Below are 118,090 nucleotides of genomic sequence, written 5' to 3'. Positions count from 1 at the left end.
TTTTTACTGAGCATGGTATTTATTTTATATTTAATACCTTTAAACAGACAATTAATTTGAGAACAATGCTTTATTTGAACACGGAAATAATCTTTCTTCCGAGTCTGTATAGGCAATAAACCGTTTCTATCACACGCCCCCTCATGTCAACAGGCTGACTGTAGAATTCAAAGGAAAAACGTCACCGTGTATTTCTGACTCCATGTTGTTGTCAGGTTTAAAACTTTAGGTTAAAAGAAATCTCTTCACTTCCACCATCCTAATCCTTTGTAGGATTGCAGTGATTTATGCCACTGGCACTGCCAGGCAGCTAAAGCCTCGTTTAGTAGGATAGGGGATTATGTATGAAAACGTAAACGGGCGTAGCCTAGATAGCATTCTTTTCTATGATTGGACAATTCTGCAGGGCTAGTAAAAATGGGCGGGATTTATTGCCATTCTGCCTTTTAATTGGATAATTCTGGAGCGGTAGTTGAGGTGGGCGTGGCCTCTTGCCACAGTCAGCTGTGTGTTTCGCGGTGGTCGTCTGCTCGAGAGTCCACAGACAGCAAATTCTTCCGCAACCGAAGGTAATGACCAAAACTATCACAAACTGCCCGGAAACACAATTTCGCTACTATTTCAACCGCGCAACCTATCACCTGTATATAAACACAGCGAGTGTAACTTACCTTTCATTGGCACACTTTTTATTAACGGTTGTTTGGTAGTAACTAAATGGCAGAAGCGTCAGGCGCCAACGTTGACGGTTCGTCCCGCGCTGCGCACAGTTCCGCGGACTCACTGACCATGGTCGTGGTGCCACCGACCTTGGAGGACGTGGTGGAGGAAGATGACGTGTTCCTGTCTGAAACAACTTTAAAACAGCAGCACTGTCCGGGGAACGGGACAGAGAGACTGGCACCGGGGAGAGAAGGACCGTCTCCAGATATCCAGGCGGATTGCAGCGAGTTTCTGCACCTTACCATCAGGAAACAGGTGTCGTACAGGTAAATCCCACTCGGAATGAATAGCTAGACCGAAAACAACCAGCATTGGTCATCTGCCCGCTTTGTGTAGCCGGTTACATATATATTTTAAATAAATATTCTTTCAAAGGTAATTTAATTGGACGTGCATCCTTTCTTGTTGACGTTTTCTGATGACGTTGATTTCATGTTGCCTTAAAGACTGTTAAATCTTAGTTATATGGATAACAATCTGAAAAGCTGAATTACCAGATTTTTTGTTACCTTTCAAAACTCACGCCCCATTTATTAGATAACATTTAACATATGTAACATTTTTATTGTGTTATGAGGAAATGGTGTAACGTTACAATGGTTTAGTTTTGTTTGTTGGTGCATGTGAGTGCTTGTGTTTCATTTTAACAGGTAATGTGAGTTCACAGCAAACTGAGTTGATCTGTGACTGGTCATCAGGGTCCGTTTGTCATCATTCTAAATTGAATAATTATGGTGTCAGATGGCAGAATCTCCTTCCACATTTTTGTGTTATCATCCATTAGTGCAGCTATTATAGGACTTGGGAGTAGATTGCATCATCAGCCATGTGTTTTTGTACAGAATGCAGTGTGTATATGTTTGTTTTAGTGTTTTGTTTTTAATGTCTGAATTAATTGGCTACACGGTGTTCACAGGGTTAGAGGTTAGTCAGGGAGTGCTTGTGTTCTCTGTTAGCTGCACTTTTTTCTTAGTGTGTTGTGCTTCACTGGTCTGTTTATTAATGTAGGGAATGCCTATTACATGTAGGTCAATAAAGTGTGTTTTTTAGGGATTTTTTTCAAGGTGACACTTTGCTCTATAGATGTTTGCTCTTACATGTTTATTGCTAGTATTGTGTTACACAGGCCACTAGACTTATTTATTGTGACTGGGATTATTTAGTGTAGAAAAAGAATATTAGATATTGGTATGGTTGAAAAGTGTAATAAATTACACTTCTTGTGCAACATGTGTTTGTGTTACTACACCTGAATGCAGATAAGGTTTATGACCGGTTCTGTGATTTGTGTGTTCCACAAACCTGACATTTCTATGGCACAAAGGCATGATAAAGTTAAGCGTTATTTAAACAGTTTGTCTGAAAAATAGAAAACAATGGTATAAATAATTTAGTGTCCCATATATAAGTGGCCTAGACATTATCATTTTTTTTATAAATACTGTAGGTTGATGAGGAGGACGTAGCACAGTAGATTTGCTCCTCTTTGGCTTTAATCTCAAATGAGACCGGCACCAGCTGTGCCGATTATGCAACAATGTTCAAGTTTTTTATACCACGCACTGTAAAGTGATGTGAATGTGTGTGTGAAAGTAAATGTCTATCTGCTGCTGGATTGGTTCTTCTTTGCTTGTAGTGCTTTATGTAAGAGGATGAGGGACACAATGTGGAACCAAGTGGTTTTGCATTTTAAAAATGAGTTAACCTCAGACAGTGTCAACGCCTATCTAATGCTTGACAGGACAGACACTGGGAGGTAGTTAGAAACTTAGAGAGCACACACAGCATCCTAAACCAACACTCAATTAGAAAGAGAGACACAGAAAGAGTAAAGGGGAAGAGAGGGACGATCAATGCATGGTTTTGAATGAGAAAGAAAGAGGATCACTACAGAAACAGTCGATAACAGGCAGAAACACACTAGCAACTAATCTGTCCCTGTGGCCGTCCTCATCGTTGCTGTTGTTCTGACCTCAGTAATGCATTTGGGGCAGTCGGCAGCGGATCATCACCATCATCATTCTAGAACTGATTAGAGTGGGAGTCAATTAGCAGCTAAAAACAAGCTGCCTGCCCTCATATTAAAGGGGTCATATGACATGGCTAAAACGAATATTATGGTTTGTTTTAGATGTGGTGCAATGTGTATACACAATTTAAGTTTTTTTAATAAAAAATTCTGTATTTCCCCATACCGTTCATGTTTTTATCTCCTCTTTGCCACGCCTCTCTGAAACCCGCAGATTTTTAACAAAGCTCATCGCTCTGAAAAGCAAGGTGTGATATGATTGGCCAGATAACCAGTGCGTAGTGATTGGTCGAATACTGCAAGTGTGTGACGACAATGTTTTGCCTCTAACCATCAAAGCAATTGTACTGACAGGTATGCCCACCTATACAGGTCAAATAATACCACAAACTGAGGTAGATTTGTGGGGGTGTGGTTACACGAGGTGTTTCAGGCAGGTCTAGGTGAGCCTTCGACTTTAGATAAAATGCTTATTTTGCACCGACAATTTCCTTTTTGCAATTTAACATGTCTACTACATGCATGGATAACTTATGACACACCAAAGACACAGATACACACGTTCTGTTTAACAGAGCGCATGTTGGGTTTGTTGTACATGTCTTTTGAGATGTCATGGCTAGATTGAGGCTGGTTTATTTTGGGACTAGCCACCGCATGTTTTTTTCAGCTCTGTTTCTGTGGTCTAATATTTGCATTTAAAAGAACGCCTAGGTATGTACAGTATCATAGAAGGGAGTGCACCGCCCACGTTTTTGTAAATATTTTATTACATCTTTTCAAGTGACAACACTGAAGAAATGACACTTGACTGTAGGCAAGACACACTTGTCTTTGTACTCCTCACCTGGTTGCCGCCACACACGCTTGACACTATCTGAACCAAATAAGTTTATATTGGTCTCAACAGATGACAGGACATGGTTCCAGTAATCCATGTCCTTAGTCTGCTTGTCTTGAGCAAACTGTCTGCAGGCTTTCTTGTGCGTCATCTTTAGAAGATGCTTCCTTCTGGGACAACAGCCATGGAGACCAATTTGATGCAGTGTGCGGCGTATGGCCTTAGTACAGCCGAGTGGGATTGAACTGAAGTCATCTTTTGAGGTATAAATTGTCATATCATGAGGAATCAAAATTGCTTTCATCTTTGGAGATGAAAGAAAAACATTAAATTAAAAAAAAATTGTTTCTGTGGCGTCACACCACAATGCTCCATCCACATAAAAAGGATTTGGCACGAATCCTACACCTCATGCATATTAAACAGCTAACATGGATGAGGAGAGTTTATAATCACATATTATATGACAAATCCTTTACGTGTTGTCGCTGTGTAGATTTACACAAATGGCTAAACCACAGTTGAATTAACATCAGAGAATTACCATCACAGCAGACTTATGTATGTATAAGCACACTCATAGAGACATAGAGCATCCCATCACAGAATCACTCAGGGTTTCAGGTCCTTCCAGACTGGTCACATATGATCATGCTGCACTATAGGTGCAAAAGGTAATTAGATAAGAAGGAGACCTGTACAAAACCTCATTATTACCTCAAGACAGATTTGCACTATCGCTGCACAAATCTGCAATTAAAACAGTGAGACAGGTTTAGGGCTTACTCACACTGTCGCTATCGAACCACCCCCTGGTGTAAGTGCAAGACAAAGCATGATGTATATTATGTGACCGTTTAAGTTCCTCCCTGAAGTTCAGCTGTGACCCTGAAAAACATCTCATACACACAGCACTATTACGTGCACGCCTGTGCCACTGCGGCCAACACTACTCCAGATGTTAGGTTTGTCAACATAATGCAACGCTGCATATAACAATCAGCTTTATGATAATAAAGTATGCAGGGATGATTTTAAAAGCATAATGAACCAATTACTCTATCGCTCTCGTATGACTATTATATCCAGGGCATACATGGGCTAGCTACCCATGTCTGCAAGATCCATCACCAAAAGTGTAATGGGTCCACCCATCTATTGCTACGAAAAACACAAGAGAAAGAATACCGCTGCAGTCTGTGAGAGCCCGGGCGCAAGATGACTCATCGTGGATCACATTGCAAAAGACCTCCGAATGGAAATGACAAAGAACCAAGAGATCAGCACAGCAGAAGTTGGAACAACAGGAGAGAAACTACGAATATGCATTTGCGGCTGGACAAAGGTAACATCAAAGAAAGGTCTTAAAATCCATCTTGGCATGAAGAAGTGCCTGAGAGAGCTTAATGAGGGGCCTCGCATTGACCAATACTTCCGAAGAGGTAGGGCAAATCAGTCAGGGGGAAGCCCAGTGGATGGAAGAGACCTCAGATACTTTAGCCTCAATCCTGCAACAAAGAACTGCAACCATTGACTCTGATTTCTTCCAGCTTTTAGCAGCCCAAAAGAGAGATGTCAAAAGAAAACTGGAGGAGATGGGGGAAATCATCTACACCTATGGGGTGGAGAGATTTGGAGTGAAAAGCAAGAACCAAAGGTCACAGAAGGAGACGGGGGGCCGATCTAAGTCTAGGAGACAAAAAGAAATTGACAGACTTGTCAGAGCAAGGAGGAGCCTGAGGAAACAGTGAAGGAAGGCCACAGAAGAAGAAAGGAAGGGCCTAGAGGCACAACAAGGCGATTTTAAAAGTTTACTGGCCTCGTTGCGAAGAGCAGAGAGCTTGAGAAAGCAACATAAGAAGAAAGAGCGAACCAAGACAGCTTTCTACAAAGATCCTTAAAAGTTTGTCAGTAGCATCTTTAGCCAGGAGAAGACTGGGATCCTTAAAGTACATATTACAGATATTAAGGAACACCTACAGAAATGTATTCCTACAATCAGTGGCATGAGCCAATCTCCATTCCAGAGGACATGCCACCAACTCAACTACCAGAACACCAAATGGACACAAGCCCCCCTAAATGGAGCGAAGCAGAGTGTGCAGTAAAACTGGCAAGATCAGCTTCAGCTCCTGGACACAACGGTATACCATACAGGCTCTACAAGAAAGCCCCTGGGGTGATGAGGTACCTTTGGAGATTAATGGCTGTGGCATGGAAAAAGCAAATGATACCAAAGGTCTGGAGAAGGGCAGGAGGTATAGTGATCCCCAAGGGGAAAAACTCCTCAACTATTGAGCAGTTTCGCCAAATTAGCCTATTGAATGTGGAAGGTAAGATTATCTTCAGTGTTGGGGCCAATAGAGTCTCAGGATTTCTGAAGAGAAACAACTTCATTGACACTTCAATGCAGAAGGCAGGCATACAGGGTTTCTCTGGATGTTTGGAACATGCTAACATCATCTGGCACCAGTTGCAAATGGCAAAAAAAGGAGAAGAAAACCCTGCATGTGTTTTTTCTAGATCTTGCGAATGCCTTTGGATCAATGCCAAATTAGCTGCTGTGGACAGCCTTTGAGTTCTTCCACGTTCCAGATCAGGTAACAAAGCTGATTAAGGAATATTTTCAGGATCTCCAATTTTGTATTACCACACAGAATAGTACCACTGCGTGGCAACAGATGAAGGTTGGCATAATGGCAGGTTACATTTCACCGCAGACCTTAAAGACACCAAACAGGTGGAACAACTCAGGCAAGAGACAGCCAGTGGATTTAAGAACATCAATAATACAGCTCTTCCTGGGAAGCTGAAACTCGCCACGCCTGATTTGGCCAGTTTCAATGTATGAGCTTTTTGGCTGTCGAGTAAGATTTGGAAGCTGCGAAACACTTATGCGCGCGAGACTTGACAGACGAAGAAAGTGAAAGCTAACAGTGAATCATAGCAATAAACTCACGCTGTGTGCGTGTAAACTTGTCAACGGCGTCCTGAACTGTGCGCGTCCGCGATGGCAGCGGGAAACATCATTCGTGACCCGCGCAGTTCACTAATCACACACAGCCTACACTGGTGGGCTCATGATCTTCTCGTCCTTCCACGTGAAATAACAACTAAAAAGAAAATCAAAATGAGCAGGTCGTTCATGTGCAAAAACTTTGTTTTGTTTTGGAAAGTACGCTTGAAAACTGGTCACAAAATGCGATTTTGTCCTGATATAATTGTTTTTAATGTTTTGGCAGATGGCCCCCCGATGTCATCGTCCATCACAATGTTTTTAACTGTAGGCATCGTCCGATGCTAATTTGGTAGACATCGCCCAACCCTAATCATAAGAGCGACATATGATGTGCTGCCCTCACCAACAAATCTGCATGTTTGGTTTGGACAGGATCCAGCCTGCCACCTATGTGCAGCTCCAGCAAACCTCAAACATATTCTTGTTGGTTGTAAGAAGAGCTTGACACAGGGGAGATGCACGTTACGCCACAATCATGTACTAAAGTGCTGGGCTGCAGCTGTAGAGACCAAGAGATTGGCAGAAAATGTCATCCCCCAAAATGCCAAGACTAACTCGCTAAAGCGGCAACGCTTTATTCGCGAGGGGCAGAAACGGTAGGCCAAGCCCTTAACCCCTGATTCAGGTCTGATGAATATAGCCAGGGATTAGGAAATGCCAGTTGATTTAGACCACAGATTTACTTTCCCTTGGACTGGGGGCACTGAGCTTGCATTAACGGAGTCAGTGGGGCTATAACAGCCTTAGCCAACAGATTGACGCATATGGTTGTGTTGATTTTTGTTATGTTTTAATGGCATGCGATACGGATCCGGGGGCACTGAGCACGCATTAACAGTTTGGGTAGTCGTGGCGTTATGTTTAGAGAGTCAGACTCGTCGGAGGGAAATGACTGTGGTGCCTTTGAGCTCCAGTGATAGCTGCCCACTGCTTCTGCCAGATGACCTTGTAACAATGTGACACACACCCAGGGCTGATCAACCTGCGGTGGGGCTCACTTGGCTGAGGGTGTCTTGTGATAACGGGCCGAAACACCCAATAAGGCTGAGGTACACTACTGACGATGTGTCGCATTAAAGGGAAACCATACAAAGGGTATTGTCAGCAGCACCTCGCCGAAAGGCATCTTTCACTCAGAATAATGTGATGAAATTGGGACATACAACTCATGAGATGTCTCTCTGATGATGCCAAGGAAGATTAGTATGTTATGTAATTCTTTAGCCATTTATTCCCAAACACAGAGGATTCCTACCTGATGAACCAGTGAAACCACAGACCTCCGTTCCTCTATTCATATTCTTGACTGCTTGACCCTGCATAAGGCATGGGAAATGTCCTATTCCGCAACTCAAATGTGCTGCAATTGTGGGATTACAACAATTAGTCCTATTAAGCGAATCTGAAATAAAGCGGATCGATATAGGTATAGGCAGATCGCAGGAAGTTAAACGATCATAATAATCCTAAAACATATAGCATAACATAAAGTAAGCATAAAACCGTATGAATTACACAAAAAATATATCCAAAATAAAATTAGCATTTTTGTTAATTACCTCTGATATTATCATTCTTCTGTGTTTACTTTCATCTGTAGTATCAAGCACTTGCACAAATGATTTATTATGCTTTTTTGATCAAATCAGATTAAAATGATTTGATTTGTAGGTGCTAATGAATTTTGCTTAATTTTAAATTAGCCACATCCATAACTTGTGGTAAATTCACTCTAATACACAGTCTTTTATGGATTATTGCTACATTTTCAATGCTTTATTATTCATTTTACACAAATTCTTATGTGAAAAATAAGCAGAATATTATTCTGTCACAGGAGACGTGTTTAGGACATAAAATTAGAGGACTGAGGACAGCCATCGACATAACGGATCTATGAAACATCATGCATACAAAGTGTTATTGTTATTTTTCCTCCGTTAATCAAAGCTCATTGGCAAGGGAAACAATCCAATGTGTCTGTCAGATCCTGTTGTTGAGATGTATGTGCGGAAGCTCAGCAAATCTTTCTTTATAGAGATGACACACCACCAGCTGGTCCTTTATGAAACCACACATGGCTCATTGAAACAACCTAATCACATTAAAGCCACCAGACCTACATGAATTATGAATTATGGGCTTTGTAGTCTATCAGGCCTGATTTAGATGAAGGAGACTGTGATATAGTTCAGGCAGAGTCACTCATGTCTATATCAAATTTGTCTTTGATGAAGGAGAGAGGAGTGCTGCTGCTGGCCCTGCATGGGCTCTGTTTGCTTTGTTGCACATTGATTTTTCCAACACAGCTTTTCTGGTTTTCTAGGACTGCATAATGTTTCAAGGCGGTTAAATCAACACATTATTCAGCATGTCGTGTATATTGTATGGTAGGATCAAAAACAGAACTTGTGTTGGAAACGCCGTCATGCCCGTGAAGCTATTGACTATTTGAGCAGATCTCATACTGTAAGCACAATCAACTGTAACTCCATACTCACCTGTCTGAACTCTTGTCGATGCATTCTTATGAACTCACTGAGCTGTGTCCAGTGGTTAATGACCATCAAAAGCAATATTCAATCTAAATCAAGAATACACAACCCTACTTTTACAGACCTCTTTTGTTTCAGATCTTATATATAGTATCTGGTTTGCACTATAACGTGGGCAAACATTTCTCAGTTGTTTTTCAAATGTTGCTACGTTGTCTGATAAAAGGAAGTGAATGCTGAATAGAGTTCTAGACATGTTAGATTGTCTATGTATAATAACAGGATTCTAGTTAGTGTTCATTGCAATATAGTCATATAGGCCTGAAACAACATGAGAGGATTATAGCATTGACATTTTTTGTAAACAATCTATTTAAAGGAATATTTCACCTTCAAAATAATACTTTTGTCATTATATGCCCTCTTGTTTTTTCAAACCTGCATGACTTCTTTCTTCTGCAGAACACAAAAGAAGATATTTTGAAAAATGTTGGTAACAGAGAACCGTTGCTCCCCATTGACCTGCATGGGTTTTGTGTGCATACAATAGAGAACCAATGGGGACCAACAATGAAGAAAATTATATAGTTTTAAAAAGACACAACAGGGTGAGTAAATGATGACAGAATTTTCATTTTGAAGGTGAACTATTCTTCTAAGCATTCAGAAAAGTAATGGCATTCATAATAAACCGCAGGAAGTGTGTATGTGTCCCAGCTGTAGTCTCTTTTGTAGTGTTCCAGGAACCAGAACAAGTGATACAGCTTCATTAAAGGAAGATGACCCAAGTTTCCCTGTACTGCTGGTATTAACAAGCTCAAAATGGGAAGAAAACCTGCTCTTCTACAGAATAGCTCAGTATTCCAGTAATGAGATATCTGAAAAGGTCAGGTCATGAATAGGGATGATGCAGTGATGTAATTGTAATGACTTACATAAGCAATATGTAACTCCCATGCATAGACAAGATTAAAAATAGCATTTTTATCAATTTTGTCAGACTTTATATGTCGTGTCTCAGGAACTCTGTTTCTGTCCCTACATTTTTGCAAGCTGGTGTTGAGTGTGTTTTTTCAACACCTGCAGTACCAAATATTCCTTAAGCAATGTCTGCTATGTTCATGGACTAGGAAATGGAATGGATTAAAGGAAGAGAATGTTCAACTCATTAGGATATTTTAAATCAGTTCAAAATGTAACTGTGAGCTTAGGCTTTACCTGTTGTATGTTAATTAAAGTTATTTTATTTAAAGTAATTTATTTAAATTACAGTTTTTACATCACAAATAAATATCCCAAAAGGAGAGTCTTGACTGTTTCAGTGGTGGGTTCTTTAGACTGTACCTGATGTGACCGACGTCTGTCTTAAGAAACCAGCTACACTGAGAATGGGAGCTCAGTATGGGCTCGGTCGAGGCCACACTGGAGTTTCACTTGTGTGTATGGGTGTCTGTTCCTATTCAGCCATAAATGCCAAGTCGCATGCAGTGTCCTTTTTCACTGAATTCCTTTTTTAAACATAGAAGAACATACAAAATCATTGGTTCATTTCACAGTGGCATGTTTGTTGCGGCTATACTGCTTCCTCTGATACTTTATTTACCTTTTAAAGGGATAATTCACCCAAAAATGAAAATTCTGTAATAATTTATGCACCCTTAGGTTGTTTCAAACCTGTGTAAGTTTCTTTGTTCTGCCAAACACAAAGGAAGATTATTGGGGGTATCCAAATTAACCAAACATATCTCATCCCCAATGACTCCCATAGTATTTATTTTCCTTCTATGGCACTAAATGGGGGATGAGGTCTGTATGGTAAATTACATTCTTGGATGGCCCTGTCGGTGATGGTGAACTATCCCTTTAAAGGTAAAATGTTGCCTTTTTAAACCTGTTTACACTATGGACGATACCATTAAGGATACCAATCATAAAGAGGAAGTTTTAAATATTGTTCTAAATTAAAAACAATACTGGAGTCCAAAGCGATACAATTGTAGTGATAAAAATACATAGGCATCATATATAAGCAAGCTGTGACCTGTGACTAGTCTTCTCTCATGCTGGGAATGGGCACCACTCTTGACTCTGTTGTAATTAACCTTTTGGGTGCTGCTGTGACTTCATTGTTATCGTAATGACGTTTATTGATCTAAGACTTTAATCTGTTCCTTTATAAGAATGCACTAGTTTCCCACAAAGCGTTACAGGGAGGGGTGTTAAGAGTCTTAAAGAGTTGCAGACAGCAAGAAAAAAATAACTGAAAGCAACTAGACATAATAAGCTATGAAACAAAATAAGCACTTCCATTTATTTAACTGTTAATTTATAAGGCTAACAAACAGAAAAAACAATGTGATTTTAGACGATCTTTCTCTCCAACGTCTCCATGCAGGAAATGATCTCCATACATATCTATGAGTATCTCCGCTAAAAGCCTTAGTGCCGCGGGTCCTAATGTGTCTCTGCTGGAAAGTCTTTATAATATTGACGCAGGTCCTAGCTCCTGGCTGACTTTTATCCTTCTTTTATACTTAAAATCCGCAGACCTTTTATTTTATGTAATAAATAAGACATCGCTCTTTCTACAGTCTTTCTAATGCCCGTATGATCTCATCCCTGCATTAACATGAGAAGACGCACTGTGAACCTAGAAGCTGAGACATTCCCATCTCCGTTTAATTCTGTGCGTGCTCAAGATGCATTCACCGCATTTTGCTGCCATCAAATAATGGCAATCCGTCTTTGATGCAAATAATTTTAAATAAAAAAATATTGATATTCATAATTAAGTAATTGCTCACATAATGGTATGTAGCTTTAGATCTTATTATACCTTTCCGTTTTATGTCTGCATCCCATGCTTTTTTCCCCATCGCAAAAAGAAACCAGTACAGGTTTCGCATGGCTCCAGTGAAATTATTAGGCTATTATGCCACTTTGATATGACATATGACATTTTCTTAACTTTAGTTTATGACGCGAAAAATATCCACACTGAAAGCAGAACTCCGCTATAAGTCGGAAATGTCTTGCCTTGCACCAAACTGACCTGATTTTTGCTCACGTAATTCAATATTTCTTGTGGTAAAAAAGGTGTTTCTAAAACAATTGATACAAAAACCATTGGGTGTTTCTGCCAAGAAAAGTCAGTGTTAATTTTTCCTGTTTATAATATCATGTATACAATTTGAAAACTACATCCAAAAGGTAGGATTATGATCTGCCTTTTACAGCAACACACAAATAACATTTTGTCATTTTTATGGCTATTAAAACTTGGACGCCTTAAATCTCATAAATCTGCGACTTTAACCGGGAAATCACAAGCGGGGTCACACTTATTAAAACATATACATACTACAGATTTAATTTACACATCTAATTGAAAAACGAAAATATTATAATTAACTACAGGTTGCATGTTATTTTTGATCCAACTAAGCGCAATGAGGCCTAAAACAAGTCAATGTGCCACCTGCTGGATCTTCTAGGAAGTGTAAACGTTTTTTTTATTCTAACAAACAGGTCAGACCAGTCCTGCGGCAATCTGCATGATCGCTCTCTGGATCCTGCAAGAAAAAACACGCATTTTTAAAGGCCAGATCTGTAAGAGACATTAAAAACATGCACACATTTTAGGATGTAAAAATAGACCACTTACAATTCACATGATGCAAAAAGTTTTCCTTGGGTTAGTCAAATAGGCCCCAAAAAACACTACTTCAGACACTTAAAGTTATGAATGTAGGTGTTTTGCTGTTATCTCTTGACAGGCGTTGTCTCTGCAGCATTACTACAACAGCTCGGAAAAACCCTGGAAATGCTCCTGTGATCTGACCTATCTTTTTCTTTCTCTCTTTCTCACAATTTGAAAAATTGAATCTCTAGGCAGTGAGATGGACACACTTTATGTGTATTCTGTTAATAAGAATGGGAAAAAAAGGTTAGTCCAAAATAAGGTTATATTGTAAGAAGTATGTCGTGTTTGAGGACAAATATAAAGGTAAAAAATGTGTTGTTTTGGATCATTTATTTAGTTTAAGGGATTAAAATGTAAATGTGTTATATCACCACCATCACAAGTGAATTTTAAGGTCCTTAGCAGACAGATTACTGACCGCATCTGATAAACTAAGCGAGTTTTGTGAACCTGTGAGGTAACAAATTCCCTCTTGTAATCTTCATTGGATGTTATTTGAGTCAACAGATTAATAAACATGACACTTGCTCCAGAGGATAATGCTGCTGCTATGGCCAGTAAAGAAGTAGGTGTTTGCTAAAGCCCTATTCAGAGAGGATTAGTTTTTACATGGGGAGGTGGGGTATAATAATTTTACAACAGAAATGATATTTATATTTCAATAATAAAAAATCATATATATATATGAACGCAGTCCATTGCGAGCAGGGGGGAGCAATCGAACTAGGGTTCGGACCAGGCAATCGAACTAAATGTAAAACCTTCAATCTGTGTGCACACTCAAGGATAGCAGTGCACCCTATTCATTTTCAGCAGATGAAAATCATACCCTGGACAACAAAACTAATCTTATGGGTGTTGTCTAATTAAATGTTTCAAAATTGAGATTTTTACAAAATCTTAAAGTTGATTAATTAATCTTCCTGTTGATGTATGGGCTGTTAGGATGGGAAAATATATGTTGGTGAAACAGCCGTTTAAAACTCTGGAATCTAAATGTGCCAAAAATCTAAATATTGAGAAAATTGCAATCAAGGCACTGTAGGAGGCCATCCACTCACAAAAGTAATGTTTTTATATAGCTATTTAGGGTAGGAAAGTTACAAAATATCTTCATGGAAAATGATCTTTACTTTATCCTAATGATTTTTGGCTTAAAAGAATCGTCAATTTTGACCAAAACAATGTATTTTTGGCTTTTGCTAAAAATGTTCCCGTGCATAAGACCAGGGTCACATATGATATATTAAATGGCGTTCATCATCGTGTATTTCACATTTTTAGGCTTAACTGTAATGTGGTGACGTGATGAAAATATTTTTCTATCAACGATGCCATCTAGAAATTATTTCTTTTTTTCTTCAGTTTCAGTTTCTATTGCCACAATATGTTGTGCGAGAGGATCCCAGCTGTATTCAAGGGTGCGTGTAACAGCTGTAGATTGAACCACATTGTGAGCAAGTCAGTGTGCCCTGCATGTTCTGGTTTAGCAGCAGCCTTCCTCCCACAATCAGAGCCGTCATGAAAACCCATTTTCTTCTGCATTGAACAGTGAGAGTGTGCTACACTCATTTTTGACATGACATGATGAGACTCAGATGCTCATCGGGAAATAGTCAGCTTTTCAAATCCAACATGACTCAAATGATGTATTTCATGAATCCTGTTTGTTAGATTATTAGAAGGCAGTATCTGTAAGTGTTCTTAAGGGATCACTGAGGAGATTTTAAGAAATAAACAAGGAGAGAAGGACAGAGAGCTGATTAGATATTGTCAGAAAACCTAATCCTAAACCAATCCTGCAGCAGAAGTGAAGGAGGGGGAGGTGACAGTTTTTGAAGAGCTGTGACAATGGTGATCTTTCCATTTCTCTCTTTTCCATTCTGTTTCTAGTACTCTTTCCCTCATCTTTAAATTTTTCTTATCATAGGCACATTTGTTTCATAAGATTATGATATACAACTTTAACTTAATCCGTATCAAAACCTGTTGGCATTTTTATATTTAACGCACAATAAGATGGGGATATTTATGAGCATTTCAAATAATACTGATTACTAAATTTGTAGGAAAAAACCCACTCTGAGAAGAGTAGGCAAACGTTTTGACAGGACTCTACCAGGTTTGCTGATACTGAAAGAACATCACTATTGACTGACACAGGAGAAGCTGTGCCGGAGTATAAAAGACAATTAATTATTCAAGACTTTTCTGTTCCGCACAGATTAGAAACACTGTTCTGGTCTACACGTGCGTGCTTGTGCGAGAGATATATATAATATGTGAGCTGTGTGTGCTTAGTGTTTGCACTCGTTAAGAGGAAAAACATGTCCATAGATTTTATGCCATTGGGTCCAGCCTTTTCCTATTGCATCACTGCCTGCATTTAGTAGGTCATATTTTATCAGACAAACTCAAAAAATGTTTGTACTAGCACTTGAGGACACAAGTCAGTAAGAGCCAATCAAAAGAGAGCTTTACAACAGCTAATCGATGCCCGTAGCTGATATGCAGTCACTAAAGTGTCAGATGCCATGGTAACTTTGGCCTTGATCGCTCTTATGCAGAAGTTTATTAGAAGCAGCACAATGACACACATGTCAATTTTATTTCAATAAAATTCCTGCCACTTTAAGCACCGATTTCACTTTTGAAACCAGACTGAAACATTGTCCACAATTAAGTGTTTGTCTGCATGTTGTGGTCCAAAAATACAAAGGCGTTTCCTCATTTCGCCTACAGTGCTGACAAAGCTACAGGCTTTCAGTTAATTATGACACAAATGAATGAAATGCTGAAATGTTTTGGAGCAGTTTACGTTTGGGCTTTTGACAAAAGGTCTTATCCAAAGCGATTTACAGTACATTAAATAAGAATTTATTATCATCATATAATCATATATCATCATATTCGTTTTTTTTTTTTACATATGAGAGCGTTTAAATTTATGGACCGTTTGACTAGAGCTCATTTCAAACAACTCAAAACAACAGTCTTTACAAACTCTAGTGAGTAGTTAGATGTTAGTTGTTGCCAATAGAGTACACTCTCCCTCTAGTGGACACAGAGAAACCACACACCATGCATTTCTATTTATTTTAGTCCTTAGTAATTTTAAAACCAGCCTTTATAACAAGTATGGCTGTGATATGTGTTAACCTGCTAATGAATGAATTGTACCATATAAAATAATGGTGCTACAGTTTGTAAAATTAGTTTGAAGTAGATTAAAATAGATTTTAAGACTGAAAATTAAATAATCAATGGGCATGTTTAATGTCTATCTCATCGTTGATCATTTTCCATCAGAATTTAGTACAAAGGTTACACAAGTGTAGCAAAGTGGGGGATCCATTTTTTGTTCTGTGACACGTTATTGCACAATATACTGTTTTGACTGGACACAACATCTCAAACATGTAACAAGTTGAAGTAGCAACTCACCCATTTCAAATACTTCAAATAGCTATAATATACACACTCTAATGGAATGAGGAAGATGGACAGTGGTGACTTCATATGAGGCTCATAAACATCTTAAATATTATCTTATGCTCTGCATTAGTGGGTGTTAGTGGGCGCAATTGTGTGTGGTTAGACAAAGGAAGTTATAAATTCTAATTTTTGCTTACTGTTAATGCTCAAGTTCTCTTTTACCAAAAATTTAAGATCATCAGCTGCTTTCTTCTGGAAGAATCATGGAAATGTGATGTGTGTGTGTGTTTGGGGCTCTCCTCTTAAAGTACTAAAAATAGTATTGTATTATAAATATAAGGATTGTGTTCTCCGTCTGTGTTTTTCTGGGGTCTGGTTAGCTTGTGTCTCATCAGTAGTCGGTGGGCAATTCACGCTGCCAGAAAAATACAATCTTTTTTTACCTCCAACCCATCTCTATATCTCTCACGCACAACACAAACACACAACATAGACACATAAGGAAGTGTCATAACAGGAAGTAGGGGGTGTTGGGGAAGAGACATAAGCTCAGATAGGCTCAGGCTGTGAGGGTCAGTGGCTCTATAGCTGTGTGTTTCAGTCTGTATGTTAGAAGTCATCCAGATGCCTGAGGAGTAAATCTGACAAGAGAGAGAGAGAGAAATAGGTAGAGATGTGGGCTCATAGGGGGAAATGGGTCCTACCCCCCACACCTCCTTCTCACCCTGACCTCAGGTAGGACTCTACAGTATTTGTGTCAGTATACGTCTCTACACTGGCATATGCAGTTATTAGCGTAGTGTTCGGCAGCCCACATTTATTTTGTTTGAATTATAAAGCTATGATTTTTCATCACAACCATGAAAACAATATTCGGACCAATAGTGGAGTGTTCTTTAGGATATATACTGTAAAGCCTTGTAGTATTTTATGGTAAAGTTAAAGTATGGTTAATGTGTGGTCAAAATGTCTGTTATTACTTTTGGACCCTCGTGTTGTTCCGAAACTGACGTCTTTGCTATGAGGAACACAAAATAAAGATTGTAGGCGGAATGTAAGGGACTGACAGCTGCATTCCCCATTCATATTCATTGTATTGAAAAAAATGAGCCAAATTTAAATACAAATCTTCATTAGTGTTTGATATAAAAAAGTTACACTATGAAATATGGAAAAACGTGAAGGTGATTTAATAAAAAACATTTTTTTTGATTGAACTGTCCCTTTAGTGTGTGCAAGCTTGACTGTAAATGTGTGTTCGGTCACAGTGTGGTTAAAGGCCGAGTACAACTTGTATTTCACTAACTTGCCAATCTAGCATTTGAAACCTATTACTAACCCTGTGTTAGTGTATTTGTGTGTGTTTGTATTCGTGGTGTCATCAAAAGCAGAAGTTCAAAAAAATTCCGCCATGTCATTATGTGTGCCAGGCTTCTGTTTTGTAGGTATGTGGGATTTCAGTTTGACTTGCTTGTTGTTTAGGGCTGTTAGATATATTCAGGCTAGACAGTAAAAGACCAAACGGTCTGTGACCAACAGCTATTACCTCCGAATTTCATCTCACAAGAGTGTGAGAGTTTCAGTGTTAAAGAGGTCATATAACACAGCTTAAACAAATATTTTTGTTTGTTTTAAATGTATGCAATTAGTCTACACTATTTAAGGTTCAAGAACACTGTATTTTCCACATACCGTGCATTTTTGTATCTCCTATTTGCCCCGCCTCTCTGAAAGGCGCAGATTTTTAACAAAGCTCATCACTCTGAGAAACGAGATGTGCTATGATTGGCTGGTTAACCAGTGCGTTGTTATTGGTAAAGTACTGTAAATCGTTGTTACTGTAAGCGTGTGACGGAAATGTAACGCTTCTTACTATATTGAGAACATAGCAATTGTACTGACAGGTACTGGCATTACTTGCGTATACATTTGGGCGGTCATGGTCAAATCATACCACGAACTGACCTGGATTTGTGGGACTGTGGTTACATGAGGTGTTTCATGCAGGTCTGGGTGAGCATTCGCTTTTAGATAGAATGCATCTTTTATTCCGACACTTTAATTTTTGCAATTTAACGCTTCTAATAAATGCATGTGCAACTTATAACACACCAAAGACACAGAAAAACACGTATTCAGCCATATGACACCTTTATGAAGTGGCTTACACGGTGTAGTTATATTGGGTCTCATTTCTGAAAGGATCGTACGTCCAAAAACTGGGTGTACGGTTGTTGCCACATGTAACATTCTGCGGGACTGGATCAATTTAAAATACATTATAAAATACAGTACAATAAAAAAAAAATTACATTATTTTTAGCAATGAAGTATTTAATTGCCTTAAGAAAAAAAGGTGTAACAGATTAAAGTACAGAGATAGTTACGACCTACCCAGTAGCCTGTATGGACTTAACATGCAGCCACTCTGTGTAACCACCAGGTGGAGTTTCATTCTAGAGGCGCCACAGTAATTTTTAATGTACTTTGCTAATACTTTATACAAGATCCAAGCCTTTATCTGTGGAAAATATCACAGATATGATGCTTAAACAAAAATGGTTTAAAAAAGTCCCCCTTCCGAGTTGCCACAGTTAAAGTCTATACTGATGTTATTCCTCATTGCTGTTGGTACATTAGATTCAGACTGAATCCATGTAACAGTGGATTCTACTTGTGACTCCTACACAGTTATGTTTCCTACTCTTTATTTTCAGCTGTCCTATTTGCATCTCCTCATTTCTTCTCCTTTCTATATGTCTCTTTCCACTCTGGCACTCATTCTCCCCGTCTCTCTATTACTAATACCAACACAAACAACATTGTGGAACACTCGGGCCCCAACATATATGTCCTGTACAGATGTGTGACCCATTGAAAGTAGTGTTTCGAAATGACATCTGTCTACAATAACAAAACCACTATACTAACCATTGCAATACAAATAAAAACACATTTTCAGGCATGCATTTTTTACACATACACAAATAACTAACAAAAGAATAGCAGGAAACAATGTCTGGTTTGTGGTCCAACCGTAATTGTGTATGACTCCTATGTTAGTGACATCAGTTCCTTCCTTCACAGGAAGTCTGTAGTGAGTGTGAACAGGAGGTAAGAGAGAGGAATCATTATGCTGTCTTTCTTATTCTGTTTACATGTTTACAGTACACATGCTACACACAGACACTCTTCCTTTCTATCTCTACTATGACCTTATGACAATACTTCCCTTCTGGTTATTGTGGTTTAATCTGCTTTCAGTATGTGTGTCGTGGGGAAACATAATGCAAACTGTGTGCCTATAAAAGTTTCAACCTTGTGGACTTTTTAATGTTAATGTTGTTGTGCAGCAATAAATCACAGGGAATTCATCAGTCACTGATCAACAGAAAAGGCCTTGGAGTAAGATGTATTGATTTAAGATTAAAAGAGAACTAGGAGATAATAATAATATCAAATAAACATAAATTATAAAACAAATAAATACATATAAAAATTTTTAGCATTTAAAAAACTGAGTGAGGAAAATTGGAGGGCGTGTGAGGGGATTTGTAAACTGCTATACTGATCTAAAGTAGGGTTACTGCTACTTATGCAAATTATTATTTTGATTATAAAGAGACATAGATTTGATATAAATCAACATTCTCATAAAACCTAAGATTCTTGTTATCTCTCTTTCTATCATTTTCCTATTACGCCTTTACTTTCTCTATATTCTCCGTGTCAAACTAGATTTATGCATTAGTGTGTAATATTTTCCTCCTACCTTACCTCCGCATAGGTTGGTTGCATTTTCCATGATTATCAGTGTGTGTGTGTGTTATTTCTTTTGCATTACAGTAGATTCAGTTATCATAAGTAAATATTTCCAAATCACTCTACAACTCTCATCAACCGGCTCCATTTGTTTGAGTTTAATCACATTTTCCATCCTTCTTGTAGTGTTGTCAGAGAAAGTAAGATAAACGGACAGTCACATGAACATCAAGAACCAAGCTCAAAAACACTCAGGCATCTGGTTAGGCAGCTACATTCTGGGTCCTACGAATGAGTCTCTACTGAGTTTGACATTTCCTGGTGTGGAGCAAGATCCGTGACTACAGCCGGCAGCTAGAGCGTATGTGTATGTGCTTGCATAGACATGTGTGTAAGTGCAAGCAATAGCCTGAGTGAGAGGAGGACACGAGAGGCACGCTTCAACAGTAACACACATTAGATCATGAGAGGGCGGAGATAGTGAGAGAGAGACTGAGAGATATTAAGAGAGGACTGTAGGAATAAACGCTCTTTGGTTTATGACTCTGCTTTCACCAGGACTGCAAGAACACTGAACTTCCTGAGAAAAAGAGAGTGAGAGGGCAAGGAAGGAAGGAAGGAGAGGAGGAGGAATGTGGGGGTTTGGTTATGGGATTAAGTGTCTTGAAGGCAGAATGGGAAACAGATCACACGTGGAAGTCTGCAAGGATCTGGAGAGCTGAGTGTTGTTTGTATTATCCTCACTCTGTTGCAAACGGCAGGATGGTGCGACCCATCTCTTCGTGTTTCGTTGTTTTTGTCATCATGAGGACTCTCTGACTGCGTGAGTTTGTGATTGGTTACTATTGTTTGATTGACGGCCAAGGCTCCTGATGGAGCAGGAGCTGGGAGCCGGTTTGCTGGAAAAGGAAGAGCTCACGACCTCTTTGGCCTCCACGTCTGCTTCTTCGTCCAACTCTGACCTCCCGTCCACCCCTCTGCCTGAGGGGGAACGAGTCTCATTGGGTCGCCGGCACAGCAGGAGGACTTTTACTGGTTTACGGCTGTTTGGAAGGAGGTGAGTCGAACGCATCTGATGAGCTCGATGCATCGAAAGTGCACGTGTGTCTTTGTGTGTGGGTAGCTCTAAAAAAAAGTGTATACGTGTGTAAACTTTACATAGCTCTGTGGTCATGTTTCCATTCAAAGTTTCCAACTTTAAACTGAGCCCTTGTACTTTGTGTTGGCAATAACAGCAAATCATGTCTCATACAACATGCGTGTAGTCCAACCATGCGCTCTGTTCAGAGTGCGTGTTTGGTGTGTGTTATCAGCCTATTAAAGTAAAGTGGACCACAGTGCTATTGTCATGTACATAGAGCGTTGTTGGTTGATTTGACTAACCTATTGAATACATTTTTCACACTGTCTTTATAAGAAGATTTGTTAGAATTTCATGTACAATTTGGGGTCAAAGTGATTTTACAAGTTAAAAATATTTGTTTTTCATTTAAAAAATACAGAAAAGTCTTCTTTCAGAGGTACAGTGTGGGTTCGCAACATAAAAAATCTAGTTGTGTAAAGCGTTTCCTTGGTTAATGATGAGTTTGTTTGTGACACTCTCAGCCTGAGGTGTACAAACACATGTTTTCTCAAACCCTGCAGATATCCTATCTTATTTAAACTGCTCATTAGTCAGCTTCTTTTTTTTCATGTGCATTCTTTATCTACATCAAACGCTTGCAAAGAGCAAGTAAGAGACATGCATAGTGGGTCAGTGTTATATGTAATTTCAATGTGATAACTGGTCATTTAAGTAATCTAGGATGTCTTTAGGCCATCTGTAATAATTTCATTGAGTAACATTTGCATTTTGATTAGTTAAAATGTAGTCTGTTTGGATTTACTGAAGTCCTTCGTCTTTTCCCATCTAGTCTCTCTCTTATTCTCACCTCTGCATGTGTTAGCACTGATGAGAACTCCTGCCACGTGTCTTTGTGTGCGCCAGTGTGTTAAGCTTATTAATTGATGCATGAAGATGATCAGAGATGTGAGAAGAGGACGTCAGTCAGTCTGAATTATTAACTTTCATCGGTGGATCTCTGTTTCTTTAGTCTGTCAGATCAGTTACTGTTCAGACAGAGCGGAGGAATAATTAAGACTGCACACATGTGGGTTGTCAAATCACTCTATATCTCAGGATTGATTCACTTTGTCATTATGTCTGTTTTCATTTTTTCCATGCCTTTGTAAATTATCCCAGGCAGGATTATTTAGTTATGAAACCCTTCCACTGTTTGTTTGATTTTGTTTACTCTCTTATTGCATGCTCAATTGCATTTACATCTAGAGCCTGGGTGACCTCAGAGATGACGTTAAACACAAGAGCGAAGGGTAGTAGGGTTGGGGTATGTATGTATAATTATAACTTTAATGCAGTTTAGAGGGTGAACGATTCCGATCATGTCCTGTTACCCCCTGTTGTAAAATACTGAGTTCCTCCGTGTCACCATGGCAACCGTGTGTCAGGCTGGCAGAGCTCAGATGATACGCATACATCATGTCATGATCTGACTCATGTATGTATGTGTTAATGGAGTGGAATTTCTACCCATATGATATGATCTCAAATACTATCACACAGCCACTTTCAGTGACATTCTTACCAAGAGTTGATGATTTTAGTAACCGCAACTGTTGGAAACACGACGTGGGCAAGTCCAGTGACTGGAAAAGTTGTACTTTTTGCAAATGAGCAGCGATGTGATAAGGTGACTGCCAATGGTAGTGAAGAAGGTTATGCTGTTCGCCCACACCACGTTTGTCAGATGTGTGTATTCGCAGCATAATAACTTATGTTTATTAGGGGGAAACAAATGACCGCGTCATGTTTTCAGGCACTCTCTCATCATAACCCGCAGAGACACAGATAAAAGTTAATTTCATGTTATATGCTTATATTGTATATGTCATGTGAGGGGAATACAATCACGGACGGTACACAGGCCTGCCATTCGCAGTCGCATTACTATGACCGCTGCTCAGTGCTCATGTAACGCGAAGGCTCTGCTCATGCATCCAGTGTGAAACAGTAGCAAACTGGACATGCATCTACTCCTAATGCAAGATGAGCCCGTATTAACTTTATTACCAAAATGTGGCCTTTGAATGTTAATTAATAAATATGCTTTGTGTCACATACGGATGCCCTTCCTCATACTGAGCATCCTGGATATTTTGATTAACAGGAGTTTTGCCCAATCAGCAGTAGCTATTCCAACATAAGACCTACATTTTCCGGTTTGACTGATTTGTGGTTGTGTTTTCTGATTTGTCTTTTTTTCTAATTTGTCATTTTGTTTTTTTGACTTCCCCGAATTGTTGTTGTCTTTTATGGTTTGCTATTTTGTTTTTAGATTTGAAATTGCGTTTTCAGATTTGTAATTGTGATTTTGGTACTTGACCAAATTCTTTAAGCCTGTGTGTGTGTTAATGCCATTGCATTGAGAGCGGAGGATAGAAAGAGAGATGGAGCAGGAAGGATAGATACACAGCACATGTGTGTGTGTGTTAGGGTCTGGTTATATAAGAGCAGATTTACCTCATCCAGTTAGCCTGCTGCTTTGCTGTAAGCTGGATTTACCATCACTCCTCCTGACATGAGGTCCTGACATTTGCTGCTTTGTCTTTGGGTCTGTGTATAGTAGTAGCAGATCAGTACACAACACAACTCTAATGTTCAATCACAGTGTCTTTAACAACTGCTGACTCTTGCTACACTCTAGAAGCTGTAGATGAATCGTTTGTTTGTGAATGTGTTCACAAGGCAAGGCAGCACTGCTTAAGGAAAATATAAATACGTTCATTTAAGGTGGGTAAATATTGCAGTTTTACTCCATAATTCCATAGAACGAAATAAAGACATAAATGAACAGATACCAATGATGCATTTCAACCTGTATATAAATAAGAAAAGTTAGAAAATTATGTTGTCAAAAATTTGCAATATCCCCAAAAGCGTGAATCAAACAGCAGCAACAGTGTTGATGTTAATCATTTGGGCTCCCTGTCACACAGAGTACAGTATGCATGGACCAATGTAAGTTATTAAGGAACTCACCAGAAGTATAACACAAAATGTCAATGCACCTCTTATACCCAATCTACAGCCTTTCACTATAATCCACCAAACTGTATACAAGTGCCTGTCTTCACACTCTTGCTGGCTTTGGTCATTTTAATCCTTGCAATAAAGTATTTGATGCATTTAAGTGGACACTTAAAGTGTTTGATGAAACGTTAATGACAAAGAGTCAATTTAATGCACGTAATGCATTTATGTTCCATCCTCTCTCAACACGTTAGATTTGCTGCCATTCCTTGTTCCGGACCTCATCGTTTACAAATTAATTACGGCAAACAACATGTGTACAAAATCCAGACAGGTAGAGCTAGTTGCATAAAAAAAGAGTGTGAGAATGAATCCTTCAGAATGCTTCACTCGTTTCTCTTTCTGTGCATCTGCAGGAGCACACTTTAATGTTTGTGTCTGTGTGTGTGTGATTTGTAAGGGTTGAGAGATAAGGTTGTGAAGCTGGAAGAACAGAAGTCATTTGTACCATGTGGATGTGTTTGCATGTCGGCACATTCTATTGCTCATTTCTTATTTATAGATATTGCAGCAGAGAAGCCGCTATATAGTCGATGCAGGTCAAAGAGCTCGAGATTGCACGAGAAAATGTGTTGAAACAGAAATGGAAAGAGATGGTAGATTTGACAGAGGTGCAGAGTGGACATTTTTGTAATCTGTATTTTCTCCTTTCTGTTCTGTTTTCTCTGTGGGCTTCACTGCACGTCAGCCCACTCAGACCACAGCAGAGGCAGCAGAAGTGAGCATCCATCTGTCAGCGCCTCACGAGCCGACTCTCCCTGCCAACTGTCCTACTTTACACCACGAGTAGAAATAGAGAAGGAGACGAGCGCTTCTGTCAGTTCATTTAGATTCGGCATGTGGAAATGTCTGTTTGTATCCATTAATAGCCATGTGCTATGAAAGCGTGTCTATCTGTGAGCTAGCTAAACAGATTTGTGTGCCTGATATGTTGTGCGATAATTAGACTTCCTAAATGTGTGGACTCGCACATACACTGTTGGGTGAAGTGGTTTGTGTAATAGACAGAAAGAAAGATAGAGTGAAAGGTTGAATTGAGCAGATTCAGGGTTTGTTTATCTTAATAGGAATGCACATCAATGCCTGCACACATGGGCCAAATGGTAAAAATATGAAACTAGCAACATAAAGACCAGTGCACAACAATAATTCACAGAACATATTGTTTAAAATATGCATTTGACACCTATTGTTAAAGTTGAGTCCCGCCCATCGTGTGCTTCAGGTAAACTCTGAGAATGGCCCTTTGCTCTGACTCTCCTTCCTGTGTGTCAGATAACAGGTGTGTGACATGAAAAGATAACTACTTGCACATAGGGTTAGTAAAGCAGAAGCTAATATTTCTATGAACCATTAATCTTGGCCCACTGCTGGAACTCACTGATATGATTCCTTGAAGTAAAATACTCAAAAGGATCTTGGATTAGATTCGATGAGACTTGTTTTATGGTTTTACATTACTCAGTGTTGCACTGATAATACACAAGACTGTTTTATTCTTCAGGAAGATATTGAAGTATAAGTTTCACAATATTACATCTGAACTGCTCTGGAACTCTCTTCTCCCACACACACGTTCACACGCTCACAGACAGATAGACAACGTCCTAAAAAAGAGCGTATTGCGATTGTAAATCATTTTTTCGCTTTATGTTGTGTGGCTGGGCAGGGTGTTTGCTTACACTCTCAACACAAGACTTTTGAGTGAATGTGAGATAATAAACCTTTTCATGATTTATAATAATCTGTGATAACTATGATATGTCTCAAGATGTAATATACTGTATTGTGAAGAAGGAATACAGTTTGGGCAAAATAAGGCCTAATATGCACCCCAACAGGATGATCCGAATGTAATGATCTTGTATCGTAATAGATGTTTTGACCGGCTGACTGTACATTATTCTATTTATCAAATGAATAAATGGACATTAAATATTGATTTTGGGGCATGAAATATTGATCATTATACTAAAGTGTTTGACCACAGATTCCTGAAATTGACCATTCAGGACCAAGTGTTCCAGTAAACAGTGCAAATAACCGCTGAGAGTTTACTTTAGTGTGTGTGCACAGCAGTGTATGTGCAGTAACATCCTTTACACGTCCTTCTTAAATCTAGAGGTTGTAGAGATGTTTTGAAGTGTATACACTTGTGTGTGTGGAATTGAGTAAGAGGTGTGGCTGTGTCTTTAATGACAGGACTTTCTATACCTGTCTGACAGGTTTTGTAAGACTAAACTCTGCCTCTTATTATTGTCAACCAACGAAGAGATAAAGTTTCCTTGGAACATGAAGAATTATTCAATTGCTGTGTGCCGATTCGCCTAAATATACTATGCACTAAAAGTCTGTACTGTTTTTGTCATGGAAAAATATTTACATTTTTACTCAACTCAACTTTGTTTATATAGCACTTTTAACAATTTTCATTGTTACAAAGCAGCTGCATATGAAACATATCGACTATAAGCAAAACATTAAAGTTATACAAGTAAAAACAAAAAAGCAGGTTCATTCACAGCCACATGCATAAAAATTACTCCACACACATACATACACATCAATATATGCAATAATAAATCAATTTAGCAGGATTGAACATTTTGAAGATATTTTTGATATTAATAAATACAAAAACGTTAAATTCTAAAGCTGCCCCAGGTAAGGCAAAACAGAATCAAACGATGGCAAGGAACCCAAAATTCCATTGGGGAAAAAAAAAAACTTGGGAGAACCCAGGCCCAACCAGGGACCCAATTCCCCTCTGGCAAAAAACTGCAGCATCTCTACAAGCTCGACAGTGCTTGCATAACTAGGCTAAATAAATAAAAAATAAACATAGTAAAAAGGTAGATAATATGTATGATATTATCATTAATTATCTAATAGCAGATGAAATTTTTGTAATGGGGACTTGTGGGGTCTCCGCTTCCCTCTTTCATCTCTATCATCTCAGCTCTTGTAGGGTCGCCACTTCACTCTCTCAGGTCTACCACCAGGTCTGAAAATGGACTGCATCCTGCTCGCTTTGGTAACCTCGGAACAATGAGAAAAGAAAGCTGAGAGTAGAGTACTGCTCAACACTCTTTGATGCAGTCAGTTGATGCAGTACATCAGTTGTTATGGGAAGTATTCCTGGTTCCGGTTGATCTTACTAATGCAGCCTAAACACATTTGTATTATGGAAGTGAGGTTGAAAAGATTTGTCTTTAATCTAGATTTAAACTGACAGAGTGTTTCTGCCTCCCGGACAGTACAAGAAAGACTTTTCCAAATGTAGGCGCTACGTAGGAAAAGGATCTACCACCTGAACTTCATTTTGGAAATTCTAGCGATTACCAACTGACCAGAGCCCTGAGAACATAGTGAACATTAAGGACTGTAATACAAGAGAAGCTCACTCAGGTACTGAGGAGCTAAACCGTGTAAGGCTTTACAGGTAATCAGTAAGATTTTAAAGTGAATTTATTGCTTAATAGGTAACCATTGCAATTTTGCTCGAACCGGGTTGAATGCTCTGTGGTGAGAAAAGACTTGCAAAACAGACTTGCGAGTTTTGCAAACCCCGGAGGGTGGTTTATGGAATTTCCAAGGTGATTACTGGTGAAAAGCAGTGTGGAGTGTGGGTGTTGCAGGAAGGCTGGCTCGAAGTGGTGTTTTCTTCTGGTCGTTAGTCGCTCGTATCTGTTTAGGAACAGAGAGAACAGTTTAAACAAACATGCGAATGGTATGGAGTCGTAGCTCACCGAGTTCCTCTGTCTTCCCGTTCTTATACAGCCCGGGAATAAGCTGCAGGCAGATCACTTTGAGCTCCTTCATCCGGGCAATCTCTTCCTCTATAGCCTGAAGGACTCGATAGTTGACTAGCCGGACCCTTTCGACAACGGTATACGGCTCCCTCCAGGCCGACAAGAACTTGTTGGTGGCTGACGATGTGAGGACCAGCACTCTGTTGTCGCGGATACTTTTTATGAATGAACGCTCAGTAGGAAGCGCGATCTGGTATTCAGATCTGTGAGGGTAACAGAATGTCTCAGACCCTTCGCCCTCTGTCCTCTACTCTGGCCTGAGATGTTGCTTTGAGAGTACTGGCACTCCCTCTGGTCAATAACTGCATGTGATCCGTTTGAAGAAGTTTTTTTGTAAATACCCCGCTTTCTGTTTTGCTCTCCATGTATGATGTTGAGTGTGGGCTCGGTGATCGTACATCACAAGTAGAGACACACGCTTGACACCATCTAAACCAAATAAGTTTATCTTGGTCAAATCAGACCACAGGACATGGTTCCAGTAATCCTTGTCCTTAGTCTGCTTGTCTTCAGCAAACTGTTTGCGGGCTTTCTTGTGCATAATCTTAAAAAAAAAGACTTATGAGTGCTGCCAGCATTGCTACAAAAACAACCTCTGGATATGATGCTGAGCACGTGCACTCAACTTCTTTGATCGACCATGGCGAGGCCTGTTCTGAGTGGAACCTGTCTTGTTAAACCGCTGTGTGGTCAATCTTCTAATAGCCTAGGCCATCTTTATGTAGAGCAACAATAAAAAAATTCAGATCCTCAGAAAGTTATTTGCCATGAGGTGCCATTACGAACTTCCAGTGACCAGTATGAGAGCGTGAAAGAAATAACACCAAATTTAACATACTTGCTCCCCGTTCACATCTGAGACCTTGTAACACTAATAAAATCACATGACACCGGGGAGGGGAAATGGCGAATTCAGCCCAATTTGGACATTTTGACTTAGGGGTGTACTCACTGTTGTTGCCTGCGGTTTAGACATTAATGGCCTAATGTTATGTTATTTTGAGGGGACAGCAATTTTACACTGTTATACAAGCTGTACACTCACTACTTTACATTGTAGCAAAGTGTAATTTCTTCAATGTTGTCACATCAAAAGATATAATAAAATATTTACTAAAATGTAAGGGGTGTGCTTACTTCTGTGAGACACTGTATATACACAGCTTAATATATCCCAATCGCCTACGTAGTGCAATATGTGTGCCATGCAAAATTAAATAAATTGATTTCAGACACAGCTTCAGCATCTTTTGCAATGTCTCATGTGTGAGATTCTAAAGAGCATTTGATTGGACAGGAAATGTGTCTAAAGCTGTTTTTTGCATTTAGATAACCCTGGGCCACAAGTTGAATTTCATGTGGACTTTAAATATGAGTGTTACAGAATCAAATGTTTGGAGAACCAATAAAAGTATCAGTAGTGTTTAGATAGGTTCATTTGAAGACCAATCGATATCCTTACCTCTCGCTTTTCTTTGCTCTTATTCATGGCTAATTAGTACCCCTGTTTTGTCTTAAAACATCTTTGTTCACACAGTTTGTGTTAAAAAAAAATTATATCCTGTGTGTGAATGTTTTTTAGTGTACATCAGGATAAGAGAGTGTATTTATGTCTTTGTTTATTTTTTGCTTTTCTAAAGACTAACCCTAAAGAGCCTTTCTTATGATCCCAAAGGGCCTTTCCATGTCTTACGTCAAGGCTTCATTTCCATGCATCGCTCTGACCTCTGCATAAAAAGCTATAAGGTTGTTGCCAGATAACAAATCAAATTGAAGTGTGTAGTACTTTGGAAAACACAGATCATCTAGTGCAGGGCTGTCCAATGTCGGTCCTGGAGGGCCACAGTCTGCAGAGTTTAGCTCCAACTTGTCTCAACACACCTGTTAGAAAGTTTCTAGTCTGCTTTGTGAGACCTTGATTAGCTGTTCAGGTGTGTTTGATTAGGGTTGAAGCTAAATTTTGCAGGACACAGTCACTCCATGACTGACTTTGGACACCCCTGATCTAGTGTATCTGATGTGAAAGGGCCTTATTTAACCCTTATCTAAATGAATTCACCAGCCACTACCCTCAGCTAACACAATATTTTATCACGCTGTCTCCAAAGTTCTGCTCTTTATTTCACTCTGATTTGGGGATTCAAGGGTAACCAGGCAAAGATAAGAGGACTTAAAAAGGTAAAAGAATCAGAGAAGCACATCTGCATGAAGACTACAATACTCGGATGCTCCAGGGCTCAAAGTTTGAATGTGTTCACTGATGGTTTAGTTATTGTGTTTATACTGTTGAGATGCTGTGTTGCGGGGAATGGTTCTCACTTCTAGCACGTCTCATCTTATTATAGCTATTGGATTTATTTTGTGTTGCAACGTGATACTGTCAATCATCTTTCTTGTGTAACTGTACTGGGTGTGTATTCCAAAAACAACAATAAATGATGTTGTCGTTTAAAAGAGCTTTACAGTTTTTTCATAGAAATTACATATTGAAATATGGTCGGTACTGTCTTAAATGTTATGCAGAGCTGCTGATTGTGGAGCAAGCTGATCGTCTGGTAACTGCTATTTAAATCATGTTGATTGATGGGATCTGACTGTATCAGAGTGTCTCTTCCTCTTAAGTGAGTCAGAATCAGTCCAGGATGAATCTGAGACAGAGTAGGCTAGCAGCTATAACTATCACAGAATCAGAATGGGATGGCTGATTTTAGGACACAAATGAATCGTTATGGTGAGTGTCTGTAGGTGGTGGTGACAGGTCTGGCTCTTGAGGTTACTGGGGCACTTCAGACTGATGTGTGACAGAGGAACTAAATGAGACATCTGCAGGATGTTGTGGTGTATTAGCAGGAGGGTGTATGTGTTTCCTTTAGGACATTATTAACATGTAGAGTTGGATTCTCTGTTTGAAAACTCTTACACACTAACACACACAGTGTCGTTCACACTTACATGTTAAATTTAACATTTTATGCATTTGGCAGATACTTTTATCCAACGCGACTTACATTGCATTATATTATAGATTATGTGCAATCCTATGCTATTAATATGCTATTGCATATATACAGTAGAGTAGGCATACCATTAAACCAAAACAGTAAGTGTCAGTGATTTATTTCTGTATCCTAGTTAAATCACTGTTGATGTGACTGTTTAGATTTAATAGTTAAATCTAATAACGTTTTAGTACTTGTCAACAGAGACTGTGAATAGAATCTGTAAATGTATCTTTTTGTGTTCAGGGTCGTCGCTAAAATGAATAGGGAATTATATCTTTAATGGGTGAGACCCTCTTCAAGCAGGCCCAAATCTCTGTACTATAGAAAACATTACTGACCTCTCTATTTTGGTCAGCCTTGCTGTGTGGAAATATCTAATGCAATACATATTACACTTTGCTTTGCTGCCATCTACTGGAAGACAGGTACATTTACATTTATGCATTTGGCAGACGCTTTTATCCAAAGCGACTTATATTGCAATATTCTATACATTTATACATAGGTATTTGCAATCCCCTGGGATCCAACCCACAACCTTGTGTTGTTAACGCAATGCTCTTACCGCTGAACTACAGGAAAGCTATACACGTATACAGAGGTATACATGCTGGCAGAACAGGGATGTTCCTTTTCATAAAGTGACCACGAACAAAAAAGTACATTTTAATTAAATAAGTGTGTGAAAGTAATTAAAACTGATTTTTCAAGTATTGTTTATCACAATCAAGGTGTATTGCATCTGTAATGTCTGTCGCTGACCAGCAGATGCCTCCCTTTCCCAATATCTGCAATAATCGTTCTGCTCGCTGTAGATGGAGGAGATTGGCTGGTTGGATGACATGTAAAAAGAGAAGACTGTCAGTGGGTTTGACTGACAGCTGGCCTTAGGTGGTAGCTATGATGATTGTCAGGTAATGATTTGCTCTGACACCCCGACAGCAGTGGCGACTGTTACCATGGGAAACGGTAAGTGATTTCTGAGACAGCACAATCAGTTCTCATACAGCATTTAAATATACTAACAGACTTTGCTTGTGTTCCCTGTTTACATGGTGGTGACTCACAATCTCCCCTTTTCTTCCTACTCCTCCACTGGAGGTCTAAATATAAATATCTCCTCGTCTGGTTTATGAAATGCTATGTTTGCCATAAATTGATTTAAAAATCATCAAAACACTTTTCACTTTTTATTGAGAAGCGTTACATTAGCAGCCCCGATGCATGGCTCTGGGCAGCGCCTTTACCTTATAAGGCAGAGGCAGATGCATCGTAGTTCCTCCGTCAGCTCTTTGATGGAGCTTCTGCATAAAACAGACCGTGTTTGTGCGTGTGCACATGCATATAGACATAGGCAGGGTGAGTAAGTGTCTGTGTGGGTTCAGGTGTGGGGGAAGGAAGTGTATAGTATGTGAGAGCACGTGTTGGTGTTCACATTCTGTTTTTCGGTAAAAGGCTTTTTGCTTTCTTTTGCACTTAGTATAAGTTGCACCGACCAATTTGACAATTGCCAGCTTGTATGTATAGCTGAATGTAAAATAAAATACATTTAAAACAGTCTATTAAAGGGATAGTTCACCCCAAATGTTTAATTCGGTCATCATTACTTACCCTCCGATTGTTCCAAACCTGTTAAATTTCTTTGTTCTGCTCAACACACAAGAAGATATTTGGAAGAATGTCAGTTACCAAACAGATCTCATCCCCCATTGACCCCCATACTATTGCAGTAAATGCTGGATTAGGTCTATTTGCTTACTGGCGTTAGTCAAAATAACTTCCTTTGTGTTTAGCAAAACAAAGAAATGTATATAGGTTTGGAATAACCTGAGGGTGAGTAAATGATGACAGAATTTTTAGTTTTGGCTGACCTATCACTTTAATGTGACATGACCTTTCATGTGAATCTACATTTTTCAAAGTTTTCAATGGTGTATGTGTCAAGGTCTATAATGAGAAATGAATCACTCAGTGTACCTTAGGAACTTGTGTGTGTTTTTGGAAACAGAAACTGAAATCTGTGTGGTTGTGCGTATGTTTGCGTGCCTGTATGTTAGATGCAGCAAATGACTTCATGTGAAACAGAGCTATCAGTCATCATAGGACAAAAAAAGCTGTTGCGGTCCAACCACACGGGGAGCGTTCACACAAACAGACGCACACCGCTTGAGGCATCACACGCTGAACAAAGTGACAGTTGCCACCTCTCTGTCACATCAGAGTTAAGAGACCAGCACACACTCTCATGTACATCCTTTTTCCCAGCTAACACATGCCCATGTGCACACTCCAATACATATTCAACTGGCTGGAGGATGTTTGTGGTTGGTGTCCTCCCAATAGGAAATTAGGTTTATGTGTAAAAGAGTAACCTTGCCTCGGGTGGTTGGAAGGGTTATGCCAGAGAATGTTACTTTGTTAAAGCTGACAGTTTGACTCTGACAGGTGGTGTGTGTGTGTGTGTGCTTTATTTGTTTGACATTGTTCCTGCTTCACTGCAGACAAAATGTGTTGCAAAATAAGTTAAATATCAGAAAAAGTGTACAAAAAAAGTGCTCTGTGGGTTTTTTATAACATTACCGTATTTGTTAGAGCACCCCGACTATTTCAACACAGCAACTTTGATTTAGCCAGTGGTGAAACGTTTGAAGCAAGATTATTAGTTTGTTCCATGAATGGCAAAGAGGCAAGTGTTTGGAGAACCTGTTTGAAACCAGTCACTATATTTGTGATCACATTTTGTGTCGTAACTCGTAGCCAGTGCAAAAAATATAGTGATAGTTAACCCAAAAATATAATGTTACTCATCTCTAGTTATTTTAGGCCTGTATTTTTCTGCAGAACACAAAAGAAGATATTTTGAAGAATGTTGTTAATTTGCTTCCATTCACTTGCATTGTTTTCGTGTCCATACACTAGAAGTGAATGGGTGCCACTGCTTTTCGGTTAACAGCATTCTTCAAAATATCTTCTTTTGTGTTTTGCGAAAAAAGAAAGACATACAGGTTTGAAATGACACTAGGTTTAGTAAATGATGACAGAATTTCTTTTTTGGGTGAACACTATCACTTTAGATGGAATTCAATGGCTGCGTAATGCTTACCTGTTCTGCATTTATATGACTAACCAATAACTCTGTATGTCTGTCAGTAAAAAAAAAATATTTCTCTCCTTTGCTTACTCCAGCTTTAATCCTCCTAGTAGCATGGCCTTGTAAACTAGCAGTACTGTTTAGCGTGTTGACAAAATGTTTATATGGTCTCCTACTTAAAAGTCGCTTTGGATAAAAGCATCTGCCAAATGAATAAATATAAATATATAATTCTATAATATATTCGTATAGTGTTTGATAAGCGTGGACTCTAAACTAATAAAATGTAACAAGCACTTTTTTATATATATTTTTTATAATATATAAATTATACAATAGTAGATTCATTTATTAATATACTAATTATTATGTATATGTTTACATGTTCAGATATGATTTGCATATCTGCACTAATACTGTATGTTTTTGTTAACAGAACATATAATAATGTTTATCTTAAACATAAGTAGTCATCATACAAACAAGGTGTCTGCGTCAGAGGAAGCATGCTTCAGTAAAATAATGTCTCTCTCTCTCTCTCTCTCTCTCTCTCTCTCTCTTTCTCTCCCGCTCTCTTTTTGACCCTCCCACTGCGTGCTCACTCTTCCCCTTCCCCAGTCAACCATCTCTCTCGTCTTTATCCCTCTCTCTCTTTTTCTCTCTCTCTCACCCTCACACCAACTAAAAGTTATTTGTGAAGGAAAAGACCAGACCTCTGGATGATTTTTACTCCATAAGGTTGTATGTTTCTCTGACTGTTCTCTCCTGTGAAGTGTTGTTGATCTTGTGAGTTGTTTGACATCAGTGAAGTGCAGTGCTGTTTCCTTCTGACTGTCTGATTTGATCTAACAGCGCGCGTGTAAGAATGAGACATCTGAGCTGTGTTAGATGAGTCTGGTGTTTCTCAGCTCCGACAGGCAAAACAACTTTAGCTTATAGTGAGTTACAGTGACTTAATCACATTACTGTCTGTCTAATTCTATCATCAACTGTTGCAGGAGTTAAACAGCATTGTTTTGTAGGGTTGCTGTAATATACTGCTTGGTTGTGGGTAGTGTTATGAAGCCCGTGCTGGAATCCCTATCCGATGTGTTTGAAAGAGAAGTGATGAATTTGCAGGCTGCTGTTATTAACAAATCTCTCTTCCTTGCACTGACAATGAAACTCTAAAAGTAGAGCTCTGTCAGTACACATGTGCTTGTGTTTTTGTGTTAATAACACACCTTGGTTTAATAGAGGCAAGCAAATGATTAAGCTGTGGTGTCTATGGGCCACTGACTGTGTGTGTTTGTGTGCGACAGAAAGACAGTGGGTCTCATTCACTAAGGATGCATACGCAGAAATCTGCGTTAAACCTGCGTACAAACGTTTTCATGAACAAATTATGATTCACTAAAACTTTCAGACTAAAATTTATTCTAAATAAAAGAGAAAAGATAGCACTAGTACACAAAATTAACACGTCCCTCTCCTCCCTCTCTCTCTCTCCTCTCTCTCTCTCTCTCTCTCTCTCTCTCTCTCTCTCTCTCTCTCTCTCTCTCTCTCTCTCTCTCTCCTCTCTCTCTCTCCCTCTTTCTCTCTCTCTCTCTCTCTCTCTCTCTCTTAAGACAAAATGCAAAAATGTATGTTTCACCTCAGGATAATATTTAAATTATAAATAATATATATAATTACGCTTCGATGTATATTCAATTTTTTTATTATTTCACCATATACAGTGAAAGAGTTAGAAAAGCTGCGTTAGGGCCTGATCAGACAGAACGCATCTTTTGCTGATAGACGTGCCTCTTTTGAATTGTTTTTTCGTTGGCAGGGAGAGTTCTGCACGCTGCTTATGTTTATTCTTGCCGCCTGCTGCGCATCGCATTTTTGGTGGAGCGCTCTGAGCTCCTGAAGTTGAAAGAAAACCTAAACTTTGAGCAGAAAAGAACTTGACGACATACTCCGTTTTCCCCATTGTACAATCGAATGAAAGGAGAGTCATGCCTTCCTATGTGGTGACGGAACTTTACAGTTGCTTGAAACAGCAAAAGACGCGTTCTGTCTGATCAGGCCCTAACAGTGCTTTTACAGGTGGTTTGACACCCGGTAAAATGCCGGCACTGAGCGTTGGAAAAACGAAGAGCACCGGTACGGCAAAGAACAGCAGCTGCTCGCATCTTCAAAAAACGTGGCGTTTCCATTGGAAACAATTAAAAAAACACACTGAACGCCGGCAGAAACGCCTCGGTGGACACAGCCCCTAAAAGTTGTTATATTATGAATGAACTGAATTTGAGGACTGTGCTCTTGGAATGAATTGTGAGTGGAGGTCACATTGGGTTGCCTGGAGTATCTTAAGCCGTGTCTGAAACCTCTCCCTATCTCCTATATAGTGCACTATATTGGGTGTCCGATATACTTCATTTCCTACATTCGTTTACTCTTTTTTTTTTACCGACAATGCACTCTCATTTTGAGTGTGCATCCGATGTTCATTCACTATTTCTCATGATACAACACGAGACGAATGTCTCATATACATGTAATGTATGATTATACCCACAAACATATATTCTTGTTGACAGTTATTTAACTCATTCACCGCCAGCCTTTAAAAAAAAGTTGCCAGCCTACACCAGCGTTTTTTTAACATTTTCACCTAACTTTAATGGCTCACAGTAAATTTTCTGTAAAGAATATATGAACAAACAATATGTCAAATGAAAGAACAGAGTGTCAACTTGTAAACAAAAGAAACCGTATTCTTCTATCTTCATTTGTTCGTTTTTTATTACTCCGTAGATGTGGGTTGGTTTCTTCAAAAATGAATAACTTTGTTTAAACAGCTGAGATAATTAACGTTTTTTGTCAAAGATTCCACCCAGATTCCACTCAGAACAATCATTAAAAAACGCTAAAACATATACGTTCTAGGTTCTGGGATTCTGTACTTTATCCCAAAGGTGTGTAATAGCGCCACCTGCTGTACAACAGTACAAACACTGATTGCTGTAAAAACTCGTCTTTGGCGGGAAAGCGTTTTTTTTAAATGACGAGATAACTCGTCAATGGCGGTGAAAGAGTTAATACTTTTAAAGAATATGCAGATTAAATTAATGAGATAAACAGTGGGTTTTTATTTTAAATATATAAAATCATTTTATTGATTGTTTTATTGATAAATAAGCCTGCCTTCAAATAAATGTGATGGTTGTTTGTTCTCTTTATTTTAAACCAATACAATAGACATGACATATAAAATGAAAATGAGTTTGAGTATTTTATAAAACAATCCACAAAGCCACACGGGTGTAATATAAGTTAATGTTTATGACGAACATCTGAGACAGTACTGTCAGATGCAGGCTATACACGTCACTGTCCGAAATCACTCATTTTTATTCACTTCTTCCCCATATAGTGGACTCAAATGTCATTCGCTATATGAGAATAGTGAAGGAGTGAAAGATGTAGCAGTTGCAGACACAGCATTTGACTTAAGTGATGACTTGTGGTAAAGGAAAGGTTAGGCGAAAAGCCCTAATATGGAGATGGACTGGGTGCGTTTTATGCAAATGACTAACTTGTGCATGTGGCATCTCATTTAGAATACTGCAAAACCATTAACATTAGGACAAGGTTAAGAACGTATTCATGTACGCATGCACGTGTTGTGAGTCTGTTAGCGAGAAGTTCAAATGTGTGAAAAATCTAAGCAATTATTAGTGAATGAGACCCAATGATTTCAACCATGCTAACAGGGAAAACATCAGATAATTGTATATAGTGCTCTTGCTTTTCAATGCAGTCTAGAATATTTTCTGAGAAAATGGATAGGACTTGTCTAAAGTAGAAATTTCGATTACACCTTTATGCCTTTGTAACATGTTGATACATAACTACATATTCTACTGTTTATATGACCATGACTGCATATTCTATATTAAAGCATCAATTTACTGTCCTACTTGGCAACATGTAGTTAGGCTAACTAACTTTGCAAAAAAATATGTTGTTACATTTTTATTATTAATAATAGCAATACATGTTACTTTTATAAAATTTCTGTATGCATATGCTGTGCATTATGAGGGTTTCTAGGCATTCTTAAAGTCCGTTATAGGGCTCAACTTTTAGTACACAGAGCTGGGCATTCACCGGTGGAAAGTTCTCCTAATGAAGTCTAGGAAATGAGAGCACACTAAATTAATGCACCACAGAGTGAGAACATGGGAAGAAATGAGAGAGAATCAGAAGCACGCAGTGTGTTAGGAATGAGACAAATAATATGACCGCAACATTCGGCTCCTGCTTCCTGCTGAGTGTACAATAACAAAAAACATGAAAGAAATGGCACCTGTGCTCGGTTTTAGCAGAAGTAAAGAAAGTGAATTCAGTGCGATTTCAGTGTCTTTTGTAGTGTTTGTTATAATCATTTGCATTTTGTAGTATGTGTACAGTATGGCACACTACAGTAAACTCTGTAAGGAATGACTGACAAGTTGTTAACAATTTATTCACTCATAATTTAGTAATGTGGCTATAATACGTAATGGAGTGGCTGTTGGGTGCGTATTGATTTTGCATTGTTCAGTTGTCTACTCTGTTACAGTATTTTATTATAAAAAATATCAATTATAAATCACTGAGTGATTGCTTTAGACTTACTGTTATGCAGAGTCTCTTTGCACACAGCCTTTATTTGAACACTGACTGGCTTTGTCACAGCTGAAGGTGAAACTGTGGGTTGTTCAAACTACTGTGTTACCTGAAAGTGTGCCTTAAAGCTGTGTGTGCACTGCAGAATTATCTAGTATCTGTGTTATAAACACTTTGCGTTCGCTTGGCATATGACACATTTTAAATTCGAAACCAGCTTTACTTGTACTCTCTAACACTTCCCTATCACAGAAATTCACAGATATTCTATAATAAACATGCAGTGGGTGAAAGGCCAGGACGTATGGGCTTAGAAAACGTTTTTTTATTCCTCACCTCGTCGCTGTCACAAAGTGTCACGAAGAGAAGCCTCGGGTCGTATTTGGTCACATTCAGTTGTGCCCTGCAGTGATGGCAACTGTCAAGGTAACAGAGAAGAGGTCACATCTGACTCATCCACGCAGAAATTGAATTGAATTGAATTTCAATGAATGTAGTTACACCAGAAATCACAAAGAGATTTCAACAGGGACACGGTAGTCCTTAAGCCCGCACGTGGGGTTATTATTATACTGTGCACACTTCACAGATGTGAACTGTGATGTGGAGACAGAGGCAAGGTCAATGCTTCACATGTTTTAAAGGCTTGCAACAACAAGAATACAGTCCATGGACTAAAAAACTGTTTGCTTATAGATGAGCTATTGTTTTACACCTAACTTAGCTAAAAACCAACCACAATTTAAAAAAAATAGTTCCATAAGTGTTGTTACTGGCTTTACTTTATTCTTGCATGTGTCTGTGGTGTGTGTCCATCAATCATCTTCACTTTATGTTGTCCTTTAACCAAGGCCTTTTATTTAGGTGTCATATCATCTTTTTGTGTGTATAACAAGTTATGACCGTCAGTTTACAAATAATGCAACATTAGTACAGCTATTAGCATAGTTGATTTGTTTTACTCTGTGTGAATGTGAAACACAGAGGCATGTTATATGCTAAAACTGCCTCTGTGCTCTCATGTAAATATTTACACAAGAAGAAATGACTCTGTCCTTCTCTCCAGCTCTCTTCAACTGTTTCCCTTCCTGATGTCGGTGGTGAACTATGGCTTGCTGGTTAAAATAAGCCAATGCAAGGGTCTAGGTCAGATTTTCGATGGAAAGGCTGATTGGCAAATCATGTTGACATTTAACAATTAATCCGAAATGAAAATGATGTTCTCATTTACTCAACATCATGTTATTTGAAACCTCTTTGTCTTTTTTAAAGCCTAGAGATATTTAATACACAAAGTTATAATAACGCTTAAGAACTTGTTGTAATACATAAGTCAAATGGACTACACCTGCTAAACCTCTATTTCTGTGTTTCAGTTTTGCACAAAAGTTACAAGCACCTGTTTGCGCCAACACTACGTCTCTAACAGACTCGCATATAAAATACTGTGCACACTTTCTGTGTGTACTGAGAGTCATATTGGAACTAATTTACATTCAGTCATTTAGCAGACGCTTTTATCCAAAGCGACTTACAAATGAGGTAAACAAAAGAAGCGATCCGAACAACATAGGGACAACAAGAAACGTAAGTGCAGTTAAAACTGGTCTTGTATAGCTTACCACAGTACAGATACAAAGCAAATGATTTTTTCTAAGGATAGAAAGAGTAGAAAAGAAATAGAAGTCAGTACTAATCGATCAGGTGTTGACGGAAGAGATGCGTTTCAGCCGATTCTTAAAGATCATCCCACAAATGTGTTATCCAGGCTGTTCCTGCACTCTGACTTCTCTCCTTCCCTATGTGTGTTAAATAAATACAGCTATCTTTGGAAACTATGGACTAGGCAAAGCAGGATCAGGACAACACACTTCTGAAGAATGGTCATTACGGTCAACAAAGTGTTAGGCCTTTGTTTTGTTTGTGTGTATGAGGTGAAGACCACTGACCACAGACAGTACTTCCTCTTTCCCATGGTCTGGGCCACAGCCCGAGTGGCTCTGCTTAAAATCACGCACACCAAATCCCTAATGGCAGGCAGACCGGATAGTTCTTCCGCACACAGAGAGTTCAGAATATCGCTCACAAATGGTGCACCTTAAATCACAAGATATTATTACTACATTGACTTTGTGTTTTTTTAAAATCCGGTTGCACTGCAGGCATTCATGCATCTACATTTAGTCATTTAGCAGACGCTTCTATCCAAAGCGACTTACAAAGAGTTCAGGGAGCAATAAGCGATATGTCATACAGGAGCACAGCAAAGTTACTAGTTTCATACAAAGTTAGACAACTACCTGTTGAGATAACAGGTTTTTTCATTTGTCTGTTAAGTATTCACAGAAGAGGTTTTAAGTCGTTTTTTGATTGTTGTGAGAGATGTGGTTGACCGGACCGAGTTATGAAGAATGTTCCACCAGGAAGGAGTTGTGAAGGAGAATGAGCGGGAAAGCGATTTACTGCCCTTATTGCCTATTAATCAATTCAATTTTCCGACAAAAACGTGTAGTTGTTGTGATGGAAGTGTTGGAATCACATTAGAGTTTACGTGTGAATATGTTTTAAATGAGGATCATCATTTTTCATGAGTTTGCTCATGTCAGTTATACTTTTATGCATCTGGCAGACACTTTCATTCAAAGCTACTGTTCTGTAGCGACTGTATCTCTGTAGATCAATGTCTTGGGGATAAAACTGCTCTTTAATTTGACAGTTTAATAATGCCGTTGCTTCTACTTTATATCCCAAACTACCCCAAAACAGTCTAAAAATGCCCATGTTCTAAAATGTACTGTAGTACCATAATACTGAAATTACGTCTCAAACATTGCATCCAGGCATGATTTATTTCATTATACAGGACAGAGCATTTAAATGTTTCAAAACTGTTGATAATTCCTTAACCAGACAGGAATGTACTAAATGCATAAATGTCTGTGGGAGAGAGATAGTGGTAGAGTGTTTGCACAGAAATGTATTCTGCAAAGTATTGCTCTTAGTGCCACAGTACATAGGTGGTATATTGAGAATTATACAACCGAGTGAGCGTTGCTGTCATCGAGTTGCAGTTTGTCATTTCTGCAAACAAACCAATCATGCAAACAAGAGGTGGTCTTTGCGTCTCTCACAAAGCTCTTCTCAGCAGATAAACAATACTGCCCTTTAAAACCAGCATATGCAAATCTTCATCACGCTCGGACACCAGCACCACTTCATACAACTGATCTGTGTGTTCAGTGTTTGTTATTTTTCCTATGTAATGCTTTGTGCTGTTTACCCTAATGTACTATTTTGGTGTTGGTGTATTTACATTCATGGATGTGTTGAAGTGAGATTAGCTTGCATTCCTGTCTCAACACACTTCAGATTCTAACATCTCCAAGCATTATAAAAGGAGAGGGCCATCTGTATCCTGTTCATTTTAATAAATGTCCATATGCTAAAGACATGCAGGATGTATATAAATAGACTATGTAAACAGTTTTAAAACATTTTAAATGTATTGGTCTCATTATATTTTGCTTTTTAAAAAGATACTGTGGAAACGTTAATCTTAAAAATGATTCATTTTAAGTGATTAAAATGTAAAGTGGAATGCAAGTATTGTAGGTTTGAACTTGTTGTGTTTAAAAAGATACTGTAGAAACATTGAACTTAAAAATTATTACATTTAGTTGATTAAAAAGTAAAGTGTAATGCAAGTTTTGGAGCTTTGAGCTTGTTGAGCATCTTGCGTTTACTTTTTGATGTATTGAATTTGTTGTCCCAAGTAGAGCGGAAGCAATTAAATGCAACATTTGTTTAAATATGTCAAATGTAAAACATCGAGCAGAAGTCTGCGTTAACAATATGACTATATACAGGGTAAATGTTCTTGTGTTAAGTTTTTTGCTGAAGATGTGTTAAATGTGAGGTTTCTATTTAAAGTAGCATATTTGTGCAGCCGTAACCTTTAACTGTGTGACCACAGCAATTTATCACACAGCATAAACCCACCCACACAGCATCCCCTTTGCTGCTGTCTCACGCTCTAATAAGAAATGTAATTACTGTAACTACTCACATATACAAATATGTTTTTATACTTGTCATTATGAGTGCCTTCCATTGACTTTCATCCTTTTTATAGAGCAAGTGATTTTTTTATTCCCCAAAACTAACCATTTTGGCATTTAAAAAAATTGAAATCGACAAATGAAATCGGAGTCATTGGGGAAAAAGTTTAGAGTTCCAGAAAAATGTTTCAACAAAATTATTTTTTTTTAAATGCCTAAATATATTTACTAGTGGTGGGCCGTTAACGGCGTTAACGGCGCTAACGCAGTGAGACTATTATCGCGCGTTAAAAAAAATGTCGCCGTTAATCTATTCTCAAAGTTGGGTTGTGAGCTGGGTCTATACTACGCAAGCTATGATGACTTTCACCTTGATATTTTAGCGCGGATGTATACCAGCTTAACTGCACTGTACGGGGCGAGAACGAGATTTTTCAACTCGCGTCATTCGCAGAAGCAGAAGCCGCCTCCTCATCTCATAACCAGGGCTTCATTCGCGCGATTCGCGCAGCAAGTAGGTCTATTGGCTCTTTTCATTAACATATAAATCACTCGCGCTTGACACGCCATTCGCGTTTGGTCTGAACACAACATAACGTTACTGTGAAATTACCGCATCAAACGTGACGTGCTAACATGGATGCAGCTATGAAGCCGCCGGGTTTGCTTCAGGGAATATTAATTTTTAAGAAGCTTCCCAATAGGAACATCGACAAGACTAACGTTGTTTGCACCTTGTGCAATGCGGAATTGGTTTAAAAAAACACTTTCTCTCAACAGGTAGTGGTCTAACTTTAGTTGAAACCAGTAACTTTGTATTGAGATCTAATGTATTATGGCTCCTGTATGACATATCGCTTGTTGCTCCCATATTTACCATTGTTTGCTCCCCCTTTCAGTGTATGTTTGTTTTAAATGAATAGATTATTATTTAAATTCAGCAGAGATCAGGGTTAAAGAACACACAATTTGCCCAATTTACAAAAACATTTGACAAATTTTTCTTAAAATGATAAAGAATAGAGGCTGACATTTTCATCCAGGCCCCACAGATGTAATCTTTTATTGAGACCCACCAACGTATTTATTAATTTGCTCCATAGAGAGTGGTTCATTTTTTTCTTGTCAACTTATGAATGAAGCATAATTTTAATGGTAAGATATCAAAATCATTATCATTGACTAAACATGTTTTCGTTTGCATTTATTTGAGGTATAGTATTGTAATTACAACAGAAATAGATTGGGTGCTGTTATGTGACATAAAATGTGAATGCTCAGAATACACGTCTACTTTATTGGCTGTCAATGAGAAAGATGCCAGATGGAGTAGTAATGACTACACCTAAAGTACACCTAATCATAACACTCCTGATTGATGTTCTCTAGATCACAAGTTATGTTTAAACCAGCGACAGCACTGTTAACTGTGTGGAAACAGTTGATTATAGACTGGAAAGCTGTTGAATGAATCCTGTCTAATAGTGAAAGTGTATACTGTACTTCGAAAGTAATGTATGACAGATGTATTATGTGTCCCCCTGTCTTACGATTGAAGAGATTTGTGCCAGAGTCTGAATACATGCACCTTGTGTGTGTCTTTGACCCTGAGCTAAAAATATATGTATCATTGGACTCACTCTCCTCTCAGCGTGGGCTATATCGATTCCTCCCATGTTCTTTAGTTTAATGAGTCAAGTTTCCAGTGACCAGTAGGTTGAAAAACCTCACCATGCAATGCATGAATCATCTTAACTTACTTGCTGTCCTCTCTCGCCCTCTCTTTCTCTCTGCTGATTTCAGCCCACAGACGTCTGCGCTCAATCACATCATGCAATTATGTGTTGAGTTTGTTAGTCTATGTCTTTTCCTGTTTCATCAACAGGTTTTCCTGTTTCAAATTCAGACTGACAGCTCTTAAGGCAGGTTAACACTTCTCTCTGTTCAAAGGTGCGGGAGTCTTTTCAGTGTGCCTTCCCTTTTCTCTTATGGAGTGCAGAAGAGTAGATATTGAAAATGGGAGAATGACAGAAGTTTAACTCGGTATCGCTCTTTATTTACCAAGGACACACATATTTGAGATATCTGGAAAAGTTTAAACAAGTTTTCTTAGATATAAGCAAGCAACATGCATTACATACTCGGGATAAGACAAAAATGTCTTGTATTGGTTTTACTTTTGCTGAAAGCTTGCTTTCATGTACAAGTATTGTATGTCCTTTTTGTATTCGGGTGTTGTTGCTATCGTCCACAATTTGCAATCAATTGTTTTAGTGGAGTGCATCTATCTGCTGACGCTCGACAACAAGGACTAAATGTTAAACGAAAACAAACAACTGTCATCTTTACGATCATCAATATGGGAAATATTTAAAAAAGTTCATTTTAACTTCCCACATGTTAAACGTTAAGCATCAAAATTCAGATAATTTAACGATGAAATATGAAGTGTGCATTTAAAAATTAAAAACGTGGACTGGGGCAATGTCAGGGTTTTATTTGTGGATAAAGCCTCACTTAATTTGTTGCGATGCACCTGCTATCGAGTGAACAAATAATATAAAGTAAGTTACGAATTAAGTCACTATTTGAGAAAGCAGCTTAGTAAAATAATATAAATATGTAAATCAATTTGGGTTATTTTTCATCATATTGGATTATTCAGTTTCTAAAGCAAGGCACATTTTAAGGATATGGGAATATTGTATATGGGAAATACATTTAAAGCTAGATATTTTCTGCTCTTATTATTTATTTGGATTACAGAACAACTTGTCACTCACATTGTGTATTTATGAAGTCAGTTACTCAGTAGGGACCTTTAGCAGTGTGGGAATCTGATAACAGACCTAAAAAGCCCACATGACTTATATAAAATGAAGTTGTTATGTAAAACTTAATCAACTCAAAAATTGTTACTTAAGTTTAATAGTGTTTTAGAGTTTAGAGAAATTGAGGTGGGAGTTGCCTCACATTTCCATTCCTGTTTGCCTCATTTGTATATAATTATGTAGCGTATTCTTTTTTGAATGAAGAAATACTGCACAAAACGCTGGTTATGTCACCCATGTCAAACTGATGTGTTGCATAAGAAACATCTAATTATTCTCTCTCTTTAAAATGTCTTGTAAGTGGTTTATTGGAGGATTGTGTAAATGTTATGTGCTGATCTTTTCATCTGATTATCTGCTGAAAGGAATAACTGGTTAGGTGTCATTAACAATGAACTCATACATTGTGTGATGGGTATTTTACATATATGTGACCCTGGCATGGGAACATTTTTAGTAAAAGACAAAAATACATTGTATTGGTTGAAATTATCGATTATTTTATTTTATGCCAAAAATCATTAGGAGCTGCCAGATATTGTCCTATTCAAACAACTCCTATATCAATAGAAAGTTTATTTATTCAGCTTTCAGATTATGTAAAAATCTAAATTTCAGAATATTGACCCAGTTGTCCAGGGTCACATATGATGATTCAATTTTTTTATAATAACGCAAGGTGCATTTGCAGGAAAAAAATGAATGATATTGAAGAACTGTTGTGCATACTGGACACACTTTTCACTTTGTATTTGTGTTGTCAACTGTTATTTGTGCTTATCACTGCTGAATCACTGTGTGTTGAAAGCAGGCAAAGTGCATAGGTTTGAGCTACCCGAGGGAGAGTGTGGTGTTTAGAAACCACTCAAGTGTTTTGTAGTTTTAATGTCAAATAACCACATACACTGCTGAGATGAGGTCATGATTAAAAAATATAGAAATTCTTTGTAGCATGTAACCTAATTCTATCATCATTGCTTTGGTTTAATGGTTTTGAGAATCACATTATTCAGTAAACAACTATTGAGTAGTTTCTTATTGCAGAGATGAGGTGGGCTGTTTTGGGTTGGCACTGTATGTGTAAGTGTGCTGAGTTTGTTGATGGAGGATTAAAGGCTCTGCTGATAAGTGTGTCTGGGAGGCAATCTCTCTGTGTCTTTTATTATTACTGCCGCCCGTTTGACAAACTTTCTTTAGGTAACGTTACCTGAGTGCAGTCAGGTAGATCACGGTCTCATTATTCTCCTGAACTGGTAGCGATCACGTATCACCTAGTTCAGTGCGTGGTTGAATAAAGAAGTTTTATTTGCTGGTTTATGATTCACTGAGATACTGGTGAGAGCATTTCGATGACAATGCAGATGATTGTTTGTGTTCCAAGGACATTACGCTGCTAAAAATGTCACACCGGTGAGGATAATAGAGTTGATTAAAGGTGAAAAGGGATGATTAAAGACAAACAGAGTTGATTGTAGTCGTGTTGTATTTCCGTCTGAAAAGAGGTCAAAGGAACAGCACTGCATTTTTACAGACACCCTATTTGTTCAAGTGTGCGCTGACTGACTCCCTCTTGCACCCACAGCATCCTCTTGGCAAGACTTCAGTTGGGCCACATAGCATCTTCCTCCATAAATCCAATGGAGACATTTTTCGGTCTGCGTTTCCGGCGGAAAGCCAGTGATCCGAGCAGACGCAGGCGTTCCGTCGTGTCAATTCCTGCTAGTAAAGCGCGTCGTCGCTCCAGTGTGGGCCTCCCCTCAGCCGGACTAGCTCAGAGGCGCAGGTCCAGCACTCAGCTCCAGATCAGCGACGTGCAGGCAGTGGCGTTGCAGCACAGAAGAGGGCACTTTGCCAGGAGAAGGTCCAGCGGTGCGACAGCTTGTCTGACCCCTCGGTTTTCTATCCGACGAAGACAGGCTGCCAAACACCGCAGTATTCACGCCCAGCTCCTGGGGCCGTCTCTGCTCCTTGCCAGTGTGGTGCAGATGAGCAATAAAAGTCAAGATCCTGAAATGGACGATAAGAGTGCAGAAGAATATTTCTCAGATAGCGATGACAGTCAGGAGGAACAAGAGCAGGAAGGAGTGGACTTGGAGACAGAGTCTGAAAAGTGTCGGACGTGGTTTGCTCAGGGTTTGGTGACTGGGGAAAGCATTCAGCCCCGGCCTCTTATCCGTGCACCACGTTGCCTGCGGCGAAACTCCTCTCACCTGCTGCCAGCCGAGGCCGTTTATCGAAGCCCGGCATTTTATGGGGTGTATGGGCGTTACCGTAGGACCAGCCAGGCAGGTGGATTGTGGACAGGCAGGCGAAGTTCTGCTACAGCTCGAGGATCAGTTGCACTGTACAGGAAGAGGTCCACTTTCTGCCCAGATTTCACGCTTTCACATGCACTGCAGGGAACTTACTACAACCCTCAGACTGACACATGGAGTGGGTTCCTCTCGTATGTAGAGCACTAACTACAGCTGTATGTATGTCTGTGTGTGTGTGTGGGGTGGAGATGTAAGTGAAATTTTTATGGAAAGCTGTTTGGAGATTTTTCGCACAATGATGCTGTTTGTGAATTTGTGTGTGTGTGCGTGTATTGGTCGAGAAATGTTGCGAGATTGACGTTTTCTACTTCAAGTACTTATTGTTTCACCCTTGCTTTGTGTGACTTTATTCTTGACACGAGATGTCAAAAGTTGCATTTTATACCATAACTTTTTGTTTTTTTTGGGTTGTTTCCAAGGGGAAAAGGCCATTGGGAATCGTCCACATGATATTTGCAAATCAAAAAAAGCCCTATCAAGTTTTGAAAACTAGGGCTGCAACAACGAATCGATTAAACGCGACGCGGAGACGTTTGATTATAATAAAAAAACTTTATTTGAGCGCGGAGCGGAGCGAACACACTCGGTCTCTCTCGCGCACTGATGCTAGCAGAGTTCGGCGCCTCATAGACAGGGCGGAGCAAAAATAAAAATAAAATAGCGGCGGAAAGATACATGACGGAGGCAAAGAAATCAGCGCGACCAAAGTCATCCAATCTGCGGAATAAACAGAAAAACTGTGTTAACTGCAAAATATGCTAAAGCGACATAGCATGGCACGAGGCACCTGAAATGCAAATATGTTTGAGTCTTTGATGAGGAGGAAGGGAGTTCAACAGCAGGTTAAGTCATTACAGAATCCTACTTTTGTCGGGTTTTGAAGTGAAGAACGTAATGTCCCTGGTGCGGATGTTTACTGGTTATCCAGCTTGACAAGCATGACAAGTTAGCATTAGCTTGTTAATAACAGAAGTAAAGCAGGGGTGGTATAGTTACTTTGCACTTTGCATTGCTAGACTAAAGACACGTTTTTATTCGAAAAAAGCTTTTCTTACTTAGTAATTTTGTCTCGTTTCCAGTCCAAATATCTAAAAAAATCTTAATTCAAGATTACTTGACAAGAAAAATGGCATGAGAAAATTAGGTGATGCTTAAAATTTCTGCTTGAGATTATATCTCATTAAGATTATTTTTCCTACCCCATTGGCAAATAATCTTGCTTGTTTTAAGCAAACAATCACTTAATTTTGAGTTTTTTTTTTTCAGAAAACAAGACATCATTTCTTATGCTATTTCATGTGTCTAGTAAATGTATCTTGATTTAAGGTTAAGATATATGGACTGACAACAGGACAAAACTGTCCTGTGAGAGTTTGTGCATCTTCTAATTTGTGCGTCTGCAGTGTAGTTTAGAGAACAAGTTCTGACATTCAAACAAATCCTGCTAAATTTTCTGATTTGAATTGTTCTTTATTTTTTATAAATTATTAATTGTTCTAGCAGCTCAGGTGGCAGTTTATTTTAAAAAAGATTTTGGCAAACATGTGTTTGTTTTTTGTGTTAGTCAACACTATTATTTTATTTTTATATTTATTATTATTATACCAGCTCAGGGATGATCAAGGAGCAACATGTTTGTGCACTTTCGGAAGATTTTAGTTCTGTTTTGAATAAAGGGTTGAAAATGAATGCTTTTCTTGTTTTTGTTTTTTATCCGATTCATCGATTAATTGTAAAAATAATCAATAGATTAATCGATTATTAAAATAATCGTTAGTTGCAGCCCTATTGAAAACCCCCAATAATTGAAAACGCCCCTTTTCGTTCTGCAGAGACCCCACACCTTATTCTATCTTTTTTTAGGGCCATGTTTTTTTAGGTCAGGGTGACAATAAATGCCATTTTTCCTGCTCACATCCTGCCCAAGATCTCAGCTGCATCCTCCTGAAGTCCAATTTGTCGATTGCATACGTCATTGAGGTTTATTATTTCAGGAAAGCAACCGTTTCATTTCAAGGTAACAACAATGTTTTTTAACTGCAATTAGAAAACGTCAATGACGTATGCGGTCAACAAATGTGACCTCAGGAAGACCCAGCCGAAATCCTGGGCAGGACGTGTCCCGGAAAAATGTCATGTATGATCTCCCTATTTTAGGTACACGTTCTTTATAGATGCACTTGTGATGCACACCTATAATATCGATCATTTTAGTACATTGTTAGCGACACATTTACTGAAGTCTGTTTGTGTAATACATATTTCAGGCCCATGCATTGGCTTACAGTATATTATTGTTTTTTGCTTGTTTTATGGGACATGTCTTTATTTTGTTTGCTTATAGGAAGGCCATCGCCAAGTCAGGCCTACAGCACCTCTCATCCCACCCCAGTGCTTCGGTCCTACCCAAAGGGGATACGGAGAGAGAAATACGCAGTACAGTTGACTGGAGTGTGAGTAACAAACCTTATTATAAATCCATTAGGACGATTAAAGAAGTCTGTTTTACATATAGTTAGATACTCTGTGTTTGTGTGAGAGCAGGAATCGTCTCTGTACGGAGAGCACATCTGGTTCGAGACAAACGTCTCTGGAGACTTCTGTTACGTTGGAGAACAGCACTGTTACGCCAAATCACTGGTGAGTGTATGTTTAAATGTAGGATGCCAGTATAAGCTCCTCTTTATAAAAGCATGGCAAAGGTGCTACTGAAAAGATTTAATATGCAGAAAAAGAGAGAGAGATGGAATGAGAGACAAGTGGCGCCAGAAGTATTAGAGGGAAAGTGGCTCAAGATGGATGAGTTGTGAAGACTAAGCTCATGAATAATAATAAGCTCATGCTTATGTTGCTAGGTAATCTCACTCGACCAGACTGTCACGTTGCCTAATTAATACAAGCTCTTGAATATTATTCATAAATCAACGTTTTGGACAGATGTCAATGTTCTGTATGCCCTTGTAGCCTTTCTGGCATCGAAAAATAATGCTTAGCCAGTTTTATATTTGCACATAGAGATGTGATATGAAAAAAGCACAGTAATTGGTTATTGATTGTTAATTCTACACATATGATAATATTGTTTATTTAGCACCCTTACTCTTTCTCCACATCCCTACACGAATTTTAAGTGTGAATCATTGTCCAAAAAAGAGAAAGCACTGATGAAAATGAGTCTGCTTTACCTTGTATTTTGGTTATTTTATAAACAAGGCATTTAAAAAGATATTGTGATAATATCGCCACCGTGAATGCTCTTGGCCATGATAACTGTGTGGTGAAAATCTGATATTGTGACTGCCCTGTTCGCACAGATTTTTTTACATCAGAGACAAGTGTTAATAAAGAACAAAAAATGGGTTAAATTTAAGGGAGTGATTGAGAGAGAGTTGGATGGAAAGAATATATCATCATATTTTCATATGGATTAAAATAATTCTTTAACTTCCTTTTCATAAAGGTGTAATGCTGACCCCTGGAGGGCTGGTAACAGAATACTGTATAGTTTGTGCAAGAGTTGATGATGTACATCATATCATTTTTATTTTGCGATAAAGTTATTTTATCACCTGTGACCTCAATCAGACCTCAATCTCTTTTTCTACCTCCCTTTGTCCTATTTTTCTTGTCACAGCAAAAGTCTGTTGCTCGGAAAAAATGTGCTGCTTGCAAGATTGTCGTTCACTCCATCTGCATTGAACAGCTGGAGAAGGTGAGTCCTGTTTCCGAGGCAAACACTAAGGTAGAGGCATGATCTGACAATGCATCACAAACCATACATGTTCCTCCCTTCAGTTATTGGACTGGAATGCTCCGCCTCAAGGGGAGGGGCTTGATGAGGTGCCCCTCAAAGACCCATCATTCAGAGTGAGAAACCCTCTAGGTTTTTTCGGCTAGGCTAATGGATCACTCACACTTTCTGATCTTAGCAAAGATTGATGGCTGTCTGGCTTGATAAACCTTTGTTGCATGCTTCGTAAGCGTTTGCGGAGAAGTACCAGACCCTGATTACATCTGGTGCCGCTTTAGCCTTTGAATGTGACGTCTTTTGTCTCTCTTTGATGTCGAGATTTATAATCGGTTTGAAGGTAAAAGCGTGAGGTGTTACGTTTGAAATGATAGAACACAGAAAGGTTTTCTTGCCAGACATACTCTTTCTTTCAGCAGTTCATTGATCACTCTGATCGGGCAATAGTTTAAGTCCAACTTTGTTACATCTGGGTGGATTTTTTTATTTTTAGGCACCTATTCCATATAGCACAGGTATGTGATAGAAATTGAATCTGGATGGACTTTGGATCTGGATGGATCAGGTGTTTGGGGCTGATTGTGGTGAAATGATGTTTGATCAGGGATGGTTTTAATCATACTTAACACTAACCAGGCTAACAAACTCATAGAAGCACTAAATGAAGAAAAACATTAGGCAGGTGGTTTTGGTTTGTTCATGATTTTCCGTACTTTAATACAGTTCTGTCATCATATTGCATTTTTTTAAATTGAAAAATGTCTTCTTTCTACATGTGGAAATAACGGGCTATGTGGGAAATCTTCTAATCTGATCAAATATGTTTTCTGGAAAACAATCCTCATGTTTATAATGAGCTGTCAAAGCTCACGGACGATGTTAAATAGTATTGCTGATGATGTTGCATTGTGTTTGTCTTTCAGATAAACTTCAGATGTAAACCATCTTTCAGGGAGTCAGGATCACGAAACATTCGAGAAGTGAGTTCTCTCTCTCTCGCTCTCTCTCTCTCTCTCTCTCTCTCTCTCTCTTTCTCTCTGTTCTTTCTTTCTTCATTTAATTTCTTAATCTCTCCAAGTCAACCTTTTTTCCTAATCTTGTTTATGTTAAACCATCCAGAGCTCAATAAACAGCCAACAGCAATGCTCTGATTTTTGTTTCATTTTCAGGTTCAAAGCTTCATTTTTGTTATGTATACGTTCAGTGTACAGACCATTCACTCTTTCTGTAGGGGCTGATGCTGTTTGCTGTTTACATTTTGAAATGTTTGTACCTTATGAATTCTTTGTTTCTTTCACATCTACATCTTCTGTTTTCCTTTCCCAAATCCTTTCTCTTGTCTTCCCTGCTATAATCCACCCTGTCACTACTGTTCTCCATACCCTGCTCCTCTGTGTGCACTCACTCCTCCCGTATCCCATCATGCCTTGGTGGGTTAGTTCACCTGGCACCGTAGAGCTTTCAGAGGTCACCGTGCTCTGGAACGAATGAGAGGTGCTGCAGCTAAATACAGTGCATGCACCTCTCTCACACAGGTATCACACACATACCTGAATATCACACCAACATATTTACTGTATGTCCCCTAGCTGAGAATACCTAAAGTACACTTTATTTTAGAGAACATGGTAACCTAAACCCAAACCCAATCAGTTCTTGGCCTAGAAACTCCTCTAAAAGTTTTTGATGAAATCTTGTTTCATGTTTTTATGGCAGCCTGCAGTAGTGCGACACCATTGGGTCCATCGGAGAAGACAGGAGGGCAAATGCAAACAGTGTGGAAAGGTGGGTAAACAGATCTTTACTGGAGTTGTTTTGTGATAGAACATGATCGCAGGTATATCATAGGATATATTACATTGTACATTAGTGACTGAGTTATAAAGTTTGTAGACATGTTCTTTGATTTCGGTCTGCAGGGGTTTCAGCAGAAGTTTGCCTTTCACAGTAAAGAGATTGTAGCCATCAGCTGCTCCTGGTGCAAACAAGCGGTATGTTTCTCAGCTTGTATATGTTGTTTTAGTATTGTATAGAATGTAAATGTATGTGTGTGTGTAACTTGTCTGTTTCTCTGTCTGCGTGCAGTATCATAATAAGGTGACATGCTTCATGCTGCAGCAGATAGAAGAGCCGTGTTCATTAGGAGCACATGCCGCCGTTATAGTACCTCCTACCTGGATCATACGGGTTCGTAAACCTCAGGTAATCTATTCATGGTTTGTTTTTCAGTGTTTTGTTAGCTTTGTTTAGTGGCCGGTAAGGTTCGCCGCCTTCCTTTTTTAGGGGAAAGCTTGAAACTGCATTAGATAAACTTGCAGAATGAGAACTGAAGATGTAGGGGTTTGGTTTTGTGATGTTACTTTGCTGTCTCTCAATTTTAGTCATCACTAAAATCAAGCAAAAAGAAGAAACGGACATCTTTCAAGCGCAAATCAAGCAAGAAGGGAGTAGAGGTATGATTCCAAGCAATTCAATCACATTTATTCATTATTCGTGTTTTAAAGTAGCTTCACATAGAATTGTGACTTACTCGCCTCTCAGTGAAAGTAGGGAAGAACTCATTCGGATATGCTGTGATACATAAACATACATTCATAAATCGCATGACAGCGATCTTTGTTTACCTGGGATGATGCTATAATAAATACCACACTTTTGCACTTTACATCTCTTTCTCTTATCAGGAGGCTCGATGGAAGCCCTTCATAGTGAGACCTATTCCCTCTCAACTCATGAAGCCATTGCTGGTGTTTGTAAACCCAAAGAGTGGAGGAAACCAGGTCTTGTTGATGCTATTATTATTGTTATTGTTGACTTTATTATTAGTGTTACTAGTAGTTATAGTATTCCAACTCTCTGTCTTGATTTTTTTCCCAGGGAGCTAAAATCATTCAGTCCTTTATGTGGTATCTGAATCCTCGGCAGGTCTTTGATCTCAGTCAGGGGGGTCCACAGGAGGGGTAAGTAACTACAAATGAAATGCCACAGAAGAGCAATCAAACACCATTTCATCCGTGTGACACATTAATCATGTTTGCATGTTTGTCACGTGTTTTTCTTTTCAGTTTGGAGATGTATCGCAAAGTTCACAACTTGCGAATCCTGGCCTGTGGGGGAGATGGCACAGTAAGCCTCTGATCATATTATGTACATGTTAGATGAATAAACTACATAGGAACTATTAACCTCTCCAGCAGGGGTCAGAACTGCAGTTTTAGCCGAGCAAGGGAAGATTCCCCTCAGTCATAGGTCACGTCTTTGAATCAGATGAGTCATGTGTTTGAGGAGTTTCTGACATGTACCGCTGATATGTGTCCTGATTTAACCCATGCTGTCACATCTCCATAATCCGTTTGTGTGAGTAATTAAGAGCGGATCCAAACGCAGTCATATTTCACACCGTGACTTTGATCCATGAGAGAGAAGTACAGGAATAACTGAATTGCCTTGAGCTCAACATAAATAAGGAGTTTTAAACCACCTGTCTCATCAGTCTTCCTCCACCCCGCTGAGCAGCAACACTTTTCTGAGAAAAGCACTTCTCCCACTTTCTCTGTGTTTTTATGATTTTACAAAACAAGATGTAAACAGTCAAACTAACCCGTTAAGGTATTAGATTAGGATTTATTTATTAGGTTTGCTCAGTTCAGTATGTGCAGGATGTGAATTTATGGATTTGAAGATATTTTGTGGGTCTCTCTCTTTCTCTCATACACTCATGTTGAATGATGCTTTGTTTTAGGTGGGCTGGATCTTGTCCACTCTTGATCAGCTTCAGCTTAACCCTTCGCCTGCAGTTGCAGTGCTCCCTCTGGGCACAGGAAATGACCTCGCTAGAACGCTAAACTGGGGTGGGGTGAGTGAAACTTGTCTGTCTATAAGGAGAGTGATGTGCGCATACAGACACATCCAAACCAAACACCCATCATGTCAACGTTGCCATGTTTGTCACCGTAAACTGTGATATTTTCCATAACTGTATTATAAGCATTCCACAATCTGCTCAATATGTATTCAAACCAGTTTGCTTAATGAGCTTTTATATAGAAAATGAACATGCTAAAATATATATGTGTATATTTGCGTAGGGTTACACTGATGAACCTTTAAGTAAAATTCTGTCCCACGTTGAGGACGGGAACATTGTCCAACTAGATCGATGGAATCTTATTGTGAAGCCCAACCCGGATGCAGGACCAGAAGAAAGAGATGAGCAGGTGACGGACAAGGTAAAAGCTCAACCCACCTTTTATTTTTCCATTACAGCTGTATGTTTTACATGTAGAGTACATGAGTGTGATTTCTGCTCCACAGCTCCCCCTAGACATCTTCAATAACTATTTCAGCCTTGGTTTTGATGCTCATGTGACCTTAGAGTTCCACGAGTCTCGAGGTTGGTGTGAAGACAACAACCTGTAATATCAATGTGTGCATGTTTGTGCATCTTGAAAGTTTTAGTGGAGCATGCGACCTCAAATTAATCGTGTAAATTGATATAAATGGCGTTTTTTTCTTGTACTCTTCAGAGGCCAACCCTGAGAAATTTAACAGTCGATTCCGAAACAAAATGTTCTATGCAGGAGTAAGTAACACACACACTTGAGTACTGGATCCATTAACACAAGCTAATGAATTAAATTACTGCAAGCACCCGTTTTAATTGCAACATTAATAATTATGACAGTGAGATCGTGGTGACCTCTTTACACCTGAAATTATTACCCACCTTGAGTGATCACAACTGGTGGGCCGAGCCCAAGACACATCATTGTTTATACCTGGTAGTGTATCATGCTTCTCATTTGTCACCACTTGTGAGTCATGGTACGTTTATAAGGTGCGATTAAAACATCAGCACAAACGGTTATGCTTTTATATTTAAATCTTACTTTACAAAACATGTCAAGCAGAATGGATTTTTTATGTTGATGAATGGTTCTATTATTTTAAAGCCTTGTTTTAGCATAATGGGTGATTGACTGGGTGTGTGGGCTGTCCTTGTGTGTGGACTGAGGAGCATTAGAACAGATTGGAGTATTCACACAGGCACGCACATTCTCACACAGGTTTTTAGTCTTTTAAAGACTTGTTTTGACATAATGAATGATTGAAAGATGAGTGGACGGTCATTTGCATCATCACAGATGTTGTTCTTGAATTAAATGTCACATAATCCAGTCACATGATGTTGTGGATGCTGTTTATGATAGGATCACCCCCAAAGAATAATAACAGGTGTAAACAGTGTCAGTGATGCTAATAACAATAGAGATACACATAATGTTTTTCTTTTTTTTCTATAGACAGCATTTTCAGATTTCTTGATGGGGAGTTCAAAAGACCTGGCTAAACACATAAAAGTGGTGGTAGGTACAGAAAATAATCTGAATAAAGAGGAAATCTGTGTGTATGTGTACAGTATGTGTGGGTTTTTAGACTTGTCTCTAAGTGCAGTATTTGCCTGTTTATTTTTGCTTTTATTTCTCTTGGGCTTTAGGGCTCGGAGGAAGTGTCTAGGCATTAGTGTAAAAACTTGTATTGCTACTTATATAAGACTATTTATTAAAGCCTCAAATTATAAATACTGTTTTGCTCTCATTTTTTATAGTGTGACGGAACAGATTTGACCTCGAAAGTCCAGGATTTGAAGCTGCAGTGCCTGGTCTTTCTTAATATCCCCAGGTTACAAACTCTACATTCTGTCTCTGTATCTTTCCTCTTCTCTGTTTAATGTCAGTTTTTTATTCATATTATTTGTTAACGTGTTACTTCTGCTGAAAATGTGTGTGTGAAGATTCTGTATGTTTGCTTCATCCTCTCAGGTATTGTGCGGGCACTATGCCGTGGGGAAATCCGAGTGAGCATCATGACTTTGAGCCTCAGCGCCATGACGATGGCTGCATCGAGGTCATTGGATTCACGATGACATCACTGGTATGCCTCACTGTTGTTTTAGATTGACTTTGAAGTTGATACGTGTCTTTTCGAATCACGTGTGTGCATTTTCTTTCCATTATTCTGTAGGCCACTCTGCAGGTCGGAGGTCATGGTGAGAGGTTAAATCAATGTCGTGAGGTCACTCTCACCACCTACAAGTCAATCCCCATGCAGGTGGATGGCGAGCCTTGTAAGCTAGCACCGTCTGTAATTCACATCTCCCTTCGAAACCAGGCCAACATGGTACAGAAAACCAAAAGACGCACATCTATACCGCTGCTCAATGAGTGAGTGCATATTGTATGCAAGAAACGCTCATATCTCTGTAGGATTACATACACACAGGATTCTAATACCACAATTTTAAAATGAGATTAAAATAGCATGACGACTGTTCAAATAGGCAGCATCAAAATGTATACACAAATGTAAACATGAATTTGGAGTCTTTTAGCAAAAAAACTTAACTTGTTTGATGTCTCGCTCTGTTGAGCTGTTAAGTTTATTGGGAAACATAAGCTTTCTCTGTCACAATACTTTCACTGTATAAGTATATATATTACTCTCATAAATACCTGCTATAGACAGACAAACTCGTTTTAGTCTACTGAATCAGATAATCATGCTCTCAGAGGTTTTGTTAATTTCACACCCGTGCAGCTCTGTGAGGAGAAAGCACAGTATTGATGGCAGATATAGTCCTGTAATGAGACTCCTGTTACAAAGCAAAATAACACATTTTAAAAGCAATGTTTAGTGAGGCAGAATAGTACAGTACAACAAACCTACGTACCAAATATTGCTGAGAACTTCAATTAGTGGGATGTTTGTTAATGTTTGTGTGTTTTATGTTTGTGTTATTCTGTTCTGTAGTCAGCAGCCATTTCCAGAAAGGTTACGGATCAGAGTGAGTCGCATCAGCATGCATGATTACGAAGCTTTGCATTATGACAAAGAAAAACTCAAAGAAGCTTGTGAGTATGAAATACAGCACACACACACATTCTTATCACACTTAAACATGTGCGGCCCACTCCCAGTTCACAGCATGGTGAAAATTATTAACTGCTGTACTAAGAAATCCTGTTTAGTATTTTTTATAATGTGAATGCTTAGGGACCATATGCATTAGGTAAAATCATATTAGCATGATTTATGTACGTTTTTGTGAGATAAGATAATTTGTTGCACTTTAAATGGGTATTTGTACCTCACATCCGAGAGCAGAGATTAACATTTACATTTTTCTTTTTAATTTGCTTGTTTCAAATAATTTGTGTTAATGTCTTTTAAATATTTAACAAATCTGGTATTTCTTCCATTCTGGCTTCTTGTTAACTGACTTTGTAAATTGCCTTATGGGACACAATGTGTAAAAAACGATACCTTGTTTCAGACAATAGGGCTATATGCATGCTTGACTTCCACGTTTCAAAGGAAGAACAGTTTCCGGTTGGGTAGACTTAAAGTGAGAAAAATGTTCAATTTAGCAGATGTTGTACATTGCGGCACACAGCAATGGTATATAGAAGTGCTTTTCTACCGTATTTTAAACAATACTTTCATAAATTAACATTTCGTTATAACATTCAAATATGGTTGAGCGCCACTTCTATATACCACTGCTTTATGTCAACCGGATACTGCCAAGGGTTCTTCTTGTGAAACCAACGCGGAAGTCACGCACGCATGGAGCCCATTACACTATTCGCAAGCTGCAGTTTTATGTCTCAGCACTAGGTGTCCTCCCATTCCTGCTGTGAGTGTTATCAATAACTATTGCAGGAGTTTAGTGAATATATTGAGATTAAGCTTTGTGCTGCTGTTGTGTTATGACATAAAGCATTTTGTGCAAAATTCATCAATGGTGTCAACGCCTTTTGTGTTGTAATACATCAGCATCCTTTTTTAAAAGGACCATAAACTCTTCAAGAAGAGCTGTCTGGTTTTTTTGTATAGGGGCTTTTGTATCACGCTAGTGTGAGTGCAATAAAACAACCTGCAGATCTATGTTAGTACATCTTTGTGTGTCTTTGAGCGTGACACACAAAAAGATTTTAGGTTACAGTTGTTCTGTACTCTATACAACACCCATCACTCCATCTCCTGTTTTCAACCCCTCTTCACTCTTCTGAAAAGCTTTGACAATCCCATCAAGAGAGAAAGTAGAAAACAAATCTGAAATTTGAACAAATTTCACATGTTGCTAAGCAACCCAACATTCTTCAATGAAAGGGACCTCTCCCATCTTCTCTTTCTCTTATTCCCTGCTCATTTCTGCCTACTGTTGCTCTTTCTCCCTCTCTCTCCTCCGCACCACCATGCCACAGAAACTTTCCATCCTCTTGTGAAAGCTCATTTAATTTAGAAATATGATCCTGTCTTTCTGAATCCTTTGACACTGAGCAGGATCTGTGTCTCAGGTTGGGTTAAACCATGAGTAATGCTTGTCCAGCTTTGAAAATAACTGTATCTTCATTACATCAAGGATGAGGTGAAAGTGTGTTTCTCAAAAGTGACATACACGCAATCTTTTCATATTTTATCAGTGACAAGACAAATGTACCCTCAGCAAACCCTGCACAAGCCTGAAATTTCATCATATTCTCTGCTAGTAACAGCAGATAACAGCAGGATTAGAGCCCTGTGTCTACAGAATGCCTGCAGATAGTCTGTGCAGATGAAATTACCACATCGTTTCCATCACGTCGTATTACTGTCTAGACCTGTGGATTAGTTTAAATGAGCTTGATTGAGTCTAAGCAATTTCTTGTTGGACATGGCAGATTCAATGGCCGTTAATCATATTCATCAACCTGACATATGCACAAGGACCTACATTGATGTGGAAAGATTGCATGTAAAACATGAATAATACTTCAGTTCTTTCTTTTCTCTGATAAGTGTGTCCCGAGAGGAAAATATAGGATACTGTATGTTTTTCCAACACCGCACAATAGCCTGTTATTGTGAGAATGATAGAATGATTCTTTATTCTCTCCATCTCTTCCTTAACACCTTTTTTATAATATTTCTTTTTCCATCCTCATTTTAGCAATCCCACTGGGCCTCATCGTTGTCCCTGGAGACAGTGATCTGGAAACCTGCCGCGCTCACATTGAGAGACTACAGGAGGTAAATAATGAAGGGGTGGAGTTAATAGATGGAGTGGGGTATAAGATGAGAAATGAGAAAAGGAGAGGACAAGATAAGATCGAGGAGGAGAGAAGTGTTGGAGTTTGATTAATGATGAGAACAGTCAGTCACAGCGAGAATATATCGACGTTGAAGTTATACTGCACCACAGATACAGTATAGAGATTAGATCGGACCCTTTCACTTCATCCCAAATTCATTCTTTTCTTCTATGGAAGACCAATAGTGCCGTTTAGAAATAAAATGAAGTATCAATTGACCATTTTAATCATAAAATGAATGTAAACAGATAAATCACTTTTTAAATTGAGATTTTAATAGAGATTTTTAAAATGGTTTTGTAATTTGTGTTTTAAATGTAGTTAAATTGAACAAAAAAATGCTAAATTTAAAAGTCATTTTTAAACGTATAGATGCACATTCTTTAGGGAAATGAAGTTGAAGTGAAGAATTATGCAGAATATTGTTTGTTTTTGTTGTCTACACTGGAGGCAGAGCTTTGTCTTAGAGGAATATTTCACCCCAAAAATAGAAATTACTGTATTTCATTATTATTCAGACTACTGTTGTTCCGAAACCCATATGATTTTTCTTCTGTGGAAAAGAGAAGGGGAAGACTATCCAGCCCATTTTTGTCAATGTAATACAAGTGAACAAAGAATAATACACAAATATTATTCTGAGCACTTTGAAGGACCCTAGGAGGTTAAGTAGTGTGAAATCTAGTTTGTTTAGTTTCTGTTAAAGAACTCTGTATTCTTCATTCACTCACAGATAGACTGTTGTGAATTTGTTCATTCGCTACAATGTTTGGAAGATCTTATGTGATGTATCTAATTCTGTATGATGATGATGTGTGGGCTTAAACCGATGAGTCGTGTGTATGATCTGATGGAGCACAAGTATCTAATTCAATGGGGTCTCCTGCAGGACTTTGTGTCGTGCAACCCGTCTCTGCAGCGACTGGTGCTCCAGGTGGGTGAGACACCTGATAGGTGAGATAGGCACACCTGGAGCACTTTCAGGAACAAGACTGGAAATAGAGCCGTAAAGACTTATTAGTATTTGATGGACATTCCTCAGTAAACTTCTGCAGCACTTTTGTGTCCTCAAAAACTAGAAAGGGTCCGAGTCAGATATGTTTACTTTGAAAGGGGACAAATTCTCAAAAAGATAAAATAAGCAAAGAGTTTGTTTTCATATAGAGCTTAACAATATCCCCAAAGCCGAATATTCAAAAATTCATCCTAAATCTCTTCCACATCCTTCTCTGTGAGATTAGAGTGCTCTAGTGCCTTCTAGAAACTAGTTTGTTTGCAGATGTGCAGAGAACCCTCACTACATCTATTCCCTCATGACAAACTTCAATTATTCATAAATTACAGTGAGAAATAAATCCCCCTACTCAGCCCACCATCCTGTGGATATTTCCCATGAGTCCTAAGTGCTCCCGAGTGCCCTGTGTGGTTGAAAGCCTAATCTTGTATTGGGCTTTATTGAGAATGGTAGCTTAATACTAATGGTGCATGCAGGTGTTGTGTTCACTTTGTGTTTGTGGATTCTGTCAATAGTGAATTGTAGTTTGTATATTGTGTGGATGTCAGATTATTTGACCCAGTTGCATGACTTTGATGGCTAAGTTGTAGACCTCCAAATGGCAGTTTGGAATTTTAAGAAAAGAGATGAATAGATGTATGGAGAAAAGTCAGCTCTGTGTGCGTACTTCATGTGCTGTCAGTCTGCTGTGAGTTACATAAACTGGCACTAATCATAACTTTTCTCCTCTCTGCTATCAATCTTTCCTCTCTTGCCATCTCCTGTATCACGCTTTCCTCCTCTCTGATTCTCAGGAAGGTGACGGGACCAAATCAAAGCCTTTGTCGTCTCAGAGGCTGTCAGCCAAATGGTGCTTTCTCGACTGTGAGTATTTCTTTCTGCTGTGCATTGAGAGGGTCAGATCTGTAATATTATGTTTATGAGCATGGTTTTGTGTGTATTTATACATAGAAACATGTTTTGTTTCAGATTTTTTACAATTTGAATGATCATAGCTGGACTACATCGTGGTTAAACTGTACTATGGTTAATTTGTGGTTCCCGTGCTTTGATGCAAATACTATAGTTAAACTATGCTTAATATAGTAAAAATATTGTTCATTTTCACAAGGGCTTTTATTGAGATATCAGCAAATCATGCAATGTATGTTCTTTTCAGAAAATATACACACAGTAATTAATAAGAGGAATTCAAATTTGAATCTCTAATATCCGATTCCTATTCCTTTCGATTCCAAATTTTAATTGATTTTTGATTCGCAACCCTACAAGTGAGTCAAATATTCAATGATAATAAGGGGTTCCAGTGATTACTGTAAGGACTGAATTAGAGTCACAGAGAGTGAACTGCGTGTCTTCATTGATGATCTCTTTGGGTCTGTGAGCTTCACATCAGGTCACACCTGCAGATCTGTACAAGCTTTGTTAATTTATGAAAAAAGGCATCACATATGCATGGAGGCATGTTGTCCCATGTGCCTGTTTGCATCCATGTGCCTGTTTGCATATTTATGTAGTCAAGTACTGTAAATGCATTCAGCAAAAGAGGGTGCCGCAGGGATGTCATTTTTTTCGTAGGCCAACCTGGAAGTTTGCGGCATGCTAGTTCCTTAGGCCAAAAGCCTATAGACTTTTGCCGTAGACTTTTGGAAGATTGCATTACATAAGCTCTGATTCACAGGGTATTATTCTTATCTATCAAGATAATATTTACAAATTTATACAACATTTGTTATTTTTCAAGTTTTAAAACTGTACAATCGGCAGAAGTAAAAAGCGAACATAAGGCTATAAATAAACTACACTATGGTCTCTATGGGCTCTATATCAACATCACCACCACCAAGCCACCAACATCTTTTTAAAACCTTTTTAATAAAAAAGATGTTGCCTGATAAGTAATTACTCCGCATTTAATCTACAACCACATTTTTAGAGGTGTGTACATGTCCATTATTTCATCGCTTTCCTTCTGAAACCAGGAATGTCCAAATTCTCAGTTTTTCAGGAAATGGGAAAAACACTGTACTTTTTAAACACTTTTTAGTACTTTTTATTGGTTAGATATTTGCAAAACCCAGTGACAAACATAAAGGGTGACAAAAATAATGATTTATAGCATCAAAAAAATACAAAATATGGAGATAAGAGGTTTGTGAAGGACTGCAGCGATTTGTGAGATTTCTATGTGTGATGACGATTCGCCCCCCCGACAATGAATGTAGTCGCTTTTAGTAACTTGTTAGCAAAAGATCATTTTTAATAAAATTAAAAGTAAAACGAGTTATAACTGGTGAGTTTTACGTCATAGAATAAAACATGAAAATATTTAGATTTTTTGTTAACCACAGACCTATTTTCAGACATAACCAAAAAACATTCAAAAAACTCACTTTGGGGCGATCGAACTGGAAGTGCTAGAATGTTAACTCGCTTCAGGGTTTTGCATACAAAAATGTGTCATCCTGCTGTACTCTACAGTATTTAGATGGGGATTCAGTGGGAAAGTAAATTTTACTAGCACCTACGACATCCAGAGCTGCAAAGAAAAACAATTTGTGAAGGTCCTTCTGTTGCAGAATGAGTGCCATTACTCAAGCACACTATGCTGTCTCGCTGAGCTCACAGAATCCATCAGCACTTAAAAACATAATTCATGCTGGTATCTTTTTATTTTATTCTGTTAAGTGTTGAGACACAATTTGTTTTGGGATATTTTTATCTTTGCACTGCTGTAAACCGACTAACTCCTTGTAGGTATCCCAGTGGTGCGAGTGTTTTAGCACAAAAGCAGATGGTATAAAGTGTATGACAGCACTCTCAAAGCTCTGTAGTAATCTGCTTTCTGATCAGTGTGAATCCATCTGGATTAACGTCAACCCAATCTTAATTAGGCACAGGATCAGACTCAGGAGCTACGGAGAACCAAAAGTCTGTATTCTTCTCTATGATTCTTAATGGAAAGTTTGATGTCTTCACCTTATGTAGTAACACACATAAATCAGTGTGAGGAATATGAGCTGTGAAGAGTCAGACCACACGCTGGAACTCCATCATCATAACACATAAATTCTGCATGACAGCTGAGTCACATTGACTTAAACCTAAACTGCTGCACATCATACAGGTGAAGTGACAGTACATCAGATCCTCTCCTGACTTGTGCTTTCACTCCTCCACTCCAGTCCCTCCAGTTCCTCCCACTCGTCCCCTCATCTCCTGAATGTAAAGAGCTTCTGAGAGCTTTATTACATAGACAGAACTTTTCACCACAGTGATTGTGGGAGTGCTTTTGTTCTCAGCTCAGTGTTACGTTGAGGTTCAGTCTGATCCGAGACCAGAGTTATACAGTTTTAATGGCTTCTAAAACCTATTGTGCCCAGAGCACATATAGGCGCAACATGCCACTAGGGTGTAAGGAATCCAGTGCACAGAAACATTAATAGTGCTGCAAGTGTATTCTTAACAGATATGAGCATAAACTGTAGGAAGTTTTTCTCTCTATGTGGGGTTAATTTGCTTGCTTGAGATTGGAGATCTGTGGCATTGCCTTTTCTTGCTCATTATGAAGATTATAAGATGACTGTTTTGTCAACGCTACTTGTCGAAATACCTGGCCTGCCTCCTTTTAAGTGCCATCTGATTCAAGGCATGTACTGTGAGCTTGTCTTGGACAGATTTCATGCATTTGCATATTATTATATGACCTGAAAGTAAGAACTGAAGAGCTTTGCTGTCCTCTAGTCATCGTGAAGGAGAGGACTGATTTGGGTTGTTCTTATCTTTTTTGTTTACAGCTACAACAGCAGATCGATTCTACAGGATCGATCGAGCTCAAGTGAGTCCTCCATACAAAAGCTTTTAAATGACAACAGTTACAATTTGGGGTGTCTACGCACACAGTGTTTTTACGTTTGTTTGCTGTTTTTTTTGTGTCATCCCCTCAGGAGCATCTTAACTACGTAACTGAGATTTCTCAGGATGAGTTGTTCGTTTTGGACCCGGAGCTTGTTATCACAGAGACGGTGGGCACGTCACCAGGCATGCCAGACCTGGTGGACTCCTCTGAAGAAATGCCATCCGGTCCTCACAAATTCGCCTTTCCTTCATCGTCCTCTTCTCCACCAAACTCACCTGGACAAAGGTGAGAACAGATAAAGAAATTATAGAAAAAGAATACACTTCCGTCTAAAAACCATGACACTATTGAGCAAAATAAAAAAGGACACTTTTTTATAACAGAACTGCAATGTTTCATGTGTCAAATTTTGCAGCAAATATTCACTTTTTTATTCTTGAGACACCTTAAACATAAACATTCTTAGTATCTGGATAATTTTACTGTCATATTTTACAATATGCATCTACTTGTCCTTGTTCATTTTCCTTCATGTGATGTGTATAATGATGTTTTGATCTATAAGTTATTGAGTAGACCAGAAACAAAATGTTCATCAGCAGTTTATAATTCAGATGCCTGTCTGTGTTAATGGCAATGCAGCATTGAGCCATCTGGTGGCAGTGTGGTTCTCATATTCGAGATTTGTCTGATTTTATTAAGAAGATTAATTCCACTGTACTGAGAACGGTAGGATTAACATCCACCTAGGGCATTTATAATCTCAGTTTCTGTAACGCTGTTTACATGTCCTTGAACACACGTGTGGGCAGGTTCGTACACGAATGTATTTGCATGTTTCCATGTGGGAAATGAAAATGGGATTGCGAGATTGCGTATGTAGAGGCATAATTGCGTGGTTCAGAGTGAATAAAACGAAGCATTTCCTGCAGCGCAGAGCTTGATCCCATCCTCTATTTATAGCTGCCTGAAAAAGTCATACAGCACCGCAGCTCTGCTAATCTCTTCTGTGTGTGTGTGTGTGTGTGTGTGTGTGTGTACGTGTGCTTGGAGGGGAAGAGAACGCATGAATATTTTCCTCTCTACGTTTCTGGTTTTGTGAGTGTTTACGGTTTGATTTTTAAATTCTTAAAATTGTGTGAAATTGTCTTAAATTATAATACTGTCTTAAACAGAATGGTGTTATGCCATCTTTATAATAGCTTCATCATTCAATAGTTTTTGTTCAATTTCAAGTACAAGGTGAAGTAAGGAGCTCCTGATGGTGAAGTAGATGAATCTGTTGATGTATTTAGCTCATATTCCTAAGGAAGAGACTAATAGGAACTGATTGATTAAGATCATCAGATAGTAGTTATTGTAGATCGATGACGTGTATATGGGGGTCCTGTATCACCCAGCTGTTCTGAACCAGTACATTTGGACTGAGGGCAGAGTGAAGTGGTGTAATGTGTCCGGTCAGGCCTCTGCACCGGGCATAACTCTCCTCTGTTTATATCGTGATTGTGTAACCCATCAGACAGGAGCAATAATTTCTGGCTTCCAGTGTAAAACATTGAGCGAACACTAACAGCACATTTAGTCCTTTGTTTGTCCTAATACTGTTGCTGTCATGTGTTCCCTGATGGTAAGAGACCATCAGCCTTTTGTCTGTTATGTCCGTTTCAGTAAGAACAATGTCCTGGATCTTTCTGTCATGTACCAGCTTGCATTTTAACATCCTCAAAAATATCTCATTATACTTGGAGTTGTAATGTATAGTTGTCAACTTTCTCTCAACCGCTTCCTTGGGTTCATCTGTCTGTATGTTCAATTCAAATTCACTCTCAGCCACTTGGGTATTGAACATCAAAGGTTTCTTTATTTTCAGTGTAAGTAGGACTAATAAGCGTATGTTGTATTGAGCGCTGTTGTGTAATAAATAACACTGGCATACAGCTATAAAATGTCGAAATTATGTTTTGTCTGAGTATGTGTCGTAGGTTATTTTCTTTTACAATGAGTGTAAACACATTTGTGTAAGCAGCATTACTGATTTCCGATTATACCCTTTTGATTTGCTTTCTATTGCTTGGGCATTTTTGTACTAAAAATCAATACTTAAAAGTAGTTTCTGAGGCAGAATTCTTATGACACAGTGTTTATGAAAAAGACCATTTTAGAGTTTAAGAGAACTGAAGCTAACCTTGTGAACGTTTTCATAAGGTTAAACATTTCTCTGAATTTTGTGTTTTTCTTTCATTTTCATATTTGCTTATTCTTATATGAACTAAGCATATATTATAACAGCAGTCATCGATCTTTGTTTATGTAAATTAATAAAAAAAAATTTCTTCAGATTAACATGTCTGAATTATGTAATTATACTGTACTTTATTGTTGAACGGCTATACTTAATGTTAAAATAGAGCAAAATTATCAATTTAATGAAGAAATCAGTTGCAGTAGTAATATGAGAATGTTGGCTTTCATTCATAAAATGATGTTGCTAAAGAAATCTGTTGTTTTTACATTAATTTGGAGATTTAATAGATTGATACAATTATTTAATGTAAAAGTATATTTAAAAACATTAATGTTTTTATTAATAAACATTAATGCCAATTATGCCAATCGTGATTAATCACAGCAAAAACGTGTGATTAATCGGGTTAATTTCTTTAATCGATTGACAGATTGATCAATTTAATACATGTGACCATGGACCACAAAACCAGTAATTTAAATGTATAAATTATCTGAAAGCTGAATAAATAAGTTTCCATTGATGTATGGTTTGTAAGGACAATATTTGGAGATATACAACTATTTAAAACTCTGGAATCTGAGTGTGGGAAAAAATCAAAATATTGAGACTCTGTAGCAGGGCGTTGCTAAAAAGAAACAGGTTTGTTTGAACGCTCTCTTTTGGCTTACCGCTGTAATGATGTTGATGAGAGTAGATAAACCAAAAAGCAGAAATTCTAAGCTTTACGTAGATACCCAACTTGAATATGACGACGTGCCGTTCAATTATTCAAAATTACTCACTTTGGTGAGTGAGAAAAACCAGTGATAATAAATTATTTATTCCTCCTATTGTTTCTATCTTCAGCAGTGAAATAAATCACGCAAACTTTTGAAAGAGTAGCTCTATCAAAATTATAAGTTATAAGCAGGATGAAGTCGAAAACGAACCAGTAGGCTATTACTAATGCATTTAGTTTTTCAATTTAGTTATTTTATTTATTCTATTTCAGTATATGTATTTCTTGTTTTTGAAAAGCTTTGTTTATTGAAAGAAACTGCACACGTTTCCATTTACAGTAAAGTTTGACATTATAAACATCAAGAGCACGGTGCTGTGTGCGGTGATGGCTACCCTATAACCCTATAACTGTAATGCGATCAGCAGACCTGGAACACCTTCATAGGTGTGCGTTTAACTGAAAGTTAATGCTTACCAATCGAATGTTTGGCAACCAATCAGATTGAAGCATTTAACAGCCCTGTGGTATAATGTTTTATATGTTTTTATTGTTAGGTCTTGTTAACTAACATTCAACTAATGTTATCAAATGAAACAATCGTGCAAAGTGTTACCCTTTAATCATTCTCATGTTCTGTTTCGGATGCAGTTTGGCATTTATATTCAGCCTCTTTATCACACACATACATACAGTACACACACACACATGTATGGCTCTTGATGTTTTTTTGGCATCATTGCATCCCTTTACTCCCTTGGGCTTGAAAAAATTATCTCTCGCCAAGCCATCATTGAACATGCTTTTGTTCAATTTAGAATCACACAGAATTACTCATGATAGGGATTTTAAATGAATAAAAGGAGGTAATTAGTCCATGTGTTGTTCTCTGTTAACTGCTGAGTTTGCCAGGGTGATATGTGGGTGAACACAGCGACAGGCCACACTGTCCTTTGGGTGTCTCGAAATGTTTCTGTAACGTTTTTCCACCCGTAATGTTTTTCCACTAATTAAGATCACATTACTGCAGGCGATGAATGCACTAGCAGAGATCAAAGCAGTGTATCTCTCTCCCTCTCTCTCTCTCTCTACTGTCATCTGTTACTTTCCCATTCTCTTGTGTTTGCTTTTTTAAACAATAGCAATCATTTGTTTTGTGATATATTAATATTTTTGTTGTGTCAGCCTGACTGTGTACAGTATGTTCTCTTTTGGTAAACATTCAAGCACATACAGTACATCATTACCTCTTCTTGATTTAGTGGCTGAACCTGTGACACTTGCAACACTAGTTTTATCATTTTCCATGAAAGGCCTTTGTTTGCCTCTGATATAATGACTGGCCTTTCTAGGGAGCTTAGACCCATTTTTATGACAGTGAAATATAACCCTTGATCATGTCTCTCTCTCTCTCTCTCTCTCTCTCTCTCGGCTTGTTTCTTTAGGGTTGCAGAGCTCCAGAGGAAGCGTGTTTCTAGTGACAGCTCTGTGGCAGAAGCGCTTGCACACAGTGACTCGCTCAGATCAGCCAAACCGGCTCTCAGCAGGTAGGAGGAACGCAAAAAATGTTTATGCTCTTCCTAAATCTCTGAAGCTCCAGTCGTGAGGATGAAACTGCTTTTTCAGGCTTCTGATTACATTTGTATGGCCCAGAGCAGAAAAATTAGTTATATGATGCTCGGCTGGATGTTCTGTGGGTCTTCTATAGGTCTTTTATTAAAGTAAAACAGAGTTAACTCCTCTCATCTTCTGTCTTCCCCTTTGTGGGTTACGTTTATTTATAATATATATGTTGGGCTAGTTATACTGTTTTAAGTATGAAGTGTTCCATAATGTTATTCTCATATTTTATTCAACCTTGGCAAGAAGACAAGTCAAGTTAATATTTGTACTGCTTTTTACAATTTGCATCATATCAAAGCAGATGTACAGGAAAAAAATATAGAATAGAATATACCAAAAAAATATATTTTTTTCTGATTAAGAGACCATTCCAGATTTTCATTTCAAATCACCATTTCTAGATGTATTGTGGCCATTCCAGTCCAGTGTCTGTTAAATTTGAACTAAATCAAACCTCATGAGTGACATAAAGTCATCCAACAACAATGTGAAAGAAAAGCATGACAAAAAACTTGAAAACTGTGATAAAAATCCAGGTTATCACAAAAAACAACGTTTTTTACATGAACAAATATTACTGTTGTATTGTTTAAAAGTGAATGTGAACTTGATGTCTGAACAAATACGGAGCATCTTTTGTGTTATTTTCACCGGTTTCTCCAGTTCTTATGTTTTGCAAATAACACAAATGGAAACAATCTTTATATTTGACATTTGGGAGAAATATTGTGAAACATAGTGAATGTAGTTCACAGAATGACTTAAAAATCACCATTTTAGTAAAACACACACCTGCTGTATAAATTGTAAATTCAGATAAACCAGAAATAATTTTGAAATGGTCTCTTTTTTTTCCGCGGCTGTAAATATGCACAAATATATATATATATTTGCATTATATACTACCTTATGTTATAGAGAACAAAACGCATGGTATTATTGCAGTTTTGCTACAAATTATGTAACCTTTTGGTGACAAGCAATACGAGAACATCAGATGTGATTCTCTTCTTTAGATTCTTAAAGTATGCCATTCATTCCTCTGTAATATAAAGTATACCTTGTGTAAACGTGCATGTGGTTGAGTGTGTGTGTGTGTGTGTGTGCGCAGATTTATTTTTAAATGCATGGTATAAAATCTTATTTACTGTGCAGAAATACATTTTCACACTCTGTGTGTGTTTAAGTGTGCATGTGAGAGAGAGAAAATGTTTCAACTTTTTTGTTATGCAATCCTTGGCTGCATTTTATAGTTTCTCATTTCCTCTTGAGTGATTCACGAGGGCTGTATGAGAAGGTTAAACTGTTGTCACATCTATTCCAATGATGTGTCTGTTATTAAAATACTACCATTTTTCATTTATTCTGTTTGGCTATAAGCCAACTGTGTAGTATCACTCATTTTTATCTTATATTAGCTGAAATCTCTTTATTGTGCCTGAAGTTGTGGAACTGCAGACTAGTGAAACTCCTGAGTCACTTGCAATAGCTTCATTTTTACACTTATTTTTACGATCATTTATTTTCACGCTTGATCAGAAAGTGGGCAGAAAATTTCCGCTAACCCAGCACACACTACCCCTGAATCAACTGTTCTTCCTGTTATCAGGCAGGACAGAAAGACATTAGTCTGCTGTTTGATAATGTGTTCATCTGCATATGTAACAGGCAGAGGATGAAGAACGGTTCCAGCCCTACAGAAAAACGAACTGACGGAGATGAACAGATAGAAGGGAAACGTGAAATGTTAGTTTTCACTGCCCAGAAAGCATAAGGGGTATCACTGCCTGACTGCTCTCTATGCAGAAATCACATTACAGATTTCCTTCTTGTGTGAAATCAGCTCTATAAAGTTCAGAGAGCTCTCCTGAGCTCACACACCTCTGTGTTTATGAATGATGGGCACTTTGGATCTTATTAATTCTCATTTATGGTCAGTGATATCTCAGATCTGTAGTTAAAGGCTGTCTATAGTGTCTAAGGTGCGTTATGTAACATTTTTTTTGGTGGTGTGCCAGTCTGCTTCAGCAGGGTCAGAACCACTGCCTGTCAGCGGGGAGGAATATCTGGCCCAGAGATAATAAAACTACTTTTGTTTGTTGTGGGGGAATGTGTCTACATTACATCACATACACATACTAGATGCTCTCTATGGCCAGACCTTAAAACCTGAATCAAGGGACAATGCCATTTAGTTTCAAACACTCATACCTTTTTTCTTTTTTGCTGTATTGCGTTGTTGGTTGGTTTGTTTTTCTTACGTTACTCTGTTTCTCAGATTGAAGTTACACTCCTAATCCTAACTATTAAACTTCCAAAGATAATTTCAGCCGAACCACTAAACATTCGGGACAGTCTCCATCAAACCTTTTTTGTAGATAATATTAGCGTTTAGTGTACTGGGTGTTATGAAATGTATAAATCTTATACATATGATTTCATATTTAAAATAATGCTTTCACCCACCTTGATAAAACTTTATATAGCAAAATAATTGACTTTGTTAATCGTTCAAGGTCATCCCATCCTTATTCTTACTCATCCCATTTATTTTGTTTTTAAATTTCTGTTCATACTTTTGTTTTTGTGGTCTTGTGTTTTGTTTTGAAGGGCGCTGGGTGTTCATCGCTCAAATACAACAGCAGCAGATTTCAAACCGTCCGGCAGGTGAGACAAAGCTGTACTCAATCCTCTTTCCTTTTTTCATCCCTCTCTCAACCCTTTCAGGTTCTCTCCTCTCTTTAGATGTTAGCAAAAAAGGGTTAAAAGAGCAGGTCTGCTCTTTTATTCCCAGAGGGGATAGTTACTGGAGGCCGGTGGCTCTTTCTAACATGAACTATGAGTAAGTGTCATTGCTGCAATGAGGAAATGAACTCCAGCACAGCAGGATCACGCCATTTCTGTTGCTGATTATTATTTTTACCGGCCTGTTCTGTTCCTTATTAGGCCCCAGCTGTCTCTCCTGACATGACTCTCAGGGGCAAACCCACAACAGACACACACGCAAACACACACAAACCGGCAAAAGTTCTGCTGAAACGAATGAAGAGAGGAGTCTGATCTGGATCTGGTCTAGTTTGAACTGGTTCTTCTTTGCCAATCCCAGTCTTGTTCTGTCTTGTCTGGCATTCCCTGGTCCGATGTCTGTCATCCAATTGCCATACTGCTGTTACAGCTGGAATACCATTTGTTTCTGGAGACAGAATCTTAGTTGGTTTTGGACAGGTTTAGTATGGCATGTGCAGGCATAGAGACACCTCATTTAAAAAGTGACTGACAGAAAACCTCACTAATCTGTTCTTATACAAGACTATCTCTTCCGCTGCCCGTATTCTACACTTCATCAATAACTCAAATCCGTTCCGAGTTTGATTAAACTGGCAGCTTGCACTCTCACGCTCTCTTTGTATCTATTACAAACATTGATTGGGTTTCTGTTGTCGTCTGTCGACTGCAATTAATTAATGCAGATTTTAAATGATGTTTTTCTGTCAGACGTAAATAAGGGATTTGCCTTTTCCCCTGTAATGGAATTACAGCCCGATCCAGGAGGAGCTCAAACATAAATGCGCACAACCGATACACAAAGCAAATAACAATGGCAGAAAGCGGGAGAGAAAGATTAGCCCCTTGCTTCCTGGCAGGCTTTTAATACAGTATCACGGCTGTGTCTTGTAAATTGGAAGGTGCATAATAAAAGTAATATTGATTAAGAGAAGCAAATGAGAAAAGATAGGCCAGTACAGGAAGGACAGTTTAATGGGGCGTTGCAGACTTCATTATTAAGCCGAGATTCAGATGGTGCCAATGCCTGAGTGGACCCTACTGAGTTGAACTTTGACCCTAAAACCCTTCAAATATTGAAGTCTTCTCTAATGGTATTGTATTCGCAGCATGGGCCATCAACCACCCCTCATTAAAACGGCTTCTGCTCGTAAATATCACAAGTGATTAGAGGAGAGCATTCCAGTCCACGATCAATAAAGCTGAATAAAAGCGGCATAATTTGCTTTTGTATGTAGGAACTTTGGATTGTTTTTAAGGCTCGATAATCTTAGTGGGAGCTGGTGATATTCACACTGCTGTTCTTCTCGTGAACTAATAAGGGGTTTCTAGAGTCCTATTGAATAATTGGCCCCATGTCACATTTCTACTCTTTACGTAAATGTACTAAATTACTAGCAATTACAGCTATCAAAAGCTCAATAACCCCTTTAAATCTGCTCCGGGCTATTTTTTGAGTGCGTGACTGCATGCGCACTGTACAAGGTGGCACATTAAAGTGTCTTTGACAGTGTGTGTTTGTGTTTCTTGTGAAAAAAGGCTGAAGAACGTCCGTTATTACATCTGCTCTCTGGGTTGCATACCAGAGAATGGTTCAGACATGTTTAAAGACTGGCCGATCATTTAGTCTGAGGGAAAAACCATTATCAGCTTTGTCTCGAGGGCATGATGCTCGCATTTGCCCGGTTATGAAGTGGATCTGATTGGTTGCACATTTATCAAACTCTCGTGATATAGAAAGTCATCACATCTTACCTCATCATGTCGTGTAATGTGATTTACTTCGAGATGCCCTTCCACACCAAGCTGCGAGAAATATACCCACTTCCCTCCTGTGGGGAATAGGCTGTATCTCAGCAAAATGAACATTTGGGTCCTGGGACTTCAATGAAAGTAACTCATTTAATGTGTTTGGAGTGAGCTTTTCCTCACCCCATTGAAACTGTACCACAGCGCTGCTGTGAACTTCAGCCACAAGGTGAAGCCGGATTGCCCTTGCAGATCTGATTCCCCATGGCCTGCCAGCGATAGTTTATTGGTGTATTCCAACATTATTTGTCACAACAGACTTATATGGAAAGACAAAGTGTGATTGATAGTAATGGTTTTTGATAGTTGAGAATTATGGTTTGTAGTTCCAGGGCTTAGAAATCCACTTATCTGAGCAAATTTCATCAGCCCTGCTGCTGAGGTTCGGCCTCCAGGCGGAGGACGCATGCAAACATTACATAAAAGGTGTGTGTTTTGGTAGACATGTCAGAGTCGGCCTAGATTTATGAGACTGTGCACTGCTTTTAATTACGGGTCACAACTCAGATTCCTGTGCAAACACACAAACACCTCCCCACCACACACACTCAGAAACACATAACAATGAAACAGTGTTTTGTGGCTTAAGTGTTAGTGAACCCCTTTACCTTTTCTCTCTTTTTTTCACTCTGTCTCATTCGATCTAAGATAGTGTTTGATATAAAACAGTTTTGTGTTTTTTCACTCGACCATAAGCTGACCTCCTTAACCCTTGACCCTGGCACATGAGGAACAGAGAGTTCTGAAATATGACTGCATTTCATCATAACTTTACATTCAATTCCTTAGATTAGTTTAAAGGAAGGTTAATGTTGCATATTATTAAAAAAATTAAAGGGATACTTCGCACAAAATGAAAATTCTGGCATCACTAACTCATCCGTTCATCATTTCAAACCTATATGGCCCTTTAATTCTGCAAAACTTAAAAGAAGATATTCTGAATGTTGTGACGTACAACGGTGGCACCCATTGATTTGCATTGATTTTTCGTCTGTATAATAGAAAGGAATGGGTACCAATTCATTTAGCATTATTTTTCAAAATATCTTCTTTTGTTTTCTGTAGAAGAAAGTCATACAGGTTTGAAATAACAAGAGTGTGTGTAAATAATGACAATTTCTGGGTGTACTATCCCTTTAAGAAACATTCTTCAAAGCATATCATCACGGTCCTTGTATTGTATGTGTGGAGTGGTGAATATATTTTTTTAAATAATTAAATACTGTGTTGTTAAAGTTGACAAGTACTTTTTTTTTACTTTAATAGATAGTTGGAATTTTACATATATTTATATCAGAGCCACATTTCTTCTGGCAAAGTTTAGGATTCATTCCCCATTGCTCCACCTGTCCCTTTGCCTTACTGTTCCAGCTTACTTAGCAGGGGGTTTTGTTATTATTATGATCTCCATCATTATACACCAGCTCTTTGATCAAATATTCTTTCAGGTGAGAGCTCACAGAAGATGCTGCAGTCAGGTGGACATATGGCAAGTGAGACAGAGAGGATTTGTGTTGTCAGCAATATTATTACCATCATGACATTAGTCACACAGGCAACGCTGTCAATGACAGAGATGGAACATAAATTATTAGATCTCATTACATACATTATTATGAAATCATGTCTATCGTGTAATATCGTTCTGAAATGGAAGAAATACTGAGAAGAAGCAACAGGATGATTCAAGTTAAGATTGATGGGTCAGACATTATTGTACCGTGTGATAGATGATGTCCCCCTAAAGATTTATTTCTGATGCTGGTTTAAACTGGATCTCTCAACGATTTCTTTCACATCTCTTACAGGTTTGAGAAGAGCGCCCTGAGCAATACAAACTCTGGTAAGAAATCTAGGCATTGCTCTAGTTTCTTTGTCGGTGAACATCAAGCTTTAGAGAAAATCGCCAGCTTAAGGAAATATAACATTTATCACTATAAATGTGAATTTAGACCCAATTATTTTAGTTTTTCTAAATCGTAGTCATGAGTCGTACATTACAGATGAGTCTTGGGGTCTCTGATACCTCAGCAAAAAGCAGATCATGGCCACAACGTAGAGCTGAGTAGCAGCTCCAATGGAAACTTAGCTCAGTAATGCTCCTCTGACTTTTATAGAAGGCGCCTGTTTAATGTTAAACGCTCTCTGGTCTCCGTTCCTCTTCTCCTTTTAATGAGCTGTTGCCTGTCTGGAGAGGGCATGTGCCAAGACTGCACTGTTTTTCCGCTTACCTGGCACAGGGAGGGTAGGATGAGAGAGAGGAGGAAAGGGCTGTCTCAGTCTGTGAGGTGCAGCGAGGCAGAGCAGGTTATCATCACTCACATTGATCCACATTACAATTCAACGCTAGCTCCAAAGCCTTCCTGGCACGAGAAGAGCAGGAACACATTTCCAAAACCTGATTTGGCCCCAAGCACGCTTTCTCGAGACAAGAGGAAAGACTTTTCAACTTCAGAAAGCAGCCGAGTTTTGAGAGCTGGATTGGAGCGTGCATATCTTTAGACGCAGGCGTAGGTTTAGCCTCTCTCCGCTGTGTGCGTTGGCCCAGTATCCCAGCTGGGTGTTGTCATATTTCACCTCTCGAGGTTTACCAGGCTAAATGCAAGATTGCTGGATTAGGAAGGCAAATCTACAAAAGGCATGGCAAAGCTTTGAACACAGATTTAGCACATTGAGACGGAACCCTATGAGCCAGCATCAGCTAATGTGATTAACACCCGTTGTTAAAATCGTATTTTTACTCCCTAAACTTCATGCTCCCAAAGCCTTAATTAAACAGAACATCTTCTTGTGTAACTCTGAATAACTAAATAGTGAACAGACATGCCAGTTGTTTCAGAATAGAAAATACCTTATAAGTGGCCAGTTGGCATTAAGATACTGTACTTCCTGTATTTGCCTATTATCTAAGAATCAGTATATAAATAGATGTAATTGAATCTTTATTAACAGTGAATGTTCTTCACTCTCTCTATGTTTTCAGTACCTACAGACAGTCTAATCGAATGTGTTGGAAAGAAAGATCATCAGAAGGTAAAAGCTTGACAAACATAAATGCATGAACCTTTTCTTCTTGTTAGTTTTACTCTTCGATTCTTGGAAGACTTTTTAGCCAAAGGGCTTTTGAGAGTATTCACGCACCGTTTGCGCATGTAGCTAGTAATACAAGTCAGATGTTGTGTTTTTCTCTAAAAGCACACAACGCAGTGCTTTAGTATGCGAGAGAGCAACCGGCGTGCTATTATTTAAATGTTCGCTCGGCCTAAAGGATATTCTGTCCTCTCTAACACAACGCTGACCTCACCATTAAATGTCAAGTATCTTGCAGAGCGGATGGGGAACCATATAAATGATCCTGCATATTCTCTTGACCTTTCACTCGTTCTTGGTTTCTATGGCGACCAAACAGGCTTTCTCCAGAATGATTATCTCTCACACCCAGCTCCGAGACGTAATGTCCCAGAAGGAAAGTGAGGGTGTCTCCTCTTTCCTCTCAGTTCATTTATCATCATGGTCTTTTCACCAAATGAGAACTGGGAAATGAAAACCTCTATGATGATACCAGTCTGCCTTGACTCACTGAATTAATGCCAGAACATTTCATGCCCAAACTTTCTTTAGAGTATGAAAGACAAATTTCTGACACCGAAGGGTCCTTAGAACCTAAAGGGACCTTCACTGGCATGTTTGCTACTAGCCTCAGGCCAATCTGCTCTTCTGTTATAAAACTGTTTGGAAACTAGTTTATTGGCACTCTGCGATAAATATTCAGACTCACTGATCAGAATGACATTTCTTGATATGTTTTGTTGAAAATAATCACTGATTTTGGTTCTCTGCAGTTGAAGGATCTGCATAAGAAGGGGGCAGACCTCTGCGTGCAGGACCCTATGGGGCGGACCCTACTGCACTATGCTGTGGAAGTGGGCAGCAAAGAGATTGTCAAATACATCATTGAAAATGGTATGATGATCACAAAACAGATCTCTAGAACACTCAAACACCGCTAGCATAGGCATGATGTTTCTTTAAGTAGTTCATGTTTCCTTTGATCTGTCTGTAGAAAAGATCAATGAACAGGCTACTTTTGTGGAGTAGATCTTTGAAGGAAAAAGCATAACTTGCTTTTTCTTTATTCTTTAACATAAGCAAAGAGAAACCACATTCACATTGTTTGTTGTACTACTCAAGAGTTTGGACACAACAACAGTAGTAATGTTTTTACGAACACTCAATGGTGTCAAGTTGGGTAGGAGTAATATTCAGGGTACACTAAATTTCGACCAAACAATTAATCTATATGTAAGGAATTATTGAAGATTGGCCGTTCAATTATTCGAAAGTTAATGCACATCGGGTGTGCATTAACTTTCAAATAATTGAACGGGCCGAAGGCAATTGTCACCAATTGGCACCACAAAACATTTTTCAAATCATCTTTAAAATGCTGTTGATGGTTGGAATACTTTCCTGAGCACCTGCGTGTTTGCAGTAATGTGACATAAAATTCAGTGATAATAAATAATTTATTCCTCGAAATGTTTCTTTCTTCAGCAGTAAAAAAAATCTCGCAAACTTTTGAAAGAGTAGGTCTATCAAATATATTTGTTATAAGTTATATGCAGCATCGCTAAACGAACCAGTTTTTTTCTATTTAGTTATTTTATTTATTCGATTTCAGTATATGTATTTCTTGTTATTGAAATGCTTTGTTTTTTTAAACGAAACTGAATACGTTTCCATTAAAGTCCCAGTGAAATTAAAAATGACAATTCTTATTTTTTCATGAAATTTTCCAGCGATTATAGTAAATATCTTATCAATGTGGGTAATTTTCTTTTTTAAAGTCTTGTACCCTCATAATCTTTAGTTAAAATCTGAAAATGCACTTCTGCCTTGAAATTACCATCCATCTCAAGTGCCTTATAAAGTACACTGTATAAGACAAATATAATAAACTTCAGTAAGTCAACGACTAAACAAACATGCACATGCAAAATTAAAACAAACCTCGGTTTTTGCATTTATACAAGATTAACTTACATTAGTGTAATAATAATTGAACGGAGATTTTTCTTTAGTTTAAATTTGTCTTTTGAAACCTTACATTGTTATCTATCCAAGACATACACATTTCTAGTCAAACATATTGTTTTCTAGCACATAGATTTTGGATAGGCCTATTTAAAACTCTCTTAGCTGTCCATCGTATTCGATGATGACGCTTGCTCCGGGGATAGGGGTGGGGGGTGGGAGTTCAGCAACCTTGCCGCTGGTGCCACTTCTCATGGGCGTAAAGTCCGATCCTTGAGCCGCACACTCGACCGCAGATGGAGCAGGGAAAACCAGACACCAGGGAGGTACCAGCCGCCCGTTGGTGTCGCTTGATTCGCCTCATGGATCGTTGGTCTTGGTTGGTTTGGTGTATTTGAGAGACCGCAGTGGCACAGGTGGCCTGCCAGGCTGATCTGTTAAGTGCCAGAGATTCTAGCTGCGTGAGGGGGATGTTTGCTCGCTTTAGGAGGTCCCTGGTATAGTCCTTGAAACGACGCTTTTGCCCTCCAGCGGAGCGTTTAGCACCCACTAGTTGACTGTAGAGGACTTGGCGGGGCAGGCGATGTTCAGGCATGCGTATGGTGTGCCCTATCCAACGCAGATGTTTTTTGGCCACAGCTGCTTCCATACAGATTGAGTCAGTGTTGCTGAGGATAACTGTATGGGGGACTCGATCTTTCCAGGACAAGCTGAGGATCTTCTGTAAGCAGCGAATATGGAAGGCCTCTAGGCTGATGATGTGCTGGCGGTATAGGGTCCATGACTCGGCCCCATAAAGCAGAGTGGAGAGACATACCGCGTTGTAAACAGCAACCTTGGTACTGACCTTCAAGTTACGATTTTCAAAAACCCTGCTGCGTAGGCGTCCAAAAGATGATGATGCTTTATTTATCCGGGTATGTATTTCTGTGTCAAGGGAGCAACTTGAAGACAGAGTAGAGCCGAGGTAAGTGAAGTGGTCCACTGATTTAAGTGGAACACCATTTATATGAAAGCTGGGGGATATGGACACGGGGGTGGTGAGATAGAACATGACCTCGGTTTTTTGAGTGTTAACCTGTAGGCCGAAAGATCGGTACAGACTGGATATTGTGTTGAGGGCGTACTGCATAGAGTCCGGGCTGTGGGCTAAGACTGCACAGTCATCAGCATACTGAAGCTCACAGATCTGGCGGGTCTTTGTCTTTGTGCGGGCTTGAAACCGACGGATGTTGAAAAGGCTTCCGTCAAGTCGATACTCCACATGGACACCGTCTTCATGTCCCAGGACACGGTGGAAGAGGCAGGTGATGGCAGAGAGGAGGATGTTAAAGAGCATCGGAGCCAAAACACAGCCTTGCTTCACCCCAACGTTTACCCCAAAAGACTCTGATTGGAGTTCTCCCATGAGCACTCTGGCTTGCATCCCGTCATGCAGCTGCTGTAGGATGCTGAGAAACTTGGGTGGTACCCCAATTTTGGAGAGGTGTTTCCAGAGCAGCTCACGGTTGACGGTGTCAAAGGCTTTGCTGAGATCGAGGAAGGCTACGTAGAGGTCTTTGTGTTGTTCTCGGCTCTTCTCCAGCAGCTGCCTCAAGACAAAAACCATGTCTGTCGTGGATCTGGTCTTCCGGAAGCCACACTGCGTTTCTGGAAGCACAGCTTCCGAGATGTGCCCAACCAGTCTGCTGAGCATGATCTTGGACAGTACTTTCCCTGCGATGGAGAGAAGAGATATCCCGCGGCTGTTGCCGCAGACTGCTCTGTCTCCTTTCTGCTTGTATATAACAACAATGTTAGCATCCTTCCAGTCCTGTGGGAGGATCCCATGTTCCCAGATGTTTTGAATCAGGAGATGCAGACGACGCGTGAGGATGTATCCTCCATGTTTGAAAACCTCTGCAGGGATTCCATCGGGTCCAGCGCTTTTGTTGTTCTTCAGCCCTGAAATAGCTTGCCGTAGTTCTGAATAAAGTGGTGGAGTATCCAGGTACATGATTGGTGGCATGTCTGGCAGATTATCCAGGATGTGTTGGTCAACAGGGTTAGTATGGTTGAAGAGATTCTCAAAATGATTTACCCAACGGGCAAGAATCTCGTGCCGGTCCTTGAAGAGCATAGACCCGTCAGCTGATCGGACTGGGGCAATCGCCCGCTTCCTGGGGCCGTACAAAGCTTTTATCGCATCGTAAAAGCCTTGAGTGTTATTGCAGTCTGCCAGGTTCTGGATTTCGTGCGCCTTTTTCACCCACCAGATGTTCTCCATAGTCCGAAGGGCTCGCTGGGTTTCTGCTCTTACAGCAGAGAAGATGGTTATATGGGTGGGAGATCCAGGGCACGACAGGAGAGCTTTATGGGCTTCATGCTTGGTTTTAAGAAGTGACTGTATCTTAGCTGAGTTACAGTCAAACCAGTCCTGATGATGTTTCCTTGTTTGACCAAGCGCTTCTGAGGCAGCGTTATGAATAGCCTTGCGCAGAGCTGGCCAGTCAGCTGATTCCTCCGGGATCATGTTGAGGTTTTCAGCAAGGAGCCGTCGGAGGTTGTCTTTGATGGTGAGGTTATTCAACGCTGTACAGTTTAGTTTCTTGTTTGGGGCTCTCCTCTGAACACGAGGTTGAATACTCATGAGTAGTTTGGATCTGACCATGAGGTGGTCAGTCCAGCACTCAGCTCCGCGCATAACACGAGTGGTGAGGACATCTCGTCTGTCCTTTTGACGGACAATCACGTAATCAAGGAGATGCCAATGTTTTGAGCGGGGGTGCCGCCAGGTGGTCTTGAGCCTGTTCTTCATCTGGAAAATGGTGTTAGTGATGACCAGCTGGTGCTCTGCACAGAGGGAGAGGAGTCTGAGCCCATTGCGGTTCATTTTCCCCACACCATGCTGGCCGATGACTTTACTCCATACCATATGCTCCATACCCACTCTAGCATTGAAATCTCCCATGAGAATGAGTCTGTCCTTAGCCGGGGTTTTCTGTAGGATGGTATCAAGAGCTCTGTAGAAATCCTCTTTGATGTTGTACTCGGCATCAAGAGTTGGAGCGTATGCGCTGATAAGAGTGGCGAAGCGTTCCTTTGCCAAGGGAATGCGCCATGTCATCAATCTTTCATTGATGCCGATAGGGGTTTCGGGAATGCGCTGCAGCAGTTTTGTCTTCACAGCAAAGGCAACACCATGATTACGACGAGTGCCTTCGGGGACCCCCTTCCAGAAGAAAGTGTACCCAGCACCAACCTCTGTCAAGGAGTCCTCCCCATGTAGTCTGGTCTCGCTGAGAGCTGCAATGTCGATATTATATCTTGCAAGCTCCAGGGCCACCAGTGCTGTCCTGCGGTGGGGCCTGTCCGGAGTTTCGGCCAGGTCCAGCAGTGTACGAACGTTCCACGAAGCAATGCTTAGCTTATTTTTCACTTTGATTTTTCGACCGCGAGAGGGGGATGCTCCGACGGTTGCGGTTTACCGTCCGGAGTGTGGGGAGCAGACAATTTTTGGACCACCTTTTCCAGGTCCTTCCCCATCACAGGGGTGAGCAGTGTGGGGCTGCTCAGTCGCAGTGGAAGCTGCCGAAAAGCCGCGCTGCTCCATCCCGCAGTCTTAGCGACCATCACTCCATTGCCGCCTGTGTGCATGGTTTGGCTAGACACTCCCAGCCACATCCTTGGCCTGTGCCCACCACCATTCCATATCGCCACAGGACTTTTATGGGGGGGGGGGGGAGCAAGAAGCTTGCGCGTAGGTGAGGTTTAAGGTGAGGGTGTGGGTGCGCAGACCTAACTCCCACCATCTTCACTCCTGCCAGATGGACCTCCAGTGGCATGAGAGAACCCATGACGACCTTCGTCTGGCAGGAAGTTGCAGGGGACTGCCGGTGGTCCGGTCGGTTGGACTCCGCCTATGCCTGTCCCCAAATGCAGATTTGTCTTCGGGGTTTACTCCCCTAGCCACTGTACCCTCCCGAGTTAACCCATGTGGCTGTGGGTTTGCCTTCCTCCGCCAACCCAGCCGTTGTGGTGGTTCTTACAGCACCATCTTCCGCCTGCGCTGCCGTTGGGGTCTTTGGCTATTCACCCATAGTTGGGACTATTTACCCATAGCTGGGACAGCGGTTGACGGGCAGCAGGGCATTTCCATTCTCTGATGGGCCTGCATGCCGCGTCTCTGGGGCCCACTGTTGCTCCGAGATCCCGTGCAACTTAGCCTGGAACCGCAGGGGACCAGTTACCATGTGTGCCACGAGGAGGCGTGAACGGGATCTTGACAGTGGAGAGGCTATGTACCGGCTGAGGAGGCTTACACACTCGGCTCCTCTTTTCGCCCCTGAAAAAAACAAGGGGCTATCCGGTGGCAGCAGCTGAAAGCAGAAAGTGGCAAGCAGAACTACAAGACGTACAAGCACTACTACTCCACTACTACTCCAACACTGCTGCACTGACGCGTCACACGCCCTTTAAAACACACATTTAAAACTATACGGTACTGTAAACCCCATCATGTCCTCCCATTTATTTTTCCCCATTACAGTTATAGGGACACTTATAAGGACACTTGACTCGATTAGCATTGGCGCTAGCAAATTAACACGCAAACAGGGATGTTTGTTTTAATGTAACCTTTGACTAAACATACTATACAACATTCTTAATCATTATCATTATGTTGCAATATCCTATACATTTAAACATGGGTATGTGCAATCTTCTTAGATCGCTCAGTGGTAAGAGCATTGCGTTAAAAACGCAAGGTTGTGGGTTCGATCCCTGGGGATTGCATATACCTATGTATAAAAATGTATAGGATATTACAATTTAAGTCTCTGTTGATAAAAGCGTCTGCAAAAAGCATAAAAATGTAAATGTAAAAAAATGTATTTCAGCCAAGGAGTAATACAGTTTCTGCTGTATACGCAAGAGAGATGTTTTTCAGAAACACTGCTGATTGAGTTAATTCACAAGTTAAACGAAAATATAAATAAATCCTTCAACATGCTACACACTGTTCCTTTAAAGGGTTTGGTAATGTTCCCCATTTACTTTACCTTCTTTAAAGCACTGGCACAACACAGATGCATTTGTTTTAGGCATTAAAGTTTTAAAAAATGTTGACCTCTTGTATGATACATTATATAGGTGAATTCTAAGTGTACCTTGATAAAAAATAGCAGTGTTACAAGATTTGTGAAGTCACCTGTCAATGTATGTTTTTGTCTGTATCTATTTAATAGAAGGTTTCTTTAGTGGACAATAAAGATCAATGTTTCACCCAAAACAGTGAAACTGAAAGTGTTCCTGAATGTGTTCTGCACCACAGACAAAAATGTAGGACAATAAAAGAATGGAATATAAATAAATGTAATTTCATGTGAGTGTAAGGGAATGCCAGCAAATGTTATCTCTAAAATTAGATTTTACCTTTATAGTAACCATTATTTGATTTTATATTTGTAAAATATATTTACATCTTTTTATATTAGTATTTTTATTTTATTAAACATTATTAAATGTAACTAGCCGCTGTAACACGCACCTCTGAGCAGTTGCGTCCATTATATGTAAATTTGCTTGCCGCTGATTGGTTCTGTTTCGGTGTAAGATCTTTAATCTAGATCATAACCTGCTCCAGAGCAGTTTAGCCGTGCAGCGTAATTTACTATAGCGATGAACACTGATAAAAGCTGAGTTACTTCCATGGTACCTTAAACCCAGGGTTGCGCAAACTAATACTAAACTTACCCGGCTAGCCACCTAAACTGGCTTCATGGTATAGGCCCCAGGTGGAAAGGCAGAGATAGGATCACAGGTGTTTAGGCGAGCTTTACACATCTCTTCATTAAATATCAAACCATCACCTTAGGGTGCACGCTTTCACATGGTTTCAAGTTTTGATTTTGCCTTTCTTTTCCACAGCACCTGCAGATATCCTGGATGTAACAGAGAAAGAAAGGTGAGGACTGTTTTGTTATGTTAAATGCACTTGCACACTTGTCTGAGGACATACATGTTTAAGTGTTTGCTTTATGATGCTCAGACTTAAGCTCCAACATTTTTTCTTCTATCTGTCTCTTGCTTTTTCTCTGTCTGTATCTTTTAGCGGAGAGACGGTGTTGCACAAAGCGGCCTCGTTGTGTCATAGGACAATCTGTCATTACCTAGTGGAGGCAGGGGCGTCTCTCATGAAGACAGACTTACAGGTGAGTCACACATTTAAAGACACTACTGCATGCAGATGCATGTTTGAACTGAATTTGAACCGATAGTTACAGTTTTCAGGGGTCTGTGAGAAACAACCATGTTTCTGAGTGTCTGCCTAGAAAAAGGAAACTTTTCTTTTAATGGAAGTTTATTCAGTCTTTTTGTATTTGATATGGGAACTTACGAAGGATTTTGGTGAGCCCTGAATACATATTGGTTCACTTAACATGTTTTGGATCTGATTTTGGCTGTGTCCTCCAGCTGGTCTCCATCCCTGAACTCTCTGAGTCAGTGCTGACTAAGACCTCATCGTGATACAAGGAGCCATTCATTTCCCCAGCAGCCCGCCCTATCCCCCATTCACCCCCCCTTCCACACATCCAGCCAAGAGGCTCAAGCTGTCCCGCAGCACTTCTGATTGGTGCACCACAAAATTGAACACAGCTGAAGACACACTAGACTCTAATTACTACCTCTCTTCTTTTCACAAGAAACATCTACTTAAAAGCTACTTATTTAAAGAGATTTGTAACCATGTGATTTTCCATAACGGCAAAAAAAAATCTCATTTGTGGTTTCTTATCGCTTTCTATTTTTTTTTTACATTGGCACCAGCGTGTCTCCAAGCCCTCCAGCTTTTTAAAGGTCTTTTACCTCCTCATATCTAATGAATGTGTGAGACAGCATTGATTGTGTCTCCCATGTGACAATGGGCTCTGGTCAGTCTGTCAGCCTTGATTTCCTTGTAATTATCAGTGAACTCGTGAGCTGTTGAGATGTGTAAAGTCACCAGTCTGGCACAGTCTGCGAGCGGGAAGAGATGGAGAGTATCTCAGGGGAGGATTTCTGCCGATTTTCATCTGCCCTCCATCAAAGAGACTGCTCCTGATGGACACAATCTAAACAGGACTTGATTAGTTGTGCCATTTTCCCAGACTGTGGTTTGTTGCGTTCAACAGCCCTGCGCCATCAGCACTTTCCTGCTCTCCTTTCCTTGTTTCCATCAAACCCGAGCACCCTCCTTTTATGTTCCACTGAGCAATATGATATAGCATAGACTGACTCATCGTTCATTGCCCGTGACAAAGTGTCATCGTCCTTTACTTTTTCCTTCCCTCCATTATTCGCACTCCACCTATCTGTCTAAGAATTCCCATTGTATTTGATGCCATGATTTTCCTCTCTCCTCTGGTGACTCGTGTGAAGACGAATGCTGGTTTGGTTTTTAAAAGCACATTAAAGCTGTACTCAGCATGTCTTGCAGAGACCGGTCCCTCTACCGCAAAGCTTTTTCTCCTGTGTATCTCATCTCCGTCAGTTCATCATTGCTAAAATTCTCCATTGTGAAAGCTTGCAGGACTCGGCATTTGACAGGTTTTCCAGAACTGGCTGAAAGTTGTACAGTATGAAAGGATGGCCATTCGTACTGTATTCTCCGAAACAAATGTTTATCTGTGCCACCAGCTCACAACAATGAAAGTGCACAGCGGGCAGTTTGACTGCTTCAAGCTCTGTCTGACAGGAACAGTCCAGACCTTTCACTCGGACTCTGTGCACCAGGACTGCCTGCAATTAACAACAATTACTTCTGAGCAATGCTGGCACCAGCAATATAGAAACAGAGAGGAGTTTCAGAGACAACATGTTTACTATTAGAGACTCTGTATTTGACTTTCCTACATTGTTGATAGATCTGTAGACTCAATGTATTCCTAATTTAAGCCTGTAGTTTTTAGCAGATGCTGTAGATGTGGTCTGTTTCATTTGCATGGAGATGTCCCTGAACCCCATAATGTGGGTTCAGAGCAACAGCTTTCAAATGCAAACACAACACGTAGAATCAAATTCAGACCTTTAACATGCCTCATTTATGAATCAATTATTTAAGGAAAAGGCCCTTTTGGTCCCTTGAGAAATGGGGGAGCTTCATATTAAAGATCTGTCATTCCTAAAGCCTTCTGCTAATCTGGATGTGAATATGCTCTAAATATAGATGAGAGTGTGCACTTTTAAGACAATCCATCAGTAAATCCATTATAAAACTGTAACTCAAATACATTTAGATACATCTAAAATAATCAAAAATGATCTTCTGTCCAAATATTTAGTGACCTAACTGTATGTATTCATGATCATACACAGTCAGATTGCTCTTGAGCGTTAACTGTCCGACTCGAACCGTTCCAATATGGTGGACGACCTATGCATAGCGGCCCATACAAACCGATGCTAATGTGGCATCTATTTATTTAGATGTCAAATTTATCTTCCTCAGGATTTTGCATGGATTTGCACCACCCCACAACTCTTACTACTGTATTTCATCCAGTGGAGTTATTATTGGTCCCTATGTTTATATTCAGCACATCTCTTTTTTTTTTCCAGGGAGATACTCCAAAGCATCGTGCAGAGAAGGCAAAGGACGCAGAACTCGCCGCGTATCTGGAGAACCGTCAGCACTACCAAATGATCCAGCGTGAGGACCAGGAGACTGCCGTTTGACCTTTAACCTCTCACCCCTCTCAGCTGGTGTCCTTTCCTTGTGCCAAAACAACAGTAACCAAAAAATGTATTACTACACCCTTAGCAGGTTCTCCAGACTGCAAAGAAGGGGTATCCATTTCTAGAGGGCGGAGATGGACGTACAGCTGTCTCCGAAGAGGTCCCTAGCTTTTATCATCACTCTCTGAATGGCATTCTGGACTTGTGTCTTTTATTTCATTGCACTGCCAAACCATGTCAGTTTGTATGTATGTGACAGAACGCATTTCCTTTAGTGAAAACGCACTCATGAAGTTTATTGCTTTTAAGTTTGACATTGCTGAATGTTAGATGAATAGGAATCAAATGTTGGGCTGAAGGATGAGTGATGGCCTGTGGGTTAAGCTGTTGCTTTGACCCATGCTACATGTTTAATATTGCGGTGCTCACTCCGGGTAGTGGTCCAGCAAATCACTGTCGATCACCTGCTTGGTGTGTTACCTGAAACATTTCAATTTATTGGCTAATTTTCTAATAAGAACGTGGCCGTAAATTAATGTGCTGTTGTTTAGAATGTAACTCTAGATTTTCCCTGCACTAAAATGTTCAGGATGGTTCAATGAAAGAGAGAGTGGGGTCTGAGACATATCAAAACTATTTACAATAGATAATTGTCAGGTGTGTTGTCGAAAGGGTTTTGCATTTTCCTAGATTGATGTGCTGTTTCGAATACGAACATTCGGTACTGTAAACGTATGTAAGTAGGTTTCTGTTCAAGAGGCATTTGCACTGTAGCTTTGATTGCCTTCTTTACTCTCTAATTTAGATTTATAATTGATGTACTAAAGTATAACTTCTTTCCTACTATATTTTAAGTAAATAGATGTTTATATGATTTGTAGCTATAACAGATGTGTTGTCATTGTATTATAAGAGTGTAAATTTAGATTTGAAAACAGATTTCTGTCTCCTGTATTTGATTCAGCTTGTGTTTCTCAAGTCTTTGTGATAATCACAAGCACACTCCTTAATAGCTACTTTTTTGTTTTTATTTGCTCATGTCTTAATAGAGATTCAAGTATTTAGGATACTATTTATTTTTCAAAATAGTAATAAATTGAAATAATTTGGCCTTAAAATATTTGTGTTTAGTTATTGATATGACTTAATTTATAACATAAGTTCTTTACAATAAATGTCCTTATTTGGACTCATTTAATACATTGTATAAAGTTGAACGCATTTGCTGATGTCTTTACAAGTGTTCATTGGCTGTATACTTTCAGAAATACATTTTCATAACTCTCTGTTTGTTATAAGCATTTTTGGCAGGACAATTTAAGTGTTCAAACATCCATCCATCGATCCATCAATCAATCCAACCCCACCCTACCCTGACAGCTACAAGACAGGACCCCTGATGAATGACATCATAATGCCACGAATGCTAAACTCGCTAAATTCCCACAACTCCTACAATAAAAATTACCTTAATGATTGATTTTTGAAATTCTGTAAGGTTTATTTCCTTGTGTGTTTTTCCTTTAGAAATGATTTTTTCATCTACAGGTTTGTGCCTGTACCTGTTGTTTACCTTTTAAGGATATTTAATGACTTTAGTATAGAGGCTGATTGTGATTGTGTAGAGTTTCATAAATAACAGCTCTTTGAAGATTGTTGTTTCTAAATCATGACTGTAGTTGAAGTGGTCTTCACGCCAGAAGCACTTTTTACACAAGCGAGCCGACTTTATTTCTGTACCCAGGACTTTAATTTAGCTGTTTGAGATAAACAGCCTCTCAGTCTTACACCGTGATTGGAGGGATTAAAAGACGATTTTGTAAATTTCAAGGCTTTCCATTGCTACATAATTATCATAATCGTAAAACTAGAGTTACTCAGAATAATATACAGGACAGATGCAGCTTAGTGCCAAATATTTGAATTCATCTCCAAAGTGTTTACGGGAGCTTTTTTCCTGTTTTAAGTGAAATGTTGTTTTCAGAGACATCTTAGAAAACAGTCAGTGGCTGATGAAATAAAAAAATGCTACAGCATTATTGCATTTAAATGATTTTGGATATTAATTTGAGCTAATTTATATTAATATAGATTCCAGACAAATGAACCTGTCTTACATTTATTCAGTGACTTTGTTTTGTTTATATGTTCACTAATCGATTAATAACTTAAGTGCTCATTTTAAATTAGGTGTATGCATGACTATTGAGTTACAAATCTGTTGTTGACTGACATGGAAATGTTTAACTGCATGGAATCACAGTTCACAGCTATTTACTTATTCTTTATGAGAGAACTGCTGAAGACTTGCATTCAGCTTCATTTTAATAACATTATAGGGGAAATGTGGTCCTTTTCTAGAAGCCTCTGCATAAATACGCTATTGATGTGTTTTTGAGGCTTAATAATACAGTATTTTGTCCAGCTAGTCTGTGGCAAGTTTAGAGGAGGTTTAAGGGGTGCTGACTGAAATAGGTTGCTCTAGAAACCCCTCTACGTTATGTATTTTTCTTTTATCCAACCAACAGTTAATGATAATAAATCTGTATAGCGCTTTATTATTTAAAAAGTTAAATATGCACATGGAGAGTAAATAGGGCTAGACTTTAACTTATTTAAGGCAAGGGGTTTTAAATGGTCAGCAAGCAATAGTTTCACAATTATAACTGCATTTTTCCATAACCCCATTTTCCTTCATGTTGTGGATTTACTACACAGACATATTCCATAATCTTTACTATACATGTCAATGTTTGTCCATTTTGTACTGCAATATTTAAGAGAGAACATTTTCTTGTAGTTATCCTTCATTTCTCCACTTTTGAGATCTCTACTTTTGAAGGGCAAAGCAATGTAATCTGTATTTTGAATATATGAATGTGTGTGCTGCTGTCTATTTTCTCAGTTAATTAAACTCTTAAGCCTTTAGCTATGATTGAAATGCATGAATGAAGGATGGAGAGAAGTAACTGCCTCTTTCATGGTCTTATACGGGGAAAGGAATTTTACATTGACACCAATTTGTGTCTAGATGTTTTTGCAGACTAGATTTTTTACTTTTTGATAAGGAGTATAGCAGAAGGTTTTAGTGCAATAAACTTAAAATATTTATTTAAAAAACGTCAGTGAATCTTGATTTCTAACTGCAAAAACCATGAACAGAGTGGGCATACACATGTGTCATGAAGTAAATGTCTTTCTGTTAGCTTTTAAGTACTTCTTCTATTATTGTCTGATTACCATAATAAAGCATATTGAATAGTTATTGAAACTGCTAGACTATGTTTCTGTGTTTTATTTTGCTTTCATACACGTAAATTTTAAGAGACTGGATCTTTAATGGTCTTTTTTTCTGTGTCAAATATTACTTTTGTGAAAGACAAGAATTCATTTTAGATCTGTTTCAGGTCCAACTGTTTAACCAAAAACCTGACCACAAGATGTCTTAAGAGTAAACTCTCACTTAAGCTGACAAGTCTTTGCTGCTCACAATGCTTGAATATTTTGTTTGGCTTCTCATTTACACGTAAGAAACTGCATTGCAATCTATATTGCAAATAAACATATTCAATATAGATTTCAACCTGAGCTTCAATCTTAAAAATTAAAGGTGCTTCACTATGCCATGGCAGAAGCCTTTTTGTCTAAATGGTTCCATAAAGAACCTTCAATCCCCTTAAGAACCTTCAGTTTCAATAAAGTTGTTTTTTGTAACATCAAGGTGGTTTGTCACAGGTTGCCACATATTGTAATTATGGCCAAAAGAAAATAGCTTCATGTTTTTGTTTTAACTTGTTCATTTGTGCTGAAAAGTTAATATATTGAAATAGACATGTAACCCCAAGCATTCACAAAAACGCTCCCTTACATTTAAAGATGGAATGTCTGTTACAACTCGGAGGTATTTCATTTATAATGCAGTTGAATCATCCCCGGGATGTATTATTTAAATTTTCTTTAGACTTTAAAACTGAGTATCTTTTTGTCTCAGCAGGAGCGAGCTGCCAGCTCAGAGATTTGAGGTAAGTGTTGAATAAAAAGGAATGCAGTTCTTGTCTGGCTGTAGGCAGTAAGACAGCCATTATATTAGTCATTTAATTTATCACCCCATCTTGTATGAGAGAGTCTGATGATGTGGACTGAAATAAGAATGTCCCTTCATTCAGCAAGTTAGTTTTCTACTTTCTGTCATAGTCATAACTGATCTCTGTTCCACTCTTCAGTTATTTATCGTGTGAAAGATGAATTAAAAAAAATAGTGCCGAGTTATAGAAAAATGTGGGGCATTTCCAGGTCACCCTTCTGAACGCATTTCATTGCAGGTTTTGTTATTTCTTACATTTGAAGTGTTTTTGACTTGCAATTGTGTTGCACTTTAAGAATGTGCTGGGATTATTCGAGGCCTACTGAAAGCCTGTATCTGCCACGTCTATGTATACAAGACAAATTCTACATTTTAAACCAAACAAACAAGCACGCTATAAAAACATCATAACAGTAACAATAATGTTTTCATTGTTCATGAAAAAGTTTGGTGGTGACATCATTAGTAGTCTGTGCAGTTGTGTCACATTACACATTTATTTGGTATTGGCATGGAAAAAATAGAATAAGGATGTCGGAAAATGCAAGGAAGTGCAGGGTCCATTCTTCTGGTCATGAACCCGCTGCTTCTTAATGATATATGAATGCAGGTATACTTCAGTCTTAGAAAGCAGAATTCAATACAATCCTTTAACCTTTTCATAGACAAATGCTCACATGCTGTTTCACCCTTTGCTCATTTGGCAAGCTTTCCCATGACTTCCCATAGATCTGAAGAGGCAGAGAGTGGGAGAAGGAGGAGTAGTGTGGTTTTGTTGATCATTTGTGGTTGTGAGAGCCCGTGGTGGCTGTTAGCTGCCTTTTATTCAAACGGTGATTGTTCCATCTGGTCTTCTTTTGTGAGACAGTGGTTTTACTGTGGAGAGCAAAGAGGAGGTCTTTCCTTTTCAGTCTGCTGCAAACTTTTTACAACCTATACACTCGCTCTCTTGCCTTTGGTTTCTATCGTTATCCTGATTTGCTGATGTTTTTTTCTGGACTAAACACTCAGTTTTACAGTAAACTTTACTCACTTTTCCAGTTAGAATTTTCTACGTCATTGATCTGTAGCAGTTTTCACATTTGGCAGTCAGTGTACTGCTGTTTTGTAATATTTCGCTTGACTGTGTGACACAGGCACAATTGTAAATCACATAGCATTATATAGAGCACAAAATCTATAAGAAATGGAGTTTGTTCGGGTCATTGTTGTTTTGCACTGGCCTGTCTCAGCCAGCAGAGAGACTGTTTATCCCAGTGCGCCATTTGTCCTATTGAGCTGCTGTTTCCTGCCCTTAGGGGTTTATACACACACACACACACAAAATAACAGAACACTCATGCAGGCAAACAATCAGAAAATTGTCTCTCAAATGCTTAAAAAAGTAGTAGTAGTTATGCTACAATATAAACACAACCTTATACACAAAGAATGATTTAATAAATCTGATGATGTTATTACTCCTATAGACAATAAAGTATCTGTTGCATTAAATAATATGTATAGTATATGTTTGTTAATGTATGTTTTATGGAAGAGTAAATTTACTTAAAGCTTACGTGAAACTGTCAGTCTGTCTTTACAGCGAAGCTATTTTGTTCAGTTTAAAGCTGTTTAAACTTGTGATCACAATCAGATATTCTGCCGCTTTGTGTTAGGGAAACCCACATACCAATTGGCTTCTCATCATTTCTAAACAAAGGCTTTTTTGATGACTTGATTTGGTCTAATAAATGTTTTGTCTTTGGGAACTGTCATGCGTGTTTTGATATTTGAAATCTGTCATTTCTGTAATCACTTGATAGGCAGAGAATCTGGCTGTTACTCATGCCTATGGTTAAACGAATTTGGACTTTGACAATTAGTAGTCAGTTAATTTAGCTCCACATTACTTTAATGTCTTTTTAAAGTTTATTGAAATCTTGATTTTGTGTTCACAGTTCACAGTTGGGTCTATAACCGATTAAATCATTTATTAAGCTTATTGGAAAGCTAATGTTATGCCTGATCTTTAAACCTGAATGCATCATACAGCTTTAATGTGTACAGGTGTAATAACAGCATCCGATTTTTTATCCTTATGTTTAGACTAAAAGTTTTAAGTTTTCTATAATTTGTGTTCACTCGACATATTCTTTCCTTCTCGTAAAATGACTTCTTCTTTCATATGTTTTATATGTTTTAAATGAGATCTATTATAAATGTAATTTAAATCCAACATAGGCTCCCTAACACGTCTCGTGTCTGTGCATGTAGTCTGTTGACTGAGGGTGACGTGTTCGTGACGTCGCCGGGTGGTTAATTTAAATGGGGTTCAGAGGGAGTGACAGATTAATGTAGTTTGGGGGAAACAAAGAGCTGGCGCGGCACATAAATTCGGATGCTGGAGAAGAGTTCACACACGTAACTTTACCAAGACCTCTTTCAACACACAGATGAAGTAAGTTATAACACGCTTTCTGCTTCTCCGCCCAAATATTAGATTCGGTTATCATCGGTGGTTATTTATTTGAAAACTTTTTGAGAAGTTAAAGGAAAGTTTATGACAAGAAATTGTTAATATGAACGTCTAAAGCAATTACGCAAACTAAATGTGTATGTACGGTATATATATTTCTGTCGCATGCGATTCTAATTAATAATATTAATGTAATAATAACTTTTAGTGTTGCTGTGACTCAAAACTAACTCACACTAACTTTACAACGCGCTTTTGCCTATTCAGTTAAAGTTTATTTAAATTGTAGTGAGATACAAAGCGTATTTTCAACGGAAAACATCTGTCGATTATCATTGTAATGATTATTTTGTTTATTCAGCAAATTTATACACATGTCCATTCCTTTCTTAGTTCTGACTAGTTGACTAGTTTCCCGATGCTTTAGGGTGTTTGTTTGGGGTTATCTTCATGATTTAGAACTTGGTCAAAACTCAGTGGGCATGTGATAAGAGATCATTGTATATTTAATGCACTTGGCTGCATTCACTGTGTCAAAGGGTTCAGGGCGGAATGCAAAAGGACCGCGTTCCATCTTTTCTTCTTTCGCTCTTTCAAAGACCTTTTCACCTCACTGACATTCCGACCACCCCTTCTTTCATTTAGTTTTCTTTCGACTCTTTTGGGGCCTTTTCGTTGCAGTTTTAAAATCAAAAAGTGCAAAAACGCCCTCTTATTTAAAGGATTACATTGTGAGCTATTCTACCACTTCACAGCACTTCAGAAAGGTTGTAAACATTCAACCTTTTGGCCTCTGCGCTGTTGTTTGTGTGGTTCGCTTACATTTCCCAACGAGGATAGTAAAGCCTGTAATCACCTACATCGTTAGTCCATAATACACAATATAATATACATATCCATTATGTACAATACATAATATCTATTTTTTAATAAAACTGTTTCAGTAAATTCAGTGAGAAAACAAGTCAAATAAAGTCTTTACTTTGATAGAGAAACAACTGTGTGTAAGAGGCTGTTCCGATAAAACTTAGAGAAAAACGAGAGATGGTAATTGATCAAATATCTTCTGTCCATTGGTGTTGAATAATTCTGGGATTTGTTTGTGAAGTCAGCTGCGTAAACATGACTATTTATATTATAAAATTCATATCAGACTTACAACAGTTTTTGAGCCATATGTATTTCATGTGCGTCAGGCTGTGTATATAAAGGCCAGAGTTAAGGTTTCAATCATTGATTTCTCTTGTCAAAGCATTTCTCTTACTTGTTGAGTGAATGAGTGTGTGTGTGTATCTCAAACTCTCAACTCAGCCTTCAGCAGTACAGTGGTCACAGTCTCTGTCAGGAAAGCATTTGGAAAAACACTTAATGCTTTACAGCATTAAGTTTGGCTGTGTGTGTGGAGATCATACAGCTGTACACGTCCATCACAAAAATATTGATGGTAGAGTCACAATGATTTACGACTGCTTGCCTCAGACCTGTACTAGAGTAAATCTTGCGCTGAGGTAAACTTTAACAGCTGTTTCCAGTTTAAAGACTGTCTCCAGCTCCCTCTCCTCCCTCATTTCTCTCAGTCTGTCCGTCTCCATGTCTGTCTTTGTGGTTTAGATGACTGATAAAGCCAGCGCTAGGTCTCTGGAGCCTCAGTTCGGGATCAGGCTCGAGGGCCCCCAGGTTTCACGTCAGGCCTAATGAAATCACCTCAGTTTAATGCAGTCTTTATAGAAAACAGAACACTCGTAATAGAATGTTAGAGTTGTTAAAGGAAAGATATCTGTAATTGAATAGAGCGGCTGATAAGCATGAAACTGCCATATGTCTGACTACGAATGAAGTGGGTCACAGTCTTGTGTAGTTTTCTCCGCAATGAAAATTTCTTTCAAGACCAGCTGGTTGTGGGGTGAAGGACTTGCACACTCGAACAGTGGGTGCGGGAACTAGCTGAAAAGATGGGATGGTTTGAAGCAGGGGAGAGAAGACATGCTGTGCTTGTCCGGCGGTCCCGCATTCCTCAGTGCTTGTGATAATGGAAGCCCCACGGCGTATGATGAGTGAGTTTTGTCCTCAAAGCTTTTCAAGGAATTTCTACCCATACGTGAGAGCGTATGTATGTGTGCGCACCGGACCCACCGGGTCAGAACAACCTAGTTAGGATTTCTGGAACACCCCCGTCACACTGCGCAAAGACTACCCGATGAGAGATTTTGGAGAAAGGTCAGAAAAGAGAAAAAAAAGGTGAGGGGGGATTTTTTGGACACAGAGAGGGGGCCAAGACATTTTCGGGCCAGGGAAGCGGGGGTTGGGGGGTGCTCAAGATTTGTGGTTTCTGAGAGAGGTTAGTCACGCTCGGCTGAGCGACTGACATTTAATTACTGTTTGGAGGGAGCTGCAGGATTTAGTGGGTCAATAGAATATTTTATAAAGTGCTTTAGGAGAGCATTAAGCATCTGACTCTCTGTCCGGTTGGAAGCGAGAGAGATGGAGGAGAGAGCATTTTTACAGCCGTTTCTTAAGGTTACCAATAAAGGCCTGGCGCATGAGTGTGGAGCGTATGTGCTGGGAGATGGTGAGAGTGAACCGTCTAACGTCCAACGAATGTTCTGCTTATGCACAACAAACGTGGGACCTGTTGGGTCGTTTCTGCCCTCCAGGATGGAAACAGTCGATATAAGAGAGATAGAGGATGAGCAGATAGACATATCGACTGCAGTCAGTGCAAGAGAGAGAGAGAGTATACGGTCAAAGAGAGCGAGTGGGAGACTCACTCAGACCTAATAGGTGCCTAATTATCCTCAAAAACATTACAATAATCCTTCCGACAGCTTTGTGCTGTCTTTTATTGCGTCTTACAGAATCTGTCCTCTCTTTCAACAGCAGATCAGCTTTTGTTACCATTAATTGCTTTTCTTGCTAACAGACCTTCACACACTCGAAACCAGGAATATAGGAATGTCTTATTGATGAAAAGTCAGTCCCACAGTGACAATGGTGCTGAGTTGTTAGTAAATGTGGCTGTGGGAAGCCAGCCGCTGTGTGTGTGAAAGAGACTCGTATAATCTGTGTGGGTCCATATGTGTGTGTGTCTCTTCATATCCACGGAGAGTTCCGGAAGAATGGCGTCCTGCTGCGCTGATTCTTTTCTCCTCAGACAATGCGCTCTCACTATCTCCCAGCACGCAGGCAAACCATCGCCATGGAGATCACAAGCAGAGGTTAAAGAGTGCTCTCACGCAGCCAGTCATAGATATAAACAAAAAAAATCTGTATATGGAGATGGCGTCTTTCCAAAGAGAAATCCGTGCTTTAAGAAAAATGTTTTTTTAATGTTTTTGTCCGTCTTTTTTGAGTGAAACTCAACTTTTACCTGCTTATTGCCATGTTAGTTGCAAGTACCCCACTGTTATGAGCACTGCGGGGTCTTCATATTTTTTTAATTGGGAACATTGGCATGGTGAGAAGCAGAACAGCCAAAAAGAGGACTTTTGATACAAAAATGTATCATTTAGACGGATTACAGTGAGAGAGAGAGAGAGAGAGAGAGAGAGAGAAAGAGAGAGAGTGTGTGTGTGTGTGTGTGTGTGTGATACAATGACTCTTCCTTTTTTGTGCCTGCTTGAGTGTTAGTAAGACTCGGTGTTGGAAATGTGATGTGTTTTATCTTCAGTTGTCCACATTCTGCTTGATGAGAAACAGAAATACACCAGTACTGTGACTGTGCTGTCTGTGCCAAGATTTTCATTTTCATAATTTCATACAAATGAATTAATAATATTATTCCACACGGTTGTTACATTATATTTCTTTTTGATGTGTTCTGTGTGGGTGATGCAATGATGTGTTCTTTTGGCTTAGTGTGCTGTGTGTGTTTACTGTGTTTGTGTAGGTGGTTGTAGGAATGTAAACTCTGTTGTTACAATTTAATCTGGTGTCAGTGTGATAGCAAAGATTCATGACATTTTTCAGCACTTTGACATTTTACCGTCAGTCTGTTGAAGTAACTGTGTGGAGCCGTAATGAATTCATTTTTACAGCCTTGGTTTGTTCATCTCTAATTAGGCGATTCGAAACATTAAAAGGGCAAAGTGGCGTATCAGTGTACATGGGTTGATGGTTGCCCTGCCCATTGCTGACAGTATTTATAATGGAAAAATTGTATTGTTACAAACTTGAAATTCTAAATAGCAAAATCACATTAATGCATATTCTTGATGTTTTAAATAAGCGAATCATGATAGCTCTTTTGTAATGTGAAAGAACAACTGTCCGTATCCCTAAATTCAGTGCAATTTATGGAATTCACTGAGCTGGGGCAAAATTGTACAAGGGTGGAGGCACCCCCCAACACACTGAACGGTGTAAAGGTAATGTTATCCCCCAGGTCCAGCTATGACCCTCTCAGAATGTACAATAAAAGAATCAATACCAATTATTCTTTTTTTCCAGAATGCGTGGCTTGTTTTCCACCCTTCTCGTGGTGCTCGTGGCCTTAATGATCGTCACATCAGAGGCTGGAAAAAACAAGAAAGGTATACAACATGTTCTTACTTGAGTTCAGCTCTCACACAGAAAGGTATATAGCGGTGAATGGGAGACTACCACAAATATATTTTTTGCATTCTCATTTGCTCAGGTAGAAATAGAAAAACTCAATGATAGTGTTTTCACTCCTTTAAAAATATCAATAAAAATTGAGAGAAACTGATAACGGCAATCAATAGAGAGAATGATGTCGAATTTACTATATAAGACACTATATAAGAAACACCCTAACATTAACGTTAACAATATTTTAGTAATTTCATGGAAAGGTGATATTATACAATGTATAGTGTTATAAACGTACATACATAAAACAAAATATATAAAAACTGTGGAGGACTTACGATGCTCATGACCGTTAAACGTGTCATCACAGTCATGTGAAAAAGGTCCATTGCATTATTATAACTCAACAATCTCAGAGCGATACTGATATTTAGAACACCCGTAGACTGATCTGAGTTTCTGTGTTATTCGTGTTGAACTGCTCATCTTTAGACATGAAATAACTTGACTGTCTGTGTGTTGTGTGATAGAGAAAAGTAAGAATGGTAAGGGAGGTGGAGATTGTACAGAGTGGCGCTTTGGCACCTGTGTGGCCAATAATGGAGACTGTGGAGTTGGCATTAGGGAGGGCACCTGTAATGAGCAGACCAAGAAAGTCAAATGCAAGGTGCCCTGCAACTGGAAGAAAGACTTTGGAGGTTAGCAAACAGTCGCTGTGCTAAACAACATATCCATAAGCAGTATTTCAAATTTTTTGTGTTTTGTCCTACCGTGTATTTATGATTTAATATCGCACTTTTTTTTACAGCTGATTGCAAGTATAAGTTTGGTAAATGGGGTGAGTGTGATGTAGCCACAAGCAAAAAGAGCCGTTCTGGGACGCTGCATAAGGCTCTCTATAATGTTGACTGTCAGCAAACCATCTCTGTCTCCAAACCCTGCACCACCAAGGTCAAAAACAAACCCAAAGGTAAATTCCCTACTCCAAACCTGAAATTACAATGAATCAGTCGTCGGAATGATTGAAGGCTACTAGATCGCATATCATACTGTGTTGTTTGTACATTCTGTTATACTTAAATGTTATTAAAAAAAACTGAAGCCCACACGACTGTAGAAACAGATGTTGCATTGTAACATTGCGGTTGTTTTGTTGGGGATAGCTAGTATATGTTTATACTTTGTGGAGACAGAAATGCATATATTCTGGTTGTATAATCTTGGCCTGTTGGCCGTGGTGGGCGTCTGAGTGGGATTCTAAACTCAATAACGAACCTGTGTGTTCACACATAAGAGGCAGATGTCTGAAGCAGTGCCTTTAATCCATACGTTGATAATACGCTTATCTGAATGTGGATCTTTGCAGTAATAGCATTATTGTATAAGATAGCTTCCAAATCAGCATAAGACAGGGATAGGTTCAAAAGATTGGTGAATCTGAATGACAAGATTTACCATACATCTCTCCACAGGAAAGAAAGGAAAGGGTAAAGGGAACTAAAGCGAGCGGCAGATCCTGAGGAACAGTGAACACCCAGTGATCATCCGTCATCCAAACACAACCTCTTATATCTCTGCTCTGTGTTCTTCAGCCTGACTCCCTCAACAGCCACAACACACATAGCTTTTTTCTTGGGTTTGTTTATGACAGAATAATTGACATGTTACATGACTCTTTCACATGTGGAGGGGGGATAAAATGCCATTGTTTACAGTGTGGTCCCCCACTCCTCTGATGTTTATTTCAAGCACAGAGCTCTCTCTCTCTCTCAGTAGAACTCAATCAAGTGCATCTATTTCATAACTCTTTTACTTACAAATTTGGTTTAGTAAAATAGTGTAATTACCGGATTATATTACTAGTGGGGTATATAAATAGTGTTTGGATAAGTCACCTTTCTTTTTGTAGGCTAAAATTTTTAACTTTAAGAGTGTCTTTTCAAATAAATGATTTTTCGTTTTCTATAAAAGTTGTAGTTCATGTAATGGGAAAATGTATGGGAAAATACCCCAATGCAGTGTTTTTTACCTTCTGACTTGAGTGTATTACTAATATATCTAAAGGTGACAGAGGTTTATATGCAACCAGCATTAAACTGAATGGACTCTGAATCTGCAGTGTACTCTTAAGAAACCAACATTTTAAAATGATAAGAACGTGTATAATACACTATTTTGTTTATCTTGATGTTTATGTAGTTTTGATAAGAGCAATTGATAATGGTTAATTTTTCTAGGAGTCTCCTTAGGACTCCCAAGACCCCAAAATCTTTAAAAAAAGCAGGTCATACATACGTGCGTACATGAAAATGCAAAAATAATCATTCTCCTCTCATCCCAGTAAATGAGCTCAAGAGCTTTATTACGCTTTTATGCAATAGAAAAAGAACCATACACTTTTATGTACACAGGTTCTTTAAGGACAGTGGTAAAGACGTCCATAATAACAGTATGTTCATTCCATCAGCTTTAGTGGGATGTTAGAAGTTTATTTGCCATTTTTGGGTATTTCTTCATGAATCCCTCTACATAGACATTTATAGACATTTAAAATAGAAGTTTAGCCCCTCGATTTGGAGACCTGAGGAAATATGTGTAAATCTATATTTGCCAGCTGTCAAATACTAAGTATAGGACTTTGCTATTTTCAGATATACAGAAGGGCAAAAGTTACATGATTAAACTCCTTCAGATTGTAAGAAAAGGAGGTAAGGTTTCATAAAGCTCTGCAATACCTTTCCTCACTTGAGTTAAATCATTTGTTCATTTCATTTAAATAGACATAATAACTGCATATCAGTTGTTGAAACTTAAGCATGTTTTTCTAAGAATTATTTAGACTGTAAACTGAGCTTCAATCATCAATGTGTAGCTTCACAGAAAAAGGCTTGAAGCAGCAAGAAAAAATGGATAAAGGATGTTAGATTTTTTTGCAATGGAATAAGAGTCACTTAATCTGTCTTTACCACTCTGGTTTGGTAATACAGTGTGAATGGAAATTCGATTATGAGGTAGAAACATGAACCCAAGTCTCTGCATCTTAAAATGATGCTAATGTTCTTATACTGATGAATGAGTAATCTCACTACCAGTGTATAAACGATTTAAGGTTTAAAAAACACCGTACTTTGCCCCGCGTCTTTGCGATTTTTTTACTCATCGCTCTGCAAGGTGTGCTATGATTGGCCAGTTAACCAGTGCGAAGTGATTGGTCGAATACTGCAAGGATGGGACAGAAATGTAATGCCTCTTACCATATTTGAAACGTCAGGTTCCAAAGCAATGACAGGTACCTGGACTGACAGGTACGCCCACCTTACTTGCGTATACATTTGGGCAGCCTTTGTCAAATCATACCACAAACTGACGTAGATTTGTGGGGGTGTGGTTACAAGAGGCGTTTCAGGCAGGTCTGGGTGAGTATTCACTTTCAGATAGAATGAATCTTCTGTTCCGATACTTTAATTTTTGCAATTTTACGTATCTAGTACATGCATGGGCAACTTATAACAGACCAAAGACACGGAACAACGCGTATTGGCGCAATATGACCCCTTTAATAATAACAGACTTCTTTGGTTTAATGCTTTAAAGCACAGTCTGTAGTTGCTGAAACTGACAGCTTACTGGTAATGTAAAACAAGTCCTAAAACAGTTATTTCTCCCCCTCTTTTCCGAATAATAATTTTTAAACAATCAGTCTAAGATAAATTTCCTTAAAGTTTGCAGGGTGCCGTTTCGTCAATTACAAACTGTAAAATATAAACTATCCGCAAAACTTGACTAAACTACATTGCACCATGAGTAAATATTATTATTATTGGGTGTGGATAGAAAACCAATTTCACATTTTTCATGTTTGCTATTCTATGTACTGTATGCTGCAATTGAAATTAAATGTTTGAAATTGAACATCTTAGAAACTGTTTAAATAAAAGTTATCTCCTAGTTCTTCCAACTATATCACAAATTATAAATGATTTAAACCGTTTTCCATACAGACAGCAATACATTTAATATTTAATTTTTTAAATCACATAATCACCAACTAAATACAAGAGGAACACAAACATCCAGACATTAAATGCAGGAAGAAATAATACTTTCAAGAGCATATATTCAGACCATAAACTAAACATATTTACACACATCTGCAAGGTCAAACCCTTACAGTGACAGTTCTTATAGCTCAGTATAGTGTCTCCTCCCATTGAAAGTCTATAATGCATATCCTAATCCATTGAGGAGATCCTTTTCAATTTTGACCTATTCCAAAACCGCAAGAGGATCATGCTAAGAGGATAATGATGACATCTCCAAAGCTGAACCTCATGCCCTGAATTCGTCTTGGTATAAATGCAATGGACTAGACAGCTGTGGTCAGCAAACAACTTCAGAGTTCCTCCACTTTGCATTTCATATGGAAGGTGCAGAAATGAAATGCAAACTCATTCGAGAGTGCTTTCGGGGCCATTTAACTGGAAGAGTTTTCATATTTCATATATTTATGTGTATATGGCAGTGATATTTTCTTCAATCACAACTATAAAGTGTTTAGATTCATTTCCATATGGTAATCATAAACAGTGTTAATATTAGATGAATACCATTTGTGCTATAGTGGAGAGATATTAAATGACTGAATCAAATATCACTTAATTCAGCATTTTCATTCTTTTAACAATATGTCTCTTTGCCATATACCTCTATTGCACTTTCCTAGGATGCTGGCTGTTAATTTTTCACTTTAACCTAATGTGGACTGGCCTGATCCTTCACATTTCAATTCCAATGGTCCAAGTTCATCAATGATCAATCAATTGGAGAATATATTTGCTTCATGATCTTAACATCAGTCCGACAGTTTCGTGTGAGAACTCCACCATCTCCATCCTGTTAACAAATTCCTCATTAAAGTACATGAATGTTTGGTGATGGTGCAGCAAACTGATTACGCATTATGGGATTATGAAGCCTCACAATGTACTGCACAGCTTTTGTACCCTCCACCGCTGGCACCCTGCTCTCAGCTCATCTGGTCCCAATATTCTTATATTGGCACATGAGAAGGTTTTTAAAGGTCTTTTTAAACGTGGCGTTACAAAGTGCATAGCAAGCAGGGTTGATGGTACTGTTGACATAACAGAGCCAGTAGCCAATAGCCCAAACCGTGTCTGGAACACAAGACTGACAGAATGTGCTGATTAAGACCATCACGTTGTACGGCGTCCACGTGATGATGAAAGCCAACAGGATAGCAAAGATTGTCTTTGTCACTTTCTTCTCTCGAGCTGCCATCTGCCGTTTCCTCTTCACCTGGCTGCGAGCGATGCTAGCAAACTTCCGGGCCACCGTACGGGTACGGTTCACAGGGATGGACCGCCTCTCGCCTGTACTGTTGGGTGGGACAATCTCAATGGCTGTGATGCACTCGTCTCCTGCCTGTTTGGTAACAATCTTAATCTTGGACCACTTGGATTTAGGATTGGGTTTAGACAAAGGTGCCGGCGCAGGTGTCAGACCGGCGTCTGACGTAACCTCGCTGTTTGCCCTCTCTTTGGGCTCTTTAGGTGCTATGCTGGCAGTGCTGGAGTCATTGGAGCTCTCTTTTTCTTCTGGGTGCACACAGGAGTCGGCTTTAGTAGACACCACAGACTCATCCAGTTTCCCGTTCTTCATGGTGTCTTGTGTTGAACACGATTCCAAGCTGGGCTTGGGAAGAGACTGGTTGTTGTTGTTCTGCTTTAAGATGTGACTCTTGAGGAGACTGCTTGGCTTCTTTTCCTTTTTGGCTTCTGGTTTCTGCTTGGACACACGGCTACGGCTGGCCAGAGAGATGTGCACGTACAGCACTGTCATGATGACCACAGGCAGGTAGAATGCAGCTATAGCCGTGCCGAACGTGACAGCGGGGTTGGACAGGAACTGGATGTAGCATTCACCAGGTTCCACGGTCCGTTCTCCTACGATGAACTGCCAGAACAGGATAGCGGGAGCCCAGAGGATGAACGACAGAATCCAGGCAGAAGCGATCATAAGCCCTGCCATTTTAGTGGTTCGGCGTGTGGGATAACTTAAGGGTTTGGTCACGCAAAAGTAGCGGTCGAAGCTGATGATCAGCAGGTTCATAACAGAGGCGTTGCTGACCACATAATCCAATGCTAGCCATAGGTCACACACTACAGGACCGAGTGGCCAGTAACCTTTGATGATGTAGACTGCATAAAGGTTCATGGAGAATGCGCCGATGATGAGATCCGCACAGGCCAGGCTGAAAAGGAAGTAGTTGTTGACGGTCTGAAGGTGCCTGTTGACCTTGATGGAGAGCATGACAAGGATGTTGCCCACGACAGTGACAAAACTGAGAGATCCTGTTACCAGTGCAATGAAAACCATCTCCACCGTCTTGTAGGGGTTCTCGGCATTAGCCTCAACCACAGTACATGAGCCATTGGCACTGCTGCTGTCACAGCTGAGGTTGCCATCACTTGACAGGTTGCTCAATGAGCCTGAAACGCAACAAAACAGAGAGATTAAATGATCAATGACAATGATTTTATTCATTAGTATCAAGCAATGAACAAAAAAGAGAATGAATGCATAAAGAGAAAGCTGTTTGACGTTTTTGATGCATACTTCTAGTGCAAATTATTTTCTGTCGTGAAACATAAATAGCCTTGATTTATGCTGTTTGTATTAAAATAAGGAAAATCTGTTTGGTTACCATGCCCAGATTGAGAATTCCTTGTGGATGTAAAAGGGAAAAACAGTCATAAAGCCATTTTTATAGATTTTGTTTGTATATTTTTGGTTTAGATTACTGCAGTATTGTGACAGCTAAAACAGCATAAAAACATAATATAATCTATTATGTAATGTAAAATTTACTTTGATATAAATTGGTTTTCAAGAAAGGATGTCAACTCAAAACGATATAATATGTTTTGAACAACATTAGGGAAATTACATTTATTAGCACTTTATTTGTTCTTTATAAAACTGTTTTTTTATGGAAATGTCTTGTTTACTTTGACAAAGCACCTATGTTTTCTATTATTTACTACAAAATATTTATAGAATATTTTATGTTGAAATGTGATAGTGTAAGACTGTGTCAAGCATTTTGACAATTTTGTCATTTGTGTTTTATTCAGATTAGACCCACCAAAAGGGATACTACGCCCCAAAATGTAAATTATTTTATCCTTTACTCACCCTCATATTGTTTCAAACCTGTATACATTTATTTGTTTGGTTGAACACAAAGAAAGATATTTGGCAAACCAGAGATTTCTGGGACATCATTGATATCATTCTGCCATAGTAGAAAAATTCAAATGATTGTCAAAGGTGCCCCAGAACGATTTGCTTTCCTAAATTCCTCGAAATATCTTACGTTGTTCAATAGAAAAAATATATACAATAATTTTTCCTACTATGGTAGTCAATGGTTCCAGAAATCATTTTATAATTTATAAAATGTTGTTTAGAAATCGTCCTAAGTTTGATTTTACGATAATTTCTCAAAGTGCACAGAACAAAACATGTGTACGCCTCTCTTTCAGATGTGAAATCCATTTATCGTTGTTATTAATATGAACGTTGCGTACGCCCACTCTAAGCTTCCCTGTCAATAGCTGACCCCTGGGTCTCATAATGTTCGAAACGGCTCAGGAATAAAAACCTAAATGCTGAAGAAAATGACCATCACAAGTTTGGGACACTAGGACTTGTGCAAAACATAATTTATGATATATAAGTAAATATTGTCATAGATATTGAAGTAAGCGTCTTGTAACAGTATACTAAAATATTATAATACAGTACATTGTTATTTATTATATTATTATTTATTATATTATTATATTAGCTTGCATCTAGGGGTTTCAATGTTATACTAAACCTTGCAAAAGACAACTCAGTGTGTACTGGAAGCAATAAAAAATAAGCAGAAATCATTCATTCTTCTGAAAGCACAAACCTGCAAAGCTCTTTCAGGTTATGTGTTATCCATAACCTTCATGCATGCTTGTGGGCAGCTGCCACCATACTGATAAAACAGTAATCCAAACGCAATTAAAAACTTATTTGTATGCTAAAAAGAGAAGAAATGCACAAAGCACACTAAAGTACATGAAAACCAACTTTATGCATTTAAAGACATATTTTTATCAGCTGCTTGAATTCCCTAGAGGGTTTTTTAATGTGATATCTTTTGAAGATTGCCATCTTCTGGATCACCCAAGAAACTACATGTTTCATTGATAATAAAATGGGCTGCAGACTTGCTGTGAAAATGATGATCACAACCTCTTGTAATGATTTTGAACATGTAGATATTATTGAAACTTGTCTGAGGTGCTTTACTCTACTCAACATCATTAAAGACATTACAACTCAAAAGTCTTTATCACTTTTCGATCTGAAATCAGTTTCCCAGCAGAGGATGGCCCCTCATCCTGCCCTTCTCTTTATCTGTATTCTGATTTTATACCACGTGACTGATTATCAGCAGGCATCGAAGCATTTCCAAACTCTAGACGGCCAGACAACGTATACCCTATTCCTTTTGAAAGCTTTTTGACAAGCAGGCACAATCTCTCCTCCTTTCTCATCCAAACACTGATCGCATGTCTTCAGAGGTGCGGCCACTGGTACCCAGCAGTTAGAGACGAAAGAGTCAATTGAGTTTGGGTCTCTTTCTGTAATTTCCCCTCAGGTGCAGGTGACTCAGTGTGGGGAGAAGATTCTTTTGCCCTTATCAAATATGAATCAGCAATTACTCAACTGTGGATTCGAGCAGAGCGGAAAGATAAGTGCCGAGCCTCATTAAATATAAATCAAGAATAATCATCTGATATCAGCCTGAAAGAATGCTCAGAGCCGCTGTGTTTTTCAGCGCTCTCGTGTAATTTGACTCTGTACATTACTTTACTTTAACCGACATGCAAGACGCTTGCAAACTAAGAAGTTGAAGCTTAAAGATGCAATGTGTGCTTGTTTGGCCATTTAACATTACCTCATCTCTCCTGCTGTTTCCAAGACAACATGCAACAAAGTCTAACAACACAGAAAGCGCAATAATTCATCTGACTGGACCCAAGCAGATGAGAATCAAATACGAAACAAATCCAGCACATACACGGTTAGATCAGTTTCTGCTTCTTTTGAAAGCCTGACTGCTCTGCCAAGCTTGCTCCGATCTGACACCCCATGTCGGGTTTTTTCATTTATAATCTCGCTGCTGGAATCAGAATTCAAAGGCATCACAATAATGACAACACAGAGCCTCGAATTCATAAATGAGATCTGTTTACACAAACAGTCTGAGTCATTCTGGCTGTTTAAAAGACAGCCAATGTCATGTCAAATCACTCTTTCAGTTTCCTGTTCTCTTCATAAGAATAAAAATGAGTATAGACTACTCATTTCACTCAATAATGTTGTTGTGCCCATCTAAGTTCTCCATCTAAAACCACTGGCCTCTTATTCCTGCATTTCCTGAAAGAGCCTTTGTTGTCTGTTTATTTGTTTGTTTGTTTAAGGGTTTTCCCCTCTTCAGATGCCCCGTGCTGAAGGTTAATATTCAGAGAGTCAAAGCTCTTTGCCGATGGAGTGACATTTGTGTACAGCGGGGGGGATGAGCTTTGAACCAGTACAATGACTCTGACTCTCATTTCAGTAGATAAAAACAGCCTGGGACATTTTAGATGGACTGACAAACATCTCAAAAAAGCTTGCGCTAAACATTGTATTCTTCTTACTATCTGGGAATTTTGAACATATTATGCTGTTGCAGTCAAGCGGAACTTTTGCAGCTTCTTTGAAATTAATTTTGAAGCCATCCCACCTCCTCCAGACAATGGCTGATTTTATCTGGGCTGTTTTTCACTGTTTGCATCCGATGGGCGGAACTGAATATCCGTAACAGAGACAAACAGTCGATCTCAGATTAACAGATGATTCCCGTATTTCACTAGATGATGAATAACACGCCCGTGCACACCACAGAAACCAGACACTCTGAATACACTTGCAGTGAAATAATAAAATATCAGGACAAATTGATCTATTGGAGCTTAATAATGCATTGGACCTTTACAGAGTTGATTTCCGCTGTGTTTCTGGAAGGGTTCAACAGCAAAAGTAAACCAAAATTCTCATGATGCATCCGAAATTTATGAAATGCACTATAAAGCAAGTGTCCCACTAAATAAAAGTGAAGTAAAGCTATTTTTGTGATGTGATCTAATTCTGAAGTTCTAACACAGCTGTGTCTGTTAAATTGGCAGGGTGCTGTAGCAGAGAGGATGATCAGGCCTGCAGCATTGAGATATGAGGGGTCTGATCACAGCTGGCTCTCAGGACCAAAACAGCTTCGTGCCTGATCACAGCCGCATGGCCAATGCCGCTCAGGTTCATATTCTGTGCTCCACAGTACATGAGGAGATACCAGTCTACTGTTATCAGTAGAGTTGTAATATGTACCTACAGAATGACCCTGACCGGCCTTTGTGAGAGCAGCAATATTTCCAAGTGAACACCAATAAACTGAAGGAAATCACCATCACTAATATAATCTTAATAATTACTCTACTTTTACCTTCTTACAGGTTCTGCACATAAACGTATGTAACATAAATGACAAATTCTTAATGATTCACTACAATCACTAAAAACTCAACAGTATACAGCACACTGAAATCTGTAACTGACAGCAGGGTCACAGGGTTATTCATGCAGTTGTAGTCGACTTTCTTATCACAGGAGAGACGCCACCAGGAGAAAATGTATATTTAGCAGGAAGATAGAGCAACAGGAGACATTGCTCAACAGGCCGAAACGCATCTAGTCTAACATGACAACATGGGCTCAATTTATTCACAGCACCCCAAAACACTATCAGAAAGAGTGTGTGTGAGAGAAAGAAGGAAAGAGGGAGGAAAAGAAACACAATGACTTGTTGTTGGACAACCCGTTATGTGCTGTGTTGTAAGCTTTGTGTCAGCACCTTTCAGTGCCTATTGGAAACATTTACTTTACTTTTGCACTCCTGCCTGTTCGGCTGCGTGTAGCACGGTGATGACATGTTGTCAAAAAAACGGTGAAATAAGTTTTCAGAGTCTCCTAAGCGACTCACACAGCGAGACTTATATAATCTGTCGGTGTTTCTGCCGTGTGTCTCCTGCGCTAAGCACTGGGATGCAAAAAAACAGCAGCTGTTGCTCAAACTCTTCTCTCTCAGACACACACACTAACATGTTTATAAGGGCTAAAACCTTATCTAGCCTTCCATTCAATTAAATGACAGAACAGGACGGGAGTCACTCATCTTCAGAGGATTTAACTAGGGATGCCGTCACACACGCTTGTCTGCACAAACAAATACATGCACACAGACACACACATGGCTACTGCTCATTTAGTGGGTCTATTGGGAGTAAAACAAGAAACCCTCCAGTTACCAGCTGGCAGCTCGAAACCTAAAGCCATCTGCTACCAAAAAATATACTTTCTCCAACCAGTATATAACTCTGTACAACAGAATCTCACATTTAGTCATTTAGCAGACGCTCTTATCCAAAGCGACTTACAAGTTGGATAAACAATGGAAGCAACTGGGTCAACATTAGGACATCAAAGTGCATTAGTGCAATAAAAACACGTCTCACAAAGCCTACTACAGTGTACAGAGCTATTTTTTTATAGAGAGTAGAAAAGATATAGAAATCAGAAATGATCAGACAGTGCTGACGGAATAGATGTGTTTTCAGGCGATTCTTAAAGATGGCTACAGAATCTGCTGATCTTGTTCTAGCAGGCAGATCATTCCACAAATGTGGAACAGATCCAGAGAAGGTTCGTGAGAGCGTTTTTTTTCCTTTTTAGGATGGCACCACAAGACGTTGTTCGTTTGCAGAGCGTATAAGTATATATAAGCATATATAATCTGTTCCTTTATATAAACAGACGTGCATAATGTACATAATCCACTACACAATCATAACAATGTAGAAATTTTGTTCCTTGTTCAAAATATTTTGAAGAATGTAGAACAGCGAACAGTTCTGGGGCACCCCTGGGAACAAAAACCCACAACCTTGCTCTTACCACTTAGCTTCAGCAAAGCTGTAGATTAAGAATAAGTTATCCATGACAGAATGTTCGTGTTTGTGTCTATCCCTTTAACTGTAATTAAATATATATTTCACTATATAAGGAAGCTTTTGAAAATAGTTTTTTAAGTGAAGTTTCCCTAAATAATATGATGGGTTATTTTTGGGTGAACAAGAGCCAAACTCTGCTGTTGTGGTCAAGTTATCACATAAAATGTTGCTATTTGACCTAACAATGGGTTAATTGATGAGCATTTTGGGTTCATTTATTACTCAATGTTTGGTTTCATCCTTTTTTTACTCAAAGCTGGGTTAAAAATAACCCACCATTTGCTTTGTCAAACAAAGTTATTTTTTTAACAAGCCAAGCAGGACACATGAAAATATAAACAGATGACACACAGGCTCTTACTGAATCGGTCGGGCATCACAGTGGGAGTGTGTGGGATGTTGTGCTCTTTTCTCCTTCTGATTTCACGATATGCTTATTATACGATCCCCCATACTGACCACTGACAAACTAATGACTATTTCACACACATACACACAAACCAAATTAAATATCAGACAATAATTATGTTATGATTTAAATACTGCATTAAAATCCGACTCGGCTCCCTGTTTTCTCACATTTAAGCAGCATTGATTAGAAAGGCATTGTTGATTTTTCTGATCAGTCAGATCTGCACACAGATGAGTAAAACATCAAAAGTACTGCTTATGATTCCTGATGTATCTCAGTGAGAATTAGTGATGATGTTTCTATAAATCAGTATGAAGACTAAGCACACATTTCATAGGGACGCTTTATACCCTAGCATTGAGATTGGCAGGGAATCTAGAGATATGGTGATGTGGGTGATTCTTCCCTGGTAACATGCTGTCGGTAACAGCATGGACCAGAACATTTAAAGGTTTCATATGACATGGCTAAAAGACATATTTTGGTTTGTTTTAGATGTAATGCAATGTGTATACACGATTTAAGGTAAAAAAACGCTGTATTTTCCACATACCGAGCATCTTTGTATCTCCTCTTTACCTCACCTCACTGAAACACGCAGAATTTTTTCAAAGATCATCGCTCTGATAAGCGAGGTGTGCTATGATTGGCCGGTTTACCAGTGCGTAGTGATTGTGTGAATACTGCAAGCGTGTGATGGAAATGTAACGCCTCATACCATATTGGGAACATCAGGATTTAAAGCAATAGTCCTGACAGGTACACCCACATTACTTGCATATACATTTGGGCGGTCTTATTCAAATCTAACCAAGAACTGACGTAGATTTGTGGGACTGTGGTTACATGAGGCGTTTCAGGCAGGTCTGGGTGAGCATTGACTTTTAGATAGAATGCAAAATTTGTTCCGAAACTTAATTATTTGCAATTTTACGTGTCTAATACATGAGTGGTCAACTAATGACACACCAAAGACAAAGAAAAATACGAATTTACGCCATATGACAACTTTAAAAATGATTTTCCTGCACCATCCAATATAACTCACAATTAGAAATACACAAATATAAATCAGGATGAGAAAAAGAATGCATTAAGATGATCTTGTCTCCTGTGCATTAGTGGTATTTAGTGTTTATCATTGATGGGTGCAAAGTTCAGCTGTACATACATGCATCTCTATTAATGTGACAGTTTCTGTGTCAATTCCCATGAGAAATAAGTGCCCCCTGCTCTGCCCTGTAGCTCACACCAACCAAACGCAGCATCAATAACAATTCAGTTATATTCAATCAACACTGAGTTCCTGGCAGGATCTTATGTGACACAGCCAATTCCCCCACAAACCCACACGAACAAACCAGAGCCAGTAAAGCTGAAGTGTGATTATTTAGTCGAACCAAAGCAAATTATTTTGAGATCTTTATGACAATCTCTGGCGTAATGACCCACCATTAAAACCATTTTACAGGCTGCTGTTGAACACAATGCCTCATGTACCAATTCTGATCATCCAAAGTTTTATTTATGATTTCTGTAAACAATTAGGTGCTTGTTTACAGTAGAGGGCTCTGTTCTGGGATCAGAATTTGTTTTTAATGACCCATGAGAGACTATACATCATGTTATAATGCTGCAGGATATCATTTCAGACTCCAATTTTTCAACACCGTACATTTTATCTGACAAACTAAATCTTCTACATGACGGTCTGATTAAATATTTATTCAAAAGGTGTCAAGGTGTTGCAATTATTGCCCACCAGTGCCAGGACGCTCAGGGCTTTGTTTCGAGCAGAACGCACATTCTGCTGCTTCAGCTGCTATTACTGTTGTCAATCACCGCTTGAGAAGCCACAGAGAACTGTCTGTCTCCAGACATTCATTCTTTTCTCAAAGTGTGCAAGTGTGTATCAGGGTACACCAGCAGCGTAGCGACACACTTTCCTCTGTGAAACTGGGTTAACACCCAGACGGAAACAAAAACAGCAAGAATGAGGAAGAAGAACAAGGAAGAAAACGGAGATAGAGAGCGAGGCATCACATTTTCCCTCCAGGGGATTCTCCCAGTGATTTTTCCAGTTCACACAGCCACAAATCATGGTCGGAGAATCTGTCACACTTGAATGGAAAGATTTGTGTTATTTTAAAACATGATAGCAAATCTCTCACAGTGAATTGCAACTTGTAGTATTTCTTTCAGTTTAGTTGTCCCATATATCTCCGTTTACGGTTTGAAAAGAGGAGCCTGCGGGCATATATCTTAAGTGGAATATATGTCTGCTCTGTGAACTGCGCCTCTGATGAGCTTGAAAGGAAAAAAGGGGAGAGGAAGCATTGGATTTGGTACTATTTAGATGAAATACACATATGCATTCTGTGTCTATGTGTGGAACTCTTTGATTGTTCATTGAGAAAGAGGATTCTTGACACATGCCATGTCACTGAGTTAAGAGTCTCATGGCATTTTATTTCAAGGAATTTTGTTCATAGTTTCATTATGCATCACGCATGTCACCTCAAGATTCCCAAGACTGTATATGGGATGGAGAGGGTTTCCCGTTTGGCTGTGTTATTGCCCCCTATTAATCACAGCAAAACTCCCAGCTATAGAAAAAGACAACTGGGACTTGAGAATCAGATTCTGATATATTATTTAACAGAGTAGCAGTGACAGAGGGAAAAGGAACAAATGGTAAATTGCCCTGAAAACATCAGAGCTGTACAGGTTAACTCGGTTTTCTGGCGCTAACCTTAAATACATTTCTAAAAACCTCAAAGCTAACCTGCGAAAATCCACTCCCAGGACATGCCTGAAGACAAGTAAAACAACACCACCGATTCAAATACGTTTAAATAATGTGTGTGTTACTCACACACACAAATGCATATGTTACACAAACCAATTTCAGATTCCTCTACTAATTTGTCTTCATCTAACGTATACAGTATATAGTCTGATGTTTTATGTAGTAATTTCCTTATTTTGTACGAGCATTATCTACAACACACTTGCACATACACAAACAGAACATGCTTAGGACACACATCACAACCATAGACGTTTTTCGCAAATTAAATCCAGAACTATTCTTATAATCTTTATTTATATATCATAAGTAAACATATATGTACCATTTCAATCACACAAATCATATTATTTAATGCAAATATTTCTGTAATCAAATCACCATAAAAGCCATTTTTATAGTATGTATGTCAAAGTGAATATTAAGTAATAATGTAATTGTGCAATATTCTCAAAATGAAAAGAGCATTAAAGTACGATACTGTTCTCAATGTCAACTTTACCAAAATGTTGGAACAATTTACAAGGTTGATTTACAACTTGCACTATTTTTTCTTGGGGTATTACTATAATGCTTTTCCCTCGCTGTTGAATCTAATTCTGATCTTCAGGTAGAAGACTCAAATGGATCTACAAAACAATGAACATACGCATTCACTGCAACTCTGAGCGCATTCTTGTTTATAAAGAACCTTATAAACAATTGCGATTTTTGGCGGAGTCACAATACTCTAGAGTTTGCTATCATTTGATTTCCAATTTCAGCAACCCCGCATTAAGTACTCCGCAAAAACCCACATTTCATCTTGATTCTTTATTGTGATTTGCAATAAATGTCCGTGTTATTATGTAGATGCCTTTACGAGGAGACACGGCTTCAACTTACCGTTAAAGTTCCAGGGCGCGAGCCCCTCTGCTCCAGTGCTGTTAGTTACATTCATGTTGCATGATTTTAAAACTGCTCAACCAGCCAGAAGAAAAATATAAGTAGAATCCACTCTTCCTCTATCACTTCCTCAAGTTGATCAAAGAATCAATTTTTCCTTAAGATTATAGAATAGTCTGTCCTCAAGTTGCGACTGTGTTTTTCACATCATGCACTTTTGACACACGCGGCTCTCGCCAGCGATGGAAAGCTCACTGAGACTGTAAGCATTGCAACTGGCGGCTCACCTAACACACCTCGAGCGGAAACGTGAGTCTTTTCTCTCGATCGACTCGCTTTACAATCCACCAGTTGTGGCTCTGATCTGCGCGAGACGCTCTGATCTCTTTCCAGGAGTTTAGCGTGCGTTTGAGGCAGAGGATTTACAATGATGTCATCCACCTTCAGCCAATCATCTGAGAGTCCGCGGGTCCGATTGACTCAACCTATACAGCTATACTGTTCGGAGTTCAGAGCAGAATGGTTACAAAGTAACAAAACCGTTGTTTGCAGACAAGTGACATTAGGGATATGGTTTGTTTTTCTACATTGGTATTATTGCTGATGGCTCTGCGAAGATCGTGAGCACCGCACTGTTCCGGACAAACACTACATCAATTCAGCACCACAGCTCGCGGACAGCGCCCAAAACTTTCAAGGAGCGCGAGATTTCCGACAGAGTTTTATTCCAAAACTATGACTTATCAGTTGGAAATGAAAAAGTTTGCACAGCAGATGTTAGTGCTTTCCCTAAACAACTCGTTTAAAAAAGGATAAAGAGGCACGTGCGTTATTTAAATTGCCATAGCCTACTGGCCAAACACTTGTGCCTCACACATTCATGACGGTTTTCCTTTTGTAAATATCTCAGAGTATGGCCATAAAATAGGGTATGTTGGGGTTCTCCAAACGTTGTGACGAATCGAGAGACCCCAAATGTGGCACCGTGAATCACAGCGATAAATGACTACAGTACCCGACCGGGCACATGCTGTGGAGAATTCCGGTAGCAAGCAGTGCGCACTGCTCTGTGATAAATCTGTAGTCAGAAAATATATAGGCTACTATTACAAATGTAACAAGGGCGAGTGTGACTGAGTGGACCTTGTATACACGGCTTAAGAATAGAAATCCACTAACAAGACAGCCTTTCCTTGCCCTCATCAGCCCCATTCGGCAGACTCGGAGGGTTTGCGCCCTGACTCGAGATTAATCTCGCACTCTGGCAGCTGTCTTACAGCGGACAAAAATGAGATTGATGCAAGCCAAAACAGAAAGCTCGCACACTGAAAATCATTTCAATGGCAGAGCGGAGCAGAAACCTGACAGCAACTGACAACCCGGAACGAAATAATCTGAATGAGACGCAGGCGGAATGCTCTTTCAGGCTGTGCGCGGTCCGCCGCCGATGAGCAGCGCTGTTAATTGAAGAACACAAGCGTGAAATACGGTATAAAGAATACGTATGCTGTAACTAACTTTACAAACGTGTAGGCAATCAATTTGTCTTATCTATTTTGGTGTTCCCAAATCATCATTTGTCTTTTGGATGTTCCGGTCAAGATGAAAACATAAAATATCCACAATTTGAAAGAGATGGCTTTTTTTAGTTTATCTGTAAAAGAAACATGAAATAATGATTTAAATATGTAGTTTGAGATATACAACGTATGTATTGCTTGTTTGTTTATTTTGATATTTTGAGAAAGCATATTTTGAAAGTAGCCAAATGGTGGAATAAAGGGGTATACAACATTTCCAACTGTTTAATCATAATTTATAGTTAAAGCATTCAGTGTTATCAACAAATAAATGAAATTCAATTAAAAAAAGTTTGTCATTATTTCTTAAAAACAGATTCAAGATCTTCTCTCTCATATTCAAATAGTTTAAAGATATTTATCTTTAAAAACACTTGCATTTATTAACAGAACACGTGAAAATGATACTAGATTTATGAAGGATTAATTACATTGACTGTTGTGTTGACACTGCAACAAGACATGCATGCCCATTCACAAAGATACGAGTCAGATCAATATAGTCAGTTATCTATAGGATTATGTTGCTGAGGTCATAATTTTGAACGAGCAACAATCCTTTTCACAT

At 39.0% G+C, this 118,090-nt stretch overlaps 3 protein-coding genes across 11 annotated transcripts; 2 read left to right on the top strand and 1 right to left on the bottom strand.

Moving 5' to 3' along the window:
- The first annotated feature begins 16,819 nt into the window (after positions 1-16,819).
- dgkza (diacylglycerol kinase, zeta a) lies at positions 16,820-90,068 on the top strand. 9 transcript variants are annotated; one of them, XM_056753698.1, is made up of 36 exons: positions 16,820-16,980; positions 47,175-48,038; positions 50,252-50,360; positions 50,452-50,547; positions 51,542-51,619; positions 51,703-51,774; positions 52,579-52,635; positions 53,372-53,440; positions 53,575-53,646; positions 53,741-53,857; positions 54,037-54,108; positions 54,340-54,435; positions 54,533-54,615; positions 54,721-54,781; positions 55,398-55,511; positions 55,744-55,884; positions 55,970-56,048; positions 56,182-56,237; positions 56,959-57,021; positions 57,264-57,337; positions 57,478-57,589; positions 57,680-57,879; positions 58,466-58,566; positions 60,648-60,727; positions 61,679-61,723; positions 62,599-62,668; positions 65,602-65,642; positions 65,752-65,948; positions 70,075-70,176; positions 72,863-72,919; positions 76,657-76,691; positions 77,832-77,881; positions 78,691-78,811; positions 85,793-85,829; positions 85,977-86,076; positions 88,463-90,068. In XM_056753698.1, the coding sequence occupies exons 1-36, from the start codon at positions 16,919-16,921 to the stop codon at positions 88,577-88,579; spliced, it is 3,900 nt and encodes a 1,299-aa protein (XP_056609676.1). In that variant the 5' UTR covers positions 16,820-16,918; the 3' UTR covers positions 88,580-90,068. The 9 variants fall into 9 exon arrangements, with proteins under 9 accessions (XP_056609676.1, XP_056609833.1, XP_056609754.1 ...); XM_056754012.1 differs by lacking the exon at positions 16,820-16,980 and adding an exon at positions 34,683-34,800; XM_056753855.1 differs by lacking the exon at positions 51,703-51,774.
- A 4,908-nt stretch (positions 90,069-94,976) lies between these two features.
- mdka (midkine a) lies at positions 94,977-101,781 on the top strand. Its single transcript, XM_056749654.1, has 5 exons — positions 94,977-95,103; positions 99,568-99,650; positions 100,200-100,367; positions 100,478-100,639; positions 101,142-101,781. Exons 1-5 carry the CDS (start codon positions 95,099-95,101, stop codon positions 101,168-101,170), a joined length of 447 nt encoding a protein of 148 aa, XP_056605632.1. The 5' UTR covers positions 94,977-95,098; the 3' UTR covers positions 101,171-101,781.
- A 148-nt stretch (positions 101,782-101,929) lies between these two features.
- chrm4a (cholinergic receptor, muscarinic 4a) lies at positions 101,930-116,293 on the bottom strand. Its single transcript, XM_056749643.1, has 2 exons — positions 115,943-116,293; positions 101,930-106,178 (listed from the first exon to the last, which is right to left on the bottom strand). Exons 1-2 carry the CDS (start codon positions 115,995-115,997, stop codon positions 104,701-104,703), a joined length of 1,533 nt encoding a protein of 510 aa, XP_056605621.1. The 5' UTR covers positions 115,998-116,293; the 3' UTR covers positions 101,930-104,700.
- Between the last annotated feature and the right edge of the window lie 1,797 nt (positions 116,294-118,090).

Source organism: Triplophysa dalaica, chromosome 1 (assembly GCF_015846415.1).
Source record: "Triplophysa dalaica isolate WHDGS20190420 chromosome 1, ASM1584641v1, whole genome shotgun sequence".
Classification (NCBI taxonomy): Eukaryota; Metazoa; Chordata; class Actinopteri; order Cypriniformes; family Nemacheilidae; genus Triplophysa; species Triplophysa dalaica.
The sequence above is the reverse complement of the archived record's forward strand: the minus strand, read 5'-3'. Positions and strand labels throughout refer to the sequence as shown.

Excerpts from the sequence above, each read along its gene's own strand:
- dgkza (XM_056753698.1), top strand. The coding sequence starts at position 16,919 with ATGTGGGCTCATAGGGGGAAATGGGTCCTACCCCCCACACCTCCTTCT. Across the intron at positions 48,039-50,251 it reads ACATGGAGTGGGTTCCTCTC|GAAGGCCATCGCCAAGTCAG; the intron begins GTATGTAGAGCA and ends GTTTGCTTATAG. Across the intron at positions 61,724-62,598 it reads TGCAGCGACTGGTGCTCCAG|GAAGGTGACGGGACCAAATC; the intron begins GTGGGTGAGACA and ends TCTGATTCTCAG.
- chrm4a (XM_056749643.1), bottom strand. The coding sequence starts at position 115,997 with ATGAATGTAACTAACAGCACTGGAGCAGAGGGGCTCGCGCCCTGGAAC. Across the intron at positions 106,179-115,942 it reads CGCGCCCTGGAACTTTAACG|GCTCATTGAGCAACCTGTCA; the intron begins GTAAGTTGAAGC and ends GTTGCGTTTCAG.
- mdka (XM_056749654.1), top strand. Across the intron at positions 100,368-100,477 it reads CTGGAAGAAAGACTTTGGAG|CTGATTGCAAGTATAAGTTT; the intron begins GTTAGCAAACAG and ends TTTTTTTTACAG. Across the intron at positions 100,640-101,141 it reads GGTCAAAAACAAACCCAAAG|GAAAGAAAGGAAAGGGTAAA; the intron begins GTAAATTCCCTA and ends ATCTCTCCACAG.